This window comes from Salmo salar, chromosome 18 (assembly GCF_965601325.2).
Source record: "Salmo salar chromosome 18, fSalSal1, whole genome shotgun sequence".
Classification (NCBI taxonomy): Eukaryota; Metazoa; Chordata; class Actinopteri; order Salmoniformes; family Salmonidae; genus Salmo; species Salmo salar.
The window spans coordinates 6,034,389-6,155,667 of NC_138308.1; the positions used below are offsets into that span (position 1 = coordinate 6,034,389).

Here is a 121,279-nt window from a genome sequence, read left to right on the forward strand (position 1 = left end):
GGGGAGAAGGGACTTGGTCAGGGAGGTGACCAAGAACTTGATGGTCACTCTGACAGACCTCCAGAGTTCCTCTGTGGAGATGCGAGAACCTTCCAGCACTCCACCAATCAGGCCTTTATAGTAGAGCAGCCAGAAGGAAGCCACTCCTCAGTAAAAGGCACATGACAGCCCGCTTGGAGTTTGCCAAAAGGCACCAAAATAACTCTCAGATCATGAGAGACAAGATTATCTGGTCTGATGAAACCAAGATTGAACTCTTTGGCCTGAACACCAAGCGTCACGTCTGGAGGAAACTTGGCACCATCCCTACGTTGAAGCATGGTGGTGGCAGTGGGTGTTTTCAGTGGCAGGGACTGGGAGACTAGTCGGGACCGAGGGAAAGATGAACGGAGCAAAGTACAGGCAGATCCTTGATGAAAACCTGCTCTAGAGCGCTCAGGACCCCAGACTGTGGTGAATGTTCACCTTCCTACAGGACAATGACTGAAAGCACACAGCCAAGCCAACGCAGGAGTGGCTTCGGGACAAGTCTCTGAATGTCCATGAGTGGCCAAGCCAGAGCCCAGACTTGAACCCGACCGAACACCTCTGGAGAGACCTGAAAATAACTGTGCAGCAACGCTCAACATCCAACCTGACAGAGCTTTAGTGGATCTGCAGAGAAGAATGGGAGAAACTCCCCAAATACAGGTGTGCCAAGCTTGAAGCGTCATACCCAAGAAGACTTGAGGCTGTAATCGCTGCCAAAGGTGCTTCAATGAAGTACTGAGTAAAGGGTCTGAATACTTATGTAAATGTAATATTTCTGTTTTAATTTCTAATACACGTGCATACATTTCTAGAAACCTGTTTTTTCTTTGTCATTATGGGGTATTAAGTATAGATTGATGAGGGGAAAAAACGATTTAATCCATTTTAAAATAAGGCTGTAACGTAACAAAATGTTGGAAAAGTGAAGGGTCTGAATACATTCCAAATGCACTGTACATAGCAATGGTTGTCACCGAAAAAGATTTACGAGGTGTCATAATGGTTGTCACTAGTTACCACAACCACAAAGTAATAAACCCTGATGATTTCTAAAATGTCTCTACCTCGGAGCGCGAGGCTTCCACTAAGGGTCAGGATAAAGATGAGTTTGTGACAGTAGGAGTACTTTCTTTTTTTAAGTGGACCTTTGCCTTTTGGCTGTTCCATCTGTGGGTTCGTGGTGGGTGAAAACAGAATTGGGTGCTGTGGAATCAGTGAAGGTAACCAGAAGTGGTCTTGTGATAATTGTTTGTGTTTCTGCTGGTCAGACGGAGCAGGCACTCCGCGTTAAACGAATGGGGACAAGAGAGGTGCATTGTTTTGCTCTCAAGGAAAGGGCGCCATTGACAGGAGTGATTACTGGGGTAGGGGTAAATATGAAAGATGACCAACTGAAGGGGAAGATTCCCGGTGTTTGTGATGCTCATTGTTTGGTGTGACGCAGACAGGGTAGCGTGAGTGGTGTCTGTCATTTAGAGTTTTGTTTTTGTCTTTGCCCGACAAAGACAAAAGTGATATTAGGATATATAAGTTATCCAGTATGAGCTTTGTGCTGAATACATTATGCTGTTACAGGTGTCAAGCTTATGGGTATGTGGCAGCAGTGTGAAGGAGGGAGGATCCTAGGTGTGAGCAGTGTGCAGAAGGGCACGATACAAAGGAATGTGTAGTATTGGGGAAATTAGTGGTACAGTATGTGTTAATTGTAGGAGTGCCCATGGGGCTGGGGATCAGAAATGTCCAGTGCCAGAGAGGCATGATTGAGGTTTCCAGGGTTAGAGTAGCGCAGAAGTTGTTGTATGCTGAGGCAGTGAAGAAAGTAGAGGAAGATGGATCAAGGGGGAGGGATCCTGAAAGGAGTGGTGTGAGTAGTAGATCTGTACCAGTACAGAGGGATAGGCCAACAAGTGATATACAGTGAGGGAAAAAAGTATTTGATCCCCTGCTGATTTTGTACGTTTGCCCACTGACAAAGAAATGATCAGTCTATAATTTTAATGGTAGGTTTATTTGAACAGTGAGAGACAGAATAACAACAAAAAAATCCAGAAAAACGCATGTCAAAAATGTTATACATTGATTTGCATTTTAATGAGGGAAATAAGTATTTGACCCCCTCTGCAAAACATGTCTTAGTACTCGTTGGCAAAACCCTTGTTGGCAATCACAGAGGTCAGACGTTTCTTGTAGTTGGCCACCAGGTTTGCACACATCTCAGGAGGAATTTTGTCCCACTCCTCTTTGAAGATCTTCTCCAAGTCATTAAGGTTTCGAGGCTGATGTTTGGCAACTCGAACCTTCAGCTCCCTCCACAGATTTTCTATGGGATTAAGGTCTGGAGACTGGCTAGGCCACTCCAGGACCTTAATGTGCTTCTTCTTGAGCCACTCCTTTGTTGCCTTGGCCGTGTGTTTTGGGTCATTGTCATGCTGGAATACCCATTCATGACCCATTTTCAATGCCCTGGCTGAGGGAAGGAGGTTCTCACCCAAGATTTGATGGTACATGGCCCCGTCCATCGTCCCTTTGATGCGGTGAAGTTATCCTGTCCCCTTTGCAGAAACCCCCCCCCCCCCAAAGCATAATGTTTCCACCTCCATGTTTGACGGTGGGGATGGTGTTCTTTGGGTCATAGGCAGCATTCCTCCTCATCCTAGACTGATCATTTCTTTGTCAGTGGGCAAACGTACAAAATCAGCAGGGGATCAAATACTTTTTTCCCTCACTGTATGCTTCAGAAAGATTGAATTTTTAGCATTTATAGAAATGGCTATCAACTGAACTGCAGGGATGGAACGTAAGTCACAGAAAATTGAGGTGGTGGTGTGCATAGAGGTATTTGGGTTTGCGATACTTGACGTCAGGAGAGTTACAGGATGTGTTAAGTGGTGGTATCCCATCCATTCAAGCTGTTGGCCTGAGGTAAGAGAGGAGTATGTTTTTACGTTTACATTTTAGTCATTTAGCAGATGCTCTTATCCAGAGCAACTTACAGTAGTGAATGCATACATTTCATACATTTTTTTTTTCCTGTACTGGTCCCCCGTGGGAATCAAACCCACAACCCTGGTGTTGCAAACACCATGCTCTACCAACTGAGCCACACGGGAGTTAACCCTAGTGAGTGTAGGGTTAATGGTAGGGTATTTGTTTTTTTATTAATATTATTATTTTATTTATTATTAGGCTTTTTCTCTCATGTTCTAAACTCAGCAAAAACAATAAACATCCTCTCACTGTCAACTGCATTTATTTTCAGCAAACTTAACATGTGTAAATATTTGTATGAAAATAACAAGATTCAACAACTGAGACATCAATTGAACAAGTTCCACAGACATGTGACTAACAGAAATGGAATAATGTGTCCCTCAACAAAGGGGGGGTCAAAATCTAAAGTAACAGTCAGTATCTGGTGTGGCCACCAGCTGCATTAAGTACTGCAGTGCATCTCCTCCTCATGGACTGCACCAGATTTGCCAGTTCTTGCTGTGAGATGTTACCCCACTCTTCCACCAAGGCACCGGCAAGTTGAACCCGGACATTTCTGGGGGGAATGGCCCTGGCCCTAGCCCTCACCCTCCGATCCAATAGGTTCCAGACATGCTCAATGGGATTGAGATCCGGGCTCTTCGCTGGCCATGGCAGAACACTCAGAACACTCAGAACGAGCAGTATGGCTGGTGGCATTGTCATGCTGGAGGGTCATGTCAGGATTAGCCTGCAGGAAGGGTACCACATGAAGGAGGAGGATGTCGTCTCTGTAACGCACAGCATTGAGATTGCATGCAATGACAACAAGCTCAGTCCGATGATGCTGTGACAAACCGACCCAGACCATGACGGACCCTCCAGCTCCAAAATCGATCCCGCTCCAGAGTACAGGCCTCGGTGTAACGCTCATTCCTTTGACGATAAATGCAAATCCGATCATCACCCCTGGTGAGACAAAACCGCGACTTGTCAGTGAAGAGCACTTTTTGCCAGGCCTGTCTGGTCCAGCGACAGCGGGTTTGTGCCCGTAGGCGACGTTGTTGCCGGTGATGTCTGGTGAGGACCTGCCTTACAACAGGCCTACAAGCCCTCAGTCCAGCCTCTCTCAGCCTATTGCGGACAGTCTGAGCACTGATGGAGGGATTGTTCGTTCCTAGTGTAACTCGGGCAGTTGTTGTTGCCATCCTGTACCTGTCCCGCAGGTGTGATGTTCGGATGTACCGACCCTGTGCAGGTGTTGTTACACGTGGTCTGCCACTGCGAGGACGATCAGCTGTCTGTCCTGTCTCCCTGTAGTGCTGTCTTAGGCATCTCACAGTACAGACATTTCATTTTATTGCCCTGGCCACATTTGCAGTCCTCATGCCTCCTTGTAGCATGCCTAAGGCACGTTCACGCAGATGAGCAGGAACCCTGGGCATCTTTCTTTTGGTGTTTTTCAGAGTCAGTCAACTAACTTTAATTGCCTACTGTCTGTAAGCTGTTAGTCTTAACGACCGTTCCACAGGTGCATGTTCATTAATTGTTTATGGTTCATTGAACAAGCATGGGAAACAGTGTTTAAACCCTTTACAAATGAAGATCTGTGAAGTAAATTTGAATTTTTACTAATTATCTTTGAAAGACAGGGTCCTGAAAAAGGGACGTTTCTTTTTTTGCTGAGTTTATAAGGGAGTTATACTACAGTCGATTAGGTAGCGGGAGGTCAGGAGAGGAAGATGGCGGAAGTGGTTGATGAGTTCGAATTAAGCAGCACGTCAAGTACATTTTGACGAATGTTCTGAATGGACAACAGTAATATCAAAAACTGGAACAAAGAGGATAATTGTCTGAAATTGGAGTGGATGATGAGTGCTTAAATGATAATGAATCACTTCTTGTTGGCAAGCGGTTGTTGAGTAAGGATGCAGATGTGGGAAACCAGTTTGAGGTGTTGAAAATTGTGAATTTTTCGCTTGGAAAACTGGAGTCTGTCAGAGTGACCAGGAGTGGTCTTATTTTTATTCATTGTATTCTGACGAGCAGAGGAAGATGGCAGTTGGCCTCAAAAGAATCCGGACAACAGAAGTTTTGTGTTTTAAACTTTGGAGTAGAGCACCCGTCAAAGGAGTCATCTCAGGGGTGACGACTTATGATCAGGTTGAATACCTGAAGAGAATTCCTGGTGTGGTTGGTGCCCGGCGTCTGACCCGCAGGCCGAATGGAGAAAAAGAAGAAAGTCTGTCGGTCCGGTCGTTTATTGATTAAGTGCAATTACCTACGTATGTGAACCTTGGTTATGAAAGATTTGCCGTAAGAGATTTCGTCCCCAAACTACCGCTGTGTAAAAATTGTAAAGGATTTGGCCGTGTTTCTAGTGTGTGCAGACGAACAGAGTATACTGAAGAACAGTTTTTCGAAGAACAACGGTGTTGCAGTTGTGGTGGAGATCATGATCCTGAGTTCCTGGAGTACCCTGTAAGGGCGAAGGAAATTGTGGTGGCAAAAGTCAGAGCGGTCAATTGAATCTCCTATGCGGAGGCAATCAAAAGAATTGAGAGAAAAAAGTGATGCCATTGAAGAGATGGTAGTGGATATACCACAGCCTGTAGTAAATGTTTGCTGCCAGACAAAAGATACCCTGTGTGTTGAAAGTTTTTTGTGGAATACTTTGCAGATGTGAAGAGGAACTGAGGACGGGATGGAAGATGGCGGAAACTGAGGTTTTGTTTGCAACTGATAGTGAAGAAAGTGAGAATGAGTGGGTTACAGTGGCGATTAAAAATGGAAACAAGAGAAGTTAAGAAAGCTATGTTGGAAAATACCTCCCTGCGGACCTGGCATCCTTTCACTCACTCCTCTCTACATTCTCCTCTTCTGTCTCTGCTGCTAAAGCCACTTTCTACCACTCTAAATTCCAAGCATCTGCCTCTAACCCTAGGAAGCTCTTTGCTACCTTCTCCTCCCTCCTGAATCCTCCTCCCCCTCCCCCCCCCCTCCTCCCTCTCTGCGGATGACTTCGTCAACCATTTTGAAAAGAAGGTTGACGATATCCGATCCTCGTTTGCTAAGTCAAACGACACCGCTGGTCCTGCTCACACTGCCCTACCCTGTGCTTTGACCTCTTTCTCCCCTCTCTCTCCAGATGAAATCTCGCGTCTTGTGACGGCCGGCCGCCCAACAACCTGCCCACTTGACCCTATCCCCTCCTCTCTTCTCCAGACCATTTCCGGAGACCTTCTCCCCTTCCTCACCTCGCTCATCAACTCATCCTTGACCGCTGGCTACGTCCCTTCTGTCTTCAAGAGAGCGAGAGTTGCACCCCTTCTGAAAAAACCTACACTCGATCCCTCCGATGTCAACAACTACAGACCAGTATCCCTTCTTTCTTTTCTCTCCAAAACTCTTGAACGTGCCGTCCTTGGCCAGCTCTCCTGCTATCTCTCTCAGAATGACCTTCTTGATCCTAATCAGTCAGGTTTCAAGACTGGGCATTCAACTGAGACTGCTCTTCTCTGTGTCACGGAGGCTCTCTGCACTGCTAAAGCTAACTCTCTCTCCTCTGCTCTCATACTTCTAGACCTATCTGCTGCCTTTGATACTGTGAACCATCAGATCCTCCTCTCCACCCTCTCCGAGTTGGGCATCTCCAGCGCGGCCCACGCTTGGATTGCGTCCTACCTGACAGGTCGCTCCTACCAGGTGGCGTGGCGAGAATCTGTCTCCGCACCATGCGCTCTCACCACTGGTGTCCCCCAGGGCTCTGTTCTAGGCCCTCTCCTATTCTCGCTATACACCAAGTCACTTGGCTCTGTCATATCCTCACATGGTCTCTCCTATCATTGCTATGCAGACGACACACAATTAATCTTCTCCTTTCCCCCTTCTGATAACCAGGCGGCGAATCGCATCTCTGCATGTCTGTCAGACATATCAGTGTGGATGACGGATCACCAGCTCAAGCTGAACCTCGGCAAGACGGAGCTGCTCTTCCTCCCGGGGAAGGACTGCCCGTTCCATGATCTCGCCATCACGGTTGACAACTCCCTTGTGTCCTCCTCCCAGAGTGCTAAGAACCTTGGCGTGATCCTGGACAACACCCTGTCGTTCTCCACTAACATCAAGGCGGTGACCCGATCCTGTAGGTTCATGCTCTACAACATTCGCAGAGTACGACCCTGCCTCACACAGGAAGCGGCGCAGGTCCTAATCCAGGCACTTGTCATCTCCCGTCTGGATTACTGCAACTCGCTGTTGGCTGGGCTCCCTGCCTGTGCCATTAAACCCCTACAACTCATCCAGAACGCCGCAGCCCGTCTGGTGTTCAACCTTCCCAAGTTCTCTCACGTCACCCCGCTCCTCCGCTCTCTCCACTGGCTTCCAGTTGAAGCTCGCATCCGCTACAAGACCATGGTGATTGCCTACGGAGCTGTGAAGGGAACGGCACCTCCATACCTTCAGGCTCTGATCAGGCCCTACACCCAAACAAGGGCACTGCGTTCATCCACCACTGGCCTGCTGGCCCCCCTACCTCTGAGGAAGCACAGTTCCCGCTCAGCCCAGTCAAAACTGTTCGCTGCTCTGGCACCCCAATGGTGGAACAAGCTCCCTCACGACACCAGGACAGCGGAGTCAATCACCACCTTCCGGAGACACCTGAAACCCCACCTCTTTAAGGAATACCTAGGATAGGATAAAGTAATCCTTCTAACCCCCCCCCCCCCCCCCCCTTAAAATATTTAGATGCACTATTGTAAAGTGGTTGTTCCACTGGATATCATAAGGTGAATGCACCATTTTGTAAGTCGCTCTGGATAAGAGCGTCTGCTAAATGACTTAAATGTAAATGTAAATGTAAAATAGGAAACCACTAGACTCATTTTTTGGTCAGAGTCAGGGTTTTGGATCAATGCTACTAGGAAAATCTGTTTAACGTCTCCAGGAAAATCTGGAATGTGTTGGAGGAAAGTGTGGATTTGGTGAGACTAACAAGAAGGGGTCTTATTTTTTTGTGAATGTCTGTGGAGCAGAAGAAGAGTGTTTAAAGACTGAAAAAGACATCGGAGTGGAATGTTTCCTGCATGGATTTTCGTAGCAGAGCGCCTATCAAGGGGGTATTTCTGGGGTGGCGCAAGAAATAAAGGCAGAGGATAATATTGAAGATATCGATGGATTGGTTGATACACGTCGACTGACTTGTATAGTGGGCAGAGAAAAGAAATTCACTTCATCCATGCTACTGTTCTTTGATGAAGAGTCTCTACTTTCTCAAATAAAGTTAGGATTCATGAGATAACCTGTAAGAGCTTTTGTGCACAAGCCCCTTCAGTGTCATAAATGTAAAAGAGTTGGTCATGTGTCAAGTGTGTGCAGAAGGGAAGAATATCATATGCCAGATGAAGGGAAATGCTGCAACTGTGGAGGTGAGCATGCGCCTGAATTCTTGGAGTGCCCTGTTAGGGTGAAGGAGAATGAGCTGGCAAGGGTAAAGCGTGTCCAGCGTGTATCCAATTTGGAGGCGGTGAGAAAATTGGAAGGAATGAGTGGCAGGGAAGAAACAATAGTCGTAGAGCCACCACAACCAGTGAAGGTTTCTCATCAACTGGGGGATAGTGAAATGCTACATGTTAAAAAGGTGGACTTACTATTATTTATTGCAATGGTCATAAACTGTACAGCACAAGTGGAGAAGAAGTCTAAGAAAATTGGAATCACTGTGAATGCCGCTGAACGTTTTTTGGGTCTTCATGATTTCACAGCTGAGGCGGTGCAAGAAATCCTGTCGGTGAATGTACCATCATCACAGGCCCCTGAGCCTGTGTAGGGATGTATTTTGGAGTGGACTGTAATTGAAGAAGTGTGATGGGTTTTCTTAATTGATGTATTTTATTTTGTATGATGTCGTTTACCCCTTTCCGAAATGTTTTTTTGGGGGTTTCTTATACAATACCGCGTCCAGCTGGTGGCGGTAATGCACCATTACAATTGGATGCCAACCGTCGTTAAACACCATCGAAGAAGAAGAAGACGAAGAAGAAACGCCGTGTCCACGCCGTATCGTTGGTGGCGGATGTGTAATCGCCAATATACCATAGGAAAGAAGTGTAGGTGGCAGTAATGCCACATTTATTGGATGCCAACCGCCGTTAAACCTCATCGTAGAAGAAAAAAAAGATATCTTCTTAAAATTGGATTTTAAACCTATCCACACGGTTAACCTTATGCCTAACCCTAAATTAAGACTTAAAATAACATTTTTGTTTTCATACGTTTGTATAAACATTATACGATATAGCCCATTTTGACTTTGTGGCTGTGCTATCTAGTGGAAAGCATCACAATAGGAGTAGCCAGGTTGCTATGTTGTGTAACTTCGCGATTTGTAAGTATCATAGCTAGGCTAAAGACATTAACATTACTTTTTGTATTTCATTGTAATTGTAATGTAAGTGCAGAAATGGGCGAACTTTGAGACGTTATATCAGCCTCGTTTCATTGATAGAGACTAGACTATTTTCTGTCAACAATGAATTTGCTGTCGACAACGTTTCTCACACAACTATCTAGCTAATTAGCTAGCTACTAGCTCGGGAATGTAACTAGTTAGTAAGGTTGAACTTGTAGTTTCTAAATAAAACAAGATTGAACTGCTAACGTTATTGATACTAGCTAGCAAACGTTACATATCTAACGTTAGTTATCTAACTCTGCTAACGTTCAAATTATGAGTGTAATCTAGCTAATGTTAGCGATTGGACCTAATCTAGTATAATAACTACAGCAGCTAGAGAGAGAGAGCTGAATGGATTATTTCAAAATCAAGTCGTGACATATTCTATTTATTTAGCTAGCTATTGGTAAGTGTGTAGTTTAGAGCTGAATTAGTCTTCGAAATAGATAGCCATAGTTACAGATTAAAGAGCCATGTGTAATTTTGCAATCTGTTCACATCTCTTTCCCTGTGTGTATCTGTGTATTTGCACTGCAGTTGAATTAGATGGTTTAATCTTTCTGTCTCAAGATGTAACAGGATGCCAGTAGAAGATACTGAGGACCAGGTTCCTCTTTCCCTCTTCAACCCGGCGAGTGCTGCTCTCACCCCGGGAGGAATGGAGGAGGATGGGGCAAACAGAGGAACTGCTGGATGCTCAATCTCCATCACTGGGACCAGCCAGGGGGACACTGAGCAGCCTGCAATGGCCTGCCCAGATAGCACTGGATCTGGGGAGGGCAGCAGTGGTAAGAAGACGGATAGTCTGGGTTCACAAACTCAAATAAAATCTTCCAGTGAAATGCTTACTTACAAGCCCATAACCAACAATGCCATTTTAAGAACAATAAGTGTTAAGTAAAAAAAATGATAAGTGAAAAAGAACAGCAGTAAAATAGCAGTAGCGAGGCTATATACACGGGGTACCGGTACAGAGTCAATGTGTGGAGGCACAGGTTAGTTGAGGTAATATGTACATGTAGGTAGAGTTAAAGTGACTGCATAGATAATAACAGAGAGTAGCAGCAGCAGTGTAAAAGGGGGGGGGGGATACAAATAGTCTGGGTAGCCATTTGATCAGCTGTTCAGAGTCTTATGGCTTGAAGGGAGAAGCTGTTAAGAAGCCTTTTGGACCTAGACTTGGCGCTCCAGTACCGCTTGCTATGTGGTAGCAAGGAGAACAGTCTATGACTAGGGTGGCTGGAGTCTTTGACAATTTTAGGGCCTTCCTCTGACACCTGTCCGGTATAGAGGTCCTGGATGGCAGGAAGCTTTTCCCCAGTGATGAACTGGGCTGTATGCACTGCCCTCTAGTTCCTTGCGGTCGGAGGCCGAGCAGTTGCCATACCAGGCAGTGATGCAACCAGTCAGGATGCTCTTGATGGTGCAGCTATATAACTTTTTGAGGATCTGAGGACCCATGCTAAATCTTTTCAGTCTCCTGAGGGGGAATAGGCTTTGTCGTGCCCTCTTCACGACTGTCTTGGTGTATTTGGACCATGAGAGTTTGTTGCTGATGTGGACACCAAGGAACTTGAAGCTCTCAACCTGCTCCACTACAGCCCCGTCGATGAGAATGGGGGCGTGCTTGATCTTCCTTTTCCTGTAGTCCACAATCATCTCTTTTGTCTTGGATCACATTGAGGGAGAGGTTGTTATTCTGGCACCACACTACCATGTCTCTGACCTCCTCCCTATAGGCTGTCTCATCGTTGTCGGTGATCAGGCCTACCACTGTTGTGTCATCGGCAAACTTAATGATGGTGTTGGAGTCGTACCTGGCTATGCGGTCATGAGTGAACAGGGAGTACAGGAGGAGACTGAGCATGCACCCCTGAGGGGCCCCCGTGTTGAGGATCAGTGTGGCAGATGTGTTGTTACCTACCCTTACCACCTGAGGCGGCCCGTCAGGAAGTCCAGGATCCAGTTGCAGAGGGAGGTGTTTAGTCCCAGGGTCCTTAGCTTAACCTCATACATCTAGACGTTCCGCTAGCGGAACACCTGCTCCAATATCCAATGATAGGCGTGGCGCGAATTACAAATTCCTCAAAAATACAAAAACTTCAATTTTTCAAACATATGACTATTTCACAGCATTTTAAAGACAAGACTCTCCTTTATCTAACCACACTGTCCGATTTCAAAAAGGCTTTACAGCGAAAGCAAAACATTAGATTATGTCAGCAGAGTACCCAGCCAGAAATAATCAGACACCCATTTTTCAAGCTAGCATATAATGTCACAAAAACCCAGAAGACAGCTAAATGATGATCTTCATCAGATGACACACCTAGGACATTATGTTATACAATACATGCATGTTTTGTTCAATCAAGTTCATATTTATATCAAAAAACAGCTTTTTACATTAGCATGTGACGTTCAGAACTAGCATACCCCCCGCAAACTTCCGGGGAATTTACTAACAATTTACTAAATTACTCACGATAAACGTTCACAAAAAGCATAACAATTATTTTAAGAATTATAGATACAGAACTCCTCTATGCACTCGATATGTCCGATTTTAAAATAGCTTTTTGGTGAAAGCACATTTTGCAATATTCTAAGTACATAGCCCAGCCATCACGGGCTAGCTATTTAGACACCCGGCAAGTTTAGCCTTCACCAAAATCAGATTTACTATTACAAAAATGTTATTACCTTTGTTGTCTTCGTCAGAATGCACTCCCAGGACTGCTACTTCAATAACAAATGTTGGTTTGGTCCAAAATAATCCATCGTTATATCCGAATAGCGGCGTTTTGTTTGTGCGTTCTAGAAACTATCCGAAATGGTATATCAGGGTCGTGCGCATGGCGCAATTCGTGACAAAAAAATTCTAAATATTCCATTACCGTACTTCGAAGCATGTCAACCGCTGTTTAAAATCAATTTTTATGCAATTTATCTCGTAAAAAAGCGATAATATTCCGACCGGGAATCTCCTTTTCGGCAAACAGAGGAAAAATCACAAAGACGGGGGCGGCCAGGGCACGCGCCTAAGCCCACAGTCCCTTGATCGGCCACTTGAGAAAGGCGATAATGTGTTTCAGCCTGGGGCTGGGATGACGACATTCTGTTTTTTCCCGGGCTCTGAGAGCCTATGGAAGATGTAGGAAGTGTCACGTTAGAGCAGAGATCCTTTGTAATTGAATGAGATGGCAAAGAAGTTCAAGAAATGGTCAGACAGGCCACTTCCTGTAAAGGAATCTCTCAGGTTTTGACCTGCCATTTGAGTTCTGTTATACTCACAGACACCATTCAAACAGTTTTAGAAACTTTGGAGTGTTTTCTATCCAAAGCATATGCATATTCTAGTTACTGGGCAGGAGTAGTAACCAGATTAAATCGGGTACGTTTTTTATCCAGCCGTGAAAATACTGCCCCCTAGCCATAACAGGTTAATGAGTTTTGAGGGCACTATGGTGTTGAATGTTGAGCTGCAGTCAATGAATAGCATTCTCACATAGGTGTGCCTTTTTTCCAGGTGGGAAAGGGTAGTATGGAGTGCAATAGAGATTGCATCATCTGTGGATCTGTTGGGGTGGTATGCAAATTGGAGTGGGTCTAGGGTTTCTGGGATAATGATGCTGATGTGAGCCATGACCAGTCTTTCAAAGCACTTCATGGCTGCAGACGTGAGTGCTACTGGTCGATTGTCTTTTAGGCAAGTTACGTTAGTGTTCTTGGGCACAGGGAATATGGTGGTCTGCTTGAAACATGTTGGTATTACAGACTCCGTCAGGATCAGTTTGAAAATGTCAGTGAAGACACTTGCCAGTTGGTCAGCGCACGCTCGGAGCACACGTCCTGGTAATCCGTCTGGCCTTGTGAATGTTGACCTGTTTGAAGGTCTTACTCACGTCGGCTACGGAGAGCGTGATCAAACAGTCTTCCAGGAACAGCTGATGCTCTCATGCGTGCTTCAGTGTTGCTTTTCTCGAAGTGAGCATAGAGGTAATTTAGCTCATCTGGTAGGCTCGTGTCACTGGGCAGCTCGCGGCTGTGCTTCCCTTTGTAGTCTGTGAAACATAAGATATTGCCGTTTTTAATGTCCCGTTAGTAGGATATTTGTGATCGTAGCTCGTCTATTTTGTTATCCAAGTAAGTTGTCTAATAGGACTGATGGTAGAGACAGATTATCCACTCGCCTGTCGGATCCTTAAGGCACCGTGACCTACGTCCCTGATATCTCTGTCTCTTTCTCATGCGAATTACGGGGATTTGGGCCTTGTCGGGTGTCTGAAGTAAATCCTTCAAGTCTGACTCGCTAGTACGAGGTGAGTAATCGTCCTGATATCTAGAAGCTCTTTTCGGTCATATGAGACGGTGGCAGAAACATGTACAAAAAAGTTACAAATAACAGTTGGTTAGGAGACCTCCGACGCCATTATATCATTACTCCTCTGTTGTTCTTAGTGACAGTGACCGTGTGTGTCTGTACTCTGTTCTTAGCCATTAAGAAGTCTGGAGCCCTGCTACACATTGACCGTCAGCGTATCCAGGCTGTCAGTGCCAGCTCCGGGGCTGCAGAGCTGCAGGGTCTGGGCGTCGCCGTGTACGACCAGGATGTATTGGAGCAGGGGGTCTTGCAGCAGGTGGACCAGGCCATACACGAGGCCAGCCAGGCTGCAGCCAAGGCTGAGGCAGAGAAGGAGTACCAGTCTGTACTAGACGATGTCAGGTATGGAGGGTATGGCCTTTGGCTAGGCTGGGTGAAGGTTAATCTAGCTAAGTCTAAGGGTTAGAACTGGGTTGGTAGAGCAGTAGAGTACAGGAGAGGTGCTGGGGTATAATTGTAGTTGCAGCAGGTATCGGTCAGGCTGCACCCGTGTCAGTTCTGTACTAATGTATGTGTGTGTGTTCCAGGTCATGTATGGCAGCTCTGAAGCACATTAATAAGATCATAGAGCAGCTGACTCCCTACGCTACTTCCAGTAAAGACATTAACAGGCAGATGGAGTCTGTCAGACGGCAGAAAGACAACAAGGTGAGGAAAACTGCTGTAAGGAATGTCGCTGTGCTATGCAAGCCGTGATCCACTGTTCTTCAATGGATTAGCTCTTGTTAAGTTTACTAGTGTCCGCTTGTTGCGGATCCTCTTGTGGCCAGCACTTTCTCTCTCCTGATTTGATGCTCCTCCTGTCCTGGATAAGTGATGATGGGGCTGGTTATGATGATGATGTTGATGATGATGATATTCAAGATGAAGATGTCTCTCTGCAGGAGAAGCAATTGAAGAAGATCAGAGCAAAGCAGAGGAGACTACAGGCCATCCTGGGGGGAGAGGACACACAGAAGATAGAGGCTGAGCTACTGCTGGAGGACGATGGGGACGAAGGTGAGTTACTTCTCACTAAAGGGATCTTTTTGCCCTGTCCCATTCTCTGCACATTCTCCGTACTCTATGGTCTCTAAATTATTTTAAGAATGTGAAATGTCAGAATAATTGTAGAGAGAATAATTTATTTCAGCTTTTATTTCTTTCATCACATTCCCAGTGGGTCAGAAGTTTACATACACTCAATTAGTATTTGGTAGCATTGCCTTTAAATTGTTTAACTTGGGTCAAATGTTTCGGGTAGCCTTCCACAAGCTTCCCACAATAAGTTGGGTGAATTTTGGCCCATTCTTCCCGACAGAGCTGGTGTAACTGAGTCAGGTTTGAAGGCCTCCTTGCTCGCACTTGCTTTTTCAGCTCTGCCCACAAAATGTCTATAGGATTGAGGTTAGGGCTTTGTGATGCCCACTCCAGTACCTTGACTTTGTTGTCCTTAAGCCATTTTGCCACAACTTTGGAAGTATGCTTGGGGTCAATGTCCATTTGGAAGACCCATTTGCGACCAAGCTTTAACTTCCTGACTGATGTCTTGAGATGCTGCTTCAATATATCAACATACTTTTCCTTCCTCATGAAGCCATCTATTTTGTGAAGTGCACCAGTCCCTCCTGCAACAAAGCACCCCCACAACATGATGCTGCCACCCCCGTGCTTGACGGTTGGGATGGTGTTCTTCGGCTTGCAAGCCTCCCCATTTTTCCTCCAAACATAACAATGGTCATTATATGGTCAAACAGTTCTATTTTTATTTCAGCAGACCAGAGGACATTTCTCCAAAAAGTACTATCTTTGTCCCCATGTGCAGTTGCAAACCATAGTCTGGCTTTTTTTATGGTGTTTATACTTGCGTGCTATTGTTTGTACAGATGAACGTGGTACCTTCAGGCGTTTGGAAATTGCTCCCAAGGATGAACCAGACTTGTGGAGGTCTTGGCTGATTTCTTTTGATTTTCCCATGATGTCAAGCAAAGAGGCACTGAGTTGGAAGGTAGACCTTGAAATACATCCTATCAGAAGCGTCTAAAGCCATGACATAATTTTCTGTAATTTTCCAAGCTGTTTAAAGGCACAGTCAATTTAGTGTATGTCAACTTCTGACTTGCCAAAACTATAGTTTGTTAATACTAAATGTGTGGAGTGGTTGAAAAACGAGTTTTAATGACTCCAACCTAAGTGTATGTAAACTTCCAACTGCAACTGTATGTGTGTGTGTGTATGTATATATATATATATATATATATATATATATATATATATATATATATTAGTACCACAAACGTTTGGACACCTACTCATTCAAGGGTTTTAATTTATTTTGACTATTTTCTACATTGTAGAATAATAGTGAAGACATTAAAACTATGAAATAACCCATATGGAATCATCTAACCAAAAAAGTGTTCAACAAATCAAAACATATTTGAGATTCTTCAAATTAGCCTTAATGACACACTTGGCATTTGCACACTCTTGGCATTCTCTCAACCAGCTTCAGCTGGAATGTTTTTCCAACAGTCTTGAAGGAGTTGCCACATATGCTGAGCACTTGTTGGTTGCTTTTCCGTCACTCTGCGGTCCAACTCATCCCAAACCATCTCAATTGGGTTGAGGGCGGGTGATTGTGGAGGCCAGGTCATCTGATGCAGCACTTCATCACTCTCCTTCTTGGTCAAATAGCCCTTACACAGCCTGGAGGTGTGTTGAGTCATTGTCCTGTTGAAAAACAAATGATAGTCCCGCTAAGCGCAAACCAGATGGGATGGCGTATCACTGCAGAATGCTGTGGTAGCCATGCTGGTTAAGTGTACCTTGAATTCGAAATAAATCACAGACTGTGTCACCAGCAAAGCACCATCACACCACCTCCTCCATGCTTCACGGTGGAAACCACACATGTGGAGGTCATCCATTCACCTACTCTGCGTCTCACATAGACACAGCGGTTGGAACCAAAAATCGCAAATTTGGACTCCAGACCAAAGGACAAATTTCCACCGGTCCAATGTCCATTGCTTGTGTTTCTTGGCCCAAGCAAGTCTCTTCTTCTTATTGGTGTCCTTTAGTAGTGGTTTCTTTGCAGCAATTCGACAATGAGTCAAATGGCGCAGTGGTCTAAGACACTGCATCTCAGTGCAAGATGCGTCACTGCAGGATCTGGTTTGAATCCAGGCTGCATCACGTCCGGCCCTGATTGGGAGTCCCATAGGGCGGTGAACAATTGGTCCAGCATCGTTCGGCTTTCGCCGGGGTAGGCCGCCATTGTAAATACGAATTTGTTCTAAGCTGACTTGCCTAGTTAAATAAAAAATGAAGGCCTGATTCACGCAGTCTCCTCTGAACAGTTGCTGTTGAGATGTCTGTTACTTGAACTCTGTGAAGCATTTATTTGGGCTGCAATTTCTGAGGCTGGTAACTCTTTGAACTTGTCCTCTGCAGCAGAGGTAACTCTGGGTCTTCCTTTCCTGTGGCGGTCCTCATGAGGGCCAGTTTCATCATAGCTCTTGATGGTTTTTGTGACTGCACTTGAAGAAATTTTCTAAGTTATGTATATTTTCCAGAATTACTGACCTTCATGTCTTAAAGTAATGATGGACTGTCGTTTCTCTTTGCTTATTTGAGCTGTTCTTGCCATAATATGGACTTGGCATTTTACCAAATAGGGATATCTTCTATATACCCACCCCTACCTTGTCACAACACAGCTGATTGGCTCAAACGCATTAAGAAGGAAAGAAATTCCACAAATTAACCTTTAACAAGGCAGACCTGTTAATTGAAATGCGTTCCAGGTGACTTCCTCATGAAGCTGGTTGAGAGAATGCCAAGAATGTGCAAAGCTGTCATCAAGGCAAAGGGTGGCTACTGTAAAGAATCTCATATAAAATACATTTTGATTTGTTTAACACTTTTTTTTTTTGCTTACTACATGATTCCATATGTGTTATTTCATTGTTTTCCACAATTTAGAAAACAAAATACAAATACAAAAAAAAAAACTTGAATGAATAGGTGTGTCCAAACTTTTGACTGGTACTGTATATATGGTGCATCCGGAAGGTTTTCAGACCGCTTCACTTTTTCCACATTTTGTTATGTTATAGCCTTATTCTAAAATTGATAAAATTAAGCCATAAAGTCGACAGGAATTGTCCGTAGAGCTCCGAGACAGGATTATGTCGAGGCACAGATCTGGGGAAGGGTACCAAGAAATGTCAGCAGCATTTGAAGGTCCCCAAGAACACAGTGGCCACCATCATTCTTAAATGGAAGAAGTTTGGAACCACCAAGATTCTTCCTAGTGCTGGCCGCCCGGCCAAACTGAGCAATTGTGGGAGAATGGCCTTGGTCAGGGAGGTGATCAAGAACCCGTTGGTCACTCTGACAGAGCTCCAGAGTTCCTCTGTAGAGAGAACCTTCCAGAAGGACAACCATCTCTGCAGCAATCCACCAATCAGGCCTTTATGGTTGAGTGGCCAGACGAAAGCCAGTCCTCAGTAAAAGGCATATGACAGCCCGCTTGGAGTTTGCCAAAAGACACCTAAAGGACTCTCAGCCATGAGAAACAAGATTCTCTGGTCTGATGAAACCAAGATTGAACTCTTCGACCTGAATGACAAGCATCACGTCTGGAGGAAACCTGTCACCATCCTTACGGTGAAGCGTGGTGGCAGCATCATGCTGTGGGAATTTTTTTCAGGGACTGGGAGACTAGTCAGGATCGAGGGACAGCTTAGCAGAGCAAAGTACAGAGAGATCCTTGATGGAAACCTGCTCAGGACCTCAGACTGGGGCAACGGTTCACCTTCCAACATGACAATGACCCTAAACACACAACTAAGACAAAGCAGGATGGCTTCGGCCAAGTCTCTGATTGTCCTTGAGTGGCCCAGCCGGAGTCCGGACTTGAACCCGATCGAACATCTCTGGCGAGACCTGAAAATCCCTGTGCAGTGACGCTCCCCATCCGACCTGACAGTACTTAAGAGGATCTGCAGAGAAGAATGGGAGATAGACCAAAGTACACAGTGCATTCAGAAAGTATTCAAACCCCATTACTTTTTTTCACATTTTGTTTCGTTACAGCCATATTCTAAAATTGATTCATTGTTATTTTCCCTCCCTGTGTAATGATCATGCTGTTTAATCAGCTTGCTGATATGCCACACCTTTTTAGGTGGATGGATTATCTTGGCAATGGAGAAATACTCACTAACAGGGATATAAACAAATTTGTTCAACATTTTGAGAGAAATAAGCTTTTTGTGCGTATGGAACATTTCAGGGATTTTTTTTATTTCAGCTCATGAAACATGGGACCAGCACTTTAAGTGTTGCATTTATATTTTTGTTCAGTGTATATATATATATATATAATGGTGTGTATGGACAGTATATGAATAGAAAATGTGTATACAGCAGTTGTTATAATAGGATGAGCCATGACTACAATACAGTATATACATATAAAGTGGGTGAAACATTATGTAAACATGATTTAAAATATTGAACCTATTTTGTTCTAACAGAGCCCGGCCCATCTACTCTGGGCAGTATGCTGATGCCGGCACAGGAGACGGAGTGGGAGGAGCTAATCCGGATGGGTCACATGACACCGTTTGGAACGAGGGTCCCTCAGAAGGAGGAGAAGAAGGAACCACGCAAGTTCATGCTGTCTGAAAACTCTGGCTTCGACGCTGTAGGTGGATCATTTTTTTCATTGATTGGTTGATCGGTTGATAGGTTGATTGATGTGTTATTGTTATTGTTCAGTACCTGGCGGACCAAGCTAAGATGGCGGTGGACAGGAAGAGACCTGCACCCCTAAAGCAGAAGAAGAAGACTGCTGTGGGCAAGGAAGGGAAAAAGACCAACGGAGCGGTGGGTGATTTTGTGTGTGTGTGGAGATTTAGGTACCATTAATTCCTGAATCTGTGACTCTATGGCTACTTATGGTGAAAAGCATTATATCTTAATGCATTTCATGATTATTATTATGACTATGTTTATCATCATTCATACCATTACTAGGCTCTCCCCTCCTACTCTGTGGATAAGAAGCTCCAGAAGCGAATGCGTAAGCTGCAGAGGACCGCTCTGAAGGCCCACCCTAAGGCCCCGGCTAAGGGGGTCACGCCGATCCCCAAGCCCAGGACGAAGCTTCAAGCTGGGGGAGATGAGATGGACAGTGAGGGGTCCGAGTACCTCCCCAGTGATGAACTGATGGACCCCGAGAGAGAAGAGGGGGAGGACCGAGATGAGGGCTGGGGAGAGGAGGATGAGGTTGACTACTATGAGTTAAAGCCCTACAGGAAGAAGAGTGAAGAAAAGGGGGGGAAGAAGGGGAAAAGGAGAGAGCGTGACGAGGAGTATTACCCCGACAGCTCAGAGGAAGACGAGGGTTCAGGGAAAAAGGGAAAAGAGAAGCTGAAGAAAGACGACGGAGATGTGGAGTTCTTCAAACAGAGGATACGGTAAAAAAAAACGTGCCTTCAGAGTATATTGTAAACACACACCATCTACCTGTAAATTGACCTTATCAGCATCCAGGCTGCCAACACCAACTTTGGAACATTCCTATGAAAACACATTCAAACATAGAAGAGCTGGGCAGGGCAAAAAACTGATGTTAAAGGTGTAGCCTAATCACTAGTAGGTTAGTCCTTACCTCTTAATTTTTTGGAGAGACATGCAAGACTATACTCTTTGAGCTTTTCAAATGAAAGCGGTGCAGTTTTATCAGTTAGGCTGTATGAATATGTTGAAAAGTAAGTCTAAATGAATGAACTAAGCCTTATTGTTTTGTCATACTTATTTAATTAGAATTCGACTATAATATTGTAAATAAGCACAAATTGCAGTCTGTAGTTTATCATCTAGTCATTAACGGTGTGAAACGATTATATCGGATATCGAGATATTTGGAGTAGCATGTTGTAGAAGAGGTCTCCCCAAATATCCCCCAACCCTACTGCACACATTTAATATTAAGACAGTGCTAACAAGATTACATATTTATAGACACTAACTAAATAGTGTTGGCATGTGTCCTTTCTCTGCACTACAAGCTACACAGTTGGAATGATAATACTACATCACCACTCATTCCCTGTCATTTCAGCAAGCCATGACACCCAACCTCTCAGATTGTTCTGAAATAGTTTCTGTAGTTAGAAACAAATAAGAGTAGCATTCCTGAAAGATTATTTTGTTGAAATGTAATTTGATCTCTCTGAAATAAATGTATTGCACACAAATTGTCCATTTAAACTTAAAAGATTCATATAATCTTCAATAAATAGTACCGAACATTCGATTTGGACCATAATTCTTCAGAACAATGAGTAAGCAGGGTTCTGCGCTAACTTTTTCCAACTGGTGGCACTGGTGTTACCAACTTTTTCAGTTGGTGGCACCAGCACATGATTTGATAATGACTTGGCCTGTGTCCCATAATGTGCCGGCATTCCATACAGAACTGGGCTAATAATGACTAGCCGTCTTTTTAAATTAGCATGCCCTTGTGTTCTTACATTGATTTGGATAGATTTACTCTAACGGCATAGAAAATAGTGTTAAAATAAAGTGCAAAATCTAAGTACCATGTGTTCATTTCGGCGAAATCCTCTAGAGGGCAGAATTGGGGGAAAAAATTGCAGGTTTTTGCTCTCAAAACACAATGGAATGTTCTAAGTCCACAATAATGCTTAAACCACACCAGGGGACCATTGTTTAGGTCTGGGAAAAATCTAAGAAATGTAAAAACATTGTGTAGTTACCCTTCGGTTCAGGTGTGGACCAGCCAGACAGTTGTTTGGCTAGCGGTGTTTCTGTAGTGCACTTGTGATGGAGTTTTCAAAACAAATGGCCACTGGATTGATTCAAATTATCATGATTCTGCCAGTAGGGCATAGGCTACTTTCTAGTTCTTCTGCTGTGTGTGCGCGTCTGGTAGCGATACTCTATCTATTCTACTATGTTCCTTTCGGCAGGGTTAATACTTGCCTGGCCCCCGAACAAAAATCTTTATCTTTACCCCTCTAACAATATCACGATACTTTTATCTTTCATTTGCGGGCTGATCAAGTAGCCTATGCATGGTTCATACAGACATTGGCAAGTCAAATTCAAGGACTTTAAAGAAACTTTTTCAAGCACTTCATTGTAATTCCCTATTGAATTGTTGTAATAGCCTATAATAGGCCCAAAATGTATATAAAAAAACCATGCATAATGATTTTAATAGGCCTACCCGCTGCATTGACATTCACACTATTTCTACGTTGTAAAATATGTTGAAATAATGTGGGCATTGTCATACTACATCGACTGCATGCTCCCGACACACACTAATGAAGTCTGTCCATGTGGTAGCTAGTCAGTCTCCCCATTTGAAATGTTGAAGAGTTATTACTGTATCATGTGTTAAAACGAAAAGCTATTAAAAACCTGATTCCCTTTAATGGAACGCATTGTATGGAAAACCAAGTTGAAGGCAACATTCGATGTTGTCTTGCTCATAATAACCGCATATGGTTTTTACCTCAACAGACTAGGGCAACACCCTTCATTTGAGACGGCGGGAAACAAATGAAAGTGCCACTATCTCTCATAAAATCTGATCAGAAATGAAATCGCAGAATAATTATATTGGAGCAGTAAAACTTCTAAATTGGCTACCATAACTTAAATTACTTCAAGGACCAAAGAGCCTCGAGGCAATGTCGGATTTTCAAGGTAGGCTAGTCCATGATGACTGAATTGCGCATTGCAAATATTCAAACGAGACGTTGATTTTTTAAATTCCTGATTTGCATACACATTCTTGCCTTGGCATTTACTGGTAGATATCACAACTTGGAACATCTTTCCTACCTCTACCGCTGTCGGTCTTCGCTCCACGCAACAACCAACTGCCCGACAGAATATCTATAGGTTATATGAGTGCAGCGAGCGTGTGATAAGTACTTGATATAACAAACTTTCTAGGCACAAACTGTGTTCAACATCGGGTCCTGACACACACTGCCATGGGCATTCCCATGCTGTTGTTGCTTCTTCAGAAAGTTTGTTTATTTTTGGTAAATTGCACATTACTGTTTAAAGAAATCATGATGATTAAAAAAGCAAATTGTGAACCAAAAACGAACCTGATTATCAATGTTTGTCGCATTGCCAAGTCAAACTGGTCGCAGTATCGAAACCTGGTAAGACATTAGGAATCCAATAAAAAGGATCAAAGCTACCCACGGACCCCCCCCCCCCCCCCCCCCACACACACACACACACCAATCCCACCCCAATAACCAGTATACAGTATCAGTTTTCTATGTTTAACAAGTATACTGAACAAAAATATAAATGCAACATGCAACAATTTCTAAGATTTTACTGAGTTACAGTTCATATAAGGAAATTAGTCAATTGAAATAAATTCATTAGGCCCTAAACTATGGATTTCACATGATTGATAATATAAATATGCATCTGTTGGTCACAGATTCCTTTTTTAATAAAAAAAAAGTAGGGACGAGGATCAGAGAACCAGTCAGTATCTGGTGTGACCACCATTTGCCTCATCCAGCGCAACACATCTTCTTGACATATAGTTCATCAGGCTGTTGATTGTGGAATGTTGTCCCACTTCTCTTCAATGGCTGTGCGACGTTTCTGGATATTGACAGGAACTGGAACACACTGTTGTACACGTCGATCCAGAGCATCCCAAACATGCTCAATGAGTGACATGTCTGGTGAGTATGCAGACCATGGAAGAACTGGGACATTTTCACCTTCCAGGAATTATGTACAGATCCTTGTATCTCTGTGCATTCAAATTGCCATCGATAAAAAGCAATTGTGTTTGTTGTTCGTAGCTTATGCCTGCCCATACTATAACCCCACCGCCACCATGGGGCACTCTGTTCACAACGTTGGCATCAGCAAACCGCTCGCCCACACGATTCCATACACTTGGTCTGTGGTTCTGTGGCCAGTTGGACGTACTGCCAAATTCTCTAAAACAACGTTGGGAGGCGGCTTAAGGTAGAGAAATTAATATTACATTCTCTGGCAACAGCACTGGTGGACATTCCTGTAGTCAGCATGCCAATTGCACGCACCCTCAACTTTAGTCATCTGTGGCGTTGTGTGACATAACTGCGCATTTTAGGGTGGCCTTTTATTGTCACCAGCACAAGGTGCACCTGTGTAATGACCATGCTGTTTAATCAGCTTCTTGATATGCCACAGCTGTCAGGTGGATGGATTATCTTGGCAAAGGAGAAATGCTCATCAACAAGGATGTAAACATTTTTGAGAAATAAGCTTTCTGTGCGTGTTGAACGTTTTTGGGATCTGTTATTTAGCTCTTGAAACATGGGACCAACACTTTACATGTTACATTTATATTTTTGTTCAGTGTAGTTTAAAGATGTGTTTGCATAATTGCATCTTCATCCCTTGTGATGTATTTCCTGTGAATCTGGTTGTTTTTCCCCCCCCATTTAGAGAAATTAGCCATTGAAGTCACTTGCATTATTTACCATAATTTAGTGTTTAAGTACCAGGTTTTTCCCACTAGATGCCGCTTTTCCTGCTGCTGCCAGCACACCGTTTTATCAATTTTTCTGGTCTCTTGTGTTTATTAAATGGATCGCAACATTTTCTTTGCAACTTTGGGTAGAAAACCAATAGCTTTTGCTCATGATGAAAATAAATTGTGTGGTCAAGCCAGTCCTCTATGAAAGCAATTCAGTTGGTCCTTTTCTTAGCAACCTAATGCTTCAACCCAGCTCTCCTTAAATAGTCCAAATGGCAGTTCATATATGAAGGCTTTTTCTACAAGCCCAAAACTTTGATGGAGAAATGGGCTAGTGTCTCTAAAATGTTGTGAGTCCTAATAAAATAATACAATTATAAACCATTGCATGGCAGTTGTATATTTTCCAATACAATTATTAGAAAACATCTCTATGTAATGTGATTAGTGACATTTACCTTTAAACCCAGCCCAATACAATTACCCTTGCAGAACACTATACAGTGTGTGTTTGGGACTTTAACTCTTTGAAGACCATTAGAGAACATAACATTGAAACCATTAGAACTGCTGTTGGTCTAACTAATCCATACCTTTTTTTTAAGGAAATAAACCACACACACAGAGGGGCTGTTTTCCTGGACACAAATTTAGCCTAAGAGAAGGACAAACTGAATTGCTTTCGTAGAGGACTGGGTTGAATTGTGAGGATGACCACACAATTTATTTTCACCATGAGCAAAATATATAGTTTTTTTACCTAAAGTTGCTAAGAATATGTTTTATCCATTTAATAAACACAGGAGAGCAGCAAAATGGATAAAAGTATCAGGAACAGCAGCATCTAGTGGGAAAACCTTAGTACTTTCACACTAATTTCTGGTAAATAATGGAAGCACTGTTTTCCATTCCTGCCGACTGCGGCTAATCAGCCGGTTACATACTCGTTTTCAACCGGCTACTTTTTCCACTTCATATTAACTAGGCTATTTTTTTTATTTAAGTTTCAATTCGCTACTCAAGCCCTCTTCCGCTAGAATGAACAATATGCATCTTCTAGCAATGTATTGAAAGGATAGGCGCCTGTCGGTCACAAAGCTAGCGATGACCGGTCAATGAAGTCTGCTGTCTGTCCAGCCTCCCGGTACAATTTGTGTGCGCTCTGGTTGGTTGCCTGCAGTCGAATTTCTTTACAGGGAGGAGGGAAAAAGCATGATGCTCGTGAATTTGCACGTCCCATGTAATGTCAGTGGTAACAATGAGTCGAAATCCACTTAGCCTTATTTGTATTATTGTTTTCTGGAACATTTTTCTTTTCTTTTGCGTGTTACATGTAAGCCAGCCACGTGGCGTCGTAGCCTACTTTCCAGAAAGTGACGTGTGTGTGTGTGGTTTACTGAATCTCATCGGTGAGAGAGCTGCTCATTTGGCTCCCTAATTTGCATAGGCTACTGGTAGGCCTAGCTTTTTGCGATTATCTGCAGATAAATTATGAAAATATTCGATGAAGATAGTGAATCATCGCTGCAGCAATAAGTAGTGGAGAGCCTCATTCTGGTCCATGATAATTAGGGCCCTCACGGAATCCAGGCATTAAAAAGGAATTCAACAATTTAAAAAAAAAAAATTTATTGACCTTAGTTAGGGCTGGGCGGTATACTCATGGTATTGATGCCCGGACAGGTTTGTGTTTTTACTTTACCTTCTATACCGGTATTTGAATATTTGGTTTGTTAAATGTGATAGGCAGTGTGTAACATCAATTTTTATAGTTTACTTCGCTACCAGTGGTGGTTCTAGACCATTTCAACTGGGGGGGGGGGCAAGCTGGGGCCAGTTGTACTGTTAGAGGGGCCAGTTACATTAGACGTTATTGTTGTCATCGTTTTCTTCACTGCATTGCAGGCATTAGCATGCAAAAGACCATGTTCCGAGTTGCCACTGTCTAATAATGGATGTAAAAAAAGAACGATAGCAAAAATTTGTTATGTAAAAATTATTTCATACTCCACATTTAGGGAGGCCACAAGGGGATCCAAAATTGTTGTCACAGGGGCACTGACCCCCCCCCAGAACCGCTAGTGTTCGCTACTTGGGTCATCTCTGCCGCTTTCCACACAGACCTAGCCACGCCCCCTGTCACTCAAGGAGCGCATTTGATGTTCCTCAACCACGAGACTAGTGAAGGGCATTCGTTCGGCTCAGCTCACCAAAAAGAGCCGGCTCTTTTGGCTCCCAAACAGCTCTTTTAAAAAAATATGTTTTGTATTTTTTCAAGTTAAACAGTTTGCGATAGTTTGACTATGATTGGTGTTAAAACGGTTCTAATTCAATTATTAAATGAAATCATACTCTACCTTAACCACAATGTATTTAAAAATGCATTGGTTTATGAAAAATAATGCTATTAAAAATTTGCATTTAAAGTATAACATTTTAATGTATATAAACAAAGTGCATATAAATCTAACCATTCAAAACAAATACAATCTGAACATCATAATAGAATATAGCACCATATCAAAGAAAAATAAATAACAATGTGCAAAACTGCAGCATCCCACTTAAAACATTAAACTGTTCCTTCTTTTCTCTCTCTTCTTTATTGCCATGTTATAATCAGCAGCACACAGCAATGCTGACCATATTTTGCTTTTATGAGAGATTTGCATTCAGAAATGCAAGCTACCTCACTTTTCAGGGGCTGATGCAGTTTCTTCTCAGTAATTATTTGTCCCGTTTTCGAGAAGACCCTCTCAGAGGGAACGGATGTGGCCACGATGCAGAGTCTCCCTGTCATGACTTTTAGTAAGCCGTGGGTAGACAAAGGCCTTGTTCTTCCACTAGCTCAGAGGATCTGCAGATCTTTGGAAGAGGGGCTCCTCCAAATAGGATCGGACCTCCATTATGGCATCTACTAAGGGATTCCTTCTTGCTGCATCCCCAGTTGCTCTCTCGTCAAACAGCATCCAAACAGCAGACGTTTGTGGCACTACTGCTGGTGCTTCTGTTCCATCTGATCCCTCTTCTTCCTGTTGCCCTGGTGCCTGAGCCAGCTGACTGCTGGGGCTGTCCCTCCCTGCTGCTGAGGTTATTCTTTGAAGAGCCTCATCAATCGCTCTGGCATCACTGAAGGCTAACTTCTTAAACCTGGGGTCAAGTGCAGCGGTTTCTGATAGCACGTGATTATAGTCCATTCAGTGGAACTTTCTGTCCATTGATGAACATAGGGTGTCCAACTCTGTGGTTACATTTGCTTCTCTCTGGCAGCTGGCTGTGATTCGCTGCAGACCCTTACACAGGAGTATCATTTTTTAGGCTGTCACATAGCTGAAAAGAGAGAACAGTAACTTATTAGTTCAGGTTCATGTTTTGTCCACAGATACTACATTCTCATCTATTGCTCATATACATGGATCATACTGGAGTAAATAATGATGTAGTAATAACTGCATACTGTAGTGTGCAGAGTCCTGGAACCCTTTGAGTAGGTCACTGTGGAGATCACTGATCTCCACAGTGACCTACTCAAAGGGTTCCAGGACTCTGCACACTTCCACCACCTCCCATTCCTTTTGGGTCAGAGCATCAACAGGTGCATTGGCAATGGCCAGGGTAGAGATGATGGCATCCTTTGACTCAAGAAACCTCTTCATCATATAAAATGTTGAATTCCACCTTGTAGTGCAGTCTTGTTTAGGCCTCAGCTCAGCCATCCCCATCTGGCGTGTAGACTTTAGTTGTTCAGCACCTACTGTGCTCCTGTGGAAGTATTCCACAGCTGCTTTCACTTTGTCCACAGTAGGCTTCATCACCTTCAGAGCATCTCTTACAATCAGGTTGATTGGTTATGTTAGCTGCATTGTCGCTAACACAACAGACCACTTTTCCATCTACTTGCCATTCTCTGGCCACTCTCAACAGTTTGCCAAGTTCTCTGAGGTGTGTCTGTCGCTGAACTCAAAGCAGTCCAGAAGACAGCTAGACATTGAAAAATCTTCAATGAAGTGACATGTAACCGACATGTAAGAAGTGGTTACCCTTGATGTCCAGCAGTCAGTGGTAAGACAAACTGCAGTAGCTTTTTGGGCTCTTTCCCACACTGAAGCCTGTATGCTCTTGTACAGTTGTGGAGTAAGTGATTTTGAAAGGGTTTTCTTGTTAGGAATTGTGTACATTGGATTTAGACTATTGCTATAATTTCTAAATGAAATCAAAAATAGCTGCTGACCAGTGCAATATCTGCTGACCAGTGCAATATCAATTTGGCTTTGTTTTGCCTCAGACTTTGGCATAAACTGGTCCATAGAAGACTGCGTTGCTGTGGGTTGCGGAGTAGGTCTACTTGACTGAGTGGCTGGCTCCACCACTATCACTAGCAGGCCCGCTAGTTTCTCGACGCTCCACTACAGCTAGCTTCACAGTTGGGTGCACAGTTCGCATCTGCTGGTGTAGGTTGTGCGTAGAACCGGCTTTATATGAGATCTTTTTTGGCAAGTTCTACACTATGCTCTAACATTGTCTACATTATTAAAATGCATCCAAATGCTACTTTGCTTCCGACTCATTTTCCAGCTGTTGTTTTCACAGCTGTCCTTCCTCTCTCTCCTCGGCTGCTAAGTGTGTGACTGTGAGGGAGTTGGCTCGGCCCTCCCTCACGCATCTTTGGTTCATTGGTTGACACTGCGTGTCTGATTGACAGGAACAACAGGTGAGGCTGTTAGTCTGAGCAGACAGTCAGAACGAATGTGTGTGCGCTTGAGCATTTAGGCCTATAATAATAATAATAATAATAATAATAATAATAATAATAATAATAATAACGAATAAAAAATAAAAATAAAAACAAATAATAATATTATTATTATTATTTGTTTTTATTTTTTATTCGTTCTTTGAATTAGTTAATTCTATTCATTTAAATCTTTTGATTATTCGTATCTTCATTTAAAAAATATATATATAAATAGATTCGGCTCTTCTGATATGCAAGCCGGCTCTTACTGCCGACTCGTTCTCGAACGTCCCGTCACTACACGAGACACTTGCGTTCAGTCTGCATGGTCAGTGCAGCATATGCAACACTGTTGATGACAACGATGCAGTTGCCACTTTGCTTCTTAATATAAATCTACTAGCATTCTATAATTACACTATTAGCTTGTTTCTTACATCTGCAAACAGCTAGTTTGTCTTTTCTTAGCAAGTTGTTCCTAAATCTTGTTAGCCACTAATGCTAATCGCTAGTTAGCTAATCATGTACTGAGTAAGAGCAAGCGTACTTAGCTATACTGCCTGATAATACTAGTGATTGTGTAGACCTAAATCAGCATGTTGTTTGTGCAACAGTGTCTTCTAAATTAGAGGTAAACGCAAAGAAAGAATATTTTAGCTTCATGAAGTTGCTAAGAGAGAACATTCAATGTAGCCAAAGATTTTAGGGTCCCCTAGGAAACACCTATCCTAACCTGTCACAATAACTCCTCCCTGGCATTTTCATTCGTTGTCATGTCAAGCAACACTGTATTAAAAGTGCCCACTATTATATTCTAACTATATAATTAGAATAGACATTCTATTCCCATGATTCCAACAGTTAACCCACGTGTTTTGCTCTAAATCGCAAGACAAATTGCAACATTTGGTTAAAAATAAGGCCCAGATTATTTGCCCATATTGTGCAGCCCTACGTGGCAGTGTGGAAATGATCTCAAATGCAGGAATTGATGAAAATTATGACTTTTTTGGGGTTGAAGTTGAATTGAATGGTATAAACCAATCAGAATGGAGAAAGACCCATTGAAATCACTTAGAATATATGTGTTGCCACCCTAGAGTCACGCACTACTCATAAAGCAAATTTAGAACTTTCATTATTAAAAAACATAAAATACCGTCATACTGTCAATTTTTTTTGTACAACAACTTTGTGTAGCTTTTAGCGTTGATGCTAATGAAAACAACATTATTCTGGTAAAAATTCTTAAATGTGAACTGCAAAGTAGCCTTTGCTTATCTGGCACAATTGTATGATTATTTTCATTAGTCCAGTGGGTATTTGTTTTGAAAACTCTACCATCACATGTTCGCTACAAAAACACAGCTAAAAAAAGGCTTCTTGTTAGGTGCACACTTCAATTAAAAGGTGTCTACACCCAAAAATCGAAACAGAATTTGGGAAAGAACAAAATGGAATTAGGCAAAAAATATAACTGATTTCATAGGGCCCTACTTAATGAACATTTGACATAATTTTACCTTAAAGGTGCAGTCAAACGTGATTTGCCTGTGTTTGATATACATTTCCACACTATGAAGTTGGAATAATATTGTGAAAATTATGATAACCCTTTTAATGTAAGCACTGTTTGAAAAGACTGCCTGAATTTTCAGCTTGTTTTGGTGGGATGGAGTTTTGGCCTGCCCAGTAAATGAGTTAATAGACCAATAAGAAATAATTCTAAACCTCTCTGCCAATAACAGCTAGATTTCAGTTTCCCCTCCCCACTCAGACCACTCCCTGACAGTCCTAGCAAAATTCTTGCTTGAGAAATTGCTCTTTGCTAAGATTTTTTAAATTTAACTAGGCAAGTCAGCGAAGAAAAAATTCTTATTTACAATGACGGCCAAACCCTAACCCGGACGATGCTGGGCCAATTGTGTGCCGCCCTATGGGACTCCCCATCACAGCCGGTTGTGATACAGCCTGATATTGAACCAGGGTCTGTAGTGACGCCTCTAGCACTGAGATGCAGTGTGTTAGACCGCTGCGCCACTTGGGAGCCCAGTAAGAAGCTATTTTTGTTTATTTTCAAACATTTTCATTGAGAACAATTACAGTAAGGTACTTGATTGTTACCCAGAAATGATTTCATATTGAGATAAAAACAGCTGCATTGGACCTTTTAAGATGTGTGTATATAGCCCTTTTATTTTAAAATTTAACCTTGAATTTATTTTTCAAGATAATGTGGGCTATTTACTTCATTATTCTGTTTTAATAAAATACATAATTTGAACAAATATCATTGTGGCATTTCATATCTTAAATAAGACTTTAATCTCAAGAGAAGACAGGCTAAAGGTTTAATGTTCTCTTACTTAGAAAATAGTCCTGATCATAGACGATATTCAAAATGACTAACTATTTGTATTTATTATGGATCCCCATTGGCTGCTGCCAAGGCAGCTTTCTGGGGTCCAGCAAAATTTAGGCAGTTTATACAATAGATAGAATTCATATATTCTCAGTAATTTAAATTGTAAAATCATGTCTTACATAATACAACAACAAATGTTTCCAATCTGGGAGATAAACTTGATAAAGTATTCAATAACTTCGGTGTATTTCAGATGGAATCAAAGCATTAGTATGTACTAGGGGCTGCTAAAAACATAGTTCCTTTAACAATTTTGTTTAAACCGAGTACTTGTGGAAAACGCTGATGCAAGCAACTTCATTGGCTAATTTCTCTAAACAGGGGAACAGCAACAAATTCACAGAGAATACATTATAAAAGATGAAGAAGCAATACTCCAAGCAGCAGCGCCATAGTCCTTGTCAAAGCTGATAGTATACTGGTTGTTGGAGTGGGATTGGCGTGGGCTGTGGGTGTTTCGTAGGTGGCTTTTGACAATTTTATTAGATTCCTCATGTCTTACTCATTGTTAGGAAGAATTATGTTCCAAATCAGATTCATTGACTATATGAATCCCATCAATTTAAATGGACAATTTGGGTACAATCAAATAGCTTAATTTCTCAGATCAAATTATATTTCAACAAAATAATGTTTCAGGAATGCTTATCTTATCCGTTTCTAACTACAGAAACGATTTCAGTACAATCTAAATTGGTGGGTTTCGAAAATCCTCTTTCTTGTGCTTTTTGAGGTGGAATGACTCAGGAGGCTGAGAGAGCGGTTAAGAAGAGCGAGAGGGACGGGAAGGGAGTGAGAAAGGACAAGAGAGGGACAGGGGGAGAAAAAGGAGAGAGAGGAAGGGAAGTGTGTAGAGAGAAAAGCGTAATAAACTGAGCCGATGCCTTGACTTAATTAGTGTGGCTGGTCTCAGCAGGCCAGCAAAGAGCAGCAGTCTCCCAGCCTTAGTGACAGGACCAGGACCAAATGAAGATGGATTCCGGTCCTCTCCCTCTCACACCTTTCCTAGGGAACCCACTCCACTAATTGTCTGTATCAATCTTCATTTGCTGTGTGACGACTCTGCCACTAACTGCCCTCTCGCTCTATGCAGCTAGTCTATTAAAAATACACGTGTCCTGGCTGGTCTAGTGGTAATCCCGCAGCCTCCGGCACACGTCTATTGTGCCGGCATAGGTTTGAATCCAGCCTACTGCCCTTTGACACAGCCTCTATCTTTCCACACTATCATCTTTTCTTTCTATCTGTTCAAAAATGTCAGAAAAGACAATGTAAATATATATATATATATATATATATATATATATATATATATATATATATATATATATATATATATCTATATATAAAAATTCAACTGCCTTAGATTGCCCTCCTTAAAACGGCTTAAGAATTCCCTATGCTAACTGATAGTGATTACACCAATTACTCACACATCCCTTTGGGTTTTAAAGAGCAAGGTTTGGGCCCCAAATGTTTAGTGGTCTTGTTTCAGCATGGGACATCTCTGCAGCTCAGATGCACATAAGGGTCTGGGCCCATATTCATAAAGCGTCTCATAGTAGGTGTGCTGATCTTCGATCAGTTTAATGAAATTAGAGGTGGGACCTGATCCATGATCGGCAGTCCTACTCTGAGACACTCTGTGTTATGGGCCCAAGTGTTGTATGTGGAGAGATCCAGATGGGGCTGTTGGGCCTTGGGGAGATTGCTGAGGGAGATTTTGCTGAGTCAATACAGGAGTGTGTAGAGGGGGGTGCGGGGCTGTAGTGACTGTTATGTGACAGTAGCACCTGCTCCCCTGTAGGAGGAGGAAGAGGAAAGGGAGAGGATGAGAGTAGTGATGACTGTTTTCTCTTTTTACAGGAGGTGGAGGCGGCTGCGGCTGAGAGAGAGGGAGGAGAAGAGAGAGAGAGGAGAGGAGGAGAGTGACCAGAGTGATGCTGAGTTTGATGAAGGATTCAAAGTGCCTGGATTCCTCTGGAATAAACTCTTCAAGTAAGTAACAAACAAAGTAACAGCTTTTCCCAATTGTCACTGTATTTTGTAATGTTTATGACTAATGTTTATGTTGATACCTGTTGAATATGAACTCTGATAGTGTAAATGATCATATACATAAAGTATGATTATAAGCCGTGTGTGTGGACCAGTTTATAAAAAATACATTCAGTTTTAGATTGGTTTTATCATCACTACAGAACATCATTGTAAGTATAAGTGAAGCGTATTGAACTTAAAGCAGGCAGATTGTTTTGGACTGTATTCAGTTGAGTAACTGAGTCTGAGTTGAGTAAAAAGTACTCAAGTAGAAAGTGAGCGAAGTGGCTCACAGCTGATCAGTTTCTACACTTCCGGTCTCTTTATCTGGAATCGTTACTGATAATGACCTGACGATTAATTTACCACTACACACACTATGCTCTTTGTGTTTGGGAGGGGGTGGATTTTTGACAGACAGGGATGTTTGTGTGTGTGTATATTAACAGCTGTGTGCACGCGTGTGTGTTTTATTTCTCTTTCTGTGTGTGCGTCTGTTCCAGGTACCAGCAGACAGGTGTGAGGTGGCTGTGGGAGCTACACTGCCAGCAGGCAGGGGGGATCCTGGGGGATGAGATGGGTCTGGGTAAAACCATCCAAGTCATAGCATTCCTGGCTGGCCTCAGCTACAGCAAACTACGCACACGAGGGTCCAACTACAGGTACACATGGACACACAGGCATGCACACACATACACCTGACCTGGGTTCAATTATTATCTAAAGTCTTTCAAATACTTTGAGCATTTGCTCTAGCCTGCCTAGAGGGCCAGGTGGGTGGGGTCTGCATTATTTGAACTTTTATATTAGTTCCGTTGCAACAGGCAAGCTCAATCAGGCATAGATCAAGTATTTGGACCCTAGAGATAGATGGAGATCACTCCTTGGAAATAACACATTTTTGCATGGACATTGCCATTGAGGACTTTTATAAAGTAGTCAACTGGGTGGAACTTCCTATGGGTTAATGAAGGATCACACAATTCCATCCAGCTCATCAGCAGGGAGCAGCTAAAGAATTATTCTTGTGAGCAAACATTACATTACTGCTGGTGGGTTAAATTGCCAACCTTGGCTTTATACCTGTTCAAACAACAGACTCCAGGTGGCAGTATGCACCCTTTCAGTTTGTTTACCAATTCAGTAGTAGTAGAATAAGAAAATTAACTACTTTATAATGGAGATGGCCTCAATTGTGCTGCTCATGCCCACAGACGCCATAATGGGACAGTTACAAAGATTTGTCGTCTAAGTCTATGATTTGGACCCAGGTCTGACGCTCGCACGAACACACACAAACTCTAGCCGTTATGGTGTGTTCAGACTGGGAGTCTGTGTAGTAATGAATATTTCATTAGGGTGATTTGTGCTGGAGAGTTTTAGTCTGAATTATTAAACATGTTTCAATTATTAGACTCCTCTCATTCTCTACTGCAGACACCAAAGGAAACGCGGACATGACAGTGTGTGTGTGTGTGTGTGTATGAGAGAGAGATTCTTAGTGGACATGGTCACAGGGGCAGAGGGGGCCAATTAAACGTGAAACACATTAAAGCACGTTGAAGGCGGGGCCCACTGGTTCCACACACACACACACACTCCAGAGGGATTGAACCTCTCTGATGGTCAATACTCTGTCTGCTGTGAACGTCCACAAATTGATTGTTTGCAAACTCAATTATGCCTCTATCAATGGTTTCCACCAAGCAGAGGTTCATGGCAGTTAGGGCTGTGACGATAATTTAATAACCGTGTAATTGACGGTTATGGATAAAGAACGTCATGAAAACAAAATAACCATCAAAACCGTTGAAGTACGCCTACATTCATTTTCAGATTTAAAAAATCATATTAACTTTGTTGTCGTGTAGCTAAACTTTACCTAATAGTGGGAGTGTTTACTAATGACTATAATCAATTGTTTTGCTAACTTATCCATTAAACTTTCTACATCCTCCTCTTTTCAACTGTCCTTTTGATGCTCAAGCAGCTGTAGAGCGCAATAGGCTATGACACTTCAGTAAAAAGTGTTTTGATGTGTCGACTTTCTTTTATACAAAGCACGTTTTCATTGCTTGCTAGTAAATAAATACATGTATTTTTTTTTTTTTAAAACAGTTGACAAGGTTGTTCTGGCTCTGAGGCCTATAATGCGGTAATGTTGTGTCAAATGGACAATGTGCCAATCCTCATATCGGCCTGGTCCTGGCCAAAAATACCGCCCTCTTATCCCGCAAAGTAGAATAGTAGCCTAGACTATACAGTGTTGGCCCGCAAAGCACTTTTATGAATGTGGTAGCCTACCATTTGTAAAACAGACAATTTTAATGATAAACACTGTCATTAATTCTGTTAATACATGTATTAATTAGTAATTTATAGTTCTCATTCTCGGAGTAGAAATGTTGTTTGCAGAGTTCACAACCTGCTACATTTATGAAAAACACGTTTTGGTTTATTTCATAGCATAATTGACATGCTCCATGTAAGCAATGAGCGTGTGTCTTGTTTCTCTTTCCTGGTAATTTTGACGCAGCGTGTGCGCCTGAGCACACACAGAAGTACCTGGCCTGCAAATGTAGGAAAGTGCCCATTTGGGGATGTCTGATTTCTGATTGTCTTAACTCACCACCACTAATAAGTTGGGCTTCTGTCATTTTTTTCTTCACCTCACACAGTAAGTCAACAAAGTCAGTTTTTATAATTTAAGAAAAATGTTTTACATCCATTCACGCTGAACAAAAATATAAACGTGACGTGAAGTGTTGCTCCCATGTTTCATGAGCTGAAATAAAAGATCCCAGAAATGTTCCATACGCACACAAATCTTATTTCAATCAGATCTGGGGCACACATTTGTTTATATCCCTGTTAGTGAACATTTCTCTTTTTCCAAGATAATCATCCACCTGACAGGTGTGGCATATCAAGAAGCTGATTCAACAGTATAATCATTACACAGGTGCACCCTGTTCCGGAGACAATAAAAGGCCACTCTAAGATGTGCAGTTTTGTCACACAACATAATGCCACAGATGTCCAACAGAGCTGTTGCCAGATCATTTAATGTTAATTTCTCTACCATAAGCCTCCTCCGTTGTTTTAGAGAATTTGGCCGTACGTCCAACCGGCCTCACAACCACAGACCAAGTGTAACCACGCCAGCCCTTGACCTCCACATCCGGCTTCTTCACCTGCGTGATCATCTGAGACCAGCCACCCTGATGAAACTGTGGGTTTGCACAGCCGAATAATGTTTGCCCAAACTGTCAGAAACATCTCAGAGAAGCTCATCTGCGTGCTCGTCATTTTGACCTGACTGCAGTTCGACGTCGTAACTGAATTCAATTGGCAAATTCTCACCTTTGATGGGCACTGGCATGCTGGAGAAGTGTGCTTTTCACGAATTAATCCCGGTTTCAACTGTACAGGGCACAATTACTGGAAGCTGAAAATGTCCCAGTTCTTCCATGGCATGCATACTCACCAGACATGTCACCCGTTGAGCATGTTTGGGATGCTCTGGATCGATGTGTATGACAGCGTGTTCCAGGTCCCACCAATGTCTAGCTACTTCGCACAGCCATTAAACAAGAGTGGGACAACATTCCACAGACCACAATCAACAGCCTGATCAACTCTATGCGAAGGAGATGTCGTGCAGCAGATTTTTAAGGTATCTGTGACGAACATATGCATATGTGTTCCCAGTCATGTAAAATCCATAGATTAGGGCCTAATTATTTTTATTTAAATTGACTGATTTGCTTATGAACTGTAATTCAGTTAAAAAGTTGAATGTTGGGTTTTATATTTTTGCTTAGTGTATATTCCTCACAGTATTTGAAAAATCTTTCCAACACTCTCCCCCTCGATAATCGGCATCGCTGATAAATAGGCTATGGACATGTTGCATGTATTTCTTTATATTTTAATGGTTGTCAATTATATCTTCATACTATAGCTTGTGGCATCAACGCTTGTGGCATTGATTGACAATTGCTTTTATGGGGGGGGGGGGGGGGGGGGTCTCTTTAAGAATCAAACACTCCTGTCATGATTTAATCTTGGATTTTTCAGTAGCTTAGGCTACATTATGTCTCATTACTGCGTCCTCTATTTGAAGAACATTTTATGCCACTGCCATCGAATGTCACAAACAGCAGGGTTTGTGACATTATGTGAATATTTTGGGTAAAGTAGAAAACCCATCGGATTTCATTTGAATGGTTTTGTGCGTCAAAATAGGATCTGTTTCTCTTTTTTTTTCTCTTTTTTAATTACAGGAAAGTCAACAGATAGGCATACACTACCGGTCAAAAGTTTTGGAACACCTACTCATTCAAGTTTTTTTTTTTACTCATGACAGCTTTGCACACGTGGCATTCTCTTAACCATCTTCTTGAGGTAGTCACCTGGAATGCATTTCAATTAACAGGTGTGCCTTCTTACAAGTTAATTTGTGTAATTTCTTTCCTCAATGTGTGTGGCAGGTAGCCTAGTGGATAGAGCATTGGGCCAGTAACTATAAGGTTACTAGATCGAATCCCCGAGCTGACGAGGTAAAAATCTGTCGTTCTCCCCCTGAACAAGGCATTTAACCCACTGTTCCTAGGCCGTCATTGTCAATAAGAATTTCTTCTTAACTGACTTGCCTAGTTAAATAAAATAAAATGTGTTTGAGCCAGTCAGTTGTGTTGTGAGAAGGTGGGGGGTATACAGAAGATTTGGTCAAATGCCAAGTCCATATTATGGCAAGAACAGCTCAAATAAGCAAAGAGAAACTACAGTCCATCATTACTATAAGACGCAAAAACCATGTGTAGCTCTATGATGAAACTGTCTCATGACGATCGCCACAGGAATGGAAGACCCAGAGTTACCTCTGCTGCAGAGGATAAGTTCATGAGTTACCAGCCTCAGAAATTGCAGCCCAAATAAATGCTTCACAGAGTTCAAGTAACAGACACATCTCAACATCAACTGTTCAGAGGAGACTGTGAATCAGATCATGGTCGAATTGCTGCAAAGAAACCACTACTAAAGGACACGAAGAAGAAGAGATTTGCTTGGGCCAGGAAACACAAGCAATGGACATTAGACCAGTGGAAATTTGGCCTTTGGTCTGGAGTCCAAATTGGAGATTTTTGGTTCCAACCACCGTGTCTTTGTCAGACGCAGTGTGGGTGAACGGATTATCTGGATTTGAGTTTTTCCCACCGTGAAGCATGGAAGAGGAGGTGTTATGGTGTGGGGGTGCTTTGTTGGTGACACTGAGTTATTTAGAATTTAAGGCACACTTAACCAGCATGTCTACCACAGCATTCTGCAGTGATACGCCATCCCATCTGGTTTGCGCTTAGTGGGACTATAATTTGTTTTTCAACAGGTCAATGACCCAACACACCTCCAGGCTGTGTAAGGGCTATTTGACCAAGAAGGAGAGATGGAGTGCTGCATCAGATGACCTGGCCTCCACAATCCCCCGACATCAACCAAATTGAAATGGTTTGAGATGAGTTGGACCGCAGATTGATGGAAAAGCAGCCAACAAGTGCTCAGCATATGTGGCAACTCCTTCAAGACTGTTGGAAAAGCATTCCAGGTGAAGCTGGTTGAGAGAATGCCAAGAGTGTGTAAATGCCAAGTGTGTCATCAAGGCTAATTTGAAGAATCTCAAATATAAAATACGTTTTGATTTGTTGAACACTTTTTTTGGGGGGGTTATTACTACATTATTTAATGTGTTATTTGGTAGTTTTGATGTCTTCACTAATATTCTACAATGTAGAAAATAGTCATATAAAGAAAAACCCTTGAATGAGTAGGTGTTTCAAAACTTTTGACCAGTAGTATACAGTTGACGTTGGAAGTTTACATACACTTAGGTTGGAGTCATTAAAACTTGTTTTTCAACCACTCCACAAATTTCTTGTTAACAAACTATAGTTTTGGCAAGTCGGTTGGGACATCTACTTTGTGCATGACACAAGTAATTTTTACAACAATTGTTTACAGACGGATTATTTCACTTATAACTCATTGTATCACAATTCCAGTGCGTCAGAAGTTTACATACACTAAGTTGACTGTGCCTTTAAACAGCTTGGAAAATTCCAGAAAATGTTATGGCTTTAGAAGCTTCTGATAGGCTAATTGACATCAGTTGAGTCAATTGGAGGTGTACCTGTGGATGTATTTCAAGGCCCACCTTCAAACTCAGTGCCTCTTTGCTTGACATCATGGGAAAATCAAAAGAAATCAGCCAAGACCTCCACAAGTCTGGTTCATCCTTGGGAGCAATTTCCAAACGCCTGAAGGTACCACGTTCATCTGTACAAACAATAGCACGCAAGTATAAACACCATAAAAAAAGCCAGACTGTGGTTTGCAACTGCACATGGGGACAAAGATCGTACTTTTTGGAGAAATGTCCTCTGGTCTGATAAAACAAAAATTGAACGTTTTCTCCATAATGACCATCATTATGTTTGGAGGAAAAATGGGGACGCTTGCAAGCCGAAGAACACCATCCCAACCGTGAAGCACGGGGGTGGCAGCATCATGTTGTGGGGGTGCTTTGCTGCAGGAGGGACTGGTGCACTTCACAAAATAGATGGCATCATGAGGAAGGAAAATTATGTGGATATATTGAAGCAACATCTCAAGACATCAGTCAGGAAGTTAAAGCTTGGTCGCAAATGGGTCTTCCAAATGGACAATGACCCCAAGCATACTTCCAAAGTTGTGGCACAATGGCTTAAGGACAACAAAGTCAAGGTATTGGAGTGGCCATCACAAAGCCCTGACCTCAAACCTATCGAAAATTTGTGGGCAGAACTGAAAAAGCGTGTGCGAGCAAGGAGGCCTACAAACCTGACTCAGTTACACCAGCTCTGTCAGGAGGAATGGGCCAAAATTCACCCAACTTATTGTGGGAAGCTTGTGGAAGGCTACCTGAAACGTTTGACCCAAGTTAAACAATTTAAAGGCAATGCTACCAAATACTAATTGAGTGTATGTAAACTTCTGACCCACTGGGAATGTGATGAAAGAAATACAAGCTGAAATAAATCATTATCTCTACTATTATTCTGACATTTCACATTTTTAAAATAAAATAAAGTGGTGATCCTAACTGACCTAAGACACGGAATTATTACTAGGATTAAATGTCAGGAATTGTGAAATGCATTTGGCTAATGTGTATGTTAACTTCCGACTTCAACTGTATATCTTTCTTTTGACTCCGTTTAATGTTGTCAATATGCAACAGATCCTCCATCCTGGCGTTTCTGTATTTGTAATAACCTGAATAATAAGAATAAAATGCCATGATAATAAAAAAAGTGTTAATTGCTTGTTTCAAATGGGTTTTATTAAGCTGCATGTCCATGTAACAAGTGTACGAACCTGAGCTGTTATGTCAGTGACCGTGTACATTGGCTTGGCCAACTACCGTAACCTCATTTTCCAAGACTGTCACAGCCCTAATTTGGCTATTTATGTCAGTATAAACACAGTGTGAATGAACCATAACATGCCAGCAGCCTGACTGAAACGCAAAGCCTGAACTTTACGTGTGTGTGTGTGTGTGTGTGTGTGTGTGTGTGTGTGTGTGTGTGTGTGTGTGTGTGTGTTTTTATTCCAGGTACCAAGGACTAGGTCCTACAGTGATAGTTTGTCCAGCTACAGTCATGCACCAGTGGGTCAGTGAGTTTCACACCTGGTGGCCCCCATTCAGAGTGGCTGTCCTACACGACACGGGATCCTTCACCCAAACAAAGGTAAGGGGTGTGTATTCAGGTGTTTACTTGTGCTGTATCTTTTCTCCTGTCAGCATTTTGTGGAGGATTCCGCGCTGAGGGAGATGTAAATTAATTAGTGGTACACTAGTAGATATTAATTACTTTATGCTGTAGATCGCACCCAGCAAGTTGTGTGGGTGTGACACAGTGATTAATGGGTGATGCAGGTTGGGCTGGGGGGGGGGGGGATACCTACTGTAGGCAGTTGTACAACTGAATGCATTCAACTGAAATGTGTCTTCCGCATTTAAGCCAACCCCTCTGAGGGCGTGATTTTTTTTTTTTTAAGGGGTTTCCTTTGGGGGGGCACCAAAGACCTGTTTATGCAGAGTTGGCTCCTCATGCCTCCCCCTTCTTTAATAGTGAAGAGCTACATACTCCACATGCACTTTTAATTAACCAGTCTCTATGGTACTGAGAAATAATGCGTCACCATCAGCTGGCGATGTGAGGACTGGAGTTCAGTGAGGTGACATGTTCTCAATGATAGAAATGTAATGAGTAGAGCTGACACAAGTCCCTGTTCTTCCTGAAAGACAAGCGTATCTGTTCTACACAATACATTTTTATTTTTATTCTCTGTAGTACCAATTTACCCTACCGAATAAATTCCTTTTAAAGGGCAAATAAAAGTCACAGAATAAAAAGTTATGTTTTATATCTTCCTAACATGCTGACCACACCGCTCACGTCGCAAAATAAATGGACAGATGCATGTTATTCAATCATTGCACCCACACTGCTCCCGTGAGACAGCGAGCGTCTGCGTGGCCAGCGCGCGAAAATAGAAGTTGGTTCTATTTGTGACACTCAACGCGCTGCAAGTCCTGCCTCTCAAATCTCATTGGTTTTTAGAAGCATATACCCTTGTGGGTGGTTGAAAGATGAACTGACATCCACACTCAAGTCGGTTGTAGTAATGCCCTGTAAAGTTGGTTGCCAACCGCCATATCGAGTCCAAAGAAGAAAAAGAAGCCTGTAGGAAGGAGGGGCGATGATGAGAAACGAATTCGGTTTACCGTTTTATCTGAATTAATTGTCGGAGTAGAGGACCTTGTGTATTTCAGGTAAAATAACCCAATGTTTATATCCCAGGACAGATTAGCTAGCAACAGCAAGCTAGCTAAATTGTCATAAATGTTTAATGCAAATTTGACCTGTCCACAAATTATTATAATTGGTTCAGAGTTTGTTTTGATATTTCAATCTGTGTGTCCTGATCGCTTCTGGTGTGGCTGAACAAAATCAACGTGCGCACACAGACAGGCGCACACACACGCGTCTGGTTTGGCCAGCATGTAAGTCTGAGAGTGGTTTTAACCTTCCAGACTTGGAATTGTATCAACACGCCACCAAGGGCTTTTACTTGCGACATGTACACTCAGCAAAAAAAGAAACGTCCCTTTTTTAGGACCCTGTCTTTCAAAGATAAATCAGAAAATTCCAAATATCTTCATTGTAAAGGGTTTAAACACTGTTTCCTATGCTTGTTCAATGAACCATAAACAATTAATGAACATGCACCTGTGGAACGGTCGTTAAGACACTAACAGCTTACAGATGGTAGGCAATTAAGATCAGTTATGAAAACCTAGGACACTAAAGAGGCCTTTCTACTGACTCTGAAAAACCCCAAAAGAAAGATGCCCAGGGTCCCTGCTCATCTGCGTGAACGTGCCTTAGGCATGCTGCAAGGAGGCATGATGACTGCAGATATGGCCAGGGCAATAAATAGTAATGTCTGTACTGTGAGATGCTTAAGACGGCGCTACAGGGAGACAGGACGGGCAGCTGACCGTCCTCACGGTGCCAGACCACGTGTAACAACACCTGCACAGGATCGGTATATCCGAACATCACACCTGCTGGACAGGTACAGGATGGCAACAACTGCCCGAGTTACACCAGGAATGCACAATCCCTCCATCGGTGCTCAGACTGTCCGCAATAGGCTGAGAGAGGCTGGACTGAGGGCTTGTTGTAAGGCAGGCCCTCACCAGACATCAGGCAACAACGTTGCATATGGGCACAAACCTACCGTCGCTGGACCAGACAGGACTGGCAAAAAGTGCTCCTCACTGACGAGTCGCGGTTTTGTCTCACCAGGGGTGATGGTCGGATTCGCGTTTATCGTCGAAGGAATGAACTTTACACCGAGGCCTGTACTCTGGAGCGGGATCGATTTGGAGGTGGAGGGTCCATCATGGTCTGGGTCGGTGTGTCACAGCATCATCGGACTGAGCTTGTTGTCATTCTAGGCAAATCTCAACGCTGTGCGTTACAGGGAAGACATTCTCCTCTCTCATGTGGTACCCTTCCTGCAGGCTCATCCTGGCATGACCCTCCAGCATGACAATGCCACCAGCCATACTGCTCGTTCTGTGCGTGATTTCCTGCAAGACAGGAATGTCAGTGTTCTGCCATGGCCAGCGAAGAGCCCGGATCCCATCGAGCACATCTGGGACCTGTTGGATTAGAGGGTGAGGGCTAGGGCGGGCCATTTTTGCTCAGTTTATTTAAATGCACTAAAGAGGAACACTGGGTACATATAGAGGATGCTCATCCCTAGAATATTTTTACGTGTTCATTTTCAAAGGATAAAGCTAAGCACATTAACAACTTCATAGTTAAGAACACTATAACAATAATGGAAGAAACTAAAACGTTTTCTTCAAGAACCAATATCCCTCCCTAAAAACACCACTATGGAGCAATCCTTGTATAGCTTTTCAGAACTCACAGATAAATTGGTCTACTTGGAAAACTAAAGGCACAGAAACCTTTAATGACTTGGTAGTAGGAAATACATGTATTTCCATGACAGAATTTAAAAAGCAATTTTGGACTGACCAATGTAGATATTTTCAATAGTTTAATATCAAGAAATTTCGATTTTATATATTTTCCAACATTAGAGCCAAAAACATGGATGTCGATTAAGGTAGCCCCCCCCCCCCGCACCTCTCCGATTCATAGGGGTTGGGTTAAATGCGGAAGACACATTTCAGTTGAATACATTGTTGGACAACTGACTAGGTATCCCCCTTTCCAATCTTGTGGGAACCCTATTTGAGTCAGAATAGGATATTCATGTGGATGGGTAAGATATACCAAACCTTATAGAGAGCCTATACAACTGACAATCTCTTTGAAAAAAAATATAAACTACTGGAACCAAGACTTAAAAAGAACTTACATTGGCACAAGATCGGAATGTTGGAACATAACACAATTACAGTTAATGAAAATGTACGCTTAATAAACTCAAATTTACACGTGACAATATTCTCATTCTACAGTACAACTAAATAATCCATGCCTTCTTGGAATGCTATAAAGTCCAAAAGTTAGTGAATGTCAGAAGTATTACATTGTAATTGTAATCTGTCTGCATATTTCAAGACATGGCATATGAGGGTGCAGTTGGACGATACTTTTCTATACTTAACTGGAATTCAACCAATCCACCATCGTTAACTCAATGAAAAGGTGAAATGGTTTATTATCTAAATGTTGAAAGTGCGTGGGTACTCCATGTGGCGGAGAGTCATTTGGGCACTGGAGAGTGATGCGGGGACTGACTTTCTCTCTCTAGGAGAAGTTAATATCAGAGATGGCAGCATGTCATGGTGTCTTGATAACGTCGTATTCAGCCGTGAGGATCATGCAGGAGTCCCTGCAGCGATACGACGGCTGGCACTACGTTATACTGGACGAGGGACACAAGATCCGCAACCCTCACGCTGGAGTTACCACTGCCTGCAAACAGGTATGCTCACACAGCTCAATAAACCATTGGTCAGCACCCCTGGTCCTGGATAGCTACAGTATAAGTATGTAGTATAGTGTTTTGATCCAGCCAAGCTGCTAATCAAGATTTTTCTTCCCTTTACCCGCTTGCTCTCTCCTCTCTCACCCTCTTTTTCTCTCTCTCACACACACCCACCTCTCTCTACCTCTCTCCTCATCTCTCACTCTTTCACTCCCTTTCTCCATCTCTAGTTCCGTACTCCTCATAGGTTCATTCTATCTGGCAGTCCTATGCAGAACAATCTGAAGGAGCTGTGGAGTCTATTTGACTTTGTCTTCCCTGGCAAACTGGGCACGCTGCCTATTTTTATGGAACAGTTCTCTGTACCCATCACCATGGGGGGATACAGCAACGCTTCACCTGTACAGGTAACACACAGACACACAATTTGGCATCAAAGAAGCTCTCGTCATTTTCGGAAGCAGGGAGTTGATCTTACAGTTGTTAAAAGGTCATTTCTCAGGATTTGACCTCACATTTGTATTCACATGGAGGGGATGGAAGAGAGGTAGGGGATGGATAGAGGGGATGGATAGAGGGGAAAGAGAGGGAGGTAGAGGGTGGACGAAAGGGGGGGGGGCGTGAGAAGGGATGGACAGAGAAAGAGGCGGTGAGCTGCTAAACGATGATCCTCAGTCATTAGTGTCCAGTCATTAATAACTCACCGACTGGATTTAATTATTTAACTGGCTCTAGAGGTAACACACACACATTGACTGGATTTAATTATTTAGCTGCTTTTAGATGGCCATCCATGTTTCCGCTGTCGATAATAAAAAACCTTTACTAATTATTGAAGTTATTAAATGATGAGCGGGCAAAGCGCTCTTTCTCTCTATAGCTCCCCCCCTTTCCCTTTCTCGCTCCTGTCTTTCTCTCTAACCCCCCCATCTGTGTCCATCTTCCGTCTCCCCTCCCTCATCTCACTCTCCCTCGCTCTTTCTTTCCATAGTCCTATCTTTCTCTCTCTCTCTCTCTCTCTCTCCCTTCCTTCCTCCCTCTCCTTTCTAGCTCTGTGTTATATAGTGCCCTGCAGCTGTAACACTTTTTGCCCCCTGCTGGCTGTCCGTCTGATCTCACCCCCCCAGTGAGGTGGATGACTGATGAATGAATGGTCAACAAACGGTTAAAGGGTTAAATCGTGACCCTGGGCTGAGGCCGTTTACTGGATCACACACTATAGGCAGCTGATGAAAGGGAGAGAGGTCCCCCTCTAGAGACCACCATAAGCACTCTGATCAATGTTTAATGGCCCAATCTGCTGAGAGGGAGGAGTGGATAGAGGGAGGTGGGGGGGGCTAAACGACAAAACATGCCCCAGGACAAATGTTCCATTATAGCATTATAGGTGTCGTAGTCAAGTGTTTGTTCATCTGACCCTTCAGAAGGCGCGCGTCTGTGTCATGTATGTTTACCCAAGGGGCTGTTGAACCATTGTGTTGGTGTCTTTGTTGTCATTTGTTGTAATTGTTTGTTGTGCGTCTTGGTTGTTATAGGTCCAGACTGTGTAAAATTGTGCGTGTGTCTTGAATTGTTGTGTGTCTTTGTGTTTTTCTAGGTCCAGACAGCGTATAAGTGTGCGTGTGTTCTGAGGGATACCATTAACCCTTACCTGCTCAGACGGATGAAGGCTGACGTGAAGGCCAACCTCTCTTTACCTGACAAGAATGAACAGGTGCGCGTCTCTTTCAGTCCCTCTCCTCCTTCTCGTCGCCTTTCTGTCCCTCATGTAGCGGATACCAAAAGAGGCTGTAGTCTTTTTGCAATTCTTTTTACAGTTTACAATTCTACGTGTTTGAGGAAAGGGAAATAAGAATAATAGCATAAAGAACAAGGCAGTATCACACTGCAGACCTGTTCCTGCACAATGCCAAGCAAACCTCAACGAACCACAGGTATGTAAAATGTGCCCATTATGAGTTGTATCGGGCGTGCCGCGTCTAGATCGGCGCTGTCCGCCCGCCGTAACTGAACCCGTAGTTAGCGCTGTTTTCGCGGTGACTGTCCGTGTTCCTGTGCGCCATTTTAATAGCAAGGCTCAAGCCACGCCCACCTGAGAACACATCATTCTTAACCATTATTTGGCTGTGTGTGAGAAGTGGATAATACATTTGACAACTAACTGTGACTTCACCGATTGCTTTCAAAATAGAAACTGACAATATTCATACCTGTGCAAAACCAGCTTTTCTGCTGGACTTTCCACTATCGGGGGAAAAAAGGACGGAGGTACCATCACAAATTGTAGACATAGAACAACATGGTTTTGACCCACGTGTTTTTCAAAGTTGATATCTAGATGGGCAAGTACAGTACGTGATGAGAGAATAGAAAACGGTCTCTTTCCAGTAAGTGTTCCCCTTTGCCGATTTAGAAAATTGTTGATGTTTTTGTTTAGATGATAATGAAAACAAAGCGCAATATATGGATTAATAACGTTGGCATGTGTGGTTACAAATAAGAACATTTTTATATTTGACATTCAATTGAATACCTGAATTCCCAACAAAATGTCGAGATTCCATTTATTTTCTTTTTCTCATTATACAATTGTCTACGTGTAATAATACAGTCAATATTTGATGGGTTTTTACAATTTCAGTTGTCTTACTTCATTATGCAGCTGTTACAATTTATCAGAATGTGTTTTTTACCTTCTCAATTTTGACGACCGTTGCTAGTTTTAATGGGTTCATCTTGGGGTTTACCAGAGGTCAGAAGTTTACATACGCTTAGGTTGGAGTCATTAAAATTTGCTTTTCAACCACTTCACAAATTTCTTATTAACAAACCATAGTTTTGGCAAGTCGGTTAGGACATCTACTTTGTGCATGACACAGACCATTTTTCCAACAATTGTTTACAGACAGATTATTTCACTTATAGTTCACTGTATCACAATTCCAGTGGGTCAGAAGTTTACATACACTAAGTTGACTGTGCCTTTAAACAGCTTGGAAAATTCCAGAAAATGATGTCATGGCTTTAGAAGCTTCTGATAGGCTAATTGACATCATTTGAGTCAATTGGAGGTGTACCTGTGGATGTATTTCAAGGCCTACCTTCAAACTCAGTGCCTCTTTGCTTGACATCATGGGAAAATCAAAAGAAATCAGCCAAGACCTCAGGAAAAAAAATGTGTAGACCTCCACAAGTCTGGTTCATCCTTGGGAGCTGTTTCCAAACGCCTGAAGGTACCATGTTCATCTGTACAAACAATAGTACGCAAGTATAAACACCATGGGACCACTCAGCTGTCATACCGCTCAGGAAGGAGACGCGTTCTGTCTCCTAGAGATGAATGTACTTTGGTGCGAAAAGTGCAAATCAATCCCAGAACAACAGCAAAGGACCTTGTGAAGATGCTGGAGGAAACGTGTACAAAAGTATCTATATCCACAGTAAAACAAGTCCTATATCGACATAACCTGAAAGGCCGCTCAACAAGGAAGAAGCTACTGCTCCAAAACCACCATTAAAAAAAGCCAGACTACGGTTTGCAACTGCACATGGGGACAAAGATCATACTTTTTGGAGAAATGTCCTCTGGTCTGATGAAACAATAATCGAACATTTTGGCCATAATGACCATCATTATGTTTGGAGGAGAAAGGGGGAGGCTTGCAAGCCGAAGAACACCATCCCAACCGTGAAGCACTGGGGTGGCAGCATCATGTTGTGGGGGTGCTTTGCTGCAGGAGGGACTGGTGCACTTCACAAAATAGATGGCATCATGAGGCAGGAAAATTATGTGGATATATTGAAGCAACATCCCAAGACATCATTGAGGAAGCTAAAGCTTGGTCGCAAATGGGTCTTCCAAATGGACAATGACCCCAAGAATACTTCCAAAGTTGTGGCAAAATGGCTTAAGGACAACAAAGTCAAGGTACTGGAGTGGCCATCACGAAGCCCTGACCTCAATCCTCTAGCATATTTGTATGTAGAACTGAAAAAGCGTGTGCGAGCAAGGAGGCCTACAACCCTGACTCAGATACACCAGCTCTGTCAGGAGGAATGGGCCAAAATTCACCCAACTTATTGTGGGAAGCTTGTGGAAAGCTACCCGAAACGTTTGACCCAAGTTAACAATTTAAAGGCAATGCTACCAAATACTAATTGAGTGTATGTAAACTTCTGACCCACTGGGAATTTGATGAAAGATATAAAAGCTGAAATAAATCCTTCTCTCTACTATTATTCTGACATTTCACATTTTTAAAATAAAGTGGTGATCCTAACTGACCTAGACAGGGATTTTCTACTAGGATTAAATGTAAAAAATTGTGAAAAACCGAGTTTAAATGTATTTGGCTAAGGTGTAATGTAAACTTCCGACTTCAACTGTATATGTGTATCTATTTTACTCAGGGCTTCTCCCAATGAATTACAACACCACCTGCCCTCCCTCAGCCTTTTTCTCTATCCTGACTGGCTCCCTGTGAATAGTACTGGCTGTGCTACAGCACCTGTGCACACTGTTCAGTAGTGTAATCACTCGTTTCTCTGTTGACTGGAGGAGCAGGCATTCATTAGGGTGGCTAGCTAATACCTGGTTGGATCTCACACACCTACACCAGTGTTTCCGTTGGCCGGATTTTAGCTGATTTTTATTGTAATATATGTTTTAGCTGATAAATAAAACTGCCGCTGGCCAATTGTCTTGGAGAAAAATACAGAGCCTATGAGCGGAAAATCTGTCAGACAGCTTCTCAAAATCTCATTCAATGCTGCTGGACTGAAATATGTGCTTTTATAAGTCCAATCATTCCGTTACAAATCTAAATGCAATTGTGTGTTTGTACTATTTGTATTTCTCAACTGGTAATTGTAGTGCGCTTCCCATTCACCTTTCAAGTGCATATAAGCAATAGTAGGCAGGCTTCAGCGTGTCACACAGCACTTTGCAATAACCTGGAGGCAGTATGCATTTTGAAAATGGTTTGAAATCTGAACGTTTTACTTTATATTATGAGGCATGTCTTACCTTGGTTCAAAATAAAAATCTGACCATTGAAACTTGGAGGCAATTATTTTATAATGACTTCCATATGCTATTGAAACCAGTTGGCTTTTTCGCTCATGTTCTAAACTCAGCAAAAACAGAAACGTCCTCACTGTCAACTGCATTTATTTTTAGCAAACTTAACATGTGTAAATATTTGTATGAAAATAACAAGATTCAACAGCTGAGACATCAACTGAACAAGTTCCACAGACATGTGACTAACAGAAATGAAATAATGTGTCCCTGAACAAAGGGGGGGGTCAAAATCTAAAGTAACAGTCAGTGTCTGGTGTGGCCACCAGCTACATTAAGTACTGCAGTGCATCTCCTTCTCATGGACTGCACCAGATTTGCCAGTTCTTGCTATGAAATGTTACCCCACTCTACCACCAAGGCACCTGCAAGTTCCCGGACATTTCTGGGGGGAATGGCCCTAGCCCTCACCCTCCGATCCAACAGGTCCGAGACGTGCTCAATGGAATTGAGATCCGGGCTCTTTGCGGCCATGGCAGAACACTGACATTCCTGTCTTGCAGGAAATCACGCACAGTATGGCTGGAGGCATTGTCATGCTGGAGGGTCATGTCAGGATGAGCCTGCAGGAAGGGAGGAGGATGTCTTCCCTGTAAACGCACAGCGTTGAGATCGCCTGCAATGACAACAAGCTCAGTCCGATGATGCTGTGACACGCCCCAGACCATGACGGACCCTCCACCTCCAAATCGATCCCGCTCCAGAGTACAGGCCTCGGTGTAACGCTCATTCCTTCGACGATAATTGCAAATCCGACCATCACCCCTGGTGAGACAAAACCGCGACTCGTCAGTGAAGAGCACTTTTTGCCAGTCCTGTCTGGTCCAGCAACGGTGGGTTTGTGCCCATGGGCGACCATTGTTGCTGGTGATGTCTGGTGAGGACCTGCCTTACAACAGGCCTACAAGCCCTCAGTCCAGCCTCTCTCAGCCTATTGCGGACAGTCTGAGTACTGATGGAGGGATTGTGCATTCCTGGTGTAACTCGGGCAGTTGTTGTTGCCATCCTGTACCTGTCCCGCAGGTGTGATTTTCGGATGTACCGATCCTGTGCAGATGTTACACGTGGTCTGCCACTGCGAGGACAATCAGCTGCCCGTCCTGTCTCCCTGTAGCGCTGTCTTAGGCGTCTCACGGTACGGACATTGCAATTTATTGCCCTGGCCACATCTGCAGTCCGCATGCCTCCTTGCAGAGTGCCTAAGGCACATTCACGCAGATGAGCAGGGACCCTGGGCATCTTTTGGTGTTTTTCAGAGTCAGTAGAAAGGCCTCTTTAGTGTCCTTAGTTTTCATAACTGTAACCTTAATTGCCTACCGTCTGAAAGCTGTTAGTCTCTTAACGACCGTTCCACAGGTGCATGTTCATTAATTGTTTATGGTTCATTGAACAAGCATGGGAAACATTGTTTAACCTCTTACTTCTAGATGTTCTGCTAGCGGAACGCCTCGCCAATATCCAATGGTAGAGCGTGGCGCGAATTACAAACTCCTCAAATCCCAAAACTTCAATTTTTCAAACATATGACTATTTTACACCATTTTAAAGACAAGACTCTCCTTTATCTAACCACATTGTCCGATTTCAAAAGGCTTTACAACGAAAGCAAAACATTAGATTATGTCAGGAGAGTACCCAGCCAGAAATAATCACACACCCATTTTTCAAGCTAGCATATAATGTCACAAAAACCAAAACCACAGCTAAATGCAGCACTAACCTTTGATGATCTTCATCAGATGACACTCCTAGGACATTATGTTATACAATACATGCATGTTTTGTTCAATCAAGTATATATTTATATCAAAAACCAGCTTTTTACATTAGCATGTGACGTTCAGAACTAGCATACCCACCGAAAACTTCCGGTGAATTTACTAAATTACTCACGATAAACGTTCACAAAAAACATAACAATTATTTTAAGAATTATAGATACAGAACTCCTTTATGCAATCGCGGTGTCCGATTTTAAAATAGCTTTTCGGTGAAAGCACATTTTGCAATATTCTGATAGCCCGGCCATCATGGCTAGCTATTTTGACACCCACCAAACTCAGATTTACTATAAGAAAAATTGGATTACCTTTGCTGTTCTTCGTCAGAATGCACTCCCAGGACTTCTACTTCAGCACCCAATGTTGTTTTGGTTCCAAATAAACCATAGTTATATCCAAATAGCTGCGTTTGTTCTTGCGTTCAAGACACTATCCGAAGGGTGACGCGCCGGCGCGTATCGTGACAAAAAATGTCAAAATATTCCATTACCGTACTTCGAAGCATGTCAAACGCTGTTTAAAGTAAATTTGTATGCGATTTTTCTCATAAAATAGCGATAATATTCCGACCGGGAGACCTTGTTTTCGTTCAAACACTGAAAATGTAAAATGGACTCTTCACATGCACGCGCGCACCCGTGTCATTGTTCTCAGATCGACCACTTTCCAAATGCCCTACTGTTTTTCGCCCAGGGACTGCAGAGTCATCATTTTATATGTGTATATATATCCTCTCCAGCGTCTCATCCCGTCAGCGGGATCAAAATCCAGCGAAAAATCATATCGCCAATTAGCATTAAAAAAAAATCATAATTTAAAAAAAATAATAATTAATATATATATATTTTTTTTATAGATACACCTCTCCTGAATCGACCCACGTCGTCCGATTTCAAAAAGGTTTTACAGGAAAAGCAAATCATTAGATTATGTTAGATGAGTCCATCGTAAAAAGCAGCTTCATAGCCATTTTCCGACCAACCACTTGCATCACATATAACCAAAAAACAGCTAAATGCAGCACTAACCTTTTACAAACTTCATCAGATGACACACCTAAGACATCAGGTTACACAATGCATGCATTCTTTTGTTCAATAAAGGTCATATTTATATATAAAAACAGCATTTTACATCGGCGTCTGACGTTGACTAACGAATTTCCCCTCAAATGCGTCCCGGGAAACAATGCTACAATTCCCTAAATTACTATCCTATAACGATTTTTTAAATTTATATTGTCAATCTAACATTTATAGATGAATATCTCTTGAGAACACCTGTCATACCAGATTTTAAATTAACTTTACTGGGTAATCACACTTTGCGATAAAAGGAGATGCGATACTCAGAAAATGAGCTAATATACAGAGCTCGGCGCCATCTTGGAACAATCACATGTCACATCTCATCTTGTATAATATTGTCAATAATCGCCTACCTTTAGTTGTCTTCATCAGAAAGCATCCCAGGTCCACAACAGATGTATTTTCGGTCGAAAAAGTCCATACTTCACGTTCCATTAGCCTGCTGTTGGTAGCGCGTCCTAGGGCTCTCTCCAAGCGCAGGGCTGAAGTTCCGGATAAAATGAGATTCTCCCGCCTGTAGGTTCGTTCAAACATGTCAAACGTTGTAAAACATTCATCTTCAGGGCCTGTAACACCAAGAGAGCCAATAAGATTCGAGGGGGATGATTTCATTGCCTTTAAAACCGTTTCCAAAGGTGGGGGTAGACATGGCCGCCGGCGTCATAATGGTGATGGCCCATCCCCTGTGACCAATTTCCAATGACTCTCATTCACTGAGTTTCGACTGTATAAGGCTCAAACCACTGTGAAAAGACTGGCGACATCTAGTGGAAGCAATAGGAAGTGCTCACTGAACCATGGTTAACGGTGATTTATAGGGAAAGATGAGAAGTCGAGTCCACAATTCTGAATTCCACTTCCTGTTTCAATCGGTCTCGGGGTTTTGACTGCCATTTGAGTTCTGTTATACTCACAGACACCATTCAAACAGTTTTAGAAACTTTAGGGTGTTTTTTATCCATATATAATAAGTATATGCATGCCCTAGCTTCTGAGTTTGATTAGTAGGCCGTTGAAAATAGGAACGATTTTTTTTCAAAATGCGCTGTGGCGCCCCCTATCCTAGGGTATCCTCAAGAGGTTAAATATATATATATATATAATATTTATTATTATTATTATAATATTAGGTTGCTAATATGACTAGGCTTGTGCCCTTGGCTACTGGACAATAAAAGCAAGTTGATTTTAAATCAAATAAACGTCCCATTTTCAGGACCCTGTCTGTCAAAGATGATTCAGAAAAATTCAAATAACTTCACAGATCTTCATTGTAAAGGGTTTAACCTGTTTAGGATATGGGGCAGTATTTTCACAGCCGGATAAAAAACGTACCCGATTTAATCTGGTTATTACTCCTGCCCAGAAACTAGAATATGCATATAATTGTTTGATTTGGATAGAAAACACCCTAAAGTTTCTAAAACTGTTTAAATGGTGTCTGTGAGTATAACAGAACTCATATGGCAGGCCAAAACCTGAGAAGATTCTGTACAGGAAGTGCCCTCTCTGACCATTTCTTGGCCTTCTATATAATAACCTAATATTAGCAACATGCTAGTTGTTGCATCTTTTGAACTCCCCTCTTTCAAAATTTTGAACGGATATTTTCATCTGTCACATGAAACCGCTCGCATGTGTGGTGCGCTTTTGATGATAGATTTTCCGCTAATTGCATTATGGAACGAACATTCCCGTGTAGCCTACTGCATTGTGCGAATTGCTGCTCTTATAATGTGAAGAAATAATTGTTTATCAATGTTTTAAACTAAATGTTCTTATCTGTTGGCTCAGCCCTATTGCTTTTTACATAATTTTTTTACTGGTTATATGAATTTGGGGTCTATCGTCCTCCTACTGTCGCAAAGTCTACTTGGATTGGCATTTTCTTTTTTGCACAGAATGACAAGCTGACCAATAGAATAGGTGCATTTCTCTAATATGGGAGATTGACTAGTGATTTTGCTGTTCGTTACTCGTCTTGTTGGCTGAGAAAGTACAATGTGGCAGTTATTCCAACATCTTCAAAGTGCACATCGGAATTTGGTAAGAAGTGCGCGCCGTTGCATATTCTGTTAAGATTAATAACCATGGGCCTCCTGAGTGGTACAGTGGTCAAAGGCACTGCATCACAGTATTGCTGCATCACTACAGCCTGGGATTCGATCTCGCAACCAGCCGTGACCGGGAGTCCCATAGGGCGGCACACAATTGGCCCAACTGGGTTATGGGAAGGTTTGGCCTGCAAGCTGACTTCGGTTGTCAGTTGAACGGTGTTTCCTCCGACACATTGGTGCAGCTGGCTTCCGGGTTAAGCAGGCGGGTGTTAAGAAGCGTGGCTTGGCGGGTCATGATTTGGAGGATGCATGACTCGACCTTCGCCTCTCCTGATCCCGTTGGGGAGTTGCAGCGATGATACAAGATCGCAATTGGATATCACGAAATTGGGGAGAAAAAGCGGGTAAGAAAAAACACGATGAATACCCATCTAAATGTGATTTCCGTGAGTGGACGCCCTAATCAGGTAACGCACCTAATGCATGAGTGTCTGGTAAATTTCTCAAATGTCCATTAAATTCAAATGCTGCTGGTCAAATTTCCCGACACACACACACACACACACACACACACACACACACACTATTCTGTTCAGTTCATTAATTGTCTCCCTTGGGACAGAGCCTCTAGGCTGAAACCTCTTGTCTTTGATTTCTGCTCACACACTTGTTTCATCAAGGGGTTTTAAAGTGAAGGCTTAATACATGCGCATTTGTGTTTCTCCAGGTTTTGTTTTGCAGGCTAACAGAGGAGCAGCGTGAGGTGTATCAGAGCTATCTGGACTCCAAAGAGGTCTACCAAATACTGAATGGAGATATGCAGGTGAGTCTTACTCCCTCCTCTCCATTTCCTGTCATCTACCTCTTAGCTGGCTCTTTTGTTATTCATCAGAGAATTGTATCTATCAACATTTTTGATTGACCTTTTAGCTTTGAACAGTCAAGTCAATTGTCGTGCGAGCTTACATTCTTTTTCAGAAAACAAAAGTGCAGTGGTCAGGATGGTGGATCAAGCTAATAAATCTCAAGTTATGATCTGGATTGGAAATACACGTTCTGGCATCCCACTGAAAGACGAGTATCTAGTTAAGCCGGTTATTCTTCCAGGAATAAGATGGGCCTTATTCATTATTTAACACTAACGTTGGAGTACTACCCGGAGATGGTCTATAATGTCGAGATATGCCATTCTATGGGTTTTGCTAGACATGATGCATGCATAAAGCTTTCTATAGGGACCTGTATGTTATCTGTGTGTCATTCACATTAGGATATGTAAGGTCAGTGGTATGATAACTGATGCCTGGTCAGAGGAATGCTCTACAGTGGTTTTTGAGTGTATCTCTGACCCAAGGAAAGGCTTTTACACACCAACCGTTCTTCATCACTGCTCTATATTTCCTTGTGCGTGCGCGCACACACTCACACACACTCTCAGTGGTCAGTCCTCTCCTTGATGTGGTCTCTGAATCCATTAACCCACATTACTAATGCAGCACTTGGCTAGTGCACTGCAAACACACAACACACCCTTTGTCTTCTGCAGGGAATTAGTTATGTCGGATCATTCATTAGGACCCTTATGGAAATAATTAGTCTGAAAATGTGTTTGTTTAAAGGGACCAACATCAATATGATCATGGCAATATAATCAAATGTAATGTTGTTGACTGAAAAGCATATTCTTTTCTAGCTTGCTGCTTTTTGTAGATCCTAACAAGGTAGATGCAAAAAATCAATCAATGCTGTGTTTACCAAATGTTTTTGTGCTATGATCAACCTGGGGAACACTGGCCTCCTAGTTCACAGTGACTGTTTTATTTATTAATACATTTAGATATTGTATTTTTATCTTTCATTTCCAGGTGTTCTCGGGCCTGATAGCACTGCGTAAGATGTGTAACCACCCGGACCTGTTCTCTGGGGGTCCCAAGATCCTGAAGGGTGTACCAGAGGACCAACTGACTGAAGAGGAACACTTTGGCTTCTGGAAACGTTCCGGCAAACTGATGGTGGTGGAATCACTGCTCCGACTTTGGTTTAAACAGCAACACAGAGTCCTGCTGTTCACACAGTCCAGACAGGTATGTGTGTGTTGTGGGGGGGGGGGGAAGACAGAGACATTGACTGGGTGGTTCTCAGGTTCCATGGAATATTAATCTGACAATCCTGTTAGGCCTAATCCACAATTCTCTCTTTCTTCCGCTCTCTCCCTCTCGCGCTCTCTCTCTCTAGATGTTGGGGATATTGGAGGTGTTTGTGAGGGAGAATGGCTACACCTATGTGAAAATGGATGGTACCACCACCATCGCCTCCAGACAGCCTCTCATCGCTCGATACAACGAAGTAAGGGTCTACAATTCTACCCTTTTCACACTTTCTTGCAGACCTGAACCAAACTGTGCTGGCTCAGATATTTTCTTTTCACATTGTCTTTTTCAGCATGCTTCCAGCAACTATGGTTGACGCGTAACCAGGCCTGCTCAGTATAGCTTGGTTTGGATCGGCTCGATTTGACTCAGTAGTGTGAAAAGACCTTTCAGTAAAAAATCTGAACGCTGGGGGTTAGATTACTAGTGTGAAAACAGCCTATTGTCGAGCCTGCTGCCCAGTGGCTTTAGGTATCTTCGCATATGGTCCCATGATCAGACATGTCCTGACGAGTGATAAAAAAGTAGTATAAGAAATAGTTCTGTATATGCTTTGACCACCATTATATCCTATTTTTCCTCTCCTCTCCAGGACAAGTCTATCTTTGTGTTCTTGTTGACCACCAGAGTGGGGGGGCTGGGAGTCAACCTGACCGGAGCTAACAGAGTCATCATCTATGACCCCGACTGGAACCCTAGCACTGACACACAGGTACACACACCACAGACCATAGGGTCGACAGACTCCATGGTACACAGACATATCTGTAACCAGTCAGTCGTTGCTTAACCATGAATCTCCTGCTATTGTGTTGTCCCCTAGGCTCGAGCACGTGTGTGGAGGATCACACACACACACACACACACACACACTCTTATCACACTCTCACCCCCATGTCCCTGTGTTGTTGTCCTCTAGGCTCGAGAGCGAGCTTGGAGGATCGGTCAGAAAAAGGAGGTGACTGTCTATAGACTACTGACCGCTGGGACCATTGAGGAGAAGATCTACCACAGGTAGAAAGGGAAGGAGGGACACTTTATTCATATCACTAGCCATTCACCGAGGTACAGCCCTCACTTCCTGAGGGGTTAAAATACAGACTTTGCATAGATCTGAGCTCGCTGCATTTTGCCAAAGGCATCAAGAAGGGTAACATTTACTTTCTCAGGCACCATTATTATATAATATGCCATTTTAGCAGATGCTTTCATCCAAAGCAATTTACAGTATTGTATGCATACATTTTCGTATATGGACTTTTTTATTTGTCACATGCACAAGTACAGTGACATGCTTAACTTGCAAACCCTTCTCAACAGTGCAGTATTCAATATCAGAATAGGAGAACTAAAAAAACAAACACGAGAAATACATTTTATGTGCAGGTATACTGTATTAATTGAGGTAGATATGTACATGTAGGCAGGGGTTAGGAGAAAGTGACTGGTAGCAGGATGAATAAATAATAATAATAGTAAACAATATAGCAGCAGCGTAAGTGGTGGGTGGGTGTGTGCTTGGTGGTGAGTGTCAGTGTATGCGTGTGTGGGTTGAGACCTATGAGTGTGCGTATTGTCAGTGCATATAGTCCATTGTGGGGGTAGAGGCTCTCGCTCTCTTGGAGCCTGTTGGTCCGAGACCTGATACTTTGGTACTGCCTGTTGGACGGAAGCAGAGAGAACAGTCTTTGGCAGGGGTGGCTGGAGTCTTTGGCAATTTTTAAGGGCTTCCTCAAATACTGCTTGGTGTGTATGTCCTGAATGGCTGGGAGCTTGCCCACGGTGATGTGCTGGGCTGTCCGCACCACCCTCTGTAGGGCCTTGCAGACAAGGGTGGAGCAGTTGCCATACCAGGCAGTGATGCAGCCAGTCAAGACAGGATCTAGTTGCAGAGGGAGGTGTTCAGTCCCAGGGTCCCAAGCTTGGTGACAATCTTGGAGGGGGCTATGGTGTTGAACGCTAAGCTATAGTCGATAAACAGCATTCTCACATAGGATTTTCCCTTCATGTCGAAGTGGGAAGGGCATCGTCTGTGGATCTGTTGAGGCGGTATGCAAACTGGAGTTGGCTCCAGGGTGTCTGGGGTGATGGTGTGGATGTGTCATGACCAGCCTTTCTAGGCATTTCATGATTACAGGTGTGAGTGCTATAGGGTGGTAGTCATTGTGGCAGGTTACTTTAGATTTCTTGGGAACAGGAACGGTGGATGGTCGTTTTGAGGCATGTGGAGATTTACAGACTGGAACAGGGAGAGGTTGAAAGTGTCCGTTACGACACCTGCCAGCTGGTCTGCTCCTGCCCTGAGTATGCGCCCTGTTATTCTGTCTTGCTCAGTGGCCTTATGAGTGTTGACACGTTTAAAGGTCTTACTCACGTCAGCCTCGGAGAGCGAGTAATCCGGAACAGCGGGAGCCTTTATGCAAGGCTTGTGGTATTGTCAATGAAGAGTACATAAAAGGCTTTAAGTTCATCTGGTAGAGTGGGATCGTTGGGTAGCTCACGGTTGGCTGGTTTGTCCTTTATAATCCGTAATGCATTTTCATCCTTGCCCAATGCATTGAGCATTGGAGCCAGTGCAATAGGATTCCACCTTATTTCTGTATTGTCTTTTTTGCATGTTTGGTGGTTCTACGGAGGTTGTAGTGGAACTTTGTGTGACCGTGGTTACTTCCTTAGCCTCATGGTTAGCTACGTTGGCTGCAATAGCCCTATGTGTAGTGTGTCTGTCCTTTAGTTTAACATGTGTCTCAGTGTTAATCCAGGGCCTTTGGTTGGGAAAACATCTGACCTTTACTGTAGGGACAACGTCATCGGTGCACTTTCCGATGAAGCCGGTGCCGGAGGTGGTAAACTTGGCGACGTTGGCGAAGTCCTGAAACACAAGGGAGTGACTTGTAAGCGTGCTTGTTGGTTGTATAACAGTAGTTTTAGAGCCCTTAGTGGCACAGAACACTTGCTGGGAAAAGTTAGGCAGAAAAAACAATGTCTGAGTTTAATTCATCAAGTGGAAAAACATACATTTAACAATTTATGTTAAATGGGGAGTTGAAATTAAAGAGAAGCGAGGGCCAGAAAAGTAATGTTTGGGAAAGATTTGGTGAAGTGGTTAATAAAAATATTGATAGCAGTGCCAGCTATGTTATGTGTGTCGTCGTGAGAGCGGTATACAAATTCCACAGTCACAAGACGGGACTTCAAATAGGCCTATGGCATGTCAAGGGAACTGTAGCTTACTATTCAGGTGGGTTAAATGGACACTGAAATCTGGACACTAACTGTAGATCTATAACCTCTCACATATTAACTCCTGCAGAATTAAGCATTTCTTGCAGTAAAATTATACACCAAATGTTGGCAAAATTTTGACTCAGGAACAGGAGTGGATAAATAAATAATTTCAGGGTCTTAAGAGAATGCAAATGCACAGTTAGATACCATCTGTAGAGATGCTATCTTCATCAGCATCATAAAAGCTGACAGTATGTCAACCACATAAAATATGCATTCAAGCCAAACTGAAATCTTATCAGAAACATGTTGGGTTGTTTTCACAGCTTTATATTTCCTTACAACTGGTCAAAATGATATCAAAACATTTTGCACAGAGAATCTTTCCAGTTTTTACATTTTTATTGCATTTTCTCCCCGGTCTATACATTTCTTTGCTCTGTGAAAGAAGCAGAGATGACAGAACTTTACCGATGTCAACTATATTGAAGCATTCATTCTATCGATTTATGACATTGTTCTGGTGAGCAAGGGTTTACGTAGTCTTCTAGGGCAACATATAATGACAGAAGAGAAGCTGCATGTATCTAATTATAGACAAGTTGACTACCAAAGAGTAGGAAATTATAAGCAGTAACCTATCTAAATCTGTCCAAAAATTCCGCCATCTGACTGTAGCCTACAGCACATTTTCTATATTATCGGGTTAGGGTTGGGGCTTCAGATTTTCACTTTGTCACATATAGTTGGGAGATTTCGGATAGGTTATTAGCAATTGTGTGTGCGGGTGAACAAACAGCTGACCGACCACAGGACTACACTTACTTCTGGACCTTTTACTGTGTCCACGTTTCAAGTAGCTCTTCATCTATGATAAACTGAACTATTGAGATTCACCTCTGGTGTTTTTCCCTTCAGGCAAATCTTCAAACACTTCCTGACCAACCGCATTCTGAAGGACCCCAAACAGCGACGCTTCTTCAAGTCCAACGACATCTACGAGCTGTTTACCTTATCTAACCCTGACGGGACGCAGGGCACTGAGACCAGCGCTATATTTGCAGGTACACACACACGTGGTTCCGCCTGTCTTTCCTATTGGTTTTGTGTTTGTTTTTGTTTCCACTCGTTTTTATTTCCACTTATTGTCTAGGTACGGGTTCTGATGTCCAAGCTCCTAAGAAGCCAGTCAGACCAAGGTCTAACCATAGACACTCTGTAACAAATCACAATGTTAGCTCCACTGGAGGTGGAGCCATCCCTTCCCCATCGCCCCGGCCTGGGGACAGGACCACCCTCCTTTGCAGTAACATCTCTCTCAATAAGAGCAACAGGCTGAAGGACAGCCAGGAAGCCAACCAGGGCGAGGCAGATATTCCTATTGGACAGTCCCAGACAGAATGTGACACACAGCATTCTAGGGAGGAGGGAAGCAATGCTCATATACTCACAGACCCAGAAAGAGACCGAAACTCCATTCTGCCCCACAAACACAGAGACTCACCCGTGACCAGCCCAAACCCCCACAAACATTCACACATTAACGCCGTCAGTCCCAGCACACAGAAACACCGAGACAAACACAGTCCACACAAGCACAGAGACTCTCAAGGACCCGGCTCCAGTCCCTACAAACACCGGGAGAAGAGGAAGCACTGTGACTCGACAGTAGAAGGACCTAAAAACAAACACGGGAAACAGGCCAAGGTCGAGGGTCATCGCATCTCCTACCTGGTGAAGAAGAGGAGCTACAAAGGACAAGAGGAGCGCGAGGGGCAGCCGGATAAACAGGACCAGAGACAGAGCGACGACTATGTACTGGCCAAACTCTTCAAGAAGTCGGGTATGTTTTTATGTTAATACATGTTTACAAGTAATGAAATACTTTTTTGTTGGTAGTTTATATGTCGCTTTAATGCTTATTCATGAAAGTTATTATAAAGTATTATCGTACTTTTCTTTACGCGTTTCAAAAAATCGGGTACCTCTGCACATGAGGCATTATTTGCCAGGTGAAGTTTTGTTGGACTGAAGGTGAAGCTCTTCGTTTAAACTGTAGAAGATGAACTAGCATGAACCAAACAGTGTTTTTGTGTGTGTGTTTTTGTTTGTGGTGTTTAACCACAATTGTGTTAATGATTTTGTCCTACAATCACAGGGGAAAGTAAAGCTACACAGTGCAACTTTAACCTTCTTCTCTCGGTCTCTCCTCTCTAGGTATACACAGTGTGATGCAGCATGACTCCATCATGGAGGCGTCTAACCCAGACTTTGTCCTGGTGGAAGCTGAAGCTAACAGAGTAGCTAAAGACGCTTTGAGAGCTCTGAAGGTCTCCAGACAACACTGTAGACTGCCCTACAACCAACCTGCCCCAGCTCCAGCCAGGTACACACACAGCCTAGCCCATACACAGGCTAGCACACACAGGCTATCACTGTAGACTTCCACATTGAGTGGAGGATTATGGGTATTGTAGTTGAATATGTGTGTGGGTGGTTGTGTGTCTACAGGAAGAGGTTTGGTCAGAAGAAGAATCCTTTGCTGTCTGCTCCTCCTGCTACAGCTGTCCCAGCTCAGGAAAAATGCAAGGTAACTACACACCTCAACATCACAGAGGTAGAATCATATTTGTATTAGGGCACACAAAATAAAATGTTTTTCACAGGCTGTCTGCTGGTCCTTAAAATGTATTTTTAATTCATTTAGCTAAATGAAAGGCCTTTAAAATGTCTTAATGTCAGTTTTCAATGGTCTTAAAAAATTAAACTGGAGATGACTACTGTGTTTCCGCTATGTTGTGCAGCTGCTTAATTGTTGCCACCACGGCAAAATAAACAGTATAGTATAGTGCATTGTCTTCATAATTCCTCTAATGAAAGTGCCCTGCCCATGTGCCTGTTTCGCCAGGACCTGCTGCAGTGATAATGAGCGAGCCACTTTTTACTGCCTTTTTCACTGCACTTATTTTGAAAAAAAAGTGTTCTGATTCTAGCTGTAAAAAAAACACAGCTATCCTGTGTAATATTCAGGGCATATAATTAACACCTGACAAATGCAGGTAGATTTTGGCATTGGTGGGTAAGTATGTCGAATTCACCAGCCACCTTGGCGTGTGGTAACTCTCCGGGCTCTATAGTGTGAGCATTTAATTAAAAAAAGTGCGAGTTGTGATTTTATAGCAAAATAAATGCTGCAGTAGCTGTTTTCAAAGTATTTCTGCCATTTTGTTTCATATCAACTAATACACAAAGAAATCTGAATCCTAAGGCTATAGCTATCCCACCTTGTGCAGCAACTCTGCCTGTCTGGGGGGCTGTGAGCACTGTGCGCTGAATAATTTGTTTTTAGAATTATTGGGCACAGGCATAAAAGTTGGTCTAATGTACTCCGAAGTCTACTAAAGTGAGACTTTGTCCTCGTGTTTCTTGGCAATTTACATTGTTTTGTTCACAAGCTAGGTTGCTTTTCAATGTTTGAGTTTGCTCTCGCTGCTAACAAAAAGAGACATTGTTGGCCTTTACTAGTGACATTATCATGGGAACATGTGATGACTCCAGCAGCCCTGTTACCAAGGTTACCTTAAAGGGGCAGCTAAAATGTTTTGTCTGATATTTTTGTTAAAATACTCGGGTCACAGAATATTACATTAAATCAAGCAATATACCAGATTATTTGTAAGTAGTAATACATTTCTTGTTTTAGAAACATTACTAAGCATGCTCATCATTTCTTTGTGTTTCTTTGTGTAGTTATGCCAAAAACAAATCAAAGTTGCTGCTAGATTTTTTTTTAATCTACCAACCACGGTGGCTGGTATCCAAAAAAGTTTGTTTTAGGCCATGGTAATACTTGTCACAGTTGAAGAGAGGATGTTCTCCGCTTTGTGCAGGTATATTGTTTTTTATTTCTCAGCTGTCTATTTTACAACCGAGATATGGATCTGAGATACGGAGTACGCAAAATTAGCATTGTCCATTGCAGGCTCATCGGCCTCTGCGAGCACATTGGGTATTAGGCTGTGACAGCAACGTTTTTGGGAGGGAATTAATCATTACTTTACTGTTAGATTAAAACATGGTTACTTCCAGTGAAACTTATACTTCGAGGTAGTGATCTAGCTAATGTGTTTCTATTTTACACCTACCCAGGTGAATTAACACCAAATATATTAATCTGTGATATTAGTGCACGTAAAGATGTAGGAAAATTCATCTCTATTGAACAAAAAATAGAGACCTATTTTAACAGTAAAATATAACAATGGACTAATTGTCAACCTAAAATGCATTACAATCACTGGATTAGGTTGCAGTGCACATCAAAATATCTTGAGTCATGCATTCCTGCCTAGATGAAAAAAGTTATTTGAATACCATCTCGGTAGTCTATTGCACTTCTTTATTAAAGCACTGTGAATGCCATTAGAAGATGATTAGCCTACACATTTTTTTCTATTAGTGAAGGTGTGAAGAAATATGGGAATATTAGCAGGTTTGTAGCGCACGCAGACCTCAATTAGTATTAAATTGCATTTCAATTGGCATTGAACAGGTCTTTAAAAAGTCTTAAATTCAACTTGATGGAACCTGCAGATAACCTGTTTCAATGGAAATTGAAATTTGTGTTTCTTATTGGACACATCCAGGTAGTCCCTCCATGTTTCGGTCTGTTTTCCTCTGTTAGGTGCCAAATGAACATGACCCTGCTGAAACATATAGTCAGATATTCTCTGTTCTCCATGTTCTTCGTTATTCTGTTCTCTGTTGTAACCCAGTGTGTCTGCTTTATCTGTGTAGGACGCAGCCATCATCAAGAAAACCATCGCAAGGAAACCCATCCCAGGGGGTCACTTCAGTGGAGAAGGGGTAGAGGTGGGAGGCTGTTCCTCTACTACGGCCCCCCTCTCTTCCTCCACTCTACTGGCCCGCATGAAAGCTAGGAACTACCTCAGCCTGCCCCAGGGAGAAGGGGATGAAGGAGGAGAGGAAGAGGGGGGTGCCCGTATCCCCTCAGGCCCTCCTGCCCCCCCTACGGAACACGATGAGCTCCTGGTGGAGCTGAGAAACTTTGTGGCATTCCAGGGAGCTGTGGATGGACAGGCCAGCACCAAGGAGGTCCTGGACCACTTCACCCCCAGACTGACCCAGACCCAGACCCCTGTCTTCAGAGAACTACTCCGAAACATCTGTAACTTCCACAGGGCAAAGGGGCAGGAGGGGACGTGGAGACTTAAACCTGACTACAGATAATGGGAGTAGGGAGAAGGGGAGAGGAGACTCACATCTGACTACTTGTAGTGAGGGTGAGGCAGAGAACTCTGGGTTGGTGGAGAGGAACTTGAGGCTCAAAAAAACATTGGACTTATGGCGAGGAGATAGGAAAGAGAACACAGAGAGGGAGAAGGGGACCTGAGTTACTGTAGTAGTTTTGTTGGGGGGGTGCTATTAATGAAAATGTCTATTTATTTTATTTTGTTGTTTATACCTGGGATCTACTTGAATTGAGACATTTTACATGTAACTGACATTGTAACTAGAAATTGATTACTGTTATTCTGGCAGCAGGAAATTATGCAGATGTTTTTAATTCAAAATAAGAGTCCCCCTACAAAGACATGTTAAACTTGGGGAATATGCAGTACAGCTGTTTTTCACAGCATTGCAACCACCTTTTAAGAAAATGTCTTGATCATTTGACTTACTTTTATTTTTAACCCCATAGAGACGATTTTCACGTCTTAATCCGCCGATGTCGCACTTCCTCGTCTGCGATGAAAGGTGGCAGAGCTAGCGCTGTGTTTGTCAAACCATGAGACATTCCAAAATATCAGTCTTCTCATGAAAATGTCTGCAGCGTCCGAATGGCCTACAAACTGTTACCCCCATATGGAAAGATGAAACTCTCACAAACACAATGTTGTGCTCTACGACCCCCACAAGCGTCTTGGGACCTCATTTGAAGTCAGTACAGCTGATCTGCCAACTTCTGTCTGTAGCGTCTGAACAGTTTGGGCTACACGCTAATATCTCTCACGAACACGTACACTACCGTTCAAAAGTTTGGGGTCACTTAGAAATGTCCTTGTTTTTGAAAGAAAAGCAATTTTTTTTGTACATTAAAATAATACAGAAATACAGTTTAATTACTATTGTAGCTGGAAACGGCTGATTTATTTGATGGAATATCTACATGGGCCCATTATCAGAAACCATCACTCCTGTGTTCCAATGGCATGTTGTGTTAGCTAATCCAAGTTTAGCATTTAAAAGGCTAATTGATCATTAGAAAACCCTTTTGCAATTATGTTAGCCCAGCTGAAAACTGTTGTTCTGATTTAAAGAAGCAATACAACTGGCCTCCTTTAGACTAGTTGAGTATCTGGAGCATCAGCATTTGTGGGTTCAATTACAGGCCAGAAACAAAGAGCTTTGTTCTGAAACTCATCAGTCTATTCTTGTTCTGAGAAATTAAGGCTATTCCATGGGAGAAATTGCCAAGAAACTGAAGATCTCGTACAACGCTGTGTACTACTCCCTTCACAGAACAGTGCAAACTGGCTCTAACCAGAATAGAGAGAGTGGGAGGCCCCGGTGCACAACTGTGCAAGAGGACAAGTACATTAGTGTCTAGTTTTAGAAACCGATGCCTCACAAGTCCTCGACTGGAAGCTTCATTAAATAGTACCCGCAAAACACCAGTCTCAACGTCAACAGTGAAGAGGCAACTTTGCTGAGAACGCTACCTGCCTGCATGCATAGTGCCAACTTTAAAGTTTGCTGGAGGAGGAATAATGGCCTGGGGCTGTTTTTCATGGTTCAGGATAGGCCCCTTAGTTCCAGTGAAGGGAAATCGTAACGCTACTGCATGCAATGACATAGACGATTCTGTGCTTTTTACTTTGTGGCAACAGTTTGGGGAAAGCCCTTTCCTGTTTCAGCATGACAATAGAATAGAATAAAACTTTATTGTCCATCCAGGATGGAAATTTCTATTTGGCATCACCTTCATTAAAATAATCACATACACATACATTCTCACATCATACAGATTTAAACCAGTCAGTCCATCATATTGCATACACTAACAACATAGAGGACATTCATTAATTCATTCACAAACGACCACTGTCCCAACTGCACTCGATAGATAAGTACTTATACCGGTACAATTTACGTTGCATTTAGTAGTTCAACAGCGCAAGGAATGAATTAATGTTTCTTGGCTGCCCCTGTGCACAAAGCGAAGTCAATACAGAAATGGTTTGTCGAGATCAGTGTGGAAGAACTTGACTGGCCTGTACTGAGCCCTGACCTCAACTCCATCGAACACCTTTTGGATGAATTGGAACGCCGACTGCGAGCCAGGCCTAATCGCCCAACATCAGTGCACGACCTCACTAATACTCTTGTGTCTGAATGAAAGCAAGTCCCTGCAGCAATATTCCAACATCTAGTGGAAAGCCTTCCCAGAAGAGTGGAGGCTGTTATAGCAGCAAAGGTGGGAACAACTCCATATTAATGCCCATGATTTTGGAATGAGATGTTTGACCAGCATACTTTTGGCCATGTATTTATACCAGCATTTCTTTAGAAAGTTTACACCAACACTGGTATGTTGAAAGCTATACGTAAAGAAATACACTTTTAGTAAAATACAAATATATGTAATTGGATTACTTGTCTACACAACTTAAGTTGGTCTATTGAGCTGAGCAATGGGTTTAATACAGAGTGCTGGTGAGTCCTTACTCCACCCACTCCATTCACTGCAATTCAATACACAGCATATGAGTTACAATGCCACTGTAAAAGTGGGGTAGGGATTACTCAATATGGTCTGTAGAATCTAAATAGGGTTTTATTTCTTGGGGGACTGAGTCTACATACCCAGCCAGCACTTTTACTCCACCCATTCCAATAGTCCCAACGCAATACACAGTAGGCCTATAAATTACATATTGGCTTGGAGGGAAAAAAAGACTGGCGATGTGCGTTGTGTCCTATGGAATGGGTGTAGTAAAAGGCCAGCAACACTCCATATTATTCATTGCCCATGAAATTATACCGTACAGATTCTACAGACCCTACTGAGTACTCCCAATCCCACTTTTACATTAGCACAAATAATATTTTTTTCACTGTAAGACCAATATTGTCAACATACCAGTCTGAACATTGTATTTTTCAAGTAGCCTTAAAATAATGTTTTAAACATTTAACAAATATTCCATAAATTCTTTCTTGCGTTTGAAGCACAATTAAAATCGACATTGATTAAAAGGTCATATCTTTTGAATGAGTATCCATCCACCTTGCAATGTTTTGAAATGTGTGCTTTTATTAAGTTTCTTCATTACCATAGGAAAGTGATGTCATCCTTAGTGTTGTTTGCAGGATAGTAGTCAGAGATTGACTCTGGGGAAAAATACAATATGCATGGAGTGTACAAAACATTTGGAACACCTTCCTAATATTGACTTGCACATCCTTTTGCCCTCAGAACCACCTCAATTCGTCGGGACATGGACTCTACAAGGTGTCAAAAGCATTCCACAGGGATGCAATCCTAGCCTTGTGGCATGGGGCATTATCGTGCTGAAAAAAATCAATTTGAAAATGGATACACTGCTCCCATGAAGGGATACACCTGATTCAGATATCCTGAAATGTTGCTCCACTTTTACCAAGGGACCCATTGTGTGCAATGTTGACACGTGGTATAATGGATGCATGTACTCGTTGTTTTCTCCATACCCTAGTCCTCCCATCAGCATGAAACGTCAGGAACCGGATTCATCAGACCATGCAATGTTTTCCAATTCTCCAGTGTTTTTGTCCCTTAGCCCACTGCAGCCGCAACTCTATAAGGTCGTCATCTGTTGTACCCAATTCGTGTCAATGTACGACGAGTTGTGCATTCTTTTATTGGTCTTTGGGATCCAATGTTGCATTGAACTGTCAGTTGACTAACCGTAGCCCGCCCGTCTGTTGCTCTGCACAATTCGTGTCAACCTTCTTTTGTCCTCTTTCATTTATGACCCGTTTTAGACCACTGGCCTGCCATTGGCTGGATGTCCTATGGGTGGTGGACCATTCTTGATACACACAGGAAACTGTTGAGCATGAACAACCCAGCAGCGTTGTTGGTGCGCCTGGCACCTACTAACATACCGCGTTCAAAAGCACTTAAATATTTTGTCTTGCCCATTCACCCTCTGAATGGCACACACACGATCCAGGTCTCAATTTTCTTGAGGCTTAAACATTTTTTTTACCTGTCTCCTCCCATTCATCTACATTGATTTGAAGTGGATTTAACAGGTGACATCAATAAGGGATCATTGCTTTCACCTGATCAGTCTGTCATGGAAAGAGCAGGTGTTCCAAATGTTTTGTACACTCACTGTATATTAGAAATACAATGGATATTTGTGGTATTATACATTACTATGTTGAGGTCGGATTTTGCAATATTCCTAAATTAATATTTGTGCTGCTCTTGGAACAATTAATATTGAAACAAAAGTTGATGCGTTCATTCATACATTTTCTTAGGAGTTTCAAGGGGGGAGGTCAATTGAAATGCTCTCCTATACTATCTTCTCTCGTATCGACCAAAGATGTAACGACTTGATTTTTCCTGTTTTTTTTTTAAGGCTGTTGAACAACTTTATGTTCTAAAACCAAGGGGAGATTGTGGTGAAATATTACGACATTGTAATAACTGACATCGTAATCAAACCTGATCTACCTCAATACCACGAGGCTGCTGAGGGGAGGACAGCTCATAATAATAGCCGGAATGGAGAGAGTCAACCACATGGAAACCATGTTTTTGATGTGCTTGATACCATTCTATTTATTCCTTCCAGCCATTAGTATGAGCCCGTCCTCCCCAATTAAGGTGCCACTGGCCGCCTGTGCTCTATACCCAGCATGGTCTCATAGGCTAGACGTAACATAGTAAAAGTAAATCCGGGACAAGCAAATGAATGTGATTTAGTTTTGTTTGATATGGTTACATAAAACAGAAGGTTAATTAAGGCCAAAACTAAAGTTGGGTGAGCGTGTAACACAAACAAATAGCAGCCCAAAGGTTGCGTGTTCTAACATTATCACGGACAACTTTAGCATTTTAGCTAATTAGCAACTTTACTATATCATAGGAATTGTAATTCATAACATACCATATGAAATGGATGATGGACATCCACAAATGAATACATACCAATACGAAACATAACATATCATACCAATTGCAGTGTCCCGGATTTACATTTACTATGTTTTGTCTACACCCGAGTCCAGGTTGCTATATCTGTCAGTTGTGTAGATAGAAATGTGTAGATGCCAGATTTTATAGACACAAAACATGACTGCATTTCATAATGAAGGAATAAATCTTCCATAAAATCTAGTGTATAGTGTATTTATTTGTTTCTAAGTCTATGGAGATCCCAATTTTTTTCTAATTGTACAATGCCAACCACATACTTATACTCTGTAGAAAATATTTATTCTTAATTTACCTTCAGTTATCTTTCAAAATAGCTTTTCTTTCAAATCAGTTCATCCCCCTTTCTACTACACTCACGAGCAGTAGCAGCTCACAGGGGCTTTCTTAAATCACACCTGCCTTTTACAACCGCTGAGCAATGACTTTACCCAACCTCTATTAACCTATATTAGTTATTATGAACAGTGCATTTGACTATCAACGGTAGAAACATTACACACAGCTTTTTTCGTGTCGGTATACATGGGAGAAATATATTGATTGGTCCGAAATGGAATCAGATTGACCGCTTTAGTTCTTTTGAGCTCAAATAATTACCAGCATGCACTATTATACTTTACTTTAGGATTTTCTTTTGGAGCATAGCTTTTCCTGTGTACCAAACGAAGAGCGGCAAAAACCTATGGCCCAATTCCGAAACAATAAGTAGACTTGCGCAACTATACTGAACAAAAACATAAATGCAACATGTAAAGTGTTGGTCCCATGTTTCATGAACTGAAATAAAAGATCCCAGAAGTTTTTCATACGCACAAATAGCTTATTTCTCTCAAATGTGGTGCGCAAATTTGATTACATCCCTGTTACTGAGCATTTCTCCTTTGTCAAGATAATCCATCCCTCTGACAGGTCTGGCATTTTAAGAAGCTGATTAAACAGCATGATCATTACACAGGTGTACCTTGTGCAGTTTAGAGTGACCTTTTATTGTAATCAGCACATCACAACATTTGTTACACAATGCAACAGATGTCAAGTTTTGAGGGAGCATGCAATTGGCATGCTGACTGCAGGAATGTCCACCAGAGCTGTTGCCAGAGAATTGAATGTTAATTTCTCTACCATAAGCCGCTTCAACGTCATTTTAGAGAATTTGGCAGTACTGGACTCGCATCCGCAGACCACGGGTAATGTGTAACCAGAAAGGGAAGCTCAAGTGTGTGCTCGTGGAGAAGTGTGCTCTTCACGGATGAATCCCGGTTTCAACTGTACCAGGCAGATGACAGACAGCGAGTATGGTGTTGTGTGGGCAAGCGGTTTGCTGATGCCAATGTTGTCCGCGGTAATCCTTGAACAGAGTTCCCTATGGTGGTGGTGGGGTTATGGTATGGACAGGCATAAGCTGCGGACAATGAACACAGTTGCATTTTATCAATGTCAATTTGAATACAAAGAGCTACTGTGGCGAGATCCTGAGTCCCATTAAAGTGCCATTAATCAACAATCAACAAGCTGATCAACTCTATGCGAAGGTGTGTTGCGCTGCATGAGGCTAATGGTGTTCACACCAGATACTGACTGATTTCTCTATTTGAACTAACTCAGTATAATGTTTGAAATTGTTGCATTTCTATTTTTGAGAGTGAGAGTTATGCTAATGACCATTCTGATTTAAATATGTTCTATTCATGACCATAAATTCATATGAAAGTCTACTTGTTTTGCTCCTGGGTTCTAGAACAAGTTAAAAACAACATGGAATAGTCTTCCAGTCATTGCCCTAATGCTAGTTAGCATTGGTTCCCAGAACTACCACTAATTTCCTTCATACTGCAGGCAGAGACATTAAAATGGTATCCAGGAGTTCATCTGAGTCTGGGTATGTAAAACAAGGGCTTAAACGCAGGGAAACTCGCAGTATCCTTGGCTTGCACACATCACAATGAATGTGGTTCTAGCATTCTTCAGCCGCCAATCATCTAGCACGCTGTGTTTTAGGGACCACCTGCTTGCTGTAGGCCTTGATATCTGACTGCCGACATTTTTCACGCGATTCTACATGTAAAATCGTTTGGCACTCAGTTCGCAAATGGTGTTCAGAGGGGCTAAATAGCCTACTCTTTGCCAGAAAACGCTATTGTTGTGTTTGAGCCCTACTGTAAGTGAGTGACTGAGAGAAAGCTGCAGTTTACACTGACAGACTTCACATGATAAAGAGGGTCGTTACTGACACACACACACACACACACACACACACACACACAGATTAAATATCTCTATACTATTAGAAAAAAACTGTTCTAAGAGTTTTACACTTGATTTCAATATTCTCCTTCTCTTTAGTCGGAAGTCGTAATAACAACTTTATTTTCAGCAGTGCATAAATTAATTACATGCATTTAATAACCAAAATATCATTATTATTCCCCCTTTTAATATAATAAATGCTGCACACAGGGGATGCACTTAATAGCGCATGGGCCGTAACTGCCCATTACCCGACTGTAACGATATTACAGACCCAATTACCTGCCATTAGCCCGGCTTCTCCACCTTATGTGCGTTGATCCAATCCCACCCTCCTCTTTCAAATTTCAGGTGCAGTTTGGAGCCTCATTTCGTCTCTCCATGGAGATTCCAGCGTCTGTGCTGTGATGTCCCAGATGCGCTTTAAAACTAATTGAAATGGTCCCGTGGTATATCGTTTATCCGTGGAAGCGATATAAATCGTGGGACCCCTTGCTGTGAAGAAAATCAAAATTCTGGCCATTGTGAATGTTATGATATGCGCAGCCCGTTGTAAAGTGGACCCGGTAACCCACCTAAGGAGCAATTAACGGCCTGGCAGTCAATCTCAAACCCAACAGAAGTCATCTTAGATTTTTAATATAGAAGCAACCAAATAAAGAATGTGTGTGTGTGTGTGTGTGTGTGTGTGTGTGTGTGTGTGTGTGTGTGTGTGTGTGTGTGTGTGTGTGTGTGTGTGTGTGTGTGTGTGTGTGTGTGTGTGTTTATGGTCAGGGAATAACCACTGACATAACAGCAGAATAATCTGCCGGGGAAAATATTTGAATTCTCAGATACCTGGGAGAGTTGATGTGTCTCTCTCACACACAGACAGAGAGAGAGTGAGGGAAAGAGGTCCCACTCACAGTGAGAAGACAAAGCCGCGGTAATCCGATTAGAACCAATTAAGCGTGAGATTCTAAAGGCAGCAAGAGCTGAAAGCCTCAACTCGCCGAAGACATCTGGACACTCCCAGAGAGAGAAAGGCAGAGTAGATAAACTCAGATAGGGATGGTGTGGGGGAAAGAGGGGAGTGAGTAAGAGAGGTTGTAGAGAGAGATAGTGACTGTTAAAGTGGATTTGCCGGTCCCTCAGACATACAGGAAACTCTTCGCGTACTCAGCATCCTCTCCTCCTCACGCCCTGGACCAGCACACGACAAATACACAGCAGGTATGACAGACAGATGGTATATCTATCATATATCTACCATGTTCTATCATAGACAGGCTGCATGTTTCATATAATTTACTATCATGTATTACCTTTTTTGCAAGAGACATCTAGGCATTATTTCTGATGCCCTGTCCCATCCTTATGGACAATTTTGATGAGGATTAATCTCCGCTAATAACTTTGATGTGAGCACATTGCATGTTATTTCATGTTTTATCCAATGTTTTATAGGCTAGTAATTTGGTTTGTTACGCAAATTACTTATTGTTCGTTTATTTCGGGGGAAGAGTAGGGAGTTTTGCTGAGTTTCTTTATTTTTCTATTTTGTCATTAATATGAACATTGTAATACTTACACTGACTAGGCTTACAATGTTTGTATTTCTGCCCGTTCCACTGTCAAATATTGATGCAGACCGCTTGGACACATCTTGACTCGTTATTCTCTGATTTGAGACTGCAATTATTTGATTTCTTTTCAGATTTCTCGGTGACATCGGGCTTTCGTACACAGCTCCATAGATAAACAAAGCCCGTAAAACCATCATGTTTTACTTTCATTGTCCCCCTCAGCTGGATGGAGAATGCTGTCGGACTAATACGCGTAAGTAGACCATAGCCTAATGCTGCAACTTTTGGGACCTCTTCTCCATAGATGGGCTAGAATGTGTTGACAGTTTTGATTTGGAAATACTAAATGTAGGCTACATCAGCCTATAACTTCTATATCCTTTCAATTGAGTTGAAATATTTGCAGCTTGACGCTACCTCGGAATTTGATGTAAGAAGAGTGGTTTAAGGGTTATGACTCATGAAAACTGTAAACATCTGAATAACATATTTGTATCCACTTTATTTCATTGTGGTAAATAAAGTATGTGTGATGTGTTCGCATCATTTCGTGTAAAATACTATACAACTGTTAACTTGATTAGCTGTGATACTATAAATAAATATATTACCGCATGTTCCATAAATGTTTTAAATGGTTGTTGCGAGTTTTTGTTTGCCTTTAAAGATTATACTTGTTTTTGAAAAAGCATGTTTTAATAGCGTATTTTTGTTTGTTTTATGAACCCACCCCTGTTTGAAGTGTGTGTGTGTGTGTGTGTGTGTGTGTGTGTGTGTGTGTGTGTGTGTGTGTGTGTGTGTGTGTGTGTGTGTGTGTGTGTGTGTGTGTGTGTGTGTGTGTGTGTGTGTGTGTGTGTGTGTGTGTGTGTTAGCCCCGGGGCTGAGGCGGGTGTGTTGTCCCGTCTGCGGCCACAGATGTTGGGTGTCATGCCTCTCAGACCGGGACATCAATGTTTCATGGCTCTAATAAGAGGAATATACAAGCAGATTATAGTCCGTTTCAATGGGCCATCCTATTTACTGACATCCTAAAAAATGAACTCCTGCTTGATCCCTTCGTTTTGATGTTTTCGCTGAAAACAAACACAAATGTATTCAATTTATTTATATAAACAAGTGTTTTTATTGAAAAATTTCTTCGATGATTTATGTTTTCAGTGAACACCAACGGGTTTGCCAACCATGCGTCAGCAGGTGATTTTGATGACGGCTTTCTGCGGAGAAAACAACGTAGAAATAGGACAACATTTACTCTACAACAGGTAGCAATCAATTATAAAACTCTGGACTGCTTAAAAATATCACTCTGTACATGGTTATAACGAATGTAATCTGATGTGAGCAAAACCATGCATTAGGCTGGCTAGCTAGCTTATACAAATGTAGGCCTCATAGTTCCATAATATTGTTGATAACGATTATTATAATGATGCTTCTCATTATTTCCGCCATAATAATAAAATGTAACCTATCACTTCCTTATTACTTGCACTTATTCTAGTTAATAGCATTTTGTTGCCTAGTTACGCTATTCATAGGCCAATATATAGGCCTATCGCTTCTGAAAGTAGACTAGGGTACTTACCAAAACAGGTATCTTGTAGATTCTGTATATTTCGTTCGAAAACCAACACACCAACATAAATATACCATTTTGTGTAGTGTCATGAATAATAAACTCACGTAACTTTAAAACTCTTAATATAATACTTCTCTCATTCTCAGTTGGAAGCTTTGGAGGCTGTTTTCGCGCAGACTCACTACCCGGATGTTTTCACGCGCGAGGAACTGGCCATGAAGATCAACCTGACGGAGGCGCGTGTCCAGGTGAACACGCACGCTCACGCACACACAGGAATGAAGCAGTGGGCTCTGAGCACGTTTGACCAGAGAGGGTAAATTAAGGCACTCTGTCATTCTCCCGATGCTCTTTAATAACATCAACATAATGGTGAATATTAGATCAGGTTGATTAATCGGTCATTCATAATTAACCAGTGATAATGTTCTTCACTAATTTGTCCGCGTCTCAAAACAAAGGTACAAAAAATACATCCGTCCATTTCCGCAGCTCAGAAAAAAAGCAAAAGGGTTGCTTTTAAAGAGGGCAGTAGATACAAATGTTAAGACAGCATTAAATACGCGCACACACACACACACACACACACACCCCTTTACATTGTTATTATTATTTTGGGGCAATTTATAACTACCCTGCCCTCCACATATGTGTGGTTATAAATTTGGCCAGTTGTAATTCAATTCAGTGTGTCCTGTATGTAATTTTCTGCATTCCAGATTTGCTTTTGGGTTTTGTTGTGAGCGCAGATCTAATTGTAGGAAATATAATAGTTAGGCTTTGCTTCCCCTGGGTCATCTTACTATTGCTTAAAGCCGACAGCGCGCGGGATAATGGAATCCCGAGCTGTAAATTAGGGATTGTAAACAAATTATTCCGGTCTAATCCGATTACAGCATTCCTATTATTAAATATGAACATGAATCGGCTGCAGCATGCAGGGATATTAAACTTACATTATTATTAGAAAATAAATGTATTTTCTGTTGTAGTGTTGTTGGCCCGTCTTTATTGTATCGTGTCAATGGGTTTCCCCCTCCTTAAAGCAGGTGCCAAATGGAGATTAATGTAGCAATTACCAGCCATTCAGAGAGACGAGATCACGACTCTTTAGCTGTAAGGTGCAGGGGTGAGATAGCCTGCCTCACAATCACAACAAGCCGCCGTATTGTTGTCCTGACACTAAACTAAACTGTTGTCCTTTTTTCGTACATTGACTGAATGGGATTCGTTTTTTTTTTTGGTTGTTGACGTCCTTGTACCTAGGCTTTTGCACAATGGTGACTGTTCTGTCCCGCACAGTTGCTCCACCCCATTCCATTCACACACATCATGATTAATGCGTGTGGGAGTGCAGTCTTAATCGAATCTGATGTTGTCAAACAATCACTAAATAGGGGAATAAACGACTTCATCACAGCTCTCTCTCTAAAGCGCCCTGACTGTCAGTGGGAAGTCATTAAAATATGAGAATGAAAAATTGCTCAATTAAATGTTGTTATAGGCAATGACCTTCTTTCAATTAGGATATAGAAGTTGGCAGTATGTGGCGGGCTGGAGACTATGGGTGGGTGAAGTTTGGGAGAAGTCGCAGTGCAAAGTCACTCAGGCAGAGAGCTTCAGTCTGCACACACACACACACACACACACACACACACACACACACACACACACACACACACACACACACACACACACACACACACACACACACACACACACAGCGACATCTTTATCTTTATATTATCATGATCCAAAAATGACATATCCTTTTGATGAATTTGATAACAAGACAGAATAGGCCCAGACCATATTTCGGCGATGAGACATGGTTCATGAAATCTGTTTGTTTTCTGACCAACTGAATCTTACCTTCTGCTCCTGTATGCATAACTACAAAGATGCTGGTCTGGGTTTATAACATGTCAATATACATCACAAAATTCCTTCGATTAATTTAGATTGTACACGGGAGAGAGATTGCATGGCGCAACAGTGAGTTTTTTTTACTTCATCTCCTCTCCTCCTGTTTAGGTGTGGTTCCAGAATCGCAGGGCCAAGTGGAGAAAGACAGAGAGAGGGAGTACAGACCCTGACGGAGGGAAGGAGCAGATGAACGAGGGAGGCACTCCTCCGTCCAGGAGTCTGAACTCCCAGTCTCCTGTGGATCAGAGCAGGAAACAGAAGGAACCTTTGGAGATGCAGCAGAGGTAAGAGAACAGGGACAAGGACATAGGTGCATGAAGACAGGGTTGGCTGTATAGTCTAGCATAGAGTTTGTGGGGAGACTTCCCCACCAGAGTTAGGCCTCTTCTTTTCCCATTGGCCAGTGACGTTGAAGCTGTCCATTGTCATGTGGTGCTGAATGTCTCGAATTTGGGATTCTGATTTAGCAACAGTCCATTGTGCTTAAATCCCTCTCTCCCAGTGGCCAGTAACATTACAGCCGCTGTCCACTGTTATGTGGCGCTGAAAAGCAGATCTCAGGGTTCTGAGTGTACAGCTGTGTGTGGTGCTGAAGTCTCAGACCAGCCACTATTTGCTTGTTGTTTACTTCGGACCTTCCACATGTGATTCAGTCACCACAAATGTTAACCCACTCGTCTTCCCCTCCTCTCACTCCTCTTCCCCTCCTCACTCCTCTTCACTTTCCTTCAGTTGCAGGATAACCATAATCTCTTATCTCCTCTCGGAGTCATTTTAAACTAACCTCCCTCCTCTCTCTCCCTCCAGTATAAACCGAGGGGTGGGTCCTGGTGGCCCGTTCTTCCCCTCCTGTCTACCAGGAACCCTCCTGAACTCAGCCACCTATGCCCAGGCTCTGTCACATGTTGCCACAATGAAGGGTAAGTGAACACAGCTAACAGTTAACATAACGAACACAGTTGATGGTTAGAGGAGGAGGGTGGTGATGATGATATTGATGATGAACATACTCTACTGTAAAACAATATCCTGACCCTGTGTGTGTGTGTGTGTGTGTGTGTGTGTGTGTGTGTGTGTGTGTGTGTGTGTGTGTGTGTGTGTGTGTGTGTGTGTGTGTGTGTGTGTGTGTGTGTGTGTGTGTGTGTGTGTGTGTGTGTGTGGTGTGTTTGTGTCTTACCAGGAGGTGGTCTGTGCTCATGCTGTGTTCCTGACCCCATGGGCCTGTCCTTCTTGCCCCCCTATGGTTGTCAGGGCAACCGTACGGCCAGTGTGGCAGCCCTGCGGATGAAGGCCCGGGAGCACTCCGAGGCCGTGCTACAGTCAGCCAACCTGCTGGGGGCCGGCCATGGGCATGGGACTGGAGTAGGAGGCATGTCGGTGCTTGGGGTGTCTGGGGCTGGGTTGACGAGGCCCGGGATGGGCCCTGCCCTGGGAGTAGTATCTGGATCAGTGTTGGGCGTCTCTGGAGCCGTGGGGAGAGGCTCCAGAGACGAGGCTCCCAGCCCAGGCTCCAAGACCCCGACTCAGGGTACCGGGTCTGACAAACACCCCCTCTGCCCCAAGGAACCACTGGAGAAAAAGTGAGTGTGTCTGTGTCGCTGCCCAGAGGAGACAGACGTACAGACAGTGTGGATGTACAGACGGAAGGACTGGGACTTAAAACTCCTGTGGTGTGAATGTGCCTACTGTTACAACTACTCTCCCTCTACCTACTCCTCCTAAAGCACAACTATGGACCTAGTCCTATTACTACTGGAGCAAGGAGAGAAGTGGTTACCCAGATATCATACTCTATGGAATCAACTATCAAGATATTGTATGAGTGTGATTTATTTATTGTGGGTGAATATTGCTGAATATCGTGGGGCCGTTGCGGTCCCCTTATAAGCACACGTACTGTACGTAGCTCATGGACTCTACATGGACTCTGAATAAACTGTGTGTGATGGAGACTACCACCCTGGCTAATAATGTGAATCTAAGGCATTTCCCCTTCTCTCTCATCTTGGCTACACGCTCTCCCTTGTGTATTAGGGTATTGTGTTACAGAAAGTCACCAGACAATATAACATGTTATGTTCCTCTTTTTTTAAACACATGTAAAACACAATGTGAAATATTGACACTTCTATAGTTTTCACTGGAGTCATGGTCATCAGTGTTCAGGTTTTTAAGCCAGCGACCAGAGAGAACGCTAACTACTGATTTATTTATGTCTCGTTTAACTGACAGTGGCAGTGTACATGAATCAACGTATTTGCTTTTACATCGATGTTAAAGTGCCACAGTTGAAGCTAATGTTGCTCTGTGGTCCCTTGGCTACGCTAACAGGGTAGGCTAACAGATATGATGACACAACAGTGGTGTTGATATCAGGGCTTTTGCTAATAGCAGTCTGCTAGCACGTCTGTGGCATTACTAGCGTTAGCCGACCCCGGATCACTTTAGTCCTGTTGTGACATGTTCTCTAAAACAATTAAAGGTGTAGTCTCTCCTGTTGCCTACCGCCACGGCCATCTGCTCCTATCCATTATTCATCAGTTTCCCTTAAAAGCTGGAGAAACTAGAGAACGCCACTCATAACCTCCTCTCTCTCTCTCTCTCTCGCTCGCTCGAGACGCATTGCCAGGTTACAATAGCCCATTTAACATGACACATGCTATTTATTAATACTAAAATGTATATTTACAAAACGATAGGCCTTTAAACCTAGAGGCTCCTTCATGGTTCATCAGTGATTGTTGATTTATTCATTTAGCCTTTAAAAAAAATGTTAAACCTCTTTTCTGTGTTGTCTTTCACCAGATCGGCTAATAAGACATAAACCAATCAGATTGAGAATACTTAATTGCAGCAAGAGAGAGTACACAGAGACCAGGATTTAGGCTGATTCAATTTGAGTCCTTGAGGATTTTCAGGAAATTACTTTTGATAATCAATAACACAATTAAGTCAACTACACACACATTAGCATGAATAATTGATGGTGAATTATGTATTACCACAAAGTACTGGGTTAATAATTAATGATGAGGGAGACACCCCGGTGACATGGAGGAGGGAGATAATGTCAGAAGTCCTGGCTCGAGCACTCACACTCTTATATTCACTCTATTCCTCTATCTTTCTCTCCCTCTATTTCTCTTGTTCTCTATCTATTTGTCTCTATATTTCTCCCTGTATCTTCTTTTTCTTTCTCTCTCTTTATTCATCTGTCTCCTCTCTCTTCTCTATCGCTCTCGTCTTTCACAATGAAATGTTCTGCATGCTGTGCATAGTTCATATATATTAATAAAGTGAAGACTTAATTGGATCTTTGAGTCATCGAGTTATATTGTTATAAAGTGAAGACTTTGTTGGATCTTTGAGTCACTGGGTTATATTGTTATAAAGTGAAGACTTTGTTGGATCTTTGAGTCACTGGGTTATATTGTTAGTGTGTTTATATCAGCAAGACCACTCATGATCTGTGGAGGCTGCTTCTTCTTCTTCTATCTTTATGGGTTATTTTGTTCTACATTCTTTCAACAAGACAAGCAAAATCTTCTATGAAACCAACAGCCGTGCATGTAGTTTGAGTTTGCATGATTATACTCTAAAATCGGAGTAAATTGCGATGCTTCTATCTAAAACGTTTGACCATTATTTAGTGATTGAGTTTTCCAAACCACTCATGTAACATTGAAATCTTGTCCAGATTCGTATAGTGAGGAAAGGCAAGTTCAACAAATTATTTGTATTTTTGGATTATGCCAGTATTTTTTTCTTTTTCAGAATATAAATAAATATATATACAGTACCAGTCAAAGGTTTGGACACACATATTCATTCAAGGGTTTTTCTTTATTTTTACTATTTTCTACATTATAGAATAATAGTGAGTGAAGACATCAAACTATAACATAACACATAGGGAATCATGTAGTAAACAAAAAAGTGTTAAACAAATCCTTCTTTAAATAATGTAGATTCTTCAAAGTAGTCACCCTTTGCCTTGACAACGGCTTTGTACACTCTTGGCATTCTTTCAACCAGCTTCACCTGGAATGCTTTTCCAACAGTCTTGAAGGAGTTCCCACATATGCTGAGCACTTGTTGTCTGCTTTTCCTTCACTCTGCGGTTCAACTCATCCCAAACCATCTCAATTGGGTTGAGGTCGGGTGATTGTGGAGGCCAGGTCATCTGATGCAGCACTCCATCACTCTCCTTGGTCAAATAGCCCTTACACAGCCTGGAGGTGTGTTGAGTCATTGTCCTGTTGAAAAACAAATGATAGTTCCACTAAGTGCAAACCAGATGGGATGGCGTATCACTGCAGAATGCTGTGGTAGCCATGCTGGTTAAGTGTGCCTTGAATTCTAAATAAATCACAGACAGTGTCACCAGCAAAGCACCTCCACACCATCACACCTCCTCCTCCCTGCTTCATGGTGGGAACCACACATGCAGAGATCATCCGTTCACCTTCTCTGCATCTCACAAAGACACGGCGGTTGGAACCAAAAATCTCAAATTTCGACTCATCAGACCAAAGGACATATTTCCACCGGTCTAATGATCATTGCTCGTGTTTCTTGGTCCAAGCAAGTCTCTCCTTCTTACTGGTGTCCTTTAGTTGTTGTTTCTTTGCAGCAATTTGACCATGAAGGCCTGATTCACGCAGTCTCCTCTGAACAGTTGATGTTTTGATGTGTCTGTTACTTGAACTCTGAAACATTTATTTGGGCTGACATTTCTGAGGCTGGTAACTGTAATGAACTTATCCTCTGCAGAAGAGGTAACTCTGGGTCTTCCTTTCCTGTGGCAGTCCTCATGAGAGCCAGTTTAATCATAGCGCTTGATGGTTTTTGCGACTGCACTTGAAGAAACTTTCAAAGTTGTTGAAATATTCTGTATTGACTGACCTTCATGTCTTAAAGTAAAGCTTATTTCAGCTGTTCTTGCCATAATATGGACTTGGTCTTTTACCAAATAGGGATATATTCTGTATACCATCCCTACCTTGTCACAACACAAGTGATTGGCTCAAACGCATTAAGAAGGAAAGAAATTCCACAAATTAACGTTTAATTAACAAATTAACCTGTTAATTAAAATGCATTCCAGGTGACAACCTCATGAAGCTGGTTCAGAGAATGCCAAGAGTGTGCAAAGCTGTCATCAAGGCAAAGGGTGGCTACTTGAAGAATCTCAAATATAAAATATATTTTGTTTAGGACTTTTTTGGTTACTACATGATTCCATATGTGTTATTTCATAGTTTGGTGGTCTTTACTATTATTCTACAATGTAGATAATTGTAAAAATAAAGAAAAACCCTGCAATGAGTAGGTGTGTCCAAACTTTTGACTGGTACTGTATAATATATATATATATATATTATACAGTACCAGTCAAAATATATATATATTTAAAAGTATGTGGACAACCCTTAAAATTTGTGGATTTGGCTATTTCAGCCACACCTGTTTCTGATTCAAATTTCTGCATTGCTAGAGCTGTCCCGGTCAACTGTAAGTGCTGTTATTTTGATGTGGAATTGTTTAGGAGCAACAACGGCGCACAGAACGCGACCGCCGAGCGCTGAAGTGCGTAACGCATAAAAATCGTCGCTTCAGTTGCAACACACACTACCAAGTTCACATACTTTTGGTCATGTTGTGTGTGTGTGTGTGTGTGTGTGTGTGTGTGTGTGTGTGTGTGTGTGTGTGTGTGTGTGTGTGTGTGTGGTGTGTGTGTGTGTGTGTGTGTGTGTGTGTGTGTGTGTGTGTGTGTGTGTGTGTGTATACAGTGCATTCGGAAAGTATTCAGACCCCTTGACTTTACACATTTTGTTACGTTTCAGCCTTAAACTAAAATGGATTCCCCTCATCAAACTACACACAATACCCCATAATGACAAAGCGAAAAAAGGTTTTTACACTTTTTTGCAAGTGTATTAAAACTAAACAGAAATACCTTATTTACATAAGTATTCGACCCTTTGCTATGAGACTCGAAAATGAGCTCAGGTGCATCCTGTTTCCATTGATCATCCTTGAGACTTGATTAAAGTCCAGCTGTGGTAAATTCATTGATGTCCTCTATGTCTCGGCAAATGTGTGACTACATGTAGCATATTGTCTCTTGTTCTTGTGTTAGGATGTTCTGTGACTGCTCTCAGGGAAGGGACTGATAGAAGAACAGAAAGTAGCACATTGTTACTTTGGCCCAACGCCTAGAAACTATGTGTGCAAGGTCATGATCAGTCTATTGCATCCCGAGAGCAGAGATGCCTAGTTTGTGCAAGAATATAAAGAATGCTGAAGGGAGAGCATCCCTTCAGAGCTTCTGACAGACTTGTACTTTGAGTATTACGTTTGTTGTAACCTCTCCGGCCGTGATAGTAAAGATCTGTTCATTTAACTTTGACTTTGAGTCCTTAAGTGGAAAGTTCCATGACAATTTGGCGTCACAAACTGGATAATTGATTCTACCTGTGGAGCTCGGCAGTGAGGGAACACCGGTAGCGCATTGCAAGTGAAGGCGTGCGGAGGGAAATTCCCGTCTGACCAAAGACGACGAGGACCTGCTCAGACCAGATACTCACTGTGGAATGCCCTGGAGAAAACACATCATCTACGAACCTGAAAAGACTGACTGACTTTCAGTGAATTTCAGTAAGTAAACTTTAAAAAAAAAATGGTTTGAGAAGCTTAGAAAAGGATCCAGAGTCCCAAAAGGAGACTATGTGGGGGTAGAGAGACCCCATCGGCAACGTTCTCTGTAGGTTTTCAGGGAATACTTACATAGGTCTGGGAACTATATGAAAGTTCTGGAAACACCATTTTAGGATTTTGAGAATAGTAAGTGATTGAGTGGAATGATTTTTGTATGATTGACTAATTTACTGAAAAAGGGAAATTAGTTCCCAGAATGATTGCGTTATGAGTAGAGTAAAGCAAATTGATAAGGTATAATTAAAAGTAATCATGGGTAAAAGTAGATATGAAGACCCAGATTTGGCAACAAAGGGACCCAGTAAGGTGATGGCAAAGAAATTTGGAAAAGTGGTACTGTGTCAGACAGAAGACTGGACAGCATGGAATGACCCCACGAAAGATGCTGTGAAGTTTGAAGAAGAGGTGAGAGCAATCACTGCCATGTATAACCCGAACGCCCGTGAAATTGAGGAAATACTCTTGTCGGTGTTTGAAGTTCAAGTGGAACCAGTATAAGGGAGGCTGGAACAGTGATGCAGTCAGAGCCAACCGTGCTGACCAACTTACTGCTGTGCTTGATAATGTAAAGACAACATACCAAAAGAACACAGACTGCCAGAAAATACATTCCACCATGATGAAGGCCGATGAGAGCTTTGAGGTCTATCAGGAACGAATGGAGAAGATCTTCCTCCAGCATCATGGTCTGACCCCTGACCAAGAACCATATGACAGCCTGCTGTGCCGTGCCAAGGAAGACCACTACATGCATTGGGTGGGAGACAAAGAACCTCGCTGATGTCAAACCTCACATCACCCATGCAGAAAGACAGATCAAGTCGAAGAACTCCAAGACTGGTGCTAAACTACAAGCTGCACAGTTGATGTTTTTCGCTGGAGGAGGAGGAGGAGGAGGATACCGTGGAGGTCAAGGACGAGGTCGAGGAGGAGGTAGAGGAAGGGTAAGAGGCAGAGGGCGAGGAACACAAGGCGCCTCTGGAGGGAGAGACTGGAGCTGCTACAACTGTGGCGGGGGTAGAGAGACCCTGTCGGCAACGTTGTCTGTAGGTATTCAGGTAGTACTTACATAGTTCTGGGAACTACATGCAAGTTCTGGGAACACCATTTTGACAGGAAATGACAGGAAATGTCAGGCCATCCATCTGTAAGCTAAAGTGCTGCTGGGTCAATCAAGTCTACATGAAAATGGTTAAAAAGCAACACATTTTAGGTTCTGGAAAGCCTAGTCAAAGTCCATACCTAATCTCAATTGAGATGTTGCGGCAGGACTTGAAAAGAGCAGTTCATGCTTGAAAATGTCGCTGAGTTAAAGCAGTTCTGCATGCAAGAATGGGCCAAAATTCCTCTACAGTGATGTGAGAACAACTACAGGAAGCATTTAGTTGTGGCACAACCAGTTATTGTGTTTAAGGGGCAATGACTTTTTCACAATAGGGGAATTGGGTGTTGCAAAACTTTGTTAATTAAATGAATAGAATAAGTATACATTTTTCTTGTTATTTGTAAACTCAGGTTCCCTTTATCTAATATTAAAAATATAGAAAATTAGAAAAGGGGCAAATACTTTTTCACAACACTGTGTGTGTGTGTGTGTGTGTGTGTGTGTGTGTGTGTGTGTGTGTGTATATATATACATATACACACACACACACGTATATATATATATTATCCAATCAAGCCGAATCAAGGATTACTTGATTAATCATCTCCTAATATTGTAATATGTAAATGTGTGAGTTCCAAAAATCCAATGACATGGCAGCTAATGATAATATTGTGTATAGTTATTATAACAATACTTATATAGTGTATACTTATTATAACAATACTTATTATAAGAAATGTACACTGCTTCCCAAAATGGAACATTTATTATATATGTGGCTGACATTGACATACGGTCTAAAACTCACACAAAAGATTCAGACAACACATTTAAATCTCTCCAAATTGAATACAGTAGATTTGGAATTTAATCATTAACAAAAACAAAAGATTCGGGGGTTATAATGGTTCCGATCATTTAAGTTTTGTATGGCACCCATAATTCACTGCTTTAATATCCCATAAACAAGTCAAGTTGCTATTGACATTCCCGCTGTGCATGTGGCATCTGTGATAATTCTCTGTCACCTAAAATAAGTCCTGCAGCAGTTTTGTGGAGCATTGTTGTATTAAATTAACTGGAGGGCAGCCAGAAACAGAAAGAGTGAATATGGAGGACAGGCATTTTAACTCTGTTCTACATGGCCATGTTAATGGACTTCTATTGTTGCAGTAATGAAAACATAATACTGTGCTGCAGAAAGAGAGAGATGTCCTGGACTCTTCACACTGAGACAACCAGCAGGATGAAGTTTACCCTGAAAACTGATCCGAGGTCAGTTATGTTTTCCCTCCCTAATGCTAACGAACATGGGGGGGGGGGGGGGGGGGGCGCATTAAAGCTGATCCTAGATCTGTGTTTATAGGGCTATGCTAACTTCTATCCAACGGCAGAGAGAAACAGTGCAGACAGTATTCAGAGAAGAGACTGAACCTCCACCGTCATCATCACTGCTTTTAATTCCCGCATTAGAAATTATCGATAAGCCAATCAATTAGATCTGTTAGACTCATCTCTGATGGAGGTTATACCAGCATAGCATATTTTAACTCAGCAGAGTAATGCATTTGTCTGTCAGACGTCTGCCAGCTGTAACCACAGGCTGCTGACAGCGACACAACCACAGAGAGGCACCTGACTCAGCATGGAGAGGACCAGGACCAGCTCTCTGCTCTGGACCAGACTCTTGTCTCATATCAGACCCAGAGATGGCTCATTATTTAACTAGGCAAGTCAGTTAATAACAAATTCTTATTTACAATGACAGCCTACCTCAGCGAAACCCGGACAAAACTGGGCCAATTGTGCACCGCCCTGTGGTACTCCCAATCACGGTCAGATGTGATGCAGCCTGGATTTGAAACAGGTACTGTAGTGATGCCTCTTGTACTGAGATGCAGTGGCTTAGACCGCTGCACCACTCAGGAGCCCCAAAGCCATCAACATGACCGTCTTGGCCAGGTCTCCTAAACTCAATGGGACGTTATTTAACCTAAATAAAGGTTCAAATAAAAACATTCTTCCAAATTTTTCTCCCTTGAAAAATGTATTTATTTGATACACAAAATTTAAAAAAATATCTCATAGATCGGGCGGCAGGTAGCCTAGTGGTTAGAGCGTTGGGCCAGTAACCGAAAAATGTCTGGATTAAATCCCTGAGCTGACAAGGTAAACATCTGTCGTTCTGCCCCTGAACAAGGCAATTAACCCACTGTTCCCCCAGTAGGCCGTCATTGTAAATAAGAATTTGTTCTGAACTGACTTGCCTAGTTAAATAAGTAAATGAAAATGTATGTATTTTTTTCAAGTTTAGGCTTTAGATCAATGATCAAAGTCAGAGCATAGGGTGAATCTCAGTATGAGTGCATTTCATCAGTGATATGTATCCATAGGTTTAGGGATACATACAGTTGAAATAGGAAGTTTACATACACTTAGGTTGGAGTCATTAAAACTCATTTTTCAACCACTCCACAAATTTCTTATTAACAAACCATAGTTTTGGCAAGTTGGTTAGGACATCAACTTTGTACATGACACAAGTAATTTTTCCAACAATTGTTTACAGACAGATTATTTCACTTATAATTCACTGTATCACAATTCCAGTGGGTCAGAAGTTTACATACACTAAGTTGACTGTGCCTTTCAACAGCTTGGAAAATTCCAGAAAATGATGTCATGGCTTTAGAAGCTTCTGATAGGCTAATTGACATCATTTGAGTCAATTGGAGGTGTACCTGTGGATGTATTTCAAGGCCTACCTTCAAACTCAGTGCCTCTTTGCTTGACATCATGGGAAAATCAAAAGAAATCAGCCAAGACCTCAGAAAGCAATTGTAGACCTCCACAAGTCTCGTTCATCATTGGGAGCAATTTCCAAACGCCTGAAAGTACCACGTTCATCTGTACAAACAATTGTATGCAAGTATAAACAACATGGGACCACGCAGCCGTCACACTACTCAGGAAGGAGACGCGTTCTGTCTCCTAGAGATGAACGTACTTTGGTGCGAAAAGTGCAAATCAATCCCAGAACAACAGCAAAGGACCTTGTGAAGATGCTGGAGGAAATAGGAACAAAAGTATCTATATCCACAGTAAAACGAGTCCTATATCGACATAACCTGAAAGGCTACTCAGCAAGGAAGAAGCTACTGCTCCAAAACCACCATAAAAAAAGCCAGACTACGGTTTGCAACTGCACATGGGGACAAAGATCGTACTTTTTAGAGAAATTGTCCTCTGGTCTGATGAAAGAAAAATAGAACATTTTGGCCGTAATGACCATCATTATGTTTGGAGGAAAAAGGGGGAGGCTTGCAAGCTGACGAACACCATCCCAACCGTGAAGCACGGGGGTGGCAGCATCATGTTGTGGGGGTGCTTTGCTGCAGGAGGGACTGGTGCACTTCACAAAATAGATGGCTTCATGAGGAAGGAAAATTATGTTGATATATTGAAGCAGCATCTCAAGACATCAGTCAGGAAGTTAAAGCTTGGTCGCAAATGGGTCTTCCAAATGGACATTGACCCCAAGCATACTTCCAAAGTTGTGGCAAAATGGCTTAAGGACAAAAAAGTCAAGGTATTGGAGTGGCCATCACAAAGCCCTGACCTCAATCCTATAGAACATTTGTGGGCAGAACTGAAAAAGCTAATGCGTGCAAGGCCTACAAACCTGACTCAGTTACACCAGCTCTGTCAGGAGGAATGGGTCAAAATTCACCCAACTTACTGTGGGAAGCTTGTGGAAGGCTACCCAAAACGTTTGTCCCAAGATAAACAATTTAAAGGCAACGCTACCAAATACTAATTGAGTGCATGTACACTTCTGACCCACTGGGAATGTGATGAAAGAAATAAAAGCTGAAATAAATCATTCTCTCTCTGACATTTCACATTCTTAAAATAAAGTGGTGATCCTAACTGACCTAAGACAGGGAATTTTTACTTAAATGTCAGGAATTGTGAAAAACTGAGTTTAAGTATATTTGGCTAAGGTGTATGTAACCTTCCGACTTCAACTGTACGTAAATGATCATAAATGCACCATAAGAAATGACTGGAGCATTTTGCAGGCTATGTGGGAGGACAGTGTACTGAAAAGGCTACAAAAAGTGTGATTATGCAGGCTCTGGACACCAAATCTACTATTATACTGAAGGAGAAGAGGAAAGGAGAAGAGGATCGTGGTTATGTACTTATCACGTCCACTAGGTGGTATCTTAGTCAGCTACTGAGTTCATTTTGTCAACAACAAAACCAAAACCAACAAACAACACATCATTTGTTTATTTGCTTCTTTACAAAGTGCTTCTGAAAGACATTCAAAATACTGACAAAGAAAGTTAATACAGAGTGATAAATTGTGCTTTTATTAAGTCCATCTCACACTATATTATTCACAGCAAGGGAGAAACCCTGTACACATTTCTCACTTCAGAAATGTGGATCTATTTATTGAAATCAAATCTAGTAAACTTTAATATTTAAATCAGCGTTCACATCTACACAATGTGGTTGCATATTTGCATAAATACACGTTTTGTGTTCACTTTGCATAGACCTTTCGGTTTAGGCGACATACAGTATAATGGTTAAATTCCCCATGTGTCACTATTCTGACATATTCTAATCAGACCTTGTTGCAGAATCGCTACCACATTGTTTGACAATATTTCATGCACACCAACCAAACTGAGGTCTAAATAATAATCCAATCCATTTGATGTTTACACCGGTAACAGACGTAGCTAATGAGAACTTCGCTTTCTACAACCTGTTAAACTGCATCCCCAGAAGTACTATCAGCATTGAAACTGTTAAATACTGTAGATATCTACTGTGTTGTATTCTTATTCACTATTCACTAATATTAGTAAAAGTTCTAGGTGACCGTGACATATCGATCAAATGCACCACAAGAATATCATAGACAGCATATCACATTCAAAAATGGAATGGTAAACATTTCTGTAAAACAGTTAATAATAAATAGTCTTAATCTAATTCATAATTCCACTACAAAACTACAAAAAGATCAACATCAGCAATATAACAGCAAGCTTTACAAAATGTCTCAGAAGAGGGATATTTTCAAAAGAAAACAAAACAAAATAGTCAATTACAGCAGACAAAGATCTTAAATAAGTCACATATAAAGCCGCATCCCTTCACTCGCACCGCAACACACGCACGCGTGCATGCGCACACACCCGCACACGCACACACACACACACTGCTGCTACTGTCTATTATCTACCCGGTTGCCTAGTTTATTCTATTTATTTATGGCCAGACAATTATTTTATTTTATTTAGTATCTAATCTTTAACTCTGCGTTGTTGGAAAAGGACCCGTAAGTAAGCATTTCACGGTTAGCCTACACCTGTTGTCTACCAAGCATGTGAATTTTTTCATTTGATTTGTTTTTAAAACTATGTATTGGGCTTCTGTGAAATCTGTATTTTTGCATGTAAATGAAATCAAACACTTTAAAACATAGCTGTTTATTCCATTAGATGAAATGCTATTCAGCCTTTATAAGTCTCATTGATGCTTGAACCTCTGCTCTAGAGAGACCAGGGCTGTGTTCATTATCAGGGCACGTAATGGAAAAAGTCAATCTCAGTCCATTTTCTTCTGTTTGGTGCCTAATGAACACGATCCTAACAGGACTTGTGAAACAAAAGCTGTCAATCAGTGTCACCAGTCACCAGAATCCATAGCGAAGTCCTCCAGCTCGCTCATGGTGATGATATCACGGTGGGGGGCGGGGTTAGTATCATCACCGTCCACTGTGCCTTTGTCCAGCTGGTTGTGTGTGTCGTACGCAGCGTGTGTGTCATGGACAGTGCGTGTGTCATGAGCTGTGTCCATGTAAGGTGTCTGCTCTTGGCTGTAGCTCTGTCCATATGACTCTCTCTCCATTATCTCCTCCTCTCCTTCATAACACTGGCTGCTCCAGCCCTCTCCCTGCCTCTCTCCCTCCTCTGCCCAACCCTGACTCTCCTCTGTGGGCTGTGGGTCCTGGGTGGGAGACACCAAGGCAGACATCCCAGAGAGAGACCTGTGAGTGGGCAGGGATGATACGGGCATGGGCTGGTATCTCTGGGGGTATCCCTGGTAGAGCACATAGGGTCGACTTGCTGGAGGAGCCTGGGGCTGGGTGTATGGGGGATATGTTTGGGGTTGGGGCTGGGTGTATGAGTCTTCGGGAAGGGACTGGGGATAACACTGTGGCTGGGGCTGAGACAGAGAGCCTCCCTGGCCTGGCTGACGGACATTCAGTTGGACGTACTTCCTCGTCTCTGGGTCAAAGAAGGTCTTGGTCTTCACCTGGACAGGCATGTCCACCACAAAATACTGACCAGACCCCGGGTCCTGTAGAACCTTCTTCTGGGTTAAACCTTGGGTGAAGTGCTGGGGGAGGCTGAGGGAGGGTGGGGAAGGGTAGTAGGGGTCTACGTGGTACTGAGGGACATTCAGGTGGGAGGTGAGGGGGGAAGCCAGGGGTGAGACAAGGTGTCTGGGGTGAGCATGGTGGTGGTGGGTGGGGGAGGAGGGCACACTGGCCACTTGCGTTGTGACTCGGGGGTGGGAGACAGGGGGTGAGGCATGGGGTGAGGTGAGGGGAAGGGAGGCAGGGGCTTTGGCGTGGGGGGAGGCGTGGAAGGATGGGTGATGAGTGGATCCTAAATCAGTTGGAGAACAGGGGACACTGGAGATGTGAGTTGGGGCAAGGGGCAGGGAGATAGGGGCAGCGAAATGGGGGGAGGCACGAGCGTGACGGTTGGAGGATCGTAGCTCTGAGGGTGAGGAGTGGACACTAGCGACCGCATGGACCGGTTTCTCCACTAGGTCAGCAGTGCTGTCTGTCTCAGTCTTCGACTCTTTCTTTATCCTGCGGGTTGTGAGCCTCTTGGCTCTCCGTAGAGCTTTCTCACTCTTAGGAGGAACAGTCGGGGGCTTCCCCAGTGGCCGTCCTGCGTCACTGATAAAACTACAGGCTGAATCTGGCCTGCCATAGCCCCCCCTGCTGGTGAACTCAGAGTCAGACAGGTCGGCTATACTGGTGGCATAACTCTCAACATCCCCAGACATGTTGCTGATCATTGAGCGAGAGTCATCGTCGTCCAGAGCCACATTCCTCCTGGATAGGAGCCTGGAGTAGGGATATGTGTAGGTGGTCTCCGAGGGGGCGGTGAACTCTTTCGAGGGCTGAGTCTCTCGGATGCGGGGGAGTCGGTGTGACGAGATGGCGGAGTCGTGATATACAGGAGTCCCGGCGCTCTCTCTCAGCCTTTCATGTACACTCTCTCCTGTCCTCTCAAGCTCCTCGTCTCCCATCTCTGATCCGCTCCAGAGGGCTGAGCCCACCCTGAACTCTTCTCGAAAGCTCTTGTGGAAGAGTGGTTTGACTGACTTGGTGAGAGAGGAGCCTCTGAAGGTGTTGTCTTTGACTCTGAACATGGTGGGCTTGCCCCCGAGGGCAGGGGAGGAGGTGTTGGAGCGGGTGGAAGGAGGGGCAGGGGAGGTAGGGAGGTGAGGTCTACCATAGGACTCCCAGTCCTCAAGGTCCCCTCTGCGTGGGGAGGGCTGGGGGGAGAAGAGGGGTATGTCCCTGGGTCTGGTTTGACCCTCAGGGCTGCTGATGGAGTAATACTGGAGAGCATCCATCTTCTCCTTCTCTCTCTGTCTCGCCCTCTGCTTCTCCTCTTTCTTCTCCTCCTCTCTCTGTCGCTGTGGGTCTCTCCTCTCCTTCTCTTTCCTCTCTTTCTCTTTCTGTCTCGCCATCTTTTCCTCATTTCTTTGTCGCTGTTGCTCTCTCCTCTCCTCTTTCCTCTCATCCTCTTTCCTCTCCTCTTCTTTCTGTTTCACCATCCACTCCTCCTCTTTCTTTTCCTCCTCTCTCCGTTGCTGTCCCTCTCTCCTTTCCTCCTCTCTCTGTCTCGCCTTCCTCTCCTCTTTCTTCTCCTCTCTCTGTCGCTGTTGATTTGTAATATCTTCCTCTTTCCGATCCTCCTCTTTCTGTCTCACCCTCCTCTCCTCCTCTTTCTTCTCCTCTTTCTTCTGTTCTCTCTGTCGCTGTAGCTCTCTCTTCTCCTCTTTCCTCTCCTCCTCTTTCTGTGTTGCCCACCTCTCCTCCTCTTTCATCCCCTCTATCTGTCGTTGTTTCCCTATCCTCTCCTCTTTCCTCTCCTCTTTCTGTCTCACCATCCTCTCGTCTGCTATCTGTGTCGCCCTCCTCTCCTTTTCTCTCCTCTCATCCTCTTTCCTCTCCTCTTCTTTCTGTCTCACCAGCCTCTCCCCTTCTCTCTGTATTGCCCTCTCCTCCTTTTTTCTCTGTTGCTCTCTCCTCTCTTCCTCTTTCAGATCCTCCTCTTTCTGTCTTGCTATCCTCTCCTCTTCTCTCTGTCTCGCTCTCCTCAACTCCTCTTTCCTCTCCTCCTCTATCTGTCTCAACCTCTCCCCCTCTTTCTTCTCCTCTTTCTGTCGTTGTTGTTCTATTCTGTCCTTCTCCTCCTCTTTCTGTCTCACCACCCTGTCCTCCTCTTTCTTCTCCTCCTCTCTCTGCCACTGTTGCTCTCTCCTCTCCTTCTCGTTCTTCTCCTCTTTCTGTCTCGCCATTCTTTCTTCTTCTCTCTGTCTTGCCCTCCTCTCCTCCTCTTTCTTCTCTTCCTCACTCTGTCGCTGTCGCTGTTGCTCTCGTCTCTCCTTCTCTTTCATCTCCTCATTTTTTTGTCTAGCCATCCTCTCCTCTTCTCTCTGTGTCGCTCTCCTCTCCTCTTTATTCTCCTCCTCTCTCTGTTGCTCTCTCCTCTCGTTCTCCTCCTCTTTCTGTCTCGCCATTCTCTCTTCTTCTCTCTGTCTTGCCCTCCTCTCCTCCTCTTTCTTCTCTTCCTCACTCTGTCGCTGTTGCTCTCGTCTCTCCTCTTTCCTCTCCTCCTTTTTCTGTCTAGCCATCCTCTCCTCTTCTCTCTGTGTTGCTCTCCTCTCCTCCTCCTTCTTCTCCTTCCCTCTCTGTCGCTGTTGCTCTTTCCTCTCCTCCTCTTTTCTCTTCTCCTCTTTCTGTCTCACTCTCTTCTCCTCCTCTTTATTTTCCTCCTCTCTGTGACGCTGTTGCTCTCTCCTCTCCTTCTCTTTCTTCTCGTCCTCTCTCTGTCTCGCCATCCTCTCGTCTTCTCTCTGCGTCGCTCTCCTCTCCTCCTCTTTATTCTCCTCCTCTCTCTGTCGTTGTTGCTCTCTCCTCTCCTTCTTCTCCTCCTCTTTCTGTCTCGCCATTCTCTCTTCTTCTCTCTGTCTTGCCCTCCTTTCCTCCTCTTTCTTCTCTTCCTCACTCTGTCGCTGTTGCTCTCGTCTCTCCTCTTTCCTCTCCTCCTTTTTCTGTCTAGCCATCCTCTCTTCTCTCTGTGTCGCTCTCCTCTCCTCCTCTTTATTCTCCTCCTCTCTCTGTCGTTGTTGCTCTCTCTTCTCCTTCTTCTCCTCCTCTTTCTGTCTCGCCATTCTCTCTTCTTCTCTCTGTCTTGCCCTCCTCTCCTCCTCTTTCTTCTCTTCCTCACTCTGTCGCTGTTGCTCTCGTCTCTCCTCTTTCCTCTCCTCCTTTTTCTGTCTAGCCATCCTCTCTTCTTCTCTCTGTGTCGCTCTCCTCTCCTCCTCATTCGTCTCCTTCCCTCTCTGTCGCTGTTGCTCTCTACTCTCCTCCTCTTTCCTCTTCTCCTCTTTCTGTCTCACCTTCTTCTCCTCCTCTTTATTTTCCTCCTCTCTGTGACAGAGTTGCTCTCTCCTCTCCTTCTCTTTCTTCTCTTCCTCTCTCTGTCTTGCCATCTTCTCCTCTTCTCTCTGTCTCTTCCTCCTCTCCTCCTCTCTCCGTCGCTGTTCCTCTCTTCTCTCTTCCTCTTTCCTCTCGTCTTCCTTCTGTCTCGCAATCACCATCCTCTCCTCATCTCTCCATCTTACCTTCCTCTCCTCCTCTTTCCTTTCCTCTTTGTTTCTCACCATCCTCTCCTCCCCTCTCTGTCTTATCTTCCTCTCCTCCTCTTTCCTCTGCTCCTCACTCTGTCTCTCTCTCCTCTCCTCTTGCTTCTCCATGCTATATATGTCTCCCAGAGAGGCCTGTGTTGTATGTGTTTTCTCCATATATTGCGTTGCCTCTGTAGGGGAGAACAGGTCTTTTCCAGGCATGTCAGCATGTGTGGGTTGGGTCGGTTGTTGTGAGAAAGAGGGATTTCTGGTCTTAACGTCGACCTGTGAGGGTATGGCGCGAGCTGGCAGAGGAGCATTCTGGGACTGATAGAGCCTTTGGTTCCAATCAATCCCAGATTGGTTCCCAAGTTGGTACCCTGAAGTGGTTGCATGTTCTGGTTGTGGCACAGTGTCGTGTTTAAGAGAGTGTGTCTCTGTGAATCCCTCAGTAGTTTTTGCCTCATTGAATGAGATTGCCTGTTTTTCTTTTTCCCTCAGTCTGAATGTCCCTTTCTTTCTCTGTTCCTGCTCCATGGAAGACAACCCTCCTATCTTAGCCTCCATGTTTAGTTTGGAGGGAATCTCTGGTTCTTTCACAGATACTTCTTCTTTCCTTGACATCCCTCCGGTCACTGGGTGGTCTTGTTGTGCAGCTGTAAAGACTGGACATCTACTGCGGTGAGTTTGTATCATGGGAAAATATCCATCCTTTCTGCTTGGACTGTCCACGTTAGGAGGGGAATCTTCTTCTGTAGAGATCACCTTTAGTCTGGCGTAGTCTGCGATGGCAGTAGGGACAGTAGGCAGCACCTTATGTCTTGGTTTCACCTCTGGTTTATGACACACTTTTTCACTTGGAAGTGCTGGGTTATGCTCTCTCTCTTTTGCTGTTGTTTCCACGTTGTTGTTCTCACTCACACCTGACACAACACGGATGGCTATACTATCAATGTGAACATTATTGTCACCAGTGGGTTTCTCTGTTCCTGAAGAAACATGTTTGGCAACTGACTGACTTTCAGTAGTTTTGTGGTTGTCAATCTCACTTATTAATGATACAACATGGATTGTAATACTTTCTATGTGTAAATTCTCCACTTGGCCATCTTGAACACTGATGTCTTTGTCACCTTGAATGACACTGCTCTTTGCCATTTCCACTGCTGCAAGGTCGGCTTTGCCGATGCTTTCATTAGTAGGATGGTTGTTATTTGCGTAGTCGTTAGGGTTTCTTGCGGTGATGCTATGTTTAAAGAGGAGAGGTTGAGTTTCAGCCAACTGTTTATTTTTAGCCGATTTGACCTCTGCTGAGCGTCCATCTTTAACTGCAGAGGTATCATGGAGTAGAGTTTCCCTCTGAGACTGATCTCTCCCATGCGATGGAGCAATCTCCTGTGAATAATTCTCGTTCCTCACAGATTTGTCATTTTTTTCTGGATCTTTCTTTGTGGTTTCAGGTGCGCTTCTAGCCTGCCTACTCCCACTTATAACACATTCTGTTTTAGGATCACCTTTCCCTTCTGGCAACTGTGTTTGCTGTTTAACTCTGGCCTTTTCTGTAATTACAGGTTCAGCAAATGTAGTGTCTTCCCTTTTGCTTGTTACAATTGATTTAACTTCATTATCTGAAACTCTTTCATCTGCAATGGGAGCCATGGCTGGAGGAGTCTCTTGTTTCAAATGGCCTGAATTGTTGTTGGGAAGTTGACCTGAGCTGAGTTCTTTTTCCATGTTTATCTTATCTTTTACTGGGGTGAGTTGATGTGGAGTAAAAACGTTGTCTTCATTCACTGAGGGTTCTCTTATGGTCACCATTATCCCCATGATCTGCAAACTGTCACCAGAAATGGCCTCATTTTTACTTTCCTCCTTCTTTGACTGAAGCACTTCCTTTTCAGTTACATCACTGACCTTTGACCTGCTTATGGCCTGTTCCAGTGATGCTCTTGACTGTTGACCATCACTGACAGGCGATGCTTCAGTTTTAGCTGGCTCTTTATGTTCTGATTGAGGTGCTTCCTTCCTGATGCTGAGTTGGCTGTTGTTTGTTTGTTTTTCACCCCTGGATGGATCATTTTTAACGCTCTTCCCTTCCTGTCCATTCTGACCTCTCTCTCTCTGTTCCTGGTGCTTGGTGGGGTTTCTTGATAAGAGTCTGTCTCGTTTACCAAAACCTTTCTCTTTGATGGCTGAGATCTCCTTTTCAGCGTGGGCCTTCAGTTTTGACGTCAGTATCTCTTGCTTGGTCTGGCCTTTCTCTTTTAGTGACAGAGCTCTGAATGAGGATGGATGGACATCTTTACTCATTGCTACAGTCTGGTCAGCAGGCTTCATCTTACTCTCAATCTGACTGGCCAGTTTGAATTGTTTGGATGACTCGCTGTACACCCATTGACCCTCATTCCCCCACTCATGTTTATTAGTAGCAAGTGCATCATTCTGAGTCTTTTTACTGTCATCTGTTGCAGCTACATCCTTAGCGGGCTGTTTGTTTTCCTTAGCTGAAACTGCATGACTGAACCCGTATTTCTCTCTCAATCTGTTGTAGTCATCTCCCCCCCTGTCTACCCTTTCATACCTGCTGATGGGAGAGACATCTTTCTGTTGGAGTGTTTTGTTCTCTGCCTTTACAGATATGTTGAGATTGGTGAATTTGTCGTCTGCTGCTGAAACGGCTTCGTTGACACTGGGCTTTTTCTCTCTCAGTCGCTCTCTCTTCACCTGTTCATAGTCTCTGGTAGTGAGGATATAATTTATACCGTATCTGTCCTCACTGGCTGACCATGAACTGTACTGAGCAGGTTCATCCTTCTTTGCTTTTGCAAGCTCTGCTTTAGCTAACTCTGCTTTAGCAGTTTCTGCTTTAGCTTGTTCTGTTTTAGCTAACTCTGCCTTAGCTAACTCTGCTTTAGCTATCTCTGCTTTAACCAACTCTGCTTTAGCTAATTCTGCTTTAGCTTGTTCTCCTTGAGTTTTAGCTAACTCTTCTTTATCTTTCTCTACTTTAGCCAACTCTGTTTTTGCTAGCTCTGATTGTTCTGCTTGAGCTTTGGCTAACTTTGCTTTAGCTAGTTTAGCTTTAGCAAGATCTGCTTTTGCTTGTTCTGTTTGAGCTTTTGCTAATTCTACTTTAGCTAGTTCTGCTTTAGCTTGATCTGCTTTATTTTGTTCTGCTTTAGGTAACTCAGCTTTAGCTTTCTCTGCTCTAGCGCTCACTGATTTAGCTTGTTCTGCTTTAGCCAACTCTGCTTTAGCTATCTCTGGTTTCACTTGTTCTGCTTTAGCCTGCTCTGCTTTAGCTAACTCAGTTTTAGCTTTCTCTGCTTTTTCTAGTTCTGCTTTAGCTTGCTCTGCTTTAGCATGTTTAGCTTGAGCTAACTCTGATTTAGCTTGTTCTGCTTTAGCTAACTCTGCGTTAGCTAACACGGCTTTAGCTATATTTGCTTGAACTTGTTCTGCTTTATCTAGCTCTGCTTTTACTTGCTCGATTTTAGCCTGTTTTGATTTAGCTAACACTGCTTTATCTTGCTCTAATTTAGCTTGTTCTGCTTTAGCTAGTTCTGCTTTAGCTAACTCTGCTTCAGCTATATCTGCTTGAACTTGTTCTGCTTTATCTAGCTCTGCTTTTACTTGCTCGGTTTTAGCTTGTTTTGATTTAGCTAACACTGCTTTATCTTGCTCTAATTTAGCTTGTTCTGCTTTAGCTAGTTCTGCTTTAGCTAACTCTGCTTCAGCTATACCTGCTTGAACTTGTTCTGCTTTATCTAGCTCTGCTTTCACTTTCTCTATTTTAGCCTGTTTTGATTGAGCGAACACTGCTTTATCTTGCTCTATTTGAGCTTGTTCTGCTTTAGCTAGCTCTGCTTTAGCTAGCCCTGTTGTGTGCATCTTACTGGGGTCATTTGTAGTACTTTTGGGATATTGGTGACTGTTAATTACACTAAATTCTCCATTTGTCTGTTGCAGTATTGCAGCAGTCCTATCGGTATACTGGTTGTGATCTTTTGCACATTGTGCTGTTGTAGCTGCATTGTCTCTGTATTGTCTGTTCTCATTCTTGTATGATGAATTCCACTGTATATCCTGGTCATATTGTTGTTTATTTACATATCCATCGTGTCTGGGTAGTTTGTTGTCTTCCACCCATGGGGCATGTGGCTTTCTCTGAAGAGGTTGCTCTCTTTCTGTCAGGGTGTTATGGACTGTATATGTTTTATCACCCTCCGAATACAGACTCTGTTTTCTGTGGTCTTGTCCTGTACCCCTGTACAAGTGATCATTTTGGTTCTGATGCTTCTCTTTGGTGGTGAGAGATTCCTCATTGACTCGATACTGATCTACAGTTCCATACTTGTCCATAAAAGTCCCAGAATAGTATTGCTCTTTTACGGTGTCTCTGATGATCTGCTGACTAAGAGGGTAGACTGTGTTTTGAGCAAATCTGTTTGACAGTTCCTCCTGATTGGCCAGTGTGTGGTTAGGAACTGGAATCATTTCCTTATATGGAAGGATATTTTTACCGATTAAGACTTCACCAGCTGGATGCAGCCTTCCATCAGATGCATTCTGCTCCCCCTGTTCTCTCTTTTCTTGTTGTCCATATATATTCCACTCATTTCCATATTTCTGGTTTGGGTCCTGCTTCATTGTAGCTGCTCTGTGTGAGGGTAGAGACTGTTTGTCTCTTTCTATTAGCGCAGCGATCTCCCCTTTCCATGGAGGCACTTCTGTTGTAACTCTGTCATTCACACCCAAACCATATTTGTTCTCTCTTACTTGCTCATATCCACCTGCCTTTGTGTATCTCTCTACTGTAGTCTGGCTTGTATTGGGCTCAATACTTTGTTTGGATACTAGTGCGTCTCTGTTTACAGTGTTGGTTTGGTTTGGAGTGATTCCATCTATCTTGTAAGTGTCTAGGACTGCTGGGGGTGGGTTAGGGGTAGAATTAGGGCTAGGGTAAGGTTTGGGCTTAGTGTTAGGGAGGTGTGAACTCACTGTGGGAAGGGTGTTGTCTAGGCCTGGTTTCGTGGGGCTGACTTGCTCATACATATCATTTTGGAGGAGCTCAGTCCTACTTATTTCATCGGATTTAATAAATTGTGATAACCCACCTTGGCCGTTCTGACTGGTAGTGAGCGGATCTCTGTTTCTGCAGTTTCCACTGTACTCCTGACGGTAAACCATCTCCTCCTGAGTCTGAGATGACTTCACTGCCTGATATGCCTCTGGTTTAGTGTCTGTGTAATGCAAGTGTTGGTCAGAGTGTGCAGTGGTTGGCTGCAATGAGGGGCTGTACTGTGGGTTGGTATGGGGGTGAAATGAAGTCTCTATTGCATTGGGCTCCTCCTGTACTACCACCTGGGGAACAGGGATGTCTAAGATAGCTGGCATATCTATCACTGTGTCTCTGGGCTCATAGCTGTCCAGGTTAGATTTACTTCTGCCAGTCACCTCCAGGCCTTTGAACTTGGTGGGACTGTATGTGCTTTTCACCCTCTTCCTATTGTCTTTCAGGTTAAAGAGGAGACCGGAGGCTCTGGACTTGTAGCTGGACATCCTCACCTCTGGTGTGGCCCCCCTTCTCTCCCTCTCTCTCTCGCCCCAGACGGTGGGCTGTTCGAGAGTGAGGGGGGGTGAGAGTAGCACCTCTGAGGTGGTGTCAGTGTCTTGCGGATTGTGGATGACAGGTGTTAATTGCTGGGTGAAGTTAAAGGGAGTGGTGCTGGTGTTGCTAGCGACTACAACCGGCTCCACTGATACTGTGGCGGGGGGTTGCTCGATGGCGACGGAGGGTGAAAGGGCGTACTGCAGAGCTTCTGAGGTGTCTTGATGGTTATGGATGACAGGCGTCAGCAGCTGGGTGATGTTAAAGGGCGTTGTGCTGGTGTTGCTAGCGACTACACCCTGCTCCACTGCTACTGTGCTAACCTTGTTGCGAAAGGAAATGACACTGTTCTTGTTGCCTTTCACTACACTACTCTGCTCGGCGCTGTTTAGGACTGTTGTAACACTCTGCTCTGCGGTCAATTTGGTAAACCGCTCAGTGTGCTGGAACTCAGTGATGGCGCTGACAGCATCGTGGCCACGCCGGGACCTCTCACTGGTAGGAGAGACCGTCGAGGGACGGAGTGAGGGATATCTGTTTGACCCCACGCTCTGGGTGCGTTTCCATGGTGGGTGGTGACCGGCCAGCTCAGACTCAGAGCGTTTCTCCAAGGCTGAGGCCTTCTGCAGCACTGTGTAGCCCCCCTCCAGGGGCTTACGTTGGGGTCCATACACTGTCTCCTTGATCCCAGGGTGGGCGTAGAACTGCTGTTCAAATGTCAGCTCCTTGTACATGGGTGAGTCGTACCATTTAGGGAAGTCTGCAGGGGACATGAACCCGGAGACACCCCCCTGCTGGAAGGGGAACCTGTTATGGTCTCTCCACAGGGGCTGGAAGGGGCTGAACTCACTATGGAGAAAGAAGTTAGAGGTTGAGTTGAGCTGTGCAAACATGCTTTGTTTACTGCAATGTTTTCTGTGGGAGGATCTCATAAAGGAGGATGTTTTGTCCATCTGAGACACAGCAGAAGATACCTCAGAGGGGTACGGGCTGTTCCTACTGTGGGGTAAGGGGCCTGTCTGCTGGGAGAAGGTGCCGGCCGCCGGGAAGGGGCCAGTGTTAAAGTTATGGGGGTATGCCGTAGAGAACTCAGACAGCTCTCTCTGGATGCTCATCAGAGCAGACTTGTCCCGGGAGGACTCATTGTTCCAGTCCCTGAGTTTCCCGTCCATCCACCCATCCCCACCTCCATAACCCTCCGAGCTAAAGGCTTTGATGAGAGAGGAGACTCGGGAGCGACTGCGACGCTGCTGCCAGCTGGTGTCGGAACCTCCATAGCTCAGGAAGGATAGTGTCTCCTCCCTCAGAGTCTTATCCTGCTGAGACACGTCTATAAAGGAGCGCTGGAATGTGGTAGACACCCTTCCCTCTGTCCTCCCCTCCCCTTGCCCCTCCCACCCTGAATAACCCTGGTTCTCTAAACCATACTGTCCTGTCCACATCCTCCCCTCCCCCTCCCAACCCACCTCACCCCCTCCCTGTCCATATTGCTGGAGACTGAGGCTGAAGCTCTCGTGGGCGGCTCTCTTGAGAGCATCCCTTTCCCTGTCCTCCTTCTCCTGGGCAGCTATAATATCTTGGCTGAAGGCCTGGTGTCTCTCCCTCTGAGCTGACGGTGAGGAGCCCAGGTCAGAGTCGTTGTAAATGGCTTCTTCCCCAATGCAGAGGCTCCTGAAGGCTCGGTCAGTCAGGCTGCTGACCTCACGGTCTGTGTCATCCAGGATCGAGCCTCCACTGGATGTGTCACTCAAGCCGCCACTGCTGTGCTTCCTGTGGCCGCTGCCCCTCCGGCTGAAGTGGCGCTTCTCCACCGTCGTCATGGGTAAAGCTCAATCACACACCTCACACACACACTCAGATTCACTCAGACACAGCTCATGTCTAGTGCTCAGTCACACATCCAGACAGCAGCTTTTAGCTGGGGCTGGGTTAGGAAACCTCAGAGGGGCCCAATCAGTCTCTTTGGAGGGCCTAAGGCGTATTGCATTTCTGCAGCAGAAGGAGCCATGACATCCTGTGTGTCCTGCAGGAGGAGAATAGACGAGAGAACAGAGTTAAAAGTGGAAAAGGTCTAAAATTCTTCTTTAGCCTAAATCTATTGAATTAATGTTTGACTGTGTCTTCATGACCATCAGACTTTTTCTTTGTTGCCCTAAAAGGGAACATACAAGTAAGGTGTCCCATATAACTTTATATCAAGCTACTATTAAGTGCAAGGGGATACTGGTAGTCGTTTAGCATTTGAACAAGAGCTATATTTATTTAAAGCAATTTTCTATTAAGCAGGAAAAGGAAAAAGGGGATTCATGGTTTCTTTTTAGTATTTATTTCATTCAGGTGTAGATAGATAGACAAGTGTTTCGGCCTAAGCCTTAACTACTGTAAAATATGGATCTATTTTGCTTCCACTAGTGCTGGGGCCCTTGTTAAGGTCAACGCCATTATGATTTTTCCCAGTACCAGGATATTTTAACCAAAAACCTGGTTGCCTTTGCCAGGAGGCTGAAACTTGGTCGCAAGTGGATCTTCCAGCAAGACATTAACCCCAAGCACACATCAAAATCCACAAAGAAATTAATTGACCATGGCCATCTCAGTCTCCAGACTTGAACCCCATTGAAAACCTGTGGTTTGAATTGAAGAGGCCAGTCCATAAGTGCAAATGAAGGTAATACCCTCTAGGGGCTAGGGGGCAGTATTTTCACGGCCGGATGAAAAACGTACCCAATTTAAACAGGTTACTACTCTGGCCCAGAAAATAGAATATGCATATTATTAGTAGATTTGGATAGAAAACACTCTGAAGTTTCTAAAACTGTTTGAATGGTGTCTCTAAGTATAACAGAACTCATATGGCAGGCAAAAACCTGAGAAAAAATACAAGCAGGAAATGAACATTTTGTGGCTGTACTATTTTCAAGTAATTGGCAATAAAACACACAGTGACAAAGGATTCATTTTGCACTTCCTATGGCTTCCACTAGATGTCAACGATCTTTATAAAGTTGTTTGAAGCATCTATGATGAACAGAGACCGAATGAGAAGGAAGGGAAGTTGACGTCCCTGGGATGACGTCACTTCATTATTGCGCGCACATGCGCGTTCATGTGAGGCGAGACCTTTTTCAAAACTTGTTTCAAGACACAGGAGAGGTCGGGTTGAAATATTACTGATGTTTCACGTTAAAAATGGACCAAAAGATTGATGCTAAACAACGTTTGACATGTTTGAACGAACGTAAATAGATTTTTTTTTTTACTTTTCGTCGTGACTTTTTCCCTCCCGCGCCCTGCATTTTGAGTAGCCTACCGAATGCGCTAACAACATGGAACAGCATGGAGTGATTTGGACATAAATTATGAACTTCATCGAAAAAAACAACATTTGTTGTGGACCTGAGATTCCTGGAAGTGCCTTCTGATGAAGATTATTAAAGGTAAGGGAATATTGCTAATGTTATTTATGGTTTTAGATGATTCCAACATGGCGGCTATCTGTATAGCCTAGTGTATGTTTCTGACCAGAGTACTCAGATTATTGCAAAGTATGCTTTCCCAGTAAAGTTATTTTGAAATCTGTCAATGCGGTTGCATTCAGGAGAATGCTTATTCTTTGAATAACAGTTTAATACTTTAACCACGTTTTATAATGAGTATTTTTTTGTAAATTCACTGGCAGTTTTGGGGGAGACACATTTTCTCAATGACACGCACCGATGTAAAATGCTATTTTTGGATATAAATATGAACTTGATAGAACAAAAATGCATGTATTGTCTAACATAATGTCCTAGGAGTGTCATCTGATGAAGGTTAGTGCATCATTTTAGCTGGTTTTCTGCTTTTGGTGACGCCTGTCCTTGAATTGAAAATGGATGTGTGTACTTTTTTGGCTATGTACTGTCCTAACATAATCTAACTTTATGCTTTCGCCGAAAAGCCTCTTTGAAAATCGGACAATGTGGTTCGATTAAGGAGATGTTTATCTTTTAAATGGTGTAAAATAGTTGATTGTTTGAGAAATTGAAATTATTAGATTTTTGATGTTTTGAATTTCCCGCCATGCTAGCAATCCCGTCACAGGGATTAGGTTACCATCGATCCCCAAGAGGATATCCTCTTGACGGTCGCCTAGGATAGGGGGCGCTACAGCAATTTTTGAAAAAAATTCGTGCCCATTTTAAACGGCCTCCTACTCAAACTCAGAAGCTAGGATATGCATATAATTAATACTTGTGGATAGAAAACACCCTAAAGTTTCTAAAACTGTTTGAATGGTGTCTGTGAGTATAACAGAACTCATATGGCAGTCAAAACCCCGAGACAGATCGTAACAGAAACTGGAATTTTGAATTGCGGACTCAACTTCATCACTTTGCCTATAAATCACACCGTGAGCAATGGTTCATTGAGCACTTCCTATTGCTTCCACTAGATGTCCCCAGTCTTTACAAAGTGGTTTGAGCCTTCTACTGTGAAAACTGCCACAATGAGAGTCTGTGGAATGTGATCACATGAGGAGGGCCATCACCATTATGACGCCGGCGCCCCTGGCTACCCTCCCCTTTCGAAACGTTTTGAAAGACAATGCAATCGTCCCCCTTGAATGTTATTGGAGCTCTGGTTGAAAAAGGCCCTAAAGATTTATGTTATACAACGTTTGACATGTTTGAATGAACCTAAATAAAAAAAAAAATGCATTTTGTTGAAAGAGGAGTCCCGCGGCCGACGGAACTTTTGGAGCAGCCTTCAGAACGCGCTAACAAGAACAAGCTATTGGAACATAAAGGATTAACTTTTTCGAACGAAAATACATTTGTTGTGGACCTGGGATTCCTGGAAGTGCTTTCTGATGAAGATAATCAAAGGTAAGGGATGAGTAGATTTGATATGCGATTGTTCCAAGATGGCGCTGACCTGTAACGGTAGCCTATTTTTCTGAGTATCGCATCCGCTTTTATCGCAAAGTGTGATTACCCAGTAAAGTTATTTTTAAATCTGGCATTACAGGTGCTTTCAAGAGATATTCATCTATAAATCTTAGAATGACAATATTACATTTTAAAAATGTTTTCGAATAGTAATTTTGTAAATTGTAGCGCTGTTTCACCGGATGCATTTGAGGGAAAATAGTTAGTCAACGTCACGCACCGATGTAAAATGCTGTTTTTATATATAAATATGAACTTTATCGAACAAAAGAATGCATGTATTGTGTAACATGATGTCCTAGGAGTGTCATCTGATGAAGATTGTCACAGGTTAGTGCTGCATTTAGCTGTTTTTTGGTTATTTGTGATGCATGTGGTTGGTCGGAAAATGGCTACGTGCCTACTTTTACGATATACTCCTCTAACATAATCTAATGTTTTGCTTTTGCTGTAAAGCCTTTTTAACCTCTCTGGGCTACCTACTCAACAGCCAGTTGAATCCTGTGGCGCGTTATTCAAATCCTTAGATATGCTATTACTTCAATTTTTCAAAAATATGACTATTTTACACCATTTTAAAGATAAGACTCTCGTTAATCTAACCACACTGTCCGATTTCAAAAAGACTTTACAACGAAAGCAAAACATTAGATTATGTCAGCAGAGTACCGAGCCAGAAATAATCAGACACCCATTTTTCAAGCTAGCATATAATGTCACATAAACCCAAACCACAGCTAAATGTATTTCTAACCTTTGATGATCTTCATCAGATGACAACCCTAGGACATTATGTTATACAATACATGCATGTTTTGTTCAATCAAGTTCATATTTATATCAAAAACCAGCTTTTTACATTAGCATGTGACTAGCATGTGACTAGCATTCCCACCGAACACTGCCGGTGAATTTACTAAATTACTCACGATAAACGTTCACAAAAAGCATAACAATTATTTTAAGAATTATAGATACAGAACTCCTCTATGCACTCGATATGTCCGATTTTAAAATAGCTTTTTGGTGAAAGCACATTTTACAATATTCTCAGTAGATAGCCCGGCATCACAGGGCTAGCTATTTAGACACCCAGCAGGTTTAGCACTCATCAAAGTCAGATTTACTATAAGAAAAATGTTCTTACCTTTGTTGTCTTCGTCAGAATGCACTCCCAGGACTTCTACTTCAATAACAAATGTTGGTTTGGTCCAAAATAATCCATCGTTATATCCAAACAGCGGCGTTTTGTTCGTGCGTTCTAGACACTATCCTAAAGGCTAAATAAGGGTGACGAGCATGGCGCAATTCGTGACAAAAGAATTCTAAATATTCCATTACCGTACTTCGAAGCATGTCAACCGCTGTTTAAAATCAATTTTATGCCATTTTTCTCATAAAAAAGCGATAATATTCCGACCGGGAATCTGCGTTTAGATAAACACACAAAGGAAAAGAAACCATTCGGTCGAAGCGGGCATGCGCCTAAGCCCATAGTACTCTGAGTGGCCACTTGCCAAAAGCGATAATGTGTTTCAGCCAGAGCCTGCCTCGATATCGTTCAACGTTTTCCCGGGCTCTGAGAGCCTATGGACGACGTAGGAAGTGTCACCTTATTGCACAGATCCTGAGTCTTCAATAAAAAGAGCCAAGATGAAACACTACTTCTCAGACAGGCCACTTCCTGCTTGAAATCTTCTCAGGTTTTGGCCTGCCATAGGAGTTCTGTTATACTCACAGACACCATTCAAACAGTTTTAGAAACTTTAGGGTGTTTTCTATCCAAAGCCAATAATTATATGCATATTCTAGTTACTGGGCAGGAGTAGTAACCAGATTAAATCGGGTACGTTTTTTATCCAGCCGTGCAAATACTGCCCCCTATCCCTAACAGGTAAAAATCGGACAACGTGGTTCGATTCAGGAGAGGTGTATCTATAAAACGATATAACATAGTCCTATATTTGAAAACAAATATATATTAAATTTTGTTATGCTAATGGCGATAGGATTTTTCGCTGGATGCCCGCCCAGAGGATATCAAGGATCTGGAAAGTTTCTGTATGGTGTTCTCCAATCTCAGAAATATTAGAAAAAGGCTCAGTGCCCTTATCCTTGCAACCCTATCTTTTTGCAAAAAATAATTTGTAATTTCTGTGAGAAATTGTATTAGTATAAAATAATATATTTTCCCCAATTTTTTAGGATACAATATACACTACATGACCAAAAGAATGTGGACACCACCAAAATCATGGTCATTAATATGGAGTTGATCACACCTTTGCTGCTATAACAGCCTCCACTCTTCTGGAAAGGCTTTCCACTAGATGTTGGAACATTGCTGCGGGGACTTGCTTCCATTCAGCCACAAGAGCATTAGTGAGGTCGGGCACTAATGTTGGGCAATTAGGCCTAGCACGCAGTCTACGTTCCAATTCATCCCAAAGGTGTTCGATGAGGTTGAGGTCAGGGCTCTGTGCAGGCCAGTCAAGTTCTTCCGCACTGATCTCGACAAACCATTTCTGTATGTACCTCACTTAGTGCACGGGGGCATTGTCATGCTAAAACAGGAAAGGGCCTTCCCCAAGTTGGAAGCACAGTGTCGTCTAGAATGTCATTGTACGCTGTAGCGTTAAGATTTCCCTACACTGACACTAAGGGGCCTAGCCCGAACCATGAAAAACAGCCCCAGATCATTATTCCTCCTCCACCAAACTGTACAGTTGGCACTCGTCGGACTGCCAGATGGTAAAGCATGGTTCATCACTCCAGAGAATGCATTTCCACTGCTCCAGAGTCCAATGGCGGCGAGCTTTACACCACTCCAGACGACGCTTGGCATTTCTCATGGTGATCTTAGGCTTGTCTGCGGCTGCTCGGCCATGGAAACCCATTTTATTAAGTTTCCAACAAACAGTTATTGTGCTGACGTTGCTTCCAAAGGCAATTTGAAACTCGTTAGTGAGTGTTGCAACCGAGGACGGTCCCGTTCTGTGAGCTAGTGTGGACTACCACTTTCTGGTCGAGCTGTTGTTGCTCCTAGACGTTTCCACTTCACAATAACAGCACTTACAGTTGACCGGGGCAGCTCTAGCAGTGCAGAAATTTGACTAACTGACTTGTTGGAAAGGTGACATCCTATGACAATGCCACGTTGAAAGTCACTGAGCTCATCAGTAAGGTCATTCTACTGACAATGTTTGTGTATGGAGATTGCATGGCTATGTGCTCGAGTTTATACACCTGTCAGCAACGGGTGTGACTGAAATAGCCGAATCCGATAATTTGAAGGGGTGTCCACATACTTTTGTAGACATAGTGTAGCTCAGTATTTGTATATATTTTATACCATATTTTTTGCTCATCTTTATCAGGGTGCCAATCATTATGGACCTAACTGTATACACTATATAATATAAAGTTCATGCATCCAGGTTCTAGAACTTGACCAAGTCATCATTAGCAATTTCTTATGAGATTTTACTCAATGTTTGTCGAGTCGTTCATAAGAATAAGATCATCTGTTCAATGGCTTAAATCCAAAACTGAATAGTGATGTTGCATGGAGTGGTAGGGTAAAAATAATTATAGATTGCTGGATGATGCTTTCATTAGACTAAATCTTCTCTTGATATCAAAAACTTTGGTGCCAAGTGTCCCTAATATGTATGTTATTACGTGTTAGTTACACAGACCAAAATGTAAACAGAAAATTACATAAATTCCAAGAAAGCTATAAAACCTGTAAGTAACAATACGTACCTATACACAGTAAATACACTATACCTGCCTATGTAACTACCATGTAAATACCAGAGGAGACTCGTCCTGGGAGGAGGAGGAGGAGGAGGAGGAGGGGGATGGTCTTTCTCATAAATTAATTGCTGCTTGTTCAAGGATTATACAACAGCATTGTACCTGAGGCAGCCAAACGTCAGTTCTCAAAACTGAAAAGAAGACATTAAATGGGAAATAATGCTCTATACGATGAAAACAATCACCTGATCATTTCATTTGGCAAATCAGTTAAAATCCTTTCCTTTTCCTTACCCACTACAGTATTTCCCATCAATGAATGACATCTCCTGTGTCTCTAAAGAATAACTGAGATCTGTAAATGGTTAAAGTTGCCAATAGCGCTACAGTATTGTGCATGTTCCCTTGGGAATTTAAAGGAATGTTCCACAAAAAATTTGGGGTGCGATATTTTGTTTGCTTTTTGAATTACTTAATAGACATATGTTGTTGAGTTAGAATGGCATATAAATGTACCATTCACCCTGAATGGTACGAGGAGTGTAATACAGGGTGATCATCATGGGTGTTTCATTTTACTGCAGCTGCCAGGCAGTCTTTACCCGGCCCAGAATATCTACTGATGGGCCATTAATACCTCCTGACCTGACTGGGAGGATCACACAGCACTCATTACATACCAGACACACTACAGTAACTAGATGCAAACCACACTACAGCAATACCGGTCAGATACAAGACAGACCCATGATTTTGATTGCACTGACCTGGGATTCCCAGAAAAGCTGCATTCAGTATCGCAGAATATCCATCATACCAGCCCAGTCTTAAAATACACTATGCAAAAGTATGTGGACACCCCTTCAAATTAGTGGATTTGGCTATTTCAGTCACACCCGTTGATGACAGGTGTATAAAATTGAGCACACAGCCATGCAATCTCCATACACAAACATTGGCAGTAGAATTGCCTTACAGAAGAGCTCAGTGACTTTCAATGTAGCACCGTCATAGGATGCCAACATTCATCAAATTTCTGCCCTATTAGAGCTGCCTCAGTCAACTGTAAGTACTGTTATTGTGAAGTGGAAACGTCTAGGAGCAACATGCCTGAATGCATAGTGCCAACTGTATTGTTTGGTCGAGGAAGAATAATGGTCTGGGGTTGTTTTTCATGGTTTGGGCTAGGCCCCTTTGTTCCAGTGAAGGGAATGTTAATGCTACAGCATACAATGACATTCTAGATGATTCTGTGCTTTCAACTTTGTGGAAACAGTTTGGGGAATGCCCCCGTGCACAAAGCGAGATCCATACAGAAATGGTTTGTCGAGATCGGGGTGGAAGAACTTAACTGGCCTGCACAGAACCCTGACCTCAACCCCATCGAACACCTTTGGGATGAATTGGAATTCTGATTGAGAGCCAGGCCTAATCGCCCAACATCAGTGCTTGACCTCACTAATGCTTTTGTGGCTGAATGGAAGCAAGTCCCTGCAGCAATGTTCCAACATCTACTGGAAAGCCTTCCCAGAAGAGTGGAGGTTATTTTAGTAGCAAAGGGGGGACCAACTCCATATTAATGACCATGATTTTAGAATGAGATGTTCGACGAGCAGGTGTCCACATACTTTTGGTCATGTAGTGTACCTCATTAAACTTACAGATTGTCTCTAGTCCTAGCTCCACGGTCTTTGATGCCCATAATCTTATCTCTCCTGTCATATGGTGATTTCGTTTCATCTATGCATGCGGCAGGTTTATTTTTAACCAATGAAGGTCCTCTAAAACCTGATACCACTGGGCCTCCCTTAAAACGGCTGGTGGTCAGTTACAGTTACACCTTACAGCTACTGAACCTAGCACTATATAACAGAAACCATTAGTGTACTTTTGGTCATGTAGTGTACCTATTCCAGTCCCATGTTCATAGGTTTCAATTGCAGTCAATCCAATGCAGTGAAAGACTGTGCAGCAACAGCTATTTTCAGTGAATGTGTCAACCATATTGTACCCATGGGAGATAAGCGCACATGCGTTCCTTCATACTACCCCTGTTCATGACCAAAGAAAACACAAAGCAGTGGGTGGAAAGAAACCGGCGTACTCTCTTACCTTCTGCTGCTGTATTCCATATTTGTGTAGTGATCTTTTAGTAAATCCTCAAACACAAGTCTGTCCTGAGGAGAGCCTTGGCATGCTGCACCAAGCCAGCAGCTGCAGAAAGACAGGCCCTTTGTTGCCCAGAGCCCTCTCAGACAGCACACTGACCGCTCTGTGCCTCTCTACTCAACATGCTGCTCCAGCCCAGTCCTCCATCCATACAGTAGTCGCTCAGGCCTCGAAGCGCCTGGTCAGATGCTTGGTTAGACGAAGGGTCTGAAGACCAGGCGGAGAAAGACGAGCCGTCCAGGAGAAAGCTAGTGTTGTAGGCTGGGGACGGTTACCAGGGCCTTCAACTAGTGCACATAACCAGCTATCTGACAGACGGTCGGTGTCGAGTGTCAGACAGATGAAACAAACAGGCCCCTCAAACTATTTATAAATCTTGTCCGCTAACGGCTAATGCTAATGGATAGTTGCTAACAGCACCTCTGAAGACTATAAAACATAGAGGGAAAAACATGGGTCTAGAGTGAGAAGAGAAACCTTTTCCTCCAGTTCTGTTGTTGTGGTAAGGGAATGGGGGTAGGAGGAGGGGGTGCTTGGGCACATGTGCCCCCTTGGGAAACAAAAATAGCCTGTTGAGCTCACTTCTGAGCTCACCCTTTTCATATGGCTACAGAGAGGAGAGCTATAGTGCATCAACAAATAGTTTCTGAGCCTAAGGACAAAGATTTCAACTGGGATTATTATTCTAGATTACTCTAGGTTATTCTAGAAGTTGTTCATTGTGTTTTTGACCATAGATAGGACCATTATCTACCAACTCCAGACCATGTGCGCTGTAATTTCTCCTGTACAATTTTCAGCAATCAGCCTCTCTGTTTGTATTCCAGGTATTCTGTTTATAGTCTTCAGTTCTGGGTGTGTTTTACAGCTCAAGGAAACATGCACAACTAAAACAATGCCCTGCACATTTCTTGATCTTTTTCCTGGCAAGATCCGCACTAGCTGAAATCCACATAGTTGTTGTTTTGTCGGTGTAAGAGTTAGAACTGCTTTAGATCTGTCAAATCCACAAGCGGATCCTTGCGTTGCGACACTGCCAACGGATGCAATGAAACCACACTGACTTTATGTCTGACAAATCCCACGTTGCCACGTTAGAAGTTCATGCAGCCGCGTTACAAGTTCAAACACTGAAATGCATGATGTTCTGTTGTCTACACCTCGATTAGACTGATAGCCTATCCCTATCCAAATTAACATCAAATACCACAGTTACACCTCTAGACCCATAAAGATGGTGCTTAAGAACATGGCTGACGTTTTATTTTCTCCCGAACAATTGTGCAATTTTGTAAATGTTTTTACATTTTCTATAACTTATTTTTTTACTAATTGTGTACATTATATTGCTGCTACCATCTCTTATGACCGAAAATAACTTCTGGACATCAGAGAAGCGATTACTCACCGTGGACTGGAAGACACTTTTTCCTTTAACGAGTCCGATGAGAAGGATATCCTGCTTTCACTGGAACAAACCCAGATCCACGCCTTTGCGTGAAGAAAAGACGCCGGAAAAGGGACGCAGATTGGGGATCCTTCTGAGAAAAGAATAAACTCCCAATGCCTTTCATTCTCCTTGCTAACATGCAATCGTTAGAAAATAAAATTGATGACCTACTATTAAGATTATCCTACCAACGGGACATTAACCTGTTATGGCTAGGGGGCAGTATTTTCACAGCTGGATAAAAAACGTACCCGATTTAATCTGGTTACTACTCCTGCCCAGTAACTAGAATATGCATATAAGTATTGGCTTTGGATAGAAAACACTCCAAAGTTTCTAAAACTGTTTGAAGGGTGTCTGTGAGTATAGCAGAACTCAAATGGCAGGTCAAAACCTGAGAGATTCCTTTACAGGAAGTGGCCTGTCTGACCATTTCTTGAACTTCTTTGCCATCTCATTCAATTACAAAGGATCTCTGCTCTAACGTGACACTTCCTACGTCTTCCATGGGCGCTCAGAGCCTGGGAAAAACCTGAATGTCGTCATCCCAGCCCCAGGCTGAAACACATTATCGCCTTTGTCAAGTGGCCGATCAAGGGACTGTGGGCTTAGGCGCGTGCCCTGGCCGCCCCCATCTTTGTGATTTTTCCTCTGTTTGCCGAAAAGGAGATTCCCGGTCGGAATATTATCGCTTTTTTACGAGATAAATTGCATAAAAATTGATTTTAAACAGCGGTTGACATGCTTCGAAGTACGGTAATGGAATATTTAGAATTTTTTTGTCAAGAATTGCGCCATGCGCGCGACCCTGATTTACCATTTCGGATAGTGTCTGGGACGCACGAACAAAACGCCGCTATTCGGATATAACGATGGATTATTTTGGACCAAACCAACATTTGTTATTGAAGTAGCAGTCCTGGGAGTGCATTCTGACGAAGACAACAAAAGGTAATCAAACTTTTATAATAGTAAATCTGATTTTGGTGAAGGCTAAACTTGCCGGGTGTCTAAATAGCTAGCCCTGTGATGCCGGGCTATGTACTTAGAATATTGCAAAATGTGCTTTCACCGAAAAGCTATTTTAAAATCGGACATATCGAGTGCATAGAGGAGTTCTGTATCTATAATTCTTAAAATAATTGTTATGCTTTTTGTGAACGTTTATCGTGAGTAATTTAGTAAATTGTTAGTAAATTGCCCGGAAGTTTGCGGGGGTATGCTAGTTCTGAACGTCACATGCTAATGTAAAAAGCTGTTTTTTGATAGAAATATGAACTTGATTGAACAAAACATGCATGTATTGTATAACATAATGTCCTAGGGTTGTCATCTGATGAAGATCATCAAAGGTTAGTGCTGCATTTAGCTGTCTTCTGGGTTTTTGTGATATTATATCCTAGCTTGAAAAATGGGTGTCTGATTATTTCTGGCTGGGTACTCTGCTGACATAATCTAATGTTTTGCTTTCGCTGTAAAGCCTTTTTGAAATCGGACAGTGTGGTTAGATAAAGGAGAGTCTTGTCTTTAAAATGCTGTAAAATAGTCATATGTTTGAAAAATTGAAGTTTTTGTATTTTAGAGGAGTTTGTATTTCGCGCCACGCCCATCATTGGATATTGGAGCAGGTGTTCCGCTAGCGGAACGTCTAGATGTAAGAGGTTAAAAACTGTAACATCTTATGTTTCACCGAGAAGTGGCTGAAAGAAGAAATGGACAATATAGAGCTGGCGGGATTTTCCATGCACCAGCAGAACAGAGATGCTACCGCTGGTAAGACGAGGGATGGGGGTGTGTGTCTTTTTGTCAATAACAGCTGGTGCGCGATGTCTAATATTAAAGAAGTCTCGAGGTATTGCTCGCCTGAGGTAGAGTACCTTATGATAACCTGTCGACCACACGATCTACCAAGAGAGTTCTCATCTGTATTATTCGTAGCTGTCTATTTACCACCACAAAGCAAAGCTGGTGCTAAGACTGCTCTCAACCAACTCTATAAGACCATAAGCAAATTAACCTGTTGGGGGCAGGGGGCAGTATTGACACGGCCGGATAAAAAACGTACCCAATTTAATCTGGTTACTACTCCTGCCCAGTAACTAGAATATGCATATAATTATTGGCTTTGGATAGAAAACACCCTAAAGTTTCTAAAACTGTTTGAATGGTGTCTGTGAGTATAACAGAACTCATATGGCAGGCAAAAACCTGAGAGGATTCTATATGGGAAGTGGCCTGTCTGACAAGTTGTTGTTCATCTTGGCTCTTTTTATTGAAGACTGAGGATCTTTGCTATAACGTGACACTTCCTACGGCTCCCATAGGCTCTCAGAGCCCGGGAAAAAGCTGAATGATATCGAGGCAGCCTCTGGCTGAAACACATTATCGCTTTTGGCAAGTGGCCGATCAGAGTACTATGGGCTTAGGTGCGTGCCCGAGTCGACCCCATGCTTTATTTTCTTTCGTCTGTTTACCTAAATGCAGATTCCCAGTCGGAATATTATCGCTTTTTTACGAGAAAAATGGCATAAAAATTGATTTTAAACAGCGGTTGACATGCTTCGAAATACGGTAATGGAATATTTAGACATTTTTTGTCACGAAATGCGCCATGCTCGTCACCCTTCTTTACCCTTTCGGATAGTGTCTTGAACGCACAAACAAAACGCCGCTATTTGGATATAACGATGGATTATTTGGGACCAAACCAACATTTGTTATTGAAGTAGAAGTCCTGGGAGTGCATTCTGACGAAGAACACCAAAGGTAATAACATTTTTCTTATAGTAAATCTGACTTTGGTGAGTGCTAAACTTGCTGGGTGTCTAAATAGCTAGCCCTGTGATGCCGGGCTATCTACTTAGAATATTGCAAAATGTGCTTTCACCGAAAAGCTATTTTAAAATCGGACATATCGAGTGCATAGAGGAGTTCTGTATCTATAATTCTTAAAATAATTGTTATGCTTTTTGTGAACGTTTATCATGAGTAATTTAGTAAATTCACCGGAAGTTTGCGGGGGGTATGCTAGTTCTGAACGTCAAATGCTAATGTAAAAAGCTGGTTTTTGATATAAATATGAACTTGATTGAACAAAACATGCATGTATTGTATAACATAATGTCCTAGGAGTGTCATCTGATGAAGATCATCAAAGGTTAGTGCTGCATTTAGCTGTCTTCTGGGTTTTTGTGACATTATATGCTAACTTGAAAAATGGGTGTCTGCTTATTTCTGGCTGGGTACTCTGCTGACATAATCTAATGTTTTGCTTTCGTTGTAAAGCCTTTTTGAAATCGGACAGTGTGGTTAGATTAACGAGAGTCTTGTCTTTAAAATGGTGTAAAATAGTAATATGTTTGAGAAATCAATAAGTGCATCGATGAGTGCGTCGTCCCCACAGTGACTGTACGTACATATCCCAACCAGAAGCCATGGATTACAGAAAACATCCGCATTGAGCTAAAGGCTAGAGCTGCTGCTTTCAAGGAGAGGGACACTAGTCCGGACGCGTATAAGAAATCCCGCTATGCCCTCAGATGAACCATCAAACAAGCAAAGCATCAATACAGGATTAAGATTGAATCCTACGACACCGGCTCTGAATCTCATTGGATGTGGCAGGGCTTGAAAACTATTACGGACTACAAAGGGAAACCCAGATGTGAGCTTCCCAGTGACGCGAGCCTACCAGACGAGTTAAATGCCTTTTATGCTTGCTTCGAGGCAAGCAACACTGAAGCATGCATGAGAGCACCAGCTGTTCTGGATGACTGTGTGATAACATTCTCTGTAGCTGATGTGAACAAAACCTTTAAACAGGTCAACATTCACAAGCCGCTGGGCCAGACGTATTACCAGGACGTGTACTCAAAGCATACGCGGACCAACTGTCAAGTGTCTTCATTGACATTTTCAACCTCTCCCTGACCGAGTCTGTAATACCTACATGATTCAAGCAGACCACCATAGTCCCTGTGCCCAAGGAAGCGAAGGTAACCTGCCTAAATGATTACCGCTGGTAGCCATGAAGTGCTTTGAATGGCTGGTCATGGCTCACATCAACAGCATCCTCCCGGACACACTAGATCCACTCCAATTTGCATACCACCCCAACAGATCCACAGATTTTTTACATTGACATTTTAGTCATTTAGCAGACACTCTTATCCAGAGCAACTTACAGTAGTGATTGCATACATTTCATTTAATTTCATGCATTTGTATTTTTTTTTGTACTGGCCCCCCGTGGGAATCAAACCCACAACCCTGGCGTTGCACACACCATGCTGGCGTTGCAAACACCATGCTCTACCAACTGAGCCACAGGAAAGCCAACAGATGACGCAATCTCAATTGCACTCCACACAGCCCTTTCTCACCTGGACAAAAGGAACACCTATGTGAGAATGCTGTTCATCGACTACAGCTCAGCGTTCAACACCATAGTGCCCATGAAGCTCATCACTAAGCTAAGGACCCTGGGACTAAACACCTCCCTCTGCAACTGGATCCTGGACTTCCTGACGGGCCACGTGTTGTTGCCTAATAGTAGGCAACAACACGTCTGCCACACTGATCCTTAACACTAGGGCCCCTCAGGGGTGTCTACTTAGTCCCCTCCTGTATTCCCTGTTCACCCACGACTGCGTGGCCAAACACGACTCCAACACCATCATTAAGTTTGCTGAAGACACAACAGTGGTAGACATCACTGACAACGATGAGACGGCCTATAGGTAGGAGGTCAGAGACCTGGCAGTGTGGTGCCAGGACAACAACCTCTCCCTCAATGTGAGCAAGACAAAGGAGCTGATTGTGGACTACAGGAAAAGGCGGGCGGAACATTGACGGGGCTGTTGTGGAGCGGGTCGATAGTTTCAAGTTCCTTGGTGTCCACATCCCCAACGAACTATCATGGTCCAAACATACCAAGACAGTCATAAAGAGGGCACGACAAAACCTTTTCCCCCTCAGGAGACTGAAAAGATTTGGCATGGGCCCCCAGATCCTCAAAAGGTTCTAAAGCTGCAGCATCGAGAGCATCCTGACCGGTTGCATCACCACCTCGTATGGCAACTGCTCGGCATCTGACCGTAAGGCATTACAGAGGGTAGTGCGAATGGCCCAGTACATCATCAGTACATCCTGCCATCCAGGACCTATATAATAGGCGTGTCAGAGGAAAGCCCATAAAATTGGCAGAGACTCCAGTCACCCAAATTATAGACTGTCTTCTCTGCTACCGCATGGCAAGCGGTACCTGAGCACCAAGTCTAGGACCAAAAGGCTCCTCAACAGCTTCTACCCCCAAACCATTAGACTGCTGAACACCCACCCCACCCCACCCCCTTGTACACTGCTGCTACTCACTGTTTGTTTGTTACCTATGCATGGTCACTTCGCCCCCACCTAAATGTACATATTACCTCAACTAGCCTGTTCCCCTGCACACTGACTCGGTACTGGGTCCCCCTGTATACAGCCTCATTATTGTTATTCTTATTGTGTTACTTTTTATTATAACTTTTTATTTTAGCCTACTTGGTAAATATTTTCTTCTTCTTGAACTGTACTGTTTGTTAAGGGCTTGTAAGTAATCATTTCACGGTAAAGTCTACATTTGTTTTATTTGGTGCATGTGGCAAATAAAGTTTGATTTGATTTTGAACACCGCCAAAACATCCTCTATATAGGCCAACATGGTTAAATGGTTGATCTGATTGAATCAAGGCCTTACAACAGTTGTTGCATTCAGGAGAATTCAGAGAGAGATAGATTATTTCATACTGCTCCTTCCTCTCCCTGGTGGCAGCATCTGGCTGTTACCATTCAGAGCTGTGAGGAAGAACTGAATGAACTATACTGAACAAAAATATAAACACAACATGCAACAATTTCAAAGATTTTACTGAGTTACAGTTCATATAAGGCAATCAGTTAATCTACAGATTTCACATGACTGGGAATACAGATATGCATCTGTTGGTCACAGATACCTTAAAAAAAGGTTGGGGCGTGGATCAGAAAACCAGTCAGTATCTGGTGTGACCATCATTTGCCTCATGCAGTGCGACACATCTCCTTCGCATAGAGTTGATCAGGCTGTTGATTGTGGCCTGTGGAATGTTGTCCCACTCCTCTTCAATGGCTGTGCAAAGTTGCTGGATTTTGGCCTGGAACACGCTGTCATACCCGTCGATCCAGAGCACCTCAAACATGCTCAATTGGTGAGACGTCTGTGAATATGCAAGCCATGGAAGAACTGGGACATTTTCAGCTTCCGGGAATTGTGTTGTGTGACAAAACTGCACATTGTAGAGTGGCCTTTTATTGTCCCCAGCACAAGGTGCAGCTGTGTAATGATCATGCTGTTTAATCAGATTCTTGATATGCCACACCTGTCAGGTGTATGGATTATCTTGGCAAAGGATACATTCTCACTAACAAGGATGTAAAAAAAATTGTGAACAACATTTGAGAGAGTTAAGCTTTTTGTGCGTTTTTGAAACATGGGACCAAGACTTTACATGTTGTGTTTATATTTATGTTCAGTGTAAATTAATTTGAGTTACTTTATGGCTTTTATCCCTGCAGACTCTCACCTCTGAGGTAAAGGCCAGAAGACCGCTGGCTACGTCCCTTCCGTCTTCAAGAGAGCGAGAGTTGCACCCCTTTCTGAAAAAACCTACACTCGATCCCTCCGATGTCAACAACTACAGACCAGTATCCCTTCTTTCTTTTCTCTCCAAAACTCTTGAACGTGCCGTCCTTGGCCAGCTCTCCTGCTATCTCTCTCAGAATGACCTTCTTGATCCTAATCAGTCAGGTTTCAAGACTGGGCATTCAACTGAGACTGCTCTTCTCTGTGTCACGGAGGCTCTCCGCACTGCTAAAGCTAACTCTCTCTCCTCTGCTCTCATACTTCTATACCTATCTGCTGCCTTTGATACTGTGAACCATCAGATCCTCCTCTCCACCCTCTCCAAGTTGGGCATCTCCGGCGCGGCCCACGCTTGGATTGCGTCCTACCTGACAGGTCGCTCCTACCAGGTGGCGTGGCGAGAATCTGTCTCCGCACCATGCGCTCTCACCACTGGTGTCCCCCAGGGCTCTGTTCTAGGCCCTCTCCTATTCTCGCTATACACCAAGTCACTTGGCACTGTCATATCCTCACATGGTCTCTCCTATCATTGCTATGCAGACGACACACAATTAATCTTCTCCTTTCCCCCTTCTGATAACCAGGCGGCGAATCGCATCTCTGCATGTCTGTCAGACATATCAGTGTGGATGACGGATCACCAGCTCAAGCTGAACCTCGGCAAGACGGAGCTGCTCTTCCTCCCGGGGAAGGACTGCCCGTTCCATGATCTCGCCATCACGGTTGACAACTCCCTTGTGTCCTCCTCCCAGAGTGCTAAGAACCTTGGCGTGATCCTGGACAACACCCTGTCGTTCTCCACTAACAT

General features: G+C 43.0%; 3 protein-coding genes across 3 annotated transcripts; 2 read left to right on the forward strand and 1 right to left on the reverse strand.

Annotated features, from left to right (window-relative positions):
- The first annotated feature begins 9,049 nt into the window (after window positions 1-9,049).
- On the forward strand, window positions 9,050-66,682 carry ercc6 (excision repair cross-complementation group 6). The gene is made up of 24 exons (XM_014154371.3): window positions 9,050-9,385; window positions 10,025-10,242; window positions 13,952-14,180; window positions 14,366-14,486; window positions 14,723-14,837; window positions 19,364-19,533; window positions 19,608-19,715; window positions 19,866-20,308; window positions 33,402-33,533; window positions 34,079-34,237; window positions 41,227-41,362; window positions 44,979-45,152; window positions 45,386-45,562; window positions 46,753-46,869; window positions 55,889-55,984; window positions 57,027-57,245; window positions 57,397-57,507; window positions 57,904-58,023; window positions 58,231-58,325; window positions 61,458-61,603; window positions 61,693-62,382; window positions 62,757-62,925; window positions 63,051-63,129; window positions 65,337-66,682. The coding sequence occupies exons 2-24, from the start codon at window positions 10,035-10,037 to the stop codon at window positions 65,787-65,789; spliced, it is 4,467 nt and encodes a 1,488-aa protein (XP_014009846.2). The 5' UTR covers window positions 9,050-9,385; window positions 10,025-10,034; the 3' UTR covers window positions 65,790-66,682.
- A 7,322-nt stretch (window positions 66,683-74,004) lies between these two features.
- On the forward strand, window positions 74,005-81,406 carry drgx (dorsal root ganglia homeobox). Its single transcript, XM_014154370.3, has 7 exons — window positions 74,005-74,235; window positions 74,720-74,841; window positions 75,747-75,850; window positions 76,314-76,415; window positions 78,202-78,377; window positions 78,901-79,013; window positions 79,274-81,406. Exons 2-7 carry the CDS (start codon window positions 74,784-74,786, stop codon window positions 79,675-79,677), a joined length of 957 nt encoding a protein of 318 aa, XP_014009845.1. The 5' UTR covers window positions 74,005-74,235; window positions 74,720-74,783; the 3' UTR covers window positions 79,678-81,406.
- An 8,793-nt stretch (window positions 81,407-90,199) lies between these two features.
- c18h10orf71 (chromosome 18 C10orf71 homolog) lies at window positions 90,200-112,869 on the reverse strand. The gene is made up of 2 exons (XM_082964682.1): window positions 112,301-112,869; window positions 90,200-103,521 (listed from the first exon to the last, which is right to left on the reverse strand). Exon 2 carries the CDS (start codon window positions 103,316-103,318, stop codon window positions 91,631-91,633), a length of 11,688 nt encoding a protein of 3,895 aa, XP_082820808.1. The 5' UTR covers window positions 103,319-103,521; window positions 112,301-112,869; the 3' UTR covers window positions 90,200-91,630.
- Between the last annotated feature and the right edge of the window lie 8,410 nt (window positions 112,870-121,279).

Bases quoted from the DNA above. Each gene is read 5' to 3' on its own strand.
- ercc6 (XM_014154371.3), top strand. From the start codon at position 10,035: ATGCCAGTAGAAGATACTGAGGACCAGGTTCCTCTTTCCCTCTTCAAC. The intron at 19,716-19,865 runs GTGGGTGATTTT...TACCATTACTAG, and splicing joins GGAAAAAGACCAACGGAGCG to GCTCTCCCCTCCTACTCTGT. The intron at 57,246-57,396 runs GTATGTGTGTGT...CTCTCTCTCTAG, and splicing joins TGTTCACACAGTCCAGACAG to ATGTTGGGGATATTGGAGGT.
- drgx (XM_014154370.3), top strand. From the start codon at position 74,784: ATGTTTTACTTTCATTGTCCCCCTCAGCTGGATGGAGAATGCTGTCGG. The intron at 75,851-76,313 runs GTAGCAATCAAT...TCTCATTCTCAG, and splicing joins CAACATTTACTCTACAACAG to TTGGAAGCTTTGGAGGCTGT. The intron at 78,378-78,900 runs GTAAGAGAACAG...CTCTCCCTCCAG, and splicing joins CCTTTGGAGATGCAGCAGAG to TATAAACCGAGGGGTGGGTC.
- c18h10orf71 (XM_082964682.1), bottom strand. From the start codon at position 103,318: ATGACGACGGTGGAGAAGCGCCACTTCAGCCGGAGGGGCAGCGGCCAC.